At 44.4% G+C, this 119,358-nt stretch overlaps 5 protein-coding genes, 1 long non-coding RNA gene and 1 other non-coding gene across 17 annotated transcripts; 3 read left to right on the top strand and 4 right to left on the bottom strand.

The window, feature by feature from the left end:
* Positions 1 to 910: 910 nt before the first annotated feature.
* Positions 911 to 14,877, bottom strand: LOC129861630 (BTB/POZ domain-containing protein KCTD5-like). 5 transcript variants are annotated; one of them, XM_055932904.1, is made up of 7 exons: positions 14,212 to 14,877; positions 8,262 to 8,370; positions 5,887 to 5,978; positions 5,325 to 5,468; positions 4,659 to 4,784; positions 3,721 to 3,823; positions 911 to 1,050 (listed from the first exon to the last, which is right to left on the bottom strand). In XM_055932904.1, the coding sequence occupies exons 1-6, from the start codon at positions 14,551 to 14,553 to the stop codon at positions 3,755 to 3,757; spliced, it is 882 nt and encodes a 293-aa protein (XP_055788879.1). In that variant the 5' UTR covers positions 14,554 to 14,877; the 3' UTR covers positions 911 to 1,050; positions 3,721 to 3,754. The 5 variants fall into 5 exon arrangements, with proteins under 5 accessions (XP_055788879.1, XP_055788881.1, XP_055788878.1 ...); XM_055932906.1 differs by having other exon boundaries at positions 5,373 to 5,471; XM_055932903.1 differs by having other exon boundaries at positions 5,325 to 5,471.
* Positions 14,878 to 15,515: 638 nt separating this feature from the next.
* LOC129861614 (phospholipase B-like 1) lies at positions 15,516 to 34,195 on the bottom strand. Its single transcript, XM_055932902.1, has 11 exons — positions 33,522 to 34,195; positions 32,659 to 32,881; positions 32,413 to 32,496; positions 32,045 to 32,186; positions 31,691 to 31,825; positions 31,208 to 31,352; positions 28,250 to 28,450; positions 27,267 to 27,407; positions 26,249 to 26,434; positions 16,704 to 16,810; positions 15,516 to 16,537 (listed from the first exon to the last, which is right to left on the bottom strand). Exons 1-11 carry the CDS (start codon positions 33,595 to 33,597, stop codon positions 16,355 to 16,357), a joined length of 1,623 nt encoding a protein of 540 aa, XP_055788877.1. The 5' UTR covers positions 33,598 to 34,195; the 3' UTR covers positions 15,516 to 16,354.
* A 7,444-nt stretch (positions 34,196 to 41,639) lies between these two features.
* Positions 41,640 to 41,712, bottom strand: trnar-ccu (transfer RNA arginine (anticodon CCU)). Its single transcript has one exon. It is a non-coding gene; the product is annotated as a tRNA-Arg (tRNA).
* A 164-nt stretch (positions 41,713 to 41,876) lies between these two features.
* On the top strand, positions 41,877 to 47,722 carry LOC129861686 (uncharacterized). Of its 4 annotated transcripts, none has more exons than XR_008760664.1 (6): positions 42,102 to 42,213; positions 42,442 to 42,535; positions 42,649 to 42,755; positions 42,899 to 43,643; positions 43,876 to 44,004; positions 44,157 to 47,722. It is a non-coding gene; the product is annotated as an uncharacterized LOC129861686 (long non-coding RNA). The 4 variants fall into 4 exon arrangements; XR_008760665.1 differs by having other exon boundaries at positions 42,899 to 43,060; positions 43,389 to 44,004; XR_008760666.1 differs by lacking the exon at positions 42,102 to 42,213 and adding an exon at positions 41,877 to 41,996 and having other exon boundaries at positions 42,899 to 44,004.
* Positions 47,723 to 54,890: 7,168 nt separating this feature from the next.
* LOC129861712 (28 kDa heat- and acid-stable phosphoprotein-like) lies at positions 54,891 to 61,583 on the top strand. Of its 2 annotated transcripts, none has more exons than XM_055932908.1 (6): positions 54,891 to 55,083; positions 55,737 to 55,819; positions 59,280 to 59,357; positions 59,551 to 59,675; positions 59,934 to 60,085; positions 60,290 to 61,583. In XM_055932908.1, the coding sequence occupies exons 1-6, from the start codon at positions 55,071 to 55,073 to the stop codon at positions 60,322 to 60,324; spliced, it is 486 nt and encodes a 161-aa protein (XP_055788883.1). In that variant the 5' UTR covers positions 54,891 to 55,070; the 3' UTR covers positions 60,325 to 61,583. The 2 variants fall into 2 exon arrangements, with proteins under 2 accessions (XP_055788883.1, XP_055788884.1); XM_055932909.1 differs by having other exon boundaries at positions 60,296 to 61,583.
* A 7,738-nt stretch (positions 61,584 to 69,321) lies between these two features.
* On the top strand, positions 69,322 to 95,781 carry sh3bp1 (SH3-domain binding protein 1). Its single transcript, XM_055932910.1, has 18 exons — positions 69,322 to 69,579; positions 86,569 to 86,611; positions 88,347 to 88,451; positions 88,544 to 88,620; positions 88,711 to 88,822; positions 89,291 to 89,367; positions 89,677 to 89,764; positions 89,878 to 89,946; positions 90,058 to 90,148; positions 91,269 to 91,405; positions 91,539 to 91,647; positions 91,770 to 91,851; positions 91,957 to 92,037; positions 92,749 to 92,862; positions 93,122 to 93,219; positions 93,451 to 93,613; positions 93,746 to 94,101; positions 94,614 to 95,781. Exons 1-18 carry the CDS (start codon positions 69,533 to 69,535, stop codon positions 94,868 to 94,870), a joined length of 2,106 nt encoding a protein of 701 aa, XP_055788885.1. The 5' UTR covers positions 69,322 to 69,532; the 3' UTR covers positions 94,871 to 95,781.
* Positions 95,556 to 118,968, bottom strand: cdc42ep1a (CDC42 effector protein (Rho GTPase binding) 1a). Of its 3 annotated transcripts, none has more exons than XM_055932911.1 (3): positions 118,778 to 118,968; positions 109,507 to 109,990; positions 95,556 to 97,547 (listed from the first exon to the last, which is right to left on the bottom strand). In XM_055932911.1, exons 1-3 carry the CDS (start codon positions 118,799 to 118,801, stop codon positions 96,811 to 96,813), a joined length of 1,245 nt encoding a protein of 414 aa, XP_055788886.1. In that variant the 5' UTR covers positions 118,802 to 118,968; the 3' UTR covers positions 95,556 to 96,810. The 3 variants fall into 3 exon arrangements, with proteins under 3 accessions (XP_055788886.1, XP_055788900.1, XP_055788892.1); XM_055932925.1 differs by having other exon boundaries at positions 109,507 to 112,404; positions 118,778 to 118,967; XM_055932917.1 differs by having other exon boundaries at positions 109,507 to 112,407; positions 118,778 to 118,967.
* Between the last annotated feature and the right edge of the window lie 390 nt (positions 118,969 to 119,358).

The raw sequence follows: 119,358 nt of genomic DNA on the forward strand, positions 1-119,358 counted from the left end.
CCTCCTGCCAAATGTGTGACCATATTAAAGACACATATTTCCCTCAGATTACACAGACCCACATAGAATTAGAAAAAAAATCTAATTTGATAAACTCCCATATCTATGGGTGAAATACCAGTGTGCCATCACAGCAGCAATATTTGTGACCTGTTGTCACAAGAAAAGGGCAACCTGTGAAGAACAAACACCATTGTAAATACAACCTATATTTATGTTTATTTATTTTCCCTTTTGTACTTGAACTATTTACACAGCATTACAACACTGTATATAGACAATATGACATTTGAAATGTCTCTATTCTTTTGGAACTTTTGTGAGTGTAATGTTTACTGTTAACTTATTGTTCATTATCTATTTCACTTGCTTTGGCAATGTGAACATATGTTTCCCATGCCAATAAAACCCCTTAAATTGAATTGAAATTGAATTGAGAAATCGGGGGAGTGTGTGTGTGAATGAGAGTGAAAGAGAGAGTGTGTGTGTGTGTGTGTTGCTGACTGTGGCCGGTTAGTTGATGTCCGTCTTTCTTTCTGTATAAATCTAACTAAATGTCAGACACACCACAGGCCCATGTCTCACTACTGTATCAAGCACCAGACCAAACAGAACAGGTCTAAACAACAATAACAACTTACTTATGAATCATATTCCACGTGTGAATTTCATACCCTTTTTCATATTTGGATGAGGACATTGATTTGCAATGCTTTTCAACCATTGTTTTTGGTCAAATCTATTTGACTAAGATTCATTCACTGCCATGACTTCTAATCAGTGGTGATTAGAACTAAAATACATTTTAAAATGATATTTATACAAAATGCTTTTACTAACATCTGTCTCTCACATTTTGAAATGTTGGCATGAGGGACATTTCTGCTTATGTTTCAATAATATTAGAAAATAATGTTTGAGCATTTATTGGTAGTTTTTTCCCCCCAAAGCAACAACAATACAAAATATATAAACAAACACATAATGGAATGTCAAGCTAAAAAAATACATATCTCTCTAGTACATCCGGGATCCATGGATGTGAAAAAGCTGGAAGACAAGCAGAGAAAAGAGAAACCATCTTTAAAGACAGATTATCATGTTCATATAACCCTTCATAGTATTGAGAAACATTTCAATCTGTGGATCAGCTTGGATTGGACAACATGGGAAACAATCTTTTCACAGAAATGTCATGTTTGATGCTGATGGTGACGATGGTGACAGTAATAGTGTGTGTCCCCTTGTTGTGGATGGAAAACAACAAAAACATACGCTTGATTGATTAATTGGTGTTTGGATAAACATAAAATGCAGCAGCTCCACTTTGTGCAGTTTTCCCAAACTATGTCCCCTTTACACTTGTACAAGTAAAATGGTGTGTATGTGAACTGTAAAATACACTAATACCACTACTACACAAAAGGTCAGGGCTATTCCATGTCATTGCATTGGTAATGAGAGACCTTTAACTTCTTTGAGATAGGGGGCAGCATTTTCACATATTAATGAAAAGCGTGCCCAGAGTAAACTGCCTGCTACTCAGGCCCAGTTGCTAATATATGCATATCATTAGTATAGTTGGATAGAAAACACTCTGAAGTTTCTAAAACTGTTTGAATGATGTCTGTGAGTATAACAGAACTCATATGGCAGGCAAAAACCTGAGAAAAATCCAACCAGGAAGTGGAAAATCTGAGGTGTGTAGTTTTTCAACTCATCGCCTATCGAATATACAGTGTCTATGGGGTCATATTGCACTTCCTAAGGCTTACACTAGATGTCAACAGTCTTTAGAACCTTGTTTGATGCTTCTACTGTAAAGGAGGTGGGAATGGGAGCTGAATGAGTCAGAGGTCTGCCAGAGTGGCATGAGCATGAGCGTTCCTTTTCTTTCTAAAGACAAAGGAATTATCAGGTTGAAACATTATTGAAGATTTATGTTAAAAAAATCCTAAAGATTGATTCTATACATCGTTTGACATGTTTCTACGAACTGTAATGGAATTTTCTGACTTTTCATCTGGCCTGCGCGTCATGAATTTAGATTTTTGAACTAAACGCGCAAACAAAAAAGGAGGTATTTGGACATAAATTATGGACTTTATCGAACAAAACAAACATTTATTGTGGAACTGGGATTCCTGGGAGTGCATTCTGATGAAGATCATCAAAGGTAAATGAATATGTATAATGCTATTTCTGACTTCTGTTGACTCCACAACATGGCGGGTACCTGTATGGCTTGTTTTTGTGTCTGAGCACCGTACTCAGATTATTGCATGGTGTGCTTTTTCTGTAAAGTTTTTTTGAAATCTGACACAGCGGTTGCATTAAGGAGAAGTTTATCTAAAGTTCCATGAATAAAACTTGTATCTTTTATCAAAGTTTATGATGAGTATCTCTGTAAATTGATGTGGCTCTCTGCAAAATCACCAGATGTTTTGGAGGCAAAACATTACTGAACATAACGCGCCAATGTACACTAACATTTTTGGATATAAATATGAACTTTATCGAACAAAACATACATGTATTGTGTAACATGAAGTCCTATGAGTGTCATCTGATGAAGATCATCAAAATTAATCACTAACCTTTATCTCTATTTCTGCTTTTTGTGACTCCTCTCTTTGGCTGGAAAAATGGCTGTGTTTTTCTGTGACTAGGTACTGACCTAACATAAGCAGATGGTGTGCTTTCGTCGTAAAGCCTTAACAAGTTTATCTTTAAAATGGTGTAAAATACTTGTATGTTTGAGGAATTTTAATTATGAGATTTCTTTTGTTTGAATTTGGTGTCCTGCACTTTCACTGGCTGTTGTCAAGTCGATCCTGTTAAATCAAATCAAATCAAATCTTATTTGTCACATACACATGGTTAGCAGATGTTAATGCCAGTGTAGCGAAATGCTTGTGCTTCTAGTTCCGACAATGCAGTAATAACCAACAAGTAATCTAACCTAACAATTCCACAACTACTACCTTATACACACACAAGTGTAAAGGTAGTACACTTGTAGTACACTGTTAACGGGATCACAGCCGTAAGAAGTTTTAAAGCAGGCTAGACTAGCTTAGGGGTTTGTTTGGATATTTATTATTTATTTCCTTGGGTCCAGCTCAGCCCCTTTTTCCCACACCCCATTACCGTGTGTTTAAAATAAACCTGAAGTGTTTGACGGTAGATTTAAGTTGTCTGTGGTTTTTTAGTTCTCACTTACTTTTTCACTGGGTTGATTTGCATGAGATATGTTACGGATCTCGTTTCCATCCCCCCTAGACTGCAGGGCCAAAGAGGTTCGTAACAGGCAATTAGGGCATTGTTCATGTGAGAGGCAACCCATCTTCCTAGGGAGACTAGCTCATCATCAGAACAGCTGGGTTATGCCGCTGATCAGATCATGTCCCAGGCAGGACGCAAAGGCCCCAGACCAATATCAAGCTCTCTGGCATCACAATTAGTATTTCAAACAAATAGAAGCCAACTTTTTTTGACGGGGAGCCAAAGTTCAAGGCCTGCTTTTTGTCTCTACATATTGTAAAAATCTTTAAAAAAATAAGTCCATCCAGTTACAGTCCATCCTTGGCCTTTGATTACTGTGTTGAGTTTGGGGTAAGGGAATGCCATGCTGTGAAATAGCCCTGGATCCCTTTTGATCACACGGTCTACTACCGCTACTCGCCACCACCAGCCAACAACACTAGCATGGATCCTCACCCATTCACGTCCTTGGAACATTGACACAAGACTGTCATTCCCTTTTGCACTCATTCAGGGTGGTATTTCGCTCTCCTCCCTCCTCCTCCTGCACCTCTGAAGCCTTCCCTCGAATAAAATGTGGAGAATAAAAAACGACAAAAAATAATGAACAGATTGATGAGTATCATGGAGGGAGAGAGAGAACATATGGATGATAGAGTGAATGTGCTTGTGAATTACATTTGGGAGATGTGTGTGTGTGTGTGTGTGACATTTGGAGTGTTGCCTCCCTAGTGGCGCAGTGGTCTAAGGCTGTGCCACTAGAGATCCTGGTTCGAGTCCAGGCTCTGTCGCAGCCGGGCCACGACCGGGAGACCCATGGGGCGGTGCACAATTGGCCCAGCGTCGTCCGGGTTAGGGGAGGATTTGGCGGCAGGGATGTCCTTGTCCCATCACGTGTTAGCAACTCCTGTGGCGGGCCGGGCGCAGTGCACGCTGACACGGTCGCCAGGTGTACGGTGTTTCCTCCGACACATTGGTGCGGCTGGTTTCCGGGTTAAGCAGGCATTGTGTCAAGAAGCAGTGTGGCTTGGCTGGGTTGTGTTTCGGAGGACGCACGGCTCTCGACCTTCGCCTCTCCCGAGTCCATATGGGAGTTGCCGCGATGAGACAAGACTAACTACCAATTGGATACCACGAAATTGGGGAGAAAAGGGGTAAAAAATAACATTTAAATGGACATTTGGCATGTTTGAGTGGAGAATGTCGAGACTAAGATCAAAGGATGCTGAGATCATCTTGGATGAGGAGAAATGTCACACAGGTACAGATCCATATCCTGCTACTTCAGACCTTGGTGAAAGTGAATGATGGTGATAGGTGAATGGTGTACAATGTAGAAGTATATCCATCTGACGCATGTGTACCCGTGTTTGTTTCCTGTGTGTCAGTCTCACCTTGGTCTTGTGGCTCTGTTCGGTGCCCAGGCCTGACCCAGGTGTGTGTAGCTCCTTGGACACCACACACAGAAACTCTGCCTGGTCCTCTGTCCCATAGCTGTACGACGAACCAATGTTCACCATCTACCACACGCACAGAGAGAGAGAAGAGAAAGAGCGAGTGAGTCACACACACACGGAGAGAGGAGTGAGAGAGCGAGATGGCCCCATATCACAGCAGGTAAGCCCATGGATGCTCATGCAGAGAGCAGGGACAGATGAGGACAGCTTAGCAGCACTAAAACTACGGGTTGTGAGACTGAACTGTACACCCTGTCACAGTGACGGCAATGTTTAACATTACAGCATCACTCAATACTCTTTACTAAACTGTCAATGTGACAACATATGGTAGCTTCTATTGGAACTTCCTTAGCTCCGCAACCTTTTTGCATCTCCTTCCCCTTATGATCACTGGTCTGTGTTTGCAACACAACATGTCTGTTTAGATCAGTCTTCTTCTGAGGGGAAGGAAATGTGAAAAGGAGGCTGTCTTTGTAAGCAGATTAGGACTGGGCCTTGGTCTCTGATTGGTCTTCCTCTGAGGCTCTGATTGGCTAACAGAGAGCAGGAAAGGAGTTGATTGGTTGGGAGGGTGGTAGAGGAGCAGCGAGTCCAACCCACAGTCCAGAGCAGTCCAGTGCGGGGCTTTCTGCAGGCGCGTACGCTGACCTGCTCAAACTTCCAGCCGTCCGACATGGTGGAAACCATCTGAGTCAGCTCCTCCTCCTGGCACTGCAACACCCGGTACACATGTTTAGGAGGCACCTGCTGATAGACGGAGAGAGTCAGACAGAGTAGTCAAACGTTGGAGAAGGTGATAGGTGTTTGTAAGGAAATGTTTGTAAGGAAAGGAAGGAAAAGGCAGAGAGAAAGAGGATAGGGAGAGAGAGAGGGGTGGTGGGTGAAAAGGAGGGGGTAGAGGGAGGCAGTGTGTGTGTAGCCAAGGGGCAGTAAACTGTATAACACAGAGAGAGGAAGATAGAGAGATACATAACAGAAATACTAAAGAGGAGACATCATGTAGACAGGACAGAGGGGATGGGTGGAATATACTAGAAAATACAGAGGGAAACATGGCAGAACTTTCTGCACAAAGCACTGGGTGCGAGTCTGTGGTTTTAACCTGTAGCCATCTTGTATTTGTGTATATCTCGGCCGCTTATGTACAGTGTGTGTGTTTGACCTGTGTGACTTTACAGTCCCGCTCCAGGATCCGCTCCTTGATCAGTTTGATCAGAGGAGTGATGTTGTAGAACTCAGCCTCCTCCAACACACCTGGGAGAGAGAACACACATACATACAGAGAGAGAGAAATCAGAACCATGGACAACCAAATCATACATATCTTATGTTGATTGGACTAAATTGTTTTTGGTATCTTTTAGTTGTCACTGCCAGGTCGCAGTTGTAAATGACAACTTGTCAACTTGACAACTCAACTAGCCTACCTGGTTAAATAAAGGTGAAATATATCTATATTTTTAAAACTGTCTTAGACTAAGCATAGGTTATTAGATGATGTTGAAATGTTTGCGACTTGGGTAACTCATGTAATTCTAAATCAATAGTTGTTTAGTGGTCCGAAAATGTCGGAAACATTAACTTGCTTGACCATGCTGTAGGTCATGTAACTGTTTGTTCCATGCAATATGCTTTGTGGACATTTGTGGACGTGGACGTTGTGGTTGAATTTATTCTGCCACTGTATCTTCTTAATGTCTCGGCCTTAGACCTATATATCACGGTGTCAAGGAATATGAACTAACAGGTTATAGAGAAAGCAACTCAATTATCACAACACATAGGTTGAAGTACAGTGGGGCAAAAAAGTATTTAGTCAGCCACCAATTGTGCATGTTCTCCCACTTAAAAAGATGAGAGAGGCCTGTAATTTTCATCATAGGTACACTTCAACTATGACAGACAAAATGAGAAAAAAAAATCCAGAAAATCACATTGTAGGATTTTTAATGAATTTATTTGCAAATTATGGTGGAAAATAAGTATTTGGTCACCTACAAACAAGCAAGATTTCTGGCTCTCACAGACCTGTAACTTCTGCTTTAAGAGGCTCCTCTGTCCTCCACTCGTTACCTGTATTAATGGCACCTGTTTGAACGTGTTATCAGTATAAAAGACACCTGTCCAAAACCTCAAACAGTCACACTCCAAACTCCACTATGGCCAAGACCAAAGAGCTGTCAAAGGACACCAGAAACAAAATTGTAGACCTGCACCAGGCTGGGAAGACTGAATCTGCAATAGGTAAGCAGCTTGGTTTGAAGAAATCAACTGTGGGAGCAATTATTAGGAAATGGAAGACATACAAGACCACTGATAATCTCCCTCGATCTGGGGCTCCACGCAAGATCTCACCCCGTGGGGTCAAAATGATCACAAGAACGGTGAGCAAAAATCCAAGAACCACACGGGGGGACCTAGTGAATGACCTGGAGAGAGCTGGGACCAAAGTACAAAGCCTACCATCAGTAACACACTACGCCGCCAGGGACTCAAATCTTGCAGTGCGAGACGTGTCCCCCTGCTTAAGCCAGTACATGTCCAGGCCAGTCTGAAGTTTGCTAGAGAGCATTTGGATGATCCAGAAGAAGATTGGGAGAATGTCATATGGTCAGATGAAACCAAAATATAACTTTTTGGTAAAAACTCAACTCGTCGTGTTTGGAGGACAAAGAATGCTGAGTTGCATCCAAAGAACACCAAACCTACTGTGAAGCATGGGGGTGGAAACATCATGCTTTGGGGCTGTTTTTCTGCAAAGGAACCAGGACGACTGATCCGTGTAAAGGAAAGAATGAATGGGGCCATGTATCGTGAGATTTTGAGTGAAAACCTCCTTCCATCAGCAAGGGCATTGAAGATGAAACGTGGCTGAGTCTTTCAGCATGACAATGATCCCAAACACACCGCCCGGGCAACGAAGGAGTGGCTTTGTAAGAAGCATTTCAAGGTCCTGGAGTGGCCTAGCCAGTCTCCAGATCTCAACCCCATAGAAAATCTTTGGAGGGAGTTGAAAGTCTGTGTTATCCAGCAACAGCCCCAAAACATCCCTGCTCTAGAGGAGATCTGCATGGAGGAATGGGCCAAAATACCAGCAACAGTGTGTGAAAACCTTGTGAAGACTTACAGAAAATGTTTGACCTCTGTCATTGCCAACAAAGGGTATATAACAAAGTATTGAGATAAACTTTTGTTATTGACCAAATACTTATTTTCCACCATAATTTGCAAATAAATTCATAAAAAATCCTACAATGTGATTTTCTGGATTTTTTTCCCTCATTTTGTCTGTCATAGTTGAAGTGTACCTATGATGAAAATTACAGGCCTCTCATCTTTTTAAGTGGGAGAACTTGCACAATTGGTGGCTGACTAAATACTTTTTTGCCCCACTGTATGGCTTTTTTTCTGGATTCCCCAGTGTTTTTACCCACACACCACTGCTGCATGCTTATTTCTAGTCTTACAATGCATTAAAAATGGCATCATAACACATTATGTAGTACATGTCAAAAAATACCAAACGTAATCCAGTACCTTCTTCAGCCAACTCCTTGTTGTAGACTAGTTTGCCGTGTCGCAGGTAGTTGAGGATGGGGCCAAAGTAGGTGGGGTCTCTGTCTATCACATAGGCCCCTGTCTCATCCTACAGTAGAGGAGAGAACCATAGGAATTACTAGTATGAATAGGAGATCAATATTAAGTGCTATTCTATTGCGCTATTCTAGTCTATTGGGCTTTGGTCAATATGTAGGCTTGAAACCCCCTTGCGAGTACCTGTTATACACTAACAGCAAAAGTCCTCTTTTGTTGAGAAGGACGATAATTAGTGATTGAGTCTCTCACAGCCTAGGGATGGGGGGTTAGGGAGAGCTAGGGGCTAAGAATGAAGAGAGTAGCACAGAGACATGAGAATAGCACAGAGACATGGAGAAAGTTGGAGAGAGAGCCTGTTACATTCACATGGCTTGGCCCTTTCTTGGCTGATGGCCTGCCAGTGCCTTTACAGCATCTCCATAGAGTGCTCCCTTCCTGCTGATTACTCAACCAGCCCCAGGCACCCATCCTCAAACACAGACACTAGAGAGATGAGAGAGAGGCCAAGGAGTTTTAAAAAAGGAGACTGGCAGAGAGGGATTGAGGAACAGGAAAAGAGTGGAGCGAGCTAGCAGAAGAGCAGAAAGAGAGAAGTAAACTATATATACAAAAGTCTGTGGACGCCCCTTCAAATTAATGGATTCGGCTATTTCAGCCACACATGTTGATGACAGGTGAATAAAATTGAGCATACAGGCATGCAATCTCCATAGACAAACATTGGCAGTAGAATGGCCTTACTAAAGAGCTCAGTGACTTTCAACGTGGCATCGTCATAGGATGCCACCTTTCCAACAAGTCAGTTAGTCAAATTTCTGCCCTGCTTGAGCTGCCCCATTCAACTGTAAGTCCTGTTATTGTGAAGTGGAAACATCTAGGAGCAACAACGTCTTAGCCCCGAAGTGGTAGGCCACACAAGCTCACAGAATGGGACTGCGAAGTGCTGAAGCACATAACAATTGTCTGTCCTTGGTTGCAACACTCACTACCGAGTTCCAAACTGCCTCTAGAAGCAATGTCAGCACAATAACTTTTAGTCTGGAGCTGCATGAAATAGGTTTCCATGGCTGAGCACACAAGCCTAAGATCACCATGCGCAATGCCAAGCGTCGGCTGGATTGGTGTAAAGCTCGCCGCCATTGGACTTTGGAGCTGTGGAAACGTGTTCTCTGGAGTGATTAATCACGCATCTGGCAGTCCGACGGACAAATTTGAGTTTGTCGGATGCCAGGAGAACGCTACCTGCCCTAATGCATAGTGCACAGTAAAGTTTGGTGGAGGAGGAATATTGGTCTGGGGCTGTTTTTCATGATTCAAGCTAGACCCCTTAGGTCCAGTGAAGGGAAATCTTAATGCTACAGCATACAATGACATTCTAGACGATTCTGTACTTCCATCTTTGTGGCAATAGTTTGGGGAAGGCCCTTTCCTCATTCCTTAAAGAATGAGAGCCTGCAGATCAGATCAGAATGAGAGAGAGGGCGCAAGAGTGAGATGGGCCGGAGGGATGGAGGGTAAGTGAGGCACTCAGCTGAATGAAGATGAGTCTTGGGAGCCAGGCAGAGAAAAGGAGAATGGACTGTTGACGAGAGCTGGCAGACACTGGAGAAAGGAGGAGCGAGAGGGAGATAGACAAGAGCAGAGGTAGAGATGCTGGGGAAAAGGGGGCTGGGCAGGGAGAGACAACCCAGAGCAACTGCAGTTGAGGACAGACAGACAGACATCTCATTGGACATGACAGTATGTATTTTTTTATATATTATTTTTAAAATGTATTGTTTATTTAACTAGACAAGTCAGTAAAGAACAAATTCTTATTTACAATGACGGCCTACCCCGGCAAAGCCCGGACGACACTGGGACAATTGTGCACCACCCTATGGGACTTCCAATCACGTCCGGATGTGATGCAGCCTGGATTCGAACCAGGGACTGCAGTGACACCTCCTGCACTGAGATGCAGTGCCTTAGACCGGTGTTGTCATGTATGATGACAACACCAGAATATCTCAGTGAGTGAAACATGAGCGCACATGCACACAGCAAGGGTGAAGATTAAAAATGATCTACTCTTTCTCTCTGTATTTCCTGTCCTGTTTGTTCAGCCACACCGCCACTGGTCGGCCCATTAAACAGCAGTCACGGAAAAGTCAACCCTCACCTGGTGTGTTAATGGTTTACCCGGCGTTTTCCCAAGGAACTACACAGTTTGCCTAGCCTAGTTCCAGGTCCCTATGGGGGCCTCACTGGGTCCCACAGGAAATACCTGTTAGGAAAACAGGGGTGTTTGTCTCAACACAGAGACAGACAAACATATAATCATTTGACTTATTCTAAGGAGAAAACAATAACTGACACCAGAGTGAGAGAGGAAGGAGAGAGGAGTGAGACTCATGGACACTAAATAGAAATAAACAGAAACATTTACTACACAACAAACATAAGTGGATAAAAAAAAGTAGAACAATACAAACTGAAAGACTAAAAATCACCCTAAGGAAAAGCAAAGCTAAAAGGGTGTGTTTTAAGATGTTTTAAATATGTCGACAGTTTGGGCCTCCCTCAGGTTCTCTGGCAGGCTATTCCAGAGGCTGGGGGCATCATAAATAAAGGCTGCCTCTCCATGCCTCTTGGTCCTAGGCTTTGGGATAGTTAAAAGGCCAGATCCAGAGGACCTGAGGGACCTACTGGGTACATAACTTAAAAGCATGTCTGACATGTATTAGGGTGCACAATCATGGACTGATTTAAAAACCAATAGAATAATCTTAAAATGAATTCTAAAACTCACAGGCAGCCAGTGCAGAGACTTTAAAGCCGGTGTAATGTGTGCTCTCCGTCTGGTCTTGGTCACTACCCGTGCTGTAGCATTCTGTACGTTTTGCAGTTGACCAATGGCTTTCTTGGGTAGACCAGACAGGAGAGTATTACAGTAGTCAAACCTGCTTGTAATAAAAGCATGGATGAGCTTCTTTGAGATAGAAACGGCCACATCTTGGAAATGTTCCACAGGTGGTAAAAAGCTATTTTGGTCAGAATCTAAAATGAAGGGTAACATAAACTTAACCGGACCCAAAATGGAACCTGGTGGAACGCCACGTGATATTGATTTTCTCTGAGTTATGTTCATCAAGGGTGACAAAAAAACTCTTGACCAGTTAAATAGCTCCTAAACCAATTTAGAACTGGATCAGAGAGGCTAACCCACTACTTCAGTCTGTTCAGAAGGACATCGTGGCCAAAAGCATAAATCCAAGAGTACAAGGACAGAGAGCTGTTTGGTATCTGTTGGCTCTAAGCTCATTTACCATTTTAACTAAGGCTTTCCCTGTGCTGTTGTGGGCATGAAAACCAGATTGGAATTCTTCTAAAATAGTTGGCACTTTAAAAAAAATCATTTAGCTGTTTGAAAACCAATTTCCACAGAATTTTACTTATGAATGGAAGGTTGGAGATTGTCTGAAAATTGCTAATAGCTGAAGAATCTAGATTACTCTTCTTCAGAAGGGGTTTCACCATAGCAGTTTTTACTGCAGTGGGGAAAGTGCCTATGAACAGGAAGTGATTTACTATAGCTTGCACTGTTTTAAAGAAGGTGGTGGGGATAGGATTGAGAAGGCAGGTACAAAGGCTTAAGTTGTGATATCACTTTCCTGAGCATGTCTGTGTCAACCAGGGAAAATAAATCCATAGTGCCTTTGCGTGGTAGGCTAGGGCACATATCAAACTTCTCATCAGGTCTTGCTTGACTCATATCCAGCCTAATGTCTGAAATAAACTAACCACATATAGATGTGGAGGAGAGCAGGATTGATCAGGCCATCAATGGTCAAGAAGAGCACTCAAATTGATCTGATTATTAGTGATCAAGTTAGAAAACTAAAAGGTCACACACAAAGACGATGCGCCTCATCTATTCATTGTGGCCATTGGTGCAGGAGCCAGTCAACTGACAGTACAACACTGGGTTATGCATGTGGCCAAGGGACAAGACCATCTGTAATCATAGGCTACAAAAAGACAGACTGTCACTCTGAAATTAATCATATTATATAACCCTACTGCATTAGTGATGTACGGTATTTCATGAACAGATCAGTCACATGTTGACAACCTACAGTGCCTTCAGAAAGTATTCATACGTTTTGACTTATTCCACATTCTGTTCCACATACAGTTGGAATTCAAAATGGATTTAAAAAAGTTTTACAAATCTCACCCATCTACACACAATACCTCATAATGACAAAGTAAAAACGTTTTTAGAAAGATTTGCAAATGTATTGAAAATTAAATAGAGAAATCTAATTTACATAAGTAGTCACACCCGAGTAAATACATGTTAGTCAACTTTGGCTGCTATTACAGCTGCGAGTCTTTCTGGGTAAATCTCTAAGAGTTTTGCACACCTGAAGTTGAAACCGTAGCTATGCCACTCAGGAACATTCAATGTCGTCTTGGTAAGCAACTCCAGTGTATATTTGGCCTTGTGTTTTAGGTTATTGTCTTGCTGAAAGGTGAATTTGTCTCGCAGTGTCTGTTGGAAAGCAGACTGAAATAAGGTGTTCCTCTAGGATTTTGCCTGTGCTTAGTTCTATTCTTTTTCTTATAAAAAAATCCCTAGTCCTTGCCCCGATGACAAGCATTCCCATAACATGATGCAGCCACCGCTATGCTTGAAAATTTGAAGAGTGGTACTCAGTGATGTGTTGTGTTGGATTTGCCCTAAACATAACCCTTTATATTCAGGACATAAAGTTAATTTCTTTGCCACATTTTTTGCAGTTTACTTTAGTACCATATTGCAAACAGGATGCATGTTTTGGAATATTTGTATTCTGTACAGGTTTCCTTCTTTTGTCATTGAGGTTACCGGTAGTATTGTGGAGTAACTACAATGTTGTTGATCTATCCCCTAGTTTTCTCCTATCAGCCATTAAAATCTAAATGTTTTAAAGTCATCATTGGGCTCATGGTGAAATCCCGAGCAGTTGCATGTTTGTAGTGACTGGGTGTGTTAATACGCCATCCAAAGTGTAATTAACAACTTCACCATGCTCAAAGGGATATTCAATGTTACCCATCTACCAATAGGTAGATTGAAAGGTTGCAAGATCGAATCCCCTAGCTGACAAAGTACAAATCTGTTGTTCTGCCCCTGAATAAGGCAGTTAACCCACTGTTTCTAGACGTCATTGAAAATAAGAATTTGTTCTTAACTGACTTGCCTAGTCAAATAAAGGTAAAATAAATAAAAAGGTGCCCTTCTTTACGAGGCATTGGAAAACCTCCTTGGTCTTTGTGGTTGAATCTGTGTTTGAAATTCACTGCTGGACTGAGGGACCTACAGATAATTGTTGTGTGGGGTACAGAGATTAGGTATTCAAAATAATGTTAAACACTATTATTTCACACAATGTATGTGACTTGTTAAGCACATTTTTACTAAAGACATTTCAGCTTTTCATTTAATTAATTTGTAAACATTTCTAAAAACATAATTCCACTTTGACATTATGGTGTATTCTGTATAGGCCAGTGACACAAAATCTACATTCAATGCAATTTGAATTTAGGCTGTAACATAACAACATGTGGGAAAAAGTCAAGAAGTGTTAATACTTTCTGAAGGCACTGTATACCTGTAGATTTTTTTAAATACTACGCCACCACCACTGTAGTCCCGACCCTAGGTAACAGGTGTTCGAGCATAGACACGCTACACAGGCCTGAATGAGGCAGCATTTGCACATCCACCTGACCCACTTGTCATTGCAGTACCAGAGCCATATCCGGTGGGGGTACCATTCACTCATTCCTCTTGCCTTATCAGATTCGGATGTCATCTTGATCAAAGCGAAGACAAGCGCGTGATCAATTCTCTTCTTACCGTGTCCGAATGCAAGTCCTGTTGTTGACAGAGCCGATAGAGAAATGAAGTCTGTTCTTTGAGTAGGGTATGCCGCGTTGTGAGGAATACGGTACCGCCGATGTTCAAACGGACCCATTTCCCGTTATTTCCCACTGTTGTATTGACTCCACAACCGTTCCCGATGCTGTGCGTTTCCGTCCCACTTGATTCGGTAGCGCTCGAGGTGGTCGTATTCTCGCTTACCTCGCCGTCTTTATTGTTATTGTTGTTGTTATTATTATTGTAGCCCTGAGGTGTCGGTAACGAGCCGACTGCTGATACAGCCTGCGGCACCGATTTCCTTTTTTCCTCCGTTGCCATTAGGAAAAATAGCAATGGATGCAATGGCGTGCGTGCGTACCCACCGCCGTTAAGGTTCCTCTCTTTCAAACGGTGTACCTCGTTGTCTCGAGCTCCGCCCAACGATTTTTATATATACACACAGAGATTACTAACAGAGGACGCTGTTTTGAAGCCAAGGCACCTTCATTTTTGTACTCCTTCACAGAGCCCCACAGTGGAGGTGTCATGACACCCATAAAACCTCTCGATCAAACAGGGAAATGGTTCCAATCGTTTTTCCACCATTCATTGTTCCCATAGGGGATTTTAGAAACACTTAAAACAAGGGATGAGTTTCGTGTAGGCTTACCCTGGCGTGACGTTTCGATAACGATGTAAATCTCTCTGGCAAGGTGACTTTTATCAATATATTTGGCTCTATTTACTCTCAGATTCAAAATGCTAATTAGTATCAAAGTAAGACATCATGCAAAACTACAAATCCCTGCAAGCTCCTGCACATCATCTCTAGCTGACACCTTTGCTAACAGGTATTGTGTCAATTAAAAACTTGCACAAGACAGTTCACAGAATTGTCCATTTAAATAAATGTAGACAATTTATTCATTACTACATTTAGCTAATATTAGATAGTTAATCCAGAGATTCTTACCTTTACCTCGATTCGGCAGTCTCGTCCAGAACATCATGTCATTTGTAGTTCTTTATGATAGCTACATTAGTAGTTAATTAGCATTTCATTTTTGGGGGGTAAATACAGGCGAATATATTGATAAAAGTCACCTTGTCCTAGAGAGATTTACATGGCTATCAAAAACGTCACACCAGGATAAGCCTACACGAAACGCAGCCCCTATTTGAAGTTTTTCTAAAATCCCCTATGGAAAAAATGAATGTTGGAAAAAACGCTAAGTTTTATGGGTATTATGACTCATACTGTAGTACTCTATGGTAAAAACACATTTTGGAAGCTATAGAAATGCAATTGTTTTGCCACGTTTATTCTATTAGACATAATGCATACTTAATGCATACTTTTAAATTATATTATGTGAGCTAAACATTCAAATTAAACCATTTCAGTAGTTTTTTGAGAGTTCTAATGTTACTGTCCCCACTAAAGACATGTCATTTTGTCATTGAAACATTTAATTGAAATACTGTGGAATTCCATTCATTCCTATGGAGGACTGCTTCTTCGGGGAGTATCAATATGGTGGCTTCAGAAAAAACACACAAACCTGAGAATGTTGTACAGACAACTAATTCCCTGATTATTGGCACCCGGTCACCACTTGTGGTTCAAGTCAAGACCAGGGAACCAAACTGTGGCACAAAATGAGAAGTCTGAGCTGGTATCATTGTGTGTAAATGTCAATATTGTCCCGTAGGCTACATGTTCCCCAGCCCCGACTGACACAATTTACTGGACTGCACTGTAAACATAGAACCATGTAATGACCTCTGCCTGCTCAGTCATTAACTTAGAGTAATATACACCACACAAATGAACACACATTATACAAAACTAACAATCACATAACAAAGATACAGTATAATCAGTGCATCTAACCGTTTCGCTAACAACAACAAAAAAAGACCTTGGATCAGTGTCTGGTGGCCACTTCTTCCTCTACTCCCTAGCCCCACTGTGCTTTCAGACCCATGGGTCATTTTCATTAAGCACCAAATGTAAGATAACTGAATTAAATAGAGAGAGACTACCTGGACTTGTCCAATAAGAAACCCTTATTTTCATCTTCCATTGCTAAAAAAAGTATTATGTTGCATGCCCTTATGAACACAACCCAGACCCCTCTCAGGGTTGGTATAGTGACAGAGTTGGCTTCATGGTGATGAAGCTGAAGTTATATGACTGCGGCAGACCCTTGTGGGCTGTGCTGTTGAAGTGGCTCCAGGAGAACGGAAGCAGGCCCCCCTGAGTGGTGGGACCGTTCACCGCCTCGCCTGCTAACTGACGGGCCAGGTGGAAGTCTGTCACCTAGGAGAGGGAAGGAGAGAAGATCATTAAAAATGGCCCTTTGTTTTACTTGAATGTTATTTTAGTATTGTGATGTACTGTGGGAGTATAAATTGTGCCATCATGTTCCTTTTGATATTATTTTATGAGTGAGAATGCATGGACATGGTGGTAATTGAACCCTGACCTTGGTGTCATAGCAGCCTCCTGGACGTGGTTTCTTCAGCCTCAGGTCGTTGCGACAGCAGATGGTTTTACAGGGATGGCCCTTGGAGTAAGGGTCTTTTCTGTAGTCTGGAGACATAGTTCAAAAGCACTGAGTTCAGAGGTTGGAACAGCAGGCGTGACAATCTAGTAGACCCACACAGCAAGATGATCTATCCTCCTTGTGGGGTTGAATAATTTAATCTCCACCTGAATTCTCATTCTATTAATAGGGATAGCTTTAGCAGACCACAATGAAAGCCCCGATTCTTTCTAGTCCGATTACGGTTGTAGCAAAAAAGATTAGACACTACAGGGCCAGCGGACCTGCAGGCCTGGCATTGCCTGCATCTGCCTAATTATAAAATAACTACAGTTACCAACCCATTCCTGACAAAATCATACTCAAATCAAATTTTATTGGTCACATACACATGGTTAGCAGATGTTAATGCGTGTGTAGCGAAATCCCTGTGCTTCTAGTTCGACAGTGCAGTAATATCTAACAAGTAATCTAACAAATTCACAACGACTACCTTATACACACACACACACACACACACACACACACACACACACACACACACACACACACACACACACACACACACACACACACACACACACACACACACACACACACACACAATGTAAGGGGATGGAATAAGAATATGTACATATAAATATATGGATGCGCGATGGCCGTACGACATAGGCAAGATGCAATAGATGGTATAAAATACACTATTTACATATGAGTAATGTAGGATATGTAAACATTATTAAAGTGGCATTTTTTAAAGTGACTATAAATTCATTTATTAAAGTGTCCAGTGATTTGAGTCTGTATGTTGGCAGCAGCCTCTCTGTGTCAGTGATGGCTGTTTAACAGCCTGATGGCCTGTTTTTCAGTCTCTCGGTCCAAGCTTTGATGCACCTGTACAGACCTCGACTTCTGGATGATAGCGGGGTGAACAGCAGTGGCTCGGGTGGTTGTTGTCCTTGATGATCTTTTTGGCCTTCCTGTGACATCGGGTGCTGTAGGTGTCCTGGAGGGCAGGTAGTTTGCCCCCAGTGATGAGTTGTGCAGACCGCACTACCCTCTGGAGAGCCTTGCCGTACCAGGCGGTGATACAGCCCGACAGAAGGCTCTCGATTGTGCATCTGTAGAAGATTGTGAGGGTTTTAGGTGACAAGCCAAATTTCTTCAGCCTCCTGAGGTTGAAGAGGCGCTGTTGCACCTTCTTCACCAGGCTGTCTGTGTGGGTGGACCATTTTTTGTGCCGTGGCGGAGATCATTGTGGGCTATACTCGGCCTTGATTCAGGATGGTAAATTGGTGGTTGAAGATATCCCTCTAGTGGTGTGGGGGCTGTGCTTTGGCAAAGTGGGTGGGGTTATATCCTGCCTGTTTGGCCCTGTCTGGGGGTATCATCGGATGGGGCCACAGTGTCTCCTGACCCCTCCTGTCTCAGCCTCCAGTATTTATGCTGCAGTAGTTTATGTGTCGGGGTGGTAGGGCCAGTTTGTTATATCTGGAGTTTTTCTCCTGTGAAAATTTAAGTATGCTCTCTCTTTCTCTCTTTCTTTCTTTCTTTCTCTCTCTTGTAGGACCTGAGCCCTAGGACCATGCCTCAGGACTACCTGGCATGATGACTCCTTGCTGTCCCCAGCCCACCTGGCCGTGCTGCTGCTCCAGTTTCAACTGTTCTGCCTGCGGCTATGGAACCCTGACCTGTTCACCGGACGTGCTACCTGTCCCAGATCTGCTGTTTTCAACTCTCTAGAGACAGCAGTAGCGGTAGACACACTCTTAATGATCGGCTATGAAAAGCTAACTGACATTTACTCCTGAGGTGCTGACTTGTTGCACCCTCGACAACTAGTGTGATTATTATTATTTGACCATGCTGTTCATTTATGAACATTTGAACATCTTGGCCATGTTCTGTTATAATCTCCACCCGGCACAGCCAGAAGAGGACTGGCCACCCCTCATAGCCTGGTTCCTCTCTAGGTTTCTTCCTAGGTTTTGGCCTTTCTAGGGAGTTTTTCCTAGCCACCGTGCTTCTACACCTGCATTGCTTGCTGTTTGGGGTTTTAGGCTGGGTTTCTGTACAGCACTTTGAGATATCAGCTGATGTAAGAAGGGCTATATACAGTGGGGAGAACAAGTATTTGATTCACTGCCGATTTTGCAGGTTTTCCTACTTACAAAGCATTTAGAGGTCTGTCATTTTTATCATAGGTACACTTCAACTGTGAGAGACGGAATCTAAAACAAAAATCCAGAAAATCACATTGTATGATTTTTAAGTAATTCATTTGCATTTTATTGCATGACATAAGTATTTGATCCCCTACCAACCAGTAAGAATTCCGGCTCTCACGGATCTGTTAGTTTTTCTTTAAGAAGCCCTCCTGTTCTCCACTCTTTACCTGTATTAACTGCACCTGTTTGAACTCGTTACCTGTATAAAAGACACCTATCCACACACTCAATCAAACAGTCTCCAACCTCTCCACAATGGCCAAGACCAGAGAGCTGTGTAAGGACACCAGGGATAAAATTGTAGACCTGCACAAGGCTGGGATGGGCTACAGGACAATAGGCAAGCAACTTGGTGAGAAGGCAACAACTGTTGGCGCAATTATTCGAAAATGGAAGAAGTTCAAGATGACGGTCAATCACCCTCGGTCTGGGGCTCCATGCAAGATCTCACCTCGTGGGGCATCAATGATCATGAGGAAGGTGAGGGATCAGCCCAGAACTACACGGCAGGACCTGGTCAATGACCTGAAGAGAGCTGGGACCACAGTCTCAAAGAGAACCATTAGTAACATACTACGCCGTCATGGATTAAAATCCTGCAGCATGAACAAAGCAAAGCATGTAGAGGTCTGTAATTTTTATCATAGGTACACTTCAACTGTGAGAGACGGAATCTAAAACAAAAATCCATAAAATCACATTGTATGATTTTTAAGTAATTAATCCTTACAAACCTCTGCTTTTCTGATGTATCAAATACTTATGTCATGCAATAAAATGCAAATTAATTACTTAAAAATCATACAATGTGATTTTCTGGATTTTTGTTTTAGATTCCGTCTCTCGCAGTTGAAAAAAATTACAGACCTCTACATGCTTTGTAAGTAGGAAAACCTGCAAAATCGGCAGTGTATCAAATACTTGTTCTCCCCACTGTAAATACATTTGATTTGATTTCAGTTTGTCCGTCATGTGTATGCCGAGGAACTTAAAAAACTTTCCACCTCCTCCACTGCTGTCCCGTCAATGTGGATAGGGGGGTGCTCCCTCTGCTGTTTCCTGAAGTCCACGATCATCACCTCCTCCCTGTAGGTTGTCTCGTCATTGTTGGTAATCAAGCCTACCACTGTAGTGTCTTCTGCAAACTTGATGATTGAGTTGGAGGCGTGCATGGCCATGCAGTCATGGGTGAACAGGGGTTACAGGAGAGGGCTGAGAATGCACCCTTGTGGGACCCCAGTGTTGAGGATCAGCGGGGTGGAGATGTTGTTTCCTACCTTCACCACCTGGGGGCGATCCGTCAGAAAGTCTAGGACCCAGTTGCACAGGGCAGGGTTGAGACACAGGTTCTCAAACTTAATGATGAGTTTGGAGGGTACTATGGTGTTGAATGCTGAGCTTTAGTCAATGAACATCATTCTTACATATGTATTCCTCTTGTCCAGATGGGATAGGGCATTGTGATGGCGATTGCATCGCCTTTGGACCTATTGGGCGGTAAGCAAATTGGAGTGGGTCTAGGGTATCAAGTAGGGTGGAGGTGATATGATCCTTGACTAGTCTCTCAAAGAACTTCATGATGACAGAACTGAGTGCTACAGGGCGATAGTCATTTGGTCCAGTTACCTTAGCTTTCTTGGGAACAGGAACAATGGTGGCCATCTTGAAGCATGTGGGGACAGCAGACTGGGATAGGGATTGATTGAATATGTCCGTAAACACACCAGCCAGCTGGTCTGCGCATGCTCTGAGGATGCGGCTAGGGATGTCGTCTGGGCCGGCAGCCTAGCGAGGGTTAACACATTTAAATGTTTTACTCACATCGGCCACGTTAAAGGGGAGCCCACAGTCTTTGGTAGCGGGCCGTGTCAGTGGCACTGTATTGTCCTCAAAGCATGCAAAGAAGTTGTTTAATTTGTTCGGGAGCGAGGCGTCGATGTCCTTGACGGGGCTGGTTTTCTTTTTGTAATCCATGATTATCTGTAGACCCTGTAACATACATCTCGTGTTTGAGCTGTGGAATAGCGACTCTACTTTGTCTCAAAACTGACGCTTTGCTTGTTTGATTGCCTAGCGGAGGGAATAGCTACACTGTTTGTATTTGGTCATGTTTCCAGTCGCCTCGGCATGATTAAATTCGGTGGTTCGCGCTTTCAGTTTTGTGTGAATGCTGCCATCAATCCACGGTTTCTGGTTAGGGAAGGTTTTAATAGTAACAGTGGGTACAGCGTCTCCAATGCACTTCCTAATAAACTCACTCACCGATTCAGCGTATACGTCAATGTTATTGTCTGAGGCTACCCGGAACATATCTCAGTCCACGTGATCGAAGCAATCTTGAACCGTGGAATCCGATTGGTCAGACCGGCGTTGGATAGACCTAAGCATGGGCGCGACCTGTTTTAGTTTCTGCCTATAGAAGGGGAGCAAGAAGATGGAGTCATGGTCAGATTTGCCAAAGAGAGGGCAGGGGAGGGCCTTGTATGCATCGCGGAAGTTAGAGTAGCAGCGGTCCAATGTTTTGCTCGAGTGGGTGCAACAATCAATGTGCTGATAGAATTTAGGTAACCTTGTTCTCAAATTAGCTTTGTTAAAATCCCCAGCTACAATAAATGCAGCCTCAGGATATATGGTTTCCAGTTTACATAAAGTTCAGTGAAGTTCTTTCAGGGCCGTCGAGGTATCTGCTTGGGGGGGATATACACGGCTGTAACTATAATCTAAGAGAGTTCTATTTGTCACGTTCCTGACCTATTTCTGTTAGTTTGTTGTATGTGTTAGTTGGTCAGGACGTGAGTTTGGGTGGGCATTCTATGTTGTCTGTTTCTATGTTGGTTTAAGGGTTGCCTGGTATGGCTCTCAATTAGAGGCAGGTGTTTGGCGTTCCTCTAATTGAGAGTCATATTTAGGTAGGTTGTTTCACAGTGTTCGTTGTGGGTGGTTGTCTCCTGTGTCAGTGTTTGTCGCACCATACGGGACTGTTCGGTATGTTTGTACATCGTCATTTTTGTGTAGTCTATTTTCCCTGTTCGTGCGTTCTTCGTGTTTTATTGTAAGTTCGTATGTCTAGGTTTGTCTACACATTCGTTTTGTTATTTTGTTAGTTAATTCAAGTATAGTTCGTTTTCTGTCTTCGTTGTTTTGTCGTGTCTTTATTAAATCATGTCATTTCACAACGCTGCGCCTTGGTTCAATCACTACTCCTCCTCTTCGGATGAAGAGGAAGAGGATTACCGTTACAGAACCACCCACCAAATTACCAGAACCAAGCAGCGTATGTTCGAGCAGGGTAATACACAGGACTACTGGACTTGTGAGGACGAGCTGGATGGAAAAGGTCCTTGGGCGCACATTGGGGAATATCGCCGCGCTCGTGAGGAGATGGAAGCAGCGCGAGCCCAGGAGTGGTGGTATGAGGAGGCAGCAAAGAGACGTGGCTGGAAACAGGAGAATGAAGCTCAAAACCGGATTTATGAAGGTACGCGGTTAGCACGGAAGCCCGTGAAGAAACCCCAAAAATTTCTTGGGGGGGGCTAAGAGGTAGTGGGCCAAGGGCAGGTAGGAGACCTGCGCCCATTTCCCAGGCTAACCGTGGAGAGCGGGAGTACGGGCAGACGCCGTGTTACGCAGTAGAGCGCACGGTGTCTCCTGTACGTGTGCATAGCCCGGTGCGGGTTATTCCACCTCCCCACACTGGTAGGGCTAGATTGAGCATTGAGCCAAGTGCCATGAAGCCGGCTCTACATATCTGGCCACCAGTACGTCTCCTTGGGCCGGCTTACATGGCACCAGCCTTACGCATGGTGTCCCCGGTTCGCCTACATAGCCCGGTGCGGGTTATTCCACCTCCCCGCACTGGTCGGGCTACGGGGAGCATTCAGCCAGGTAAGGTTGGGCAGGCTCAGTGTTCAAGGGAGCCAATACGCCTGCACGGTCCGGTATTTCCGGCGCTACCTCCCCGACCCAGCCCATTACCACCAGTGCCTACACCACGCACCAGGCTTCCAGTGCGTTTTCAGAGCCCTGTTCCTCCTCCACGCACTCTCTCTATGGTGCGTGTCTCCAGCCCAGTGCCTCCAGTTCCGGCACCACGCACTAAGCCACCTGTGCATCTCCAGAGCCCTGTACACACTGTTCCTTCTCCCCGTACTCGTCCTGAGGTGCGTGCCCTTAGCCTGGTACCACCAGTGCCGGTACCACGCACTAGGCCTATAGTGCGCTTTGAGAATTCAGTGTGCCCTGTCCCTGCTCCCCGCACTAGGCTTGAAGTGCGTGTCTCCAGTCCGGTGCCTCCAGTTCCGGCACCACGCACTAAGCCACCTGTGCATCTCCAGAGCCCTGTACACACTGTTCCTTCTCCCCGTACTCGTCCTGAGGTGCGTGCCCTTAGCCTGGTACCACCAGTGCCGGTACCACGCACTAGGCCTATAGTGCGCTTTGAGAATTCAGTGTGCCCTGTCCCTGCTCCCCGCACTAGGCTTGAAGTGCGTGTCTCCAGTCCGGTGCCTCCAGTTCCGGCACCACGCACTAAGCCACCTGTGCATCTCCAGAGCCCTGTACACACTGTTCCTTCTCCCCGTACTCGTCCTGAGGTGCGTGCCCTTAGCCTGGTACCACCAGTGCCGGTACCACGCACTAGGCCTATAGTGCGCTTTGAGAATTCAGTGTGCCCTGTCCCTGCTCCCCGCACTAGGCTTGAAGTGCGTGTCTCCAGTCCGGTGCCTCCAGTTCCGGCACCACGCACCACGCCTACAGTGCGTCTCAGCCGGCCAGAGTCTGCCGTCTGCTCAACGGCGCCTGAACTGTCCGTCTGCCAAGCGCTGCATGAACTGCTCGTCTGTATTGAGCCTTCAAAGCCGCCCGTCTGCCATGAGCCTGCAAAGCCGCCCGTCTGCCATGAGCCTACAGAGCCTTCCGCCAGACTGGAGCCGCTAGAGCCTTCCACCAGACAGGAGCAGCCAAAGCCTTCCGCTAGACAGGATCAGTCTGAGCCATCCGTCTCCTCAGCGCCATCTGAGCCATCCGTCTCCTCAGCGCCGTCTGAGCCATCCATCTCCTCAGCGCCATCTGAGCCATCCGTCTCCCCAGCGCCGTCTGAGCCATCCGTCTCCCCAGCGCCGTCTGAGCCATCCGTCTCCCCAGCGCCGTCTGAGCCATCCGTCTGCCCAGTGCCGTCTGAGCCATCCGTCTGTCCCGAGCCATTAGAGCCGCCCGTCTGTCCCGAGCCGTCAGAGCCGTTAGTCAGTCAGGAGCCGCTAGAGCCATTCGTCAGTCAGGATCTGCCAGAGCCACCAACCAGACAGGATCTGCCAGAGCCGCCAACCAGACAGGATCTGCCAGAGCCGCCAACCAGACAGGATCTGCCAGAGCCGCCAACCAGACAGGATCTGCCAGAGCCGCCAACCAGACAGGATCTGCCAGAGCCGCCAACCAGACAGGATCTGCCAGAGCCGCCAACCAGACAGGATCTGCCAGAGCCGCCAGCCAGCCATGAGCGTCCAGAGCCGCCAGCCAGCCATGAGCGTCCAGAGCCGCCAGCTAGCCATGAGCGTCCAGAGCCGCCAGCCAGCCATGAGCGTCCAGAGCCGTCAGCCAGCCATGAGCGTCCAGAGCCGTCAGCCAGCCCGGAGCTGCCAGTAATCCGGAACTGCCCCTCAGTCCAGAGCTGTCTCTCTGTCCGGAGCTGCCTTTCAGTCCGGAGTTGCCTTTCAGTCCGGAGTTGCCCCTCAGTCCAGAGCTGTCTCTCTGTCCGGAGCTGCCTTTCAGTCCGGAGTTGCCCCTCTATCCTGAGCTACCTCTCTATCCTGAGCTACCTCTCTATCTCGACCTACCTCGCTGTCCTGAGCTACCTTGTCTTGGTGTTTCCCCTTATATTAGGTGGGTGGAGAGAGAGGGGGGTCATTCTAAGGGGGAGATGCAAGCTGGGATTGACTATGGTGGGGTGGGGACCTCGTCCTGAGCCTGAGCCACCACCGTGGTCAGATGCCCACCCAGACCCTCCCCTATACTTTGTGCTGGTGCGCCCGGAGTTCGCACCTTAGGGGGGGGGGGGGGGTATGTCACGTTCCTGACCTATTTCTGTTAGTTTGTTGTATGTGTTAGTTGGTCAGGACGTGAGTTTGTGTGGGCATTCTATGTTGTCTGTTTCTATGTTGGTTTAAGGGTTGCCTGGTATGGCTCTCAATTAGAGGCAGGTGTTTGGCGTTCCTCTAATTGAGAGTCATATTTAGGTAGGTTGTTTCACAGTGTTCGTTATGGGTGGTTGTCTCCTGTGTCAGTGTTTGTCGCACCATACGGGACTGTTCGGTATGTTTGTACATCGTCATTTTTGTGTAGTCTATTTTCCCTGTTCGTGCGTTCTTCGTGTTTTATTGTAAGTTCGTATGTTAAGGTTTGTCTACACATTCGTTTTGTTATTTTGTTAGTTAATTCAAGTATAGTTCGTTTTCTGTCTTCGTTGTTTTGTCGTGTCTTTATTAAATCATGTCATTTCACAACGCTACGCCTTGGTTCAATCACTACTCCTCCTCTTCGGATGAAGAGGAAGAGGATTACCGTTACACTATTGGAAGATAATGGGGTCGGCATTTGATTGTAAGGAATTCTAGGTCAGGTGAACAAAAGGACTTGAGTTCCTGTATGTTGTTATGATTACACCATGAATCGTTAATCATGAGGCATACACCCCCGCCCTTCTTATTACCAGAGAGATGTTTGTTTCTGTTGGCGCAACACATGAAGAAACCCGGGGGCTGTACCGACTCCGACAACATATCCCGAGTGAGCCATGTTTCCGTGAATCAGAGATTGTTACAATCTCTGATGTCTCTCTGGAAGGCAACTCGTGCCCTAATTTTGTCCACCTTGTTGTCTAGAGACTGAAGTTTGGCGAGTAGTATGCTCAGAAGCGGTGGATGGTGTGTTCGCCTTCTAAGTCTGACCAGGAGGCCGCTCGGTCTGCCTCTCCTGCGGCGACGACGTTGTTTTGGGTCAGCCTCTGGGATTAGAACCAGAGTGGAGGTCCGAACAAAGTATCCGCTTCGAGAAAGTCGTATTCCTGATAGTAATGTTGCTAAGTTAACGTCGCTCTTATATCCAATAGTTCTTCCCGGCTGTATGTAATAACACTTAAGATTTTCTGGGATAACAATGTAAGAAATAATACATTTAAAAAACGAATTACTACATAGTTTCCTAAGGACGTGAAGCGAGATGACCATCTGTCGGCGCCATCTTGAGAGGGGCTGCAGCACTCACTGTTGTATCTCATGATGTGTTTGAGGGAGGCGAGGTCTGTAACCCTGGCCTGATCCCTGCGGAAGATCTTGGCTCTGGGACAGAGGTCATAGGAGAAGTCCTCTCCATGCTTCCTCCACATGACCCCGTAGCCACTCAGGTTGTAGATGTCTGCATGGAAGGGCACGTTGTAGGACGGCCAGTAGCCTGCCGGAGGGACCAGGAGAAAGACAAGAATAATGTAGGAATGGTGAAGTAGGGATATATCAGATGCTGAGAGACTGAAACAACCAACATGATTCATTGATTGATATATTTTATTTAAAGGCCCAATGCTGCTGTTTTATCTCAATATCAAATCATTTCTGGGTAACAATTAAGTACCTTACTGTAATTGTTTTCAATGAAAATGGTAAAAAAAAAAAAAAGGTTCTTTGCTCGATCAATTTCAAAAGCAAGAATTTTGCTACGACTGTCTGGGAGTGGTCGGATTAGGGAGGGGAAAACTGAAAACTAGCTGTTATTGGCAGAGAAGTTAAACTGCCTGGTGATGTCTCTTACATTAAAAAGGGAATTCTCATAATTTTCACAATTACACAGTATTATTCCAACCTCAGTATGGAAATACATATAAAACACAGGAAAACCTCTATTTTGACTGCGCTGGGCCTTTAAGTGTCACAGATATTCGTGCCCAGCTGACATGGGTTTATAATACACTATTATTTCTTGAAGTAATATGCACATAAAACAATTTTATTTTACAATATACACATATAGATAATAATCATGGCTATTACAGCTGCCATTTAATTACATTAAACAAACAATGCATTTATCGTTCTCCCCCCAGGCTTTGAAAATACATTTTTGCAACATATCAGCTTGCCAATCAATGAATTACATTTGGGGGAATCATATGAAGTTTAATCCCATAAGACTTTATTAATCCTAGAGTGTCAATTAGGATGGCATATAACCCATGTATATCCACCAGTTTAGTGTTATTTCAACAGACTGAAATGAGACGGTCCCTTACCCTGTCGCAGGGCCTGTGTCTGGTCAGAGTGTAGCACCAGTCCTGGTATCTGCTCTACCACAGTCAGAGCCCCATCCCTTATACTCCTCCCCAACGACACCCTGCTCAGATCCAGCACCATGTACTGGCTGTTATAGGTTCCTGAGGAGGGGAGGGGAAATGTAGTTGTGTTATTAGTTGTGGTTAACTTGGTTTGGTGTTGATTATCTACTGGTTATTACAGGTCCTTGAAATGAGGAGAAACGAGTCACCTCCTGATATGCAGTATGTCATGGCTTAGGACTGTGGTGAACACATGCACTACACTGGAGCATGCAGATACTCAGAAGAAAAAAAAGAAGGGTATTTGAACTAGGAAATGGTGAGCAGAGTTTGCATGTATACGATAATAATGGGAACGTATCAGGTGTCACTTTTTGGTTACAGTAGGTTCCAGAGACACAGAGGCTATGGCCAGTCAGTCCTCTCATTGAGAACAAGCTGTACTGTTCCTCCTAAGCAACAAGTTATGTCATCTCCTGCTGCAGTGGCTCTATTAACAAAGACAGACTACAGACATCCTTAGAGAACAGGACGGTTCCATCATCTGTGGTCAGGAACCGTCTGTGGTCAGGGCCTAAGGCAATACATCACATAGCCGGTGTGCGCCCGAAGACGTGGACGTCGATTAAGGCTGCCCCCCACACCTCTCTGATTCAGAGGGGTTGGGTGAAATGCGGAAGACACATTTCAGTTGAAGGCATTCAGTTGTACAACTTACTAGGTACCACCCCCTTTCCTTTTCCTTTAACATGCTATGCCATTTATCATACTATGCAACAATCAATTCAACACAAACTACAATCCTTAACAAGTACAGTAGCACACAAATCACAAAGGCTATCCTCACACCATACCTAACACAAGCTCATAGGTTAGTCATGCAAGTACAGGTTATTACACAAATCACACACCACAAACGTCCTCCACACCCCAGGCATTACCGGAGTTGTACTTAGAGAAGATGTGAGCCCACTGCTCCCCAGTGCGTGCCAGGGCATGTGCCAGCCGCACCCTCTGCCAGGCCAGCAGGCTGTGGGGGGTGATCAGGGTGAACAGAGAGGTGTTGAAGACACTGTTGGTGGTCTGAGTCATCAGCAGCCCACTGCCCAGCAGGTAGAAGTCATCCAAAGATGTCAGGAAGCCTTGGAGAAGAGAGGGGAGAGGAGATAAGTGCATGGCTGGTTAGGAAAGGAGAGGGGACATGAAGTGGTGAGGACATGGGGAGGCTTGGAGTGGGATGTGGGAGTAGTATAGACTAGCATCCCTTGCGCTATAGTGTAGAGAAAAAAGAAGTTAGGGTAAGGGCAAGGACATATGTGAGGTGTAACATTCCTAGCACCACAGGGTAATTAAAAATGTAATTATAATGTAGTAGAATTCAGTCCCGAGAGACTGTGGTAAGCTTGTGCACAGAAGGGCTAGATGGATTCAAATCCTAGCACCCGGATTGTATTTTAGTATTTTTTAATGTAGTGTGTTTCTGCACTGAGAGTGAGAGAACATTCCCTGCTTAACTCTAAAAATAGCACTTTTAAGCCACTTCAGTTTTAATGGTGATGGGGCCTGTAAGATAATGTATGACAGGGAAAATGGTAAATCTTCAATAACTTCACTTAACCCCCTTGACTTGAAAATGAGGAACCAGGCTACGAGTTTACATTAATCATCCTTCCGTGGCAACTGCATATTACTAAACCTCCCAATTTTCAGGACTGGTGGAGTCTGTATTGTAAAAGACTCAGGCTACTTTTTTCAGCCAAATTAGGTAGATGGGTGCTACACATTGATAGTGAATGAGAAGAGTTCTCCCCAATAGCATAATATCAGACAGTAGCATACTACCCTGCATCCCACTGCTGGCATGACTCTGAAGCTAAGCAGGGTCAGTCCCTGGACGGACACCAGATTCTGCTGGAAGTGGTGTTGGAGGGCCAGTAGGAGGCACTCTTTCCTCTGTTCTAAAAAAAAAGGTATATATATACAGTATATAGAGTCGTGGCCAAAAGTTTCGAGAATGACACAAAAATTAATTTTCACAAAGTTTGCTGCTTCACTGTCTTTAGATATTTTTGTCAGATGTTACTATGGAATACTGAAGTATAATTACAAGCATTTCATAAGTGTCAAAGGCTTTTATTGACAGTTACATGAAGTTGACGCAAAGAGTCAATATTTGCAGTGTTGACCCTTCTTTTTCAAGACCTCTGCAATCCGCCCGGCATGCTGTCAATTAACTTCTGGGCCACATCCTGACTGATGGCAGCCCATTCTTGCATAATCAATGCTTGGAGTTTGTCAGAATTTGTGGGTTTTTGTTTGTCCACCCGCCTCTTGAGGATTGACCACAAGTTCTCAATGGGATCAAGGTCTGGGGAGTTTCCTGGCCATGGTCCCAAAATATCGATGTTTTGTTCCCCTTTTGCCTTATGGCAAGGTGCTCCATCATGCTGGAAAAGGCATTGTTCGTCACCAAACTGTTCCAGGATGGTTGGGAGAAGTTGCTCTCTGAGGATGTGTTGGTACCATTCTTTATTCATGGCTGTGTTCTTAGGCAAAATTGTAAGTGAGCCCACTCCCTTGGCTGAGAAGCAACCCCACACATGAATGGTCTCAGGATGCTTTACTGTTGGCATGACACAGGACTGATGGTAGCGCTCACCTTGTCTTCTCCGGACAAGCTTTTTTCCGGATGCCCCAAACAATCGGAAAAGGGATTCATCATAGAAGATGACTTTACCCCAGTCCTCAGCAGTCCAATCCCTGTCCCTGATGTTTTCCTAGAGAGAAGTGGCTTCTTTGCTGCCCTTCTTGACACCAGGCCATCCTCCAAAAGTCTTCGCATCACTGTGCATGCAGATGCACTCACACCTGCCTGCTGCCATTCCTGAGCAAGCTCTGTACTGGTGGTGCCCCGATCCCGCAGCTGAATCAACTTTAGGAGATGGTCCTGGCGCTTGCTGGACTTTCTTGGGCGCCCTGAAACCTTCTTCACAACAATTGAACCGCTCTCCTTGAAGTTCTTGATGATCCGATAAATGGTTGATTTAGGTGCAATCTTACTGGCAGCAATATCCTTGCCTGTGAGGCCCTGTTTTTGTGCAAAGCAATGATGACGGCACGTGTTTCCTTGCAGGCAACCATGGTTGATAGAGGAAGAACAATGATTCCAAGCACCACCCTCCTTTTGAAGCTTCCAGTCTGTTATTCGATCTCAATCAGCATGACAGAGTAATCTCCAGCCGTGTCCTTGTCAACACTCACACCTGTGTTAACAAGAGATTCACTGACATGATGTCAGCTGGTCCTTTTGTGGCTGGGCTGAAATGCAGTGGAAATGTTTTTGGGGGATTCAGTTCATTTGCATGGCAAAGAGGGACTTTGCAACTAATTGCAATTCATCTGATCACTCTTCATAACATTCTGGAGTATATGCAAATTGCCATCATACAAACTGAGGCAGCAGACTTTGTGAAAATTCATATTTGTGTCATTCTCAAAACTTTTGGCCACGACTGTACAGTATATATATCCCAGGGCAGTGATTGGGGACATTGCCTTGTGTAGTGTGCAGTCTTTCGGATGGGATGTTAAACGTGTGTCCTGACTCTCTGTGGTCACTAAAGATCCCATGGCACTTATCGAAAGAGTAGGGGTGTTAACCCCGGTGTCCTGGCTAAATTCCAAATCTGTCCCTCATACCATCATGGCCACCTAATCATCCCCAGCTTCCAATTGGCTCATTCACCCACCTCCTCTCCCCTGTAACTATTCCCTGTGTCGTTGCTATAAATGAGAATGTGTTCCCAGTCAACACACCAGGTAAAATAAGGGTTCAATACAATATAAAGCACTATATAAATTGCTTTATCAGTCAAATTCAATCACTCAAGTTCCGGTACCAGGGTAGCTGCTGAAGGATATCTTGCCCGTGGCGGTGTGTGTGTCGGCCAGCCTGAAGTCCCAGTGTTTATAGATACGCATGGTGGAAGCGTAGTTGAACCAGCTGGAGTGGGCTAGCAGCAGATTCTCAAAGCCTGGCAGAACCTAGAGAGAGAACAGGATAAAGACACCAAACACATGGTGTTACATCACAGGCTTAAAGTGTACCGTCCTCACTACCTCATGCATGAACTGAATAGAAAACTGGATCTGAGAAAGGTATTAATCCACTCCTGTAGAAAAATTAAAGCTCAATAAAAAAGGTATCTACATCATTATAAACCAATATGCTTTAACAGTGGCTGAATATCTTTTGTAGATTATGGAAATCGCATTGTATAACTCCCCTCATGGGGATAATATGCAAGTCAGCTATAAATAAACTATAAACACCACCAATCATGAGCTAAACAAACAACCAGACCTAGCCAAATTCACTTGACCTTTATAAGAGCTGAGCAGTGGCCCATTCCTGGCACAGGGCCTCGGGAGGAGTTGAAGCGTGGCGTCAGTGCTGGAATCAGGTCCAGCAGGTCTCCAACTTCATTCAGAAACTGCAGCGCAAACATGGACAGAGGCTAGGACGTGGAAAGGTGGAAGAAAAGGGTCAGTTAGGATTTGCATAAAGGATTGGGAACTGTTTTTGTTTGCAATTAGGGGTTTGTGACTATACAGATCCCATTATGTTGATGGAAAATCTGATGGTCGCACACAGAAAATTATCGTCAAAACACAATTCCCTTCAGTTCTGACATTCAGTCCCTCACACCTTACACACACACAAAACACACACACACCTCTCTCTGCCTGCTCTTGGCCCAGTATGCAGCTCCAGCCTGTAGCCCATCCAGTTGAGCCAGGATCAGTCCTGCATGCAGCCACAAGGGGTCCCTGTTTCTCCTCAACTTCACCTGCTCTCTGGTCCAGTAGTCCTGTTTACTGTGGATCGACTCAGGTATTCAGTCATTATAATTATTATTATAGGCTTTTAATTTGTTACATTGACTGCTAAAATTGACTACATTTGATCGTCATGATATTTGATGTAAAAAAAATATGTGATTCCGTGAATGGTGGTCCTCAAGAGCTTTCGACAGTGATTTGGTAGTCCACAGAACGGAAAAGATTGGGAGCCGCTGGTCTGTAGCATAAATGGGAATCTTACATCATGAAATCTTTCAAGGGGTCCAGAATCTTCTCATCTTTAATCATCTGAGGATATATGTTGGCATAGTGGCTAAACATTTGCCTGATGGAGAGAGAAAGCCAGGGTCAAAATTTCCTCAACATTTCCTCAAGGATTTTCACTCTCAATAATGATGTCTATAATGAATGTATAGGCGTGAACAGAGCTAAATAAAGATAACACGAACATCAGTGTCATTTGTAACAAAGCAGTGAAAGCACTCACTCTGCAGTGAGGAACCCTTCCAGATACCCAGCCAAGAAGGAGGTGGTCTCATCACTCTCGGGAGTCTCCCCATACCCTGCCCGAATCTCCAGCACCCCCCAGCCCGTCAAGAGGAGAGTGTCATTGTAATAGCCATAGGCACCCCCTTCTTTCTCCAACACCCCCTCATTCAGAATCACACTCTTCTGGGCAGCATCCCAGTACACAGTGGCCTCTTGAAACTCTACCACAGGGGGACAGGGATGAATAACACACCTTACATAATATTAGAAGAACACTCAAGGGTGGTGGATAGAAGCTAAGCAAAAGTGTCTTGTCTGTGTATTCAGCTGAATGGATTGTATGAATTGAAGAATAGGTCTATTGAGCAAATGCATTGCATACAGTAGACCTATTACCAGGCTATGTTTACCTTGGAGTGGATGTTCAAATAGTTACAATGTATTTTATCAATCCATTTTACTTACTTTCACACTGTATAGAAATACTGAGGGGAATACAGAATAAAAAAATATAATGAAGCAAATAGGGCGGTAAATATTATTGTGTATGATTTTTTTGATCTGCGTCACCAAGAAAGAAAAAAAAAGTGTCTGGCAATGTAGCCTACGCACCATCTAAAATGTTCACTCTGGGGGTTCTCTGCTACTACTCGGGCGATTTATACCTATCTGACATGACATGTCAATCAAACCGTGACACAATTCACAAGAGGTTGGACCTCTCCGATACACCTCTGCTTGCACATTTATGCAGTTTCTTGGATGCAATGAATGAACAACATACGTTTAACATAATTTGGCTAATTTATGAATATCGAAAGGCAAAGAGCAATATTGAAAAAATATTGAATGAAGACTTACGGTAAGTTTGCACGAGGGCTGCAGCCAAGACGCACAAAATAACAAGGAATTCTCTCTGCTCCCCACTCAAAGCCATGTCTTAATTGATCGGTTCTAATATTAATAGAATGATACGTTTAAAGTGCATATTCTAAAGGCAATAACATATGACATTTGATGGACACTCCAGCGTCAAATTTAAGTTAAACTGGGGGAATCGACTTAAATTCATGTGCGACCTAAGCAGATAATAACCTAGACATATGATTGGAGGAACGTTAAGAAGCGCTCTTCAATTGGTTCAAGGCTACATGATAAACATAAATGTATCTTTTCTAGGATGTTTGGCTACAGATTTCCAACTACAATCCGATACTGAAAAAATACAGTGCCTTCGGGAAATATTCATACCCCTTGAAATTTTCCACATTTTGTTACGTTACAGCCTTATTCTAAAATGTATTAAATAAATAAAAATCTACACTCAATACCCCATAATGACAAAGCGAAACAGGTTAATATTGTTTTTTGCAAAAATATTTTAAAAATACCTTATTTACATAAGTATTCAGACCCTTTGCTATGAGACTTGAAACTGAGCTCAGGTACATCCTGTTTCCGTTGATCATCCTTGAGATGTTTCTACAACTTGATTGGAGTCCACCTTTGGTCAATTCAATTGATTGGAAATTATTTGGAAAGGCACATACCTGTCTATATAAGGTCCCACAGATGACAGTGCATGTCATAGCAAAAACCAAGCCATGAGGTCGAAGGAATTGTCTGTAGAGCGCCGAGAGAGGATTGTGTTGAGGCAGAGATCTGGGGTAGGCTACCAAAAATTTCTGCAATATTGAAGGTCCCCAACAACACAGTGGCCTCCTGTCACGACTTCAACCGAGGCAGGCTCTCCTTCTCGTTCGGGTGGCGCTCGGCGGTCGTCGTCACCGGCCTACTAGCTGCCACTGACTCTTTTTCCTCCCCCTCCTTATGTGTTTATTTGTATCACCTGTGTTTAGTTAATTAGTGTGGCTTTATTAGTCAGCCAGCCCGTACGCTTCTTTGTGCGGGATTGTTTCATTGTAGCTTTTGGGATTTCGGGAGTGGTTATGATTATTGTGGACTGGGTTTGTTTCGAGTGTCATTGGACCGTTGTGTATGACACCCAGTACGTCCGTGTTGGACATTTCGTTTGTTAGTTGGGTATTAAAGACTCAACCTATTGAAGCTCTGTTGTTCCTGCGTCTGACTTCGCACCTCCCGACACTCAGATCGTTACAGAATCCCGCACCACTAAATGGAGTCAGCAGGAGCAGCAGCCAACCCTCTCCCATCGATGGAGGAACGGGTTCTCCACCACACCACCGTCCTCCATCGGATCGGATCAGCCATGGATCAAATGATGGAGAGAATGGAGCGATGGGAGAGGAGTGGGCTCCTCTCTCCACTTTCGGCTCCCCTTCCTCAGGACTCTCCATCCCCCGGCTCCAGCGCGCTCCGTCTTACGCTTCCGAGGGATTATGATGGAGCGGCGGCAGGGTGCCAGGGGTTCCTACTCCAGCTGGAGCTATACCTGGCCACTGTTCGCCCCACTCCCTCGGGAGCGGAGAGGGTGAGTGTCCTCGTCTCCTGCCTAACGGGTCGTGCTCTGGAGTGGGCCAACGCAGTCTGGAATGGCCCGGACTCAGCGAGGGAGCACTACCCGGAGTTTACCCGTCGTTTTCGTGCCGTGCTTGACCACCCCCCAGAAGGCCGAGCGGCGGGTGAGAGACTATTCCATCTCAGGCAGGAGAAGAGGAGCGCACAGGATTTCGCGCTGGAGTTCCGGACCTTGGCCGCGGGATCAGGGTGGAACGACAGGGCCCTTATTGACCACTACCGGTGTAGTCTCCGGGAGGACGTCCGCAGGGAGCTAGCGTGTCGGGACATCGCTCTGTCTTTGGATGAGCTTATCGACATTTCCATCCGACTGGACAATCTGCTGGCTGCCCGCGGGCGTTCGGAGAGGGTCCTGTGCGTTCCACCACCCAGCGCCCCGGCTCCCATCCCGATGGAGTTGGGAGGGGCCGCGCCTAGGGGTATCGGAGGAGGCCTCCCCTGCACCAGCTGTGGTCGGAGAGGACACACGGCCGATCGGTGCTGGGGGGTCTGTCTGGGAGTCGAGATGTCAGGCGGAACGCTTCTCGATCACCCCAGGTGAGTCAGCACCAAACTCACTCAGAACCCCCTGTCGGTCACATGTTTGTCTCAATTTTTTTCCTTGATTTTTTACCCTCTTCCCAGCATAGGGCACTAGTCGATTCAGGTGCAGCTGGGAACTTTATGGATCGCGGACTCGCCCGAGAGTTGGGCGTTCCGCTTGTGCCGATAGATTCTCCCTTTCCCGTGCACTCCCTAGATAGCCGGCCATTAGGGTCAGGGGTGGTCAGGGAGGCCACAGTTCCCCTGGACATGGTGACGCAGGGGAATCATAGGGAACGTATCAGTCTCTTTATTATTGATTCGCCTGCGTTTCCAGTGGTGCTGGGTATTCCCTGGTTGGCCCGGCACAATCCCAGTATTTCGTGGAGACAGGGAGTTCTCCAGGGGTGGTCAGAGGAGTGTTCTGGAAGGTGTCTGGGAGTTTCCATTGGTGCCACGTCGGTGGAGAGTCCAGACCAGGGTTCCACGGTGCGCATTCCCCCCGAGTATGCCGATTTGGCAATCGCTTTCTGTAAAAAGAAAGCGACGAAATTACCACCACATCGACCGGGTAGGGATTGTGCGATAGATCTCCAGGTTAACGCTGCGCTTCCCAAGAGTCATGTGTACCCTTTGTCCCAAGAGGAGACGTTGGCTATGGAGACATATGTCGCGGAGTCTCTGGGACAGGGGTACATTCGGCCCTCCATCTCACCCGTCTCCTCGAGTTTCTTTTTTGTAAAGAAGAAGGAGGGAGGTTTGCGTCCGTGTATTGATTATAGAGGTCTAAATGCCATCACAGTTGGGTTTAGTTACCCACTACCTCTCATCGCTTCGGCGGTGGAATCATTTCACGGAGCGCAGTTCTTTACAAAACTGGACCTCAGGAGCGCGTACAGTCTGGTGCGTATTCGGAAAGGAGACGAGTGGAAAACCGCATTTAGTACCACATCTGGCCACTATGAGTACTGCGTCATGCCGTATGGGTTAAAGAATGCTCCAGCTGTTTTCCAATCCTTTGTAGACGACATTCTCAGGGACCTGCACGTGCAGGGGGTAGTTGTGTATATCGATGACATTCTGATCTACTCAACTACTCAAGCCGCGCATGTATCTCTGGTGCGCAAAGTGCTTGGCAGACTGCTGGAGCATGACCTATACGTCAAGGCTGAGAAGTGTGTGTTCTCCAAACAAGCCGTCTCCTTCCTGGGTTATCGCATTTCCACCTCGGGGGTGGTGGTGGAGAGTGACCGCATAAAGGCCGTGCGTAATTGGCCGACTCCAACCACGGTGAAAGAGGTGCAGCGGTTTTTGGGTTTTGCCAACTACTACCGGAGATTTATCCGGGGTTTTGGTCAGGTAGCGGCTCCCATTACCTCACTGCTAAAGGGGGGCCCGGTGTGGTTGCGGTGGTCAGCGGCGGCGGACGGAGCTTTCAACAGGTTGAAGGCTCTGTTCACGGATGCTCCCGTGTTGGCGCATCCGGATCCCTCTTTAGCATTCATAGTGGAGGTGGACGCGTCCGAGGCTGGGGTGGGTGCCGTGCTATCACAGCGCTCGGGTACGCCACCAAAACTCCGCCCCTGCGCTTTCTTCTCTAGTAAGCTCAGTGCAGCGGAGCGTAACTATGATGTGGGGGATCGGGAGTTGTTAGCGGTGGTCAGGGCTCTGAAGGTGTGGAGACACTGGCTTGAGGGGGCTAAGCACCCTTTTCTCATCTGGACCGACCACCAGAATCTGGAGTATATTCGGGCAGCTCGGAGATTGAACCCGCGTCAGGCAAGGTGGGCCATGTTTTTCACCCGGTTTAGGTTCACGTTGTCCTACAGACCCGGTTCCCAAAACGTAAAGGCTGACGCACTGTCTCGCCTTTACGACACGGAGGATAGGACCACCGAGCCCACTCCCATCATCCCCGCCTCGAGGTTGATAGCGCCAGTGGTATGGGAGGTGGACTCGGACATCGAGCGGGCGTTACGGGCGGAACCCGCGCCTCCTCAGTGCCCGGCGGGCCGTAAGTACGTACCGCTTGGTGTTCGGGACCGACTGATTCGGTGGGCTCATGTCCTACCCTCCTCGGGTCACCCTGGGGTGACGAGGACAGTGGGGAGCCTTCGGGGAAGGTATTGGTGGCCCACCTTAGCTCGTGACGTTAGGGTTTATGTCTCCTCCTGTTCGGTATGCGCTCAGAGTAAGGCCCCTAGGCACCTTCCTAGAGGGAAGTTGCAACCCCTCCCCGTTCCACAACGGCCATGGTCTCATCTGTCCGTGGACTTCCTGACCGATCTTCCCCCTTCTCAGGGAAACACTACGGTTCTGGTAATTGTGGATCGGTTTTCTAAGTCCTGCCGTCTCCTCCCGTTGCCCGGTATCCCTACTGCCCTACAGACTGCGAAAGGCCTTATTCACTCACGTCTTCCGGCACTACGGGGTGCCGGAGGACATCGTTTCTGATCGGGGCCCCCAGTTCACGTCCCGAGTATGGAGGGCGTTCATGGAGCGTCTGGGGGTCACGGTCAGCTTGACTTCCGGTTTTCACCCCGATAGTAATGGGCAGGTGGAGAGAGTGAACCAGGAGGTGGGTAGGTTTCTGCGGTCCTATTGCCAGGACCGGCCAGGGGAGTGGGCGAGATACATTCCCTGGGCCGAGATGGCCCAGAACTCACTACGCCACTCCTCTACTAATGTGTCCCCCTTTCAGTGTGTGTTGGGGTACCAGCCGGTCCTGGCACCATGGCATCCGAGCCAGACCGAGGCTCCTGGGGTGGAGGAGTGGGTACAGCGCTCCAAAGAGACCTGGAGGGCCGTCCAGGAGTCCCTTCAACAAGCCACTAGGAGGCAGAAGAGGAGCGCTGACCGCCACCGCAGTGAGGCTCCCGTGTTTGTACCGGGGGAAAGGGTCTGGCTCTCGACCCGAAACCTACCCCTCCGCTTGCCCTGCCGGAAGCTGAGGCCGCAGTGTGTAGGGCCCTTCAAAGTCCTGAGGAGAATAAACGAGGTGTGTTATCGATTAAAACTCCCTTCCTATTATCATATTAACCCCTCGTTTCATGTGTCTCTCCTCAGGCCGGTGGTAGCTGGTCCCCTGCAGGACGGTGAGGTGCTGGAGGTCCCCCCCCCCCCCTCTGGACATCGAGGGGTCCCCGGCGTACACGATACGGGCCATTCTGGACTCGAGACGCCGGGTGAGGGGCCTGCAGTACCTCGTGGACTGGGAGGGGTACGGTCCGGAGGAGAGGTGCTGGGTACCGGTGGAGGACATTTTGGATCCATCTATGTTAAGGGATTTCCATCGCCTCCATCCGGATCGCCCCGCGCCTCGTCCTCCGGGTCGACCTCGAGGCCGGTGTCGGCGCGCTGCGGGAGCCGCGCGTCAGAGGGGGGGTACTGTCACGACTTCAACCGAGGCAGGCTCTCCTTCTCGTTCGGGTGGCGCTCGGCGGTCGTCGTCACCGGCCTACTAGCTGCCACTGACTCTTTTTCCTCCCCCTCCTTATGTGTTTATTTGTATCACCTGTGTTTAGTTAATTGTTAATTAGTGTGGCTTTATTAGTCAGCCAGCCCGTACGCTTCTTTGTGCGGGATTGTTTCATTGTAGCTTTTGGGATTTCGGGAGTGTTTATGATTATTGTGGACTGGGTTTGTTTCGCGTGTCATTGGACCGTTGTGTATGACACCCAGTACGTCCGTGTTGGACATTTCGTTTGTTAGTTGGGTATTAAAGACTCAACCTATTGAAGCTCTGCTGTTCCTGCGTCTGACTTCGCACCTCCCGACACTCAGATCGTTACACCTCCATCATTTTTAAATGGAAGAAGTTTGGAACCACCAAGGGCCTTGATAAAGGAGGTGACCAAGAACCTGATGGTCACTCTGACAGAGCTCTAGAGTTCCTCTGTGGAGATGGGAGAACCTTCCAGAAGGACAACCATCTCTGCAGCAATTCACCAATCAGGCCTTTATGGCCAGACATAAGCCACTCCTCAGTAAAAGGCACATGACAGCCCGCTTGGAGTTTGCTAAAAGGCACCAAAAGACTCTCAGACCATGAGAAACAAGATTCTCTGGTCTGATGAAACCAAGATCGAACTCTTTGGCATGAATGCCAAGTGTCACGTCTGGAGGAAACCTGGCACCAATACTACGGAAACCTGGCACCAATACTACGGTGAAGCATGGTGGTGGCAGCATCATGCTGTGGGGATGTTTTTCAGCGGCATGGACTGGGAGACTAGTCAGGATCGAGGGAAAGATGAACGGAGCAAAATACAGAGAGATCCTTGATGAAAACCTGCTCCAGAGTGGCCAGGACCTCAGACTGGGGCGACGGTTCACCTTCCATCAGGACAACGCTTCGGGACAAGTCTCTGAATGTTCTTGAGTGGCCCAGCCAGGACCTGGACTTGAACCCGATCTAATATCTCTGGAGAGACCTGAAAATAACTGTGAAGCGACGCTCCCTATCCAACCTGAAAGAGCTTGAGAGGATCTGCAGAGAATAATGGGAGAAACTGCCCAAATACAGGGGTACCAAGCTTGTAGCGTCATACCCAAGAATGCTTTTTTTATTTTGATGAATTATCAAAAAAAATAGACCTGTTTTTGCTTTGTCATTATGGGGTATTGTCTTTAGATTGATAGGGGAAAAAGCGATTTAATACATTTTAGAATAAGGCTGTAAGGTAACAAAGTGGAAAAAGTCAAGGGGTCTGAATACTTTCCGAATGCACTGTATATAAACGCAACATGCAACAATTTCAATGATTTTACTGAGTTACAGTTCATATGAGGAAATTAGTCACACAAAATAAATTCATTAGGCCCTAATCTATTGATTTCACATGACTGGGCAGGGGCGCAGCCATGGGTGGGCCTGGGAGGGCATAGACCCACCCACTTGGGGCCAACCCACTGGGGAGCACGGCCTAGCCAATCAGAATGAGTTTTTCCCCACAAAAGGTGCTTTATTACAGACAGAAATACTCTTCAGTTTCATCAGCTGTCTGGGTTGCTGGTCTCAGACGATCCTGCAATGGAAGAAGCCAGGTGCGGAGGTCCTGGGCTGGCGTGGTTAAACGTGGTCTGCGGTTGTGAGGCCGGTTGGACATACTGCCAAAGTCTCTAAAATGATGTTGGAGGTGGCTTATGGTAGAGATATAGAGATATGGGAGAGATAAATATGGTAGAGATAAATGAACATTAAATGCTCTGCCAACAGCTCTGGTGGACTTTCCTGCAGTCAGCATGCCAATTGCATGCTTCCTCAAAACTTGAGACATCTATTGCAGTGTGTTGTGTGACAAAACTGCACATTTAAAGTGGCTATTATTGTCCCCAGCACAAGGTGCACCTGTGTAATGATCATGCTGTTTAATCAGCTTCTTGATATACCACACCTGTCAAATGCTCACTAACAGAGATGTAAATACATTTGTGCACAAAATTTGAAATAAATTCGCTTTTTGTGTGTATGAAACATTTCTGGGATATTTTATTTCAGGCCAGGAAACATGGGACCAAGACCTGCACATCATCATCTGCACATCTATCACTCTAGTGTTAATTTAGCTAAATTGTAATTACTTGCTACTATGGCCTATTTATTGACTTACCACCTCACGCCATTTGCACACAAAAATACGTTATTTTTTTTCTATTGTGTTATTGACTGACTGTACACTTGTTTATTCTATATGTAACTCTGTGTTGTTGTTTGTGTCACACTGCTTTGCTTTATCTTGGCCAGGTCGCAGTTGTAAATGAGAACTTGTTCTCAACTCGCCTACCTGGTTAAATAAAGGTGAAAACATGTTGCTTTATTATTTTTGTTCAGTATAAATGTTAAGACAAGATAATTAATTTACATATATTCTATCAAATGTTTGTGTGAAATCATCCACCATTGCATTTAGTTGTTGAAACTGTTATTTATAAACAATTTAATGGACAAAAATGTTTCACCCCAGATGGGACTCGAACCCACAATCCCTGGCTTAGGAGGCCAGTGCCTTATCCATTAGGCCACTGGGGCTTGTTATAAAGAGAACGGGATCTGGCCATTATATCATTAATTATCCAGGAGAAATATGACGATAAATCTGTGAATCAAGTAATGACACTGAAGAAACTATTTCACGGGGGAAACAGTTCGATCGAAGCATGCGGTAAACAAACACAAAGTGACGCTATCACCACGGTGATGCGTTCACATTGATGGCTTATTCCACTCAAACTAAACAGCGGGGGCATTTATCAAGTGTTTACATTATTACAAGGATGAAATGTAGACTTTGTCTAACTATAAAGAATCCAATGGTATGTAGTTACAGTAAACATTCATAAAAATGCAAAGTGATTTGATATCGTCCAACTCAAATGCTGCGTTTCCATTTGTAAATTCTTAAATTATTACCCGTTTAGACAAAATGGATCTGTAGCACTTGTGCAGTAACCTGCATGTCTGTAAAAAGCCGCTTGCTGGGCTAGAAAGAGAAGGGAAGCCTCTGCTAACCAAAGATAACGAATTAGCTAGGTCAATAAAAGCGCTGTACATTCATTTAGCTAGCTATTTTAATATATGATTAAATAAACGACAAAGATAGTGGCGTAATGTTGTTGCTGTTGGTAATCTTAGCTTGCAATGTTATCGTTAGCTAGCTACGTAGCCAACGTTTCTTGACTACTATTTCCAAAGCTGCAAAATAAGAAGTTATCAATCTAACATTAATCCTCTACAATATATATTTGTCTCACAATATAGAACGCAGCTGATGACGAAGATGCTGCTTTTTGGCAACACCTTCTGTCCAAAGAATACCCCTCGCAAGTCTGTTTCTGTCTTCAATCTTCACACGGTGAGTTGATGAAATTCCTCTCGGACGCCCAAAAACATTCTGCACAATGTGCATCTGTTGTCTTTTATGTGAAGTAAGTTTCTACATCCCCCCTCTTAATTTGTTGCGTCTAGTTGGATTGGTCTACGAGGGAAATAGAGTTGGGTCTTGAGTATGCAGCCCCTGTTATGAACATTGGGGGGCCATAGCTTGACATTTGAAGACGGACAATGGATTGCAGGTAATTGATCAACAATTAAATGTAGTAGAACACTGCACTGTCTGCACTGCTACTGTAAGAAGTCTGATCTATCTGATCACCACTGATATTTGCATTTTATTTGTTTTCTTTTTTATTTGCTGTTCTGTTTCTCGCCCCTACAGTCTGAAGGGAATGTATCTGGGAAGGAGGTGCAGAGACTGAAAAATAGGAACCTAGAGCTTGAAAAGGAGAACAACCTACTCTGAAGATTGACTGATGGTTATTGTTACACCAGATGCTGAATGTGACTGCAAGCTGTACTGCACAGACAAACGTCATTGGAGGTGTTTCATTCTATGGCTCAATAGCTTTCACAAACTGGCCAAGTCTGTGTAAACAAATTCAGTAAAGACAATCATAATCCAAAGGCTCAGTCAGTCATACATTGAGTAAGCGTTGCAGGTCAGGCTACATCGGTGTATGGGAAAACATATAAACCTTTTGACCGAGTATGGTAATGATTGACCAAGAGTGATGTTTGAATTATTAGTCATTGTACCAGTACAGTGTGAGCCACAGAACCTTTCTTCCAAAATATATCATTGATCGGTTTGTGAGGGTTTGAGAAATGGGTCTTCTTGGCCCACTTACATACCCACTCCTTCCTCCTAGAGAGGACCATCCTCTTGAGGGACAATGGGAGTCAGTACAACCAAGAGGATGAGGGCTGGACCCCTGATGGTGGCTGGGGCTGGATGGAAGCTGGGGCTGGATGGTGGCTGGGGCTACTCATCTGTTTCGTCGTCACTGGGTTCTCCTACGCTTTCCCCAAAGCTGTCAGTGTCTCCTTCAAAAAGCTGATGAGGGACTTTGAAGTGTGCCACAGCGACACGGCCTGAATCTCCTCCATCATGCTCTATGGATCAGGTCAGAGGTCAATCATAGAGATGATACAGGGGCCTCTGAGAGCTTGAATTGTATACGAAACAAAGCTGTCAGATGTAAAAAATGAAAAAATACGTCGTTCAATGGGAAAAACAAAACAGAAAAGTGTCTGGGAAATGTATTTGTTGTCTGGAGATGCAAGTCTCTTGTAGTTCTGCATAATTTAATTAACAAATACACATGGCCTGTTTGTCTGTGAACGCCTTCTGCCCAGGCCCAGTGTCCAGTATCATGGTCAACAGGTTTGACAGCAGGTCGGTGATGCAGGTCGGAGGTTTGCTGGCATCAGCAGGCATGGTGGGACCTTCCTTCACCACCGCCATTAAACATCTTTACCTTACAGGTACTTGCAATATGTCACAACTCACACCACTAATCCCTTTCTCTATCCAGCTCTAACGTGTAGCTTCCCATAGTCTGTATACAATGATTTCGGCCCGGGCCCCCAATGACTAATGCTCCGTGTTCCTCTCTGTCTTGTCCCCCCTGGGTCAGGTTCTGCTGGACCACTATGGCTAGAGGGAAGGCTTTCTCATCATGGTGGACTGCTGCTCACCTGCGGGTCTTTCATGAGACCTCTGGAGAGGAGATGGAGAAAAGAGGAGGAAACGGGAGAAGGGAACGAACCAGCGCTGAAAGAGATGTTTCCTTCAAAAGTAGGAAAGGAGAAGAATGGAATAGAAAATCAGCTTTTGGACTTAAGGGGGGTGCCTGAACAGGTGGTTGTTGATCTTCACTGAGTGGACAAAACATTTGGAACACCTTCCTAATATTGAGTTGCACCCATTTTTCAGTCGGAATAGCCTCAATTCATCGGGGCATGGACTCGACAAGGTGTCGAAAGCGTTCCACAGGGATGCTGGCCTATGTTGACTCCAATGCTTCTCACAGTTGTGTCAAGTTGGCTGGATGTCGTTTGGGTGGTCGACCATTCTTGATACACACGGGAAACTGTTGACCGTGAAAACCACAGCAGCGTTGCAGTTCTTGACGCACTCAAAACGGTGTGCCTGGCACCTACTACCATAACTCATTCAAAGGCACTTAAATCTGTTGTTTTGCCCATTCACCCTCTGAATGGCACACATACACAATCCATGTCTCAATTGTCTCAAGGCTTGAAAATAATTATTTAACCTGACTCCTCCCCTTCATCTACACTGATTGAAGTGGATTTAACAAGTGACATCAATAAGGGATCATAGCTTTCACCTTGATTCACCTGGTCAGTCAATGTTATGGTGATTATAGGGGGACTTTACAATGATGGTGAAAACTTGGAGAAAAGTTTGGGTTATGTGAGTTAAAATCTACCGGAAAGTCACAGAGGGTGCACGGAGGGACATGTCCAAATGCTGAATTTAGGCACTTTAGCAAGTCTTTATTAATATAAAAAAATCGGATTAATTGAATTCTCAATGTGGTCTATATTAAAGGGCACTTCATTAAATATAACAGGCTTTTAAAAATTGTATATTGGTGCACAATTTCTACTTAAAATATCAAAGGGACGCAAAAGGCACTCATTTCGTGGAACAAGCCAGTAATTCGTGGAACAACCCAGTAATTGTTATGGCTCTAAAATAACTAAATACGTATTCTGCTCTGAATGGTTTTTCATTAAGCATTAATATTCTACATACATTCTTTCAAACCATTATATATTTTAATATTCAGTATTAATCAGTTAATAGTGGAGGAGGCCAATTAAACATGTCAACATTCTGTATTTAGGCTTTCGTGTTTGTCCATGTACCTAATCTTGGTTAACCTCAATTTTATTTGCGTAGTCTGTCCAAGAGAGATTATTCTACCTGGCTTACAACTGGCTAGTTTCAAGTGTTAATGTCACATGCACAAGTACAGTGCTGCTGCCTTTCTTGCAGCTCGAAGCCCAACAATGCAGTAATAAATATCAATGCAGCACTAAACATAACAAGGTAGGAAAAAACACACAATAAATAGAAATAAGAAGATGAGGAATTAAGAAGCTATATACAGGGTCAGTAGCGAAATACAGGGTCAGTTCCAGGGTCAGTAGCGAAATACAGGGTCAGTTCCAAGGTCATTAGCGAAATACAGGGTCAGTTCCAAGGTCAGTAGCTATATACAGGGTCAGTTCCAGGTTCAGTTCCAATACCATATTTACAATATGCAGGGTTACTGGAGTGATAGAGGTACAGTGCCTTTAGAAAGTTTTCATACCCCTTGATTTATTCAACATCTTGTTGTGTTACAGCCTGAATTCACAATACCCCATAATGACAAAGTGAAAACATTTTTTTGAAATGCTTGCCAATTTATTGAAAATGAAATACAGAAATATCTAATTTACATAAGTATTCACTCCCCCGAATCAATACATGTTAGAATCACCTTGGCAGCCATTACAGCTTTGAGTATTTCTGGGTAAATCGCTAAGAGTTTTGCACATCTGGATTGTACAATTTGCACATTATTCTTAAAAAAAAAAATCTTCTAGTTCTGTGAAGTTGGTTGTTGATCATTGTTAGACAGTCATTTTCAAGTCTTGCCATAGATTTCAAAGCCGATTTAAGTCAAAACTGTAACTCGGACACTCAGGAACATTCAATGATATCTTGGTAAACAACTGCAGTGTATAATTTGGCCTTGTGTTTTAGGTTATTTTCCTGCTGAAAGGTGAATTTGTCTCCAGTGGCAGTTGGAAAGCAGACAGAACCAGGTTTCCCTCTTAAATTGTGCCTGTGCTTATCTCTAGTCCGTTTTTTTTATCAAAAACACTCCCTAGTTCTTGCCAATCTGTGCTCGGGGGGTCGCGAACTTCCTACAGGACTGGTGCGCAGAAGAAATGCTATGCCACGCATAGACGCAAGAGATTGAACATTAGTTTGCACTATATAGATAAACGTTTATTCTGTGATCGAATCAATATTATATCAGCCCCTTTTCAATGGAACAAACCAAAACACATAACTTTGCAAGATTGAGTCAGATTTTGTTGTAGGAATAGCCAGAGCGCAAAAGAGTAGAATTCTGTTGGCGGGGGTAGTTTAAGAGCGGTGAGCCACATTTGTTGATATTCTTTGCTAGTTAGCGAGTTATTAGCCCAGTTATACATAAGTATAGGTCAGTAAAGGGGAGTTACTAATCGGACCAAGACACAGCGTAGTTTGTGCTCAACATATTTAATAATGACGATAAACGTGAACACTTAACAATTACAAAATAACAAAATGTGGCAAACCGATACAGTCCTAGCTGGTGCAGCGAAAACACAAAGACAGGAAACAACCACCCACAATCCCCAACACAAAACAAGCCACCTAAATATGATTCCCAATCAGAGACAACACAAAACACCTGCCTCTGATTGGGAACCATATTAGGCCAAATATAGAAACAGACAAACTAGACAGACAACATAGAATGCCCACCCAGCTCACGTCCTGACCAACACTAAAACAAGCAAAACACAGAAGAACTATGGTCAGAACGTGACAGCATCAAAAGTCGTGCTATAAATTCTCAGACAACCCAAAGATTCCTTGATGCCCTTCCAGACTCCCTCTGCCTACCTAAGGACGTCAGAGGACAAAAATCAGTTAACCACATAACTGAGGAACTCAATTTAACCTTGCGCAATACCCTAGATGCAGTTGCACCCCTAAAAACTAAAACCATTTGTCATAAGAAACTAGCTCCCTGGTTGTTATGGGATTTTTATGAATAAATGACTAAAATATCTAAAATATGTATACATTTGACTTAGATGTTACTGTATGAATGAAACTTATTATAATCATAATGCTGAATGTGATATGTTCCTTGTTAGAAAGAATGGGTTTATCTTCAGACAGGCTTGAATGTTGTATCTACCCAGGGAGGGGAAAGACCTTGGGTTGGTTGCAGATAGTTTAACAGGTGGCAGACAGTAATGAGAACGCTAACTATACTGCCATTGTATCCGAGAGGAGGATGGACATTAAAACCTATGACATTATCTTTATTATATAACCTGATGTAAATTATACCATGATCAGTACTCTCGAGAATAAACGCTATTGATTGATTGATTTTGAGACTGGTCTCTGTCCATTTAATGCTGATAAGTATCTTACAAATTCTTATGTATGGGCAGAGTGTTGGTTGATAAACATATAGGAATTAAATTCCTTTAACACTGGTATACAGAAAATACCCGTGCTCTGAAGCAAGCTTCCAGAAAATTGGAACGGAAATGGCGCCACACCAAACTGGAAGTCTTCCGACTAGCTTGGAAAGACAGTACCATGCGGTATCGAAGAGCCCTCACTGCTGCTCGATCATCCTATTTTTCCAACTTAATTGAGGAAAATAAGAACAATCCGAAATGTATTTTTGATACTGTCGCAAAGCTAACTAAAAAGCAGCATTCCCCAAGAGAGGATGGCTTTCACTTCAGCAGTAATAAAGTCATGATCGTTAGAAAGCAAATTACGGACTCCTCTTTAAATCTGCGTATTCCTCCAAAGCTCAGTTGTCCTGAGTCTGCACAACTCTGCCAGGACCTAGGATCAAGGGAGACACTCAAGTGTTTTAGTACTATATCTCTTGACACAATGATGAAAATAATCATGGCCTCTAAACCTTCAAGCTGCATACTGGACCCTATTCCAACTAAACTACTGAAAGAGCTGCTTCCTGTGCTTGGCCCTCCTATGTTGAACATAATAAACGGCTCTCTATCCACCGGATGTGTACCAAACTCACTAAAAGTGGCAGTAATAAAGCCTCTCTTGAAAAAGCCAAAACTTGACCCCTTTAAATATAAAAAACTATCGGCCTATATCGAATCTTCCATTACTCTCAAACATTTTAGAAAAAGCTGTTGCGCAGCAACTCACTGCCTTCCTGAAGACAAACAATGTATACAAAATGCTTCAGTCTGGTTTTGGAGAGATTGGAAACCCAAATTGGTCTACACGGACAAGTTCTGGCCAGGTTTAGATTTAATCTGTCGGAAAGATATCAGTTTGTTTCTGTGAATGGTTTGTCCTCTGACAAATCAATTGTAAATTTCGGTGTTCCTCAAGGTTCCGGTTTAGAACCACTATTGTTTTCACTATATATTTTACCTCTTGGGGATGTCATTCAAAAACATAATAACTTTCACTGCTATGCGGATGACACACAGCTGTACATTTCAATGAAACATGGTGAAGCCCCAAAATTGCCCTCGCTAGAAGCCTGTGTTTCAGACATAAGGAAGTGGATGGCTGCAAACTTTCTACTTTTAAACTCGGACAAAACAGAGATGCTTGTTCTAGGTCCCAAGAAACAAAGAGATATTCTGTTGAATCTGGCAATTAATCTTGATGGTTGTACAGTCGTCTCAAATAAAACTGGACCTCGGCGTTACTCTGGACCCTGATCTCTCTTTTGACGAACATATCAAGACTGTTTCAAGGACAGCTTTTTTCCATCTATGTAACATTGCAAAAATCAGAAACTTTCTGTCCAAAAATGATGCAGAAAAAATAATCCATGCTTTTGTTACTTCTAGGTTAGACTACTGCAATGCTCTACTTTCCGGCTACCCGGATAAAGCACTAAATAAACTTCAGTTAGTGCTAAATACGGCTGCAAGAATCCTGACTAGAACCAAAAAATTGGGTAATATTACTCCAGTGCTAGCCTCCCTACACTGGCTTCCTGTTAAGGCAAGGGCTGATTTCAAGGTTTTACTGCTAACCTACAAAGCATTACATGGGCTTGCTCCTACCTATCTTTACGATTTGGTCCTGTCGTACATACCTACACGTACGCTAGTCACAAGATGCAGGCCTCCTAATTGTACCTAGAATTTCTAAGCAAAAAGCTGGAGGCAGGGCATTCTCCTATAGAGCTCAATTTTTATGGAATGGTCTGCCTATCCATGTGAGAGACGCAGACTCGGTTTCAACCTTTAAGTCTTTACTGAAGACTCATCTCTTCAGTAGGTCATATGATTGAGTGTAGTCTGGCCCAGGAGTGTGAAGGTGAATGGAAAGGCACCTGGAGCAACGAACAGCCCTTGCTGTCTCTGCCTGGCCGGTTCCCCTCTCTCCACTGGGATTCTCTGCCTCTAACCCTATTACAGGGGCTGAGTCACTGGCTTACTGGTGCTCTTCCATGCTGTTCCTAGGAGGGGTGCGTCACTTGAGTGGGTTGAGTCACTGACGTGATCTTCCTGTCCGGGTTGGCACCACATATGATTGAGTGTAGTCTGGCCCAGGAGTGTGAAGGTGAACGGAAAGGCTCTGGAGCAACGAACCGCCCTTGCTGTCTCTGCCTGGCCGGTTCCCCTCTCTCCACTGGGATTCTCTGCCTCTAACCCTATTACAGGGGCTGAGTCACTGGCTTACTGGTGCTCTTCCATGCTGTCCCTAGGAGGGGTGCGTCACTTGAGGGGGTTGAGTCACTGACGTGATCTTCCTGTCCGGGTTGGCACCACCCTTGGGTTGTGCTGTGGCGGAGATCTTTGTGGGCTATACTCGGCCTTGTTTCAGGATGGTAAATTGGTGGTTGAAGATATCCCTCTAGTGGTGTGTGGGCTGTGCTTTGGCAAAGTGGGTGGGGTTATATCCTGCCTGTTTGGCCCTGTCTGGGGGTATCATCGGATGGGGCCACAGTGTCTCCTGACCCCTCCTGTCTCAGCCTCCAGTATTTATGCTGCAGTAGTTTATGTGTCGGGGGGCTAGGGTCAGTTTGTTATATCTGGAGTACTTCTCCTGTCTTATCCGGTGTCCTGTGTGAATGTAAGTACGCTCTCTCTAATTCTCTCTTTCTCTCTTTCTTTCTCTCTCTCGGAGGACTTGAGCCCTAGGACCATGCCTCAGGACTATCTGGCATGATGACTCCTTGCTGCCCCCAGTCCACCTGGACGTACTGCTGCTCCAGTTTCAACTGTTCTGCTGGGGCTATGGAACCCTGACCTGTTCACCGGACGTGCTACCTGTCCCAGACCTGCTGTTTTCAACTCTCTAGAGACAGCAGGAGCGGTAGAGGTACTCTTAATGATCGGCTATGAAAAGCCAACTGACATTTACTCCTGAGGTGCTGACTTGCTGCACCCTCGACAACTACTGTGATTATTATTATTTGACTATGCTGGTCATTTATGAATATTTTAACATCTTGGCCATGTTCTGTTATAATCTCCACCCGGCACAGCCAGAAGAGGACTGGCCACCCCTCATAGCCTGGTTCCTCTCTAGGTTTCTTCCTAGGTTTTGGCCTTTCTAGGGAGTTTTTTCTAGCCACCGTGCTTCTACACCTGCATTGCTTGCTGTTTGGGGTTTTAGGCTGGGTTTCTGTACAGCACTTTGAGATATCAGCTGATGTACGAAGGGCTATATAAATAAATTTGATTTGATTTTGATATGATTTGATCATTGCTTTGCACAAAAAGGGCCTCACAGGCAAGGATATTGCTGCCAGTAAGATTGCACCTAAATCAACCATTTATCGGATCATCAAGAACTTCAAGGAGAGCGGTTCAATTGTTGTGAAGAAGGCTTCAGGGCACCCAAGAAAGTCCAGCAAGCGCCAGGACCATCTCCTAAAGTTGATTCAGCTGCAGGATCGGGGCACCACCAGTACAGAGCTTGTTCAGGAATGGTAGCAGGCAGGTGTGAGTGCATCTGCACGCACAGTGAGGCGAAGACTTTTGGAGGATGGCCTGGTGTCAAGAAGGGCAGTAAAGAAGCCACTTCTCTCCAGGAAAAACATCAGGGACATACTGATATTCTGCAAAAGGTACAGGGATTGGACTGCTGAGGACTGGGGTAAAGTAATTTTCTCTGATGAATCCCCTTTCCGATTGTTTGGGGCATCCGGAAAAAAACTTGTCCGGAGAAGACAAGGTGAGCGCTGCCATCAGTCCTGTGTCATGCCAACAGTAAAGCATCCTGAGACCATTCATGTGTGGGGTTGCTTCTCAGCCAAGGGAGTGGGCTCACTTACAATTTTGCTTAAGAACACAGCGATGAATAAAGAATGGGTTGTGTACAGCTGCAGCGATCGGTAAGCTGCTCTGACAGCCAATGCTTGAAGTGAGGGAGATAAGTCTCCAACTTCAGTGATTTTTGCAATTCATTCCAGTCATTGGCAGCAGAGAACTGGAAGGAAAGGCGGCCAAAGGAGGTGTTGGCTTTGGGGATGACCAGTGAGATGTACCTGCTGGAGCGTGTGCTACAGGTGGGTGTTGCTATGGTGACCAGTGAGCTGAGATAAGGCTGAGATTTACCTAGCAAAGACTTATAGATGACCTGGAGCCAGTGGGTTTGGCGACGAGTGTGAAGCGAGGGCCAGTCAACGAGAGCATACAGGTCGCAATGGTAGGTAGTATATGGGGCTTTGGTGACAAAACGGATGGCGCTGTGATAGACTGCATCCAATTTGCTGAGTAGAGTGTTGGGGGCTATTTTGTAAATGACATCGCGAAGTCGAGGATCGGTAGGATGGTCAGTTTTACGAGGGTATGTTTGGCAGCATGAGTGAAGGATGCTTTGTTGCGAAATAGGAAGCTGATTCTAGATTTAATTTTGGATTGGAGATGCTTAATGTGAGTCTGGAAGGAGATTTTACAGTCTAACCTGACACCTAGGTATTTGTAGTTGTCCACATATTCTAAGTCAGAACCGTCCAGAGTAGTGATGCTAGGCGGGTGGGCAGGCGGGTGCGGGCAGTGATCGGTTGAAGAGGATACATTTAGTTTTACTAGCATTTAAGAGCAGTTGGAGGCCACGGAAGGAGTGTTGTATGGCATTGAAGCTCGTTTGGAGGTTTGTTAACACAGTGTCCAAAGAAGTGCCAGATGTATACAGAATGGTGTCGTCTGCGTAGAGGTGGATCAAAGAATCACCCGCAGCAAGAGCGACATCATTGACATAGAAAATGAAAATTATCATTGACAGAGAAAATGATGTATACAGAGAAGCGAGTCAGCCTGAGAATTTAACCCTGTGGCACCCCCATAGAGACTGCCAGAGGTCCGGACAACGGGCCCTCCAATTTGACACACTGAACTCTATCTGAGAAGTAGTTAGTGAACCAGGCGAGGCAGTCATTTGAGAAATCAAGGCTGTTGAGTCTGCCGATAAGAATACGGTGATTGACAGAGTCGAAAGCCTTGACCAGGTCAATGAAGAAGGCTGCACGGTACTGTTTAAATGTGTAAACATTTCTAAAACATAATTTGACATGGGTATTGTGTGTAGGCCAGTGACACAAAATCTACATTTAATCCACCACAAAATTAGGAAAAAGTCAAGGGGTGTGAGTACTTTCCAAAGACACTGTAGATATGTATGGGGTAAGGTGACTAGGCTTCAGGATATATGATAGAGTAGCAGCAGCATAATTTATGATTGTGTGTGTGTGTGTAGAGTCAGTATAAATGTACTGTATCTGCATGTTATGTGTGTGAACAAATTATGAAGTGTTTGTGTGTGTGTTGGAGTGTGTAGAGTCCTGTGAGTGTGCGTAGAGACAGTGCAAAATAAAATACAAGGGGGCCAACTTAGATAGTCCGTGTAGCCATTCTGTTAGCTATTTAGCAGTCTTATTGCTTGTGAATATAAGATGTTTCTGGTGAACAATCTGGTCTCATAGACTAGACGTAACATAGTAAATGGAAATACGGAACATTCAAATTTGTACGATACGTTACATCTGGTATGGTTACATAAGACAAACCTTACTTCAGGTAAACCCAAAGGTTGTGAGTTCGAATCACATCACATAAAACTTGAGCATTTTAGCTAATTAATGACTTTTCAACTACTTACTACTTTTTTAGCTACTTTTCAACTACTTCACATTTGAACTAACCCTTCCCCTAACCTTCACCGATTTAGCTAACCCTTCCCCTAACCTTAATTCTTTAACCTCTAGACTTCACCTGAACCCCTAGCCTGGCTGAAGTTAGCCAGCTAGCCACCTGGCTAGAATTTGTAACATATCATACATTTTTGCAAATTTGTAACATATTGTAAGTTTTTGAAAAATGTACATATTGTACGAATTGTAATTAGTAACATATCATCTGAAATGGGTGAAGGACATCCACAAATTAATATATACCATATGAAACGTAACATATCATACTAAATCAAAACAAATTTTATTTGTCACATGCGCAGAATACAGCAGGTGAACAACAGGTGAAATGCTTACTTACAAGCCCTTAACCAACAATGCAGTTTTAAGAATATATATATTTTTTAATTAGAAATATAACAAATAATTAAGGAGCAACAATAAAATAACAGTAGCGAACAATGTGCGGGGGCACCGGTTAGTCGAGGTAATTGAGGTAATATGTACGTGTAGGTTGAGGTAAAGTGACTATGCATGGATAATAGACAGAGAGTGGCAGCAGCATAAAAATTAGGTTGGGGTGGGGACAATGCAAATAGTCCGGTTAGCTATTTCATTAACTGTTCAAGAGTTATGGCTTGAGGGTAGAAGAAGTTAAGAAGCCTTTTTGACCTAGACTTGGCGCTCCGGTACCGCTTGCTGTGCAGTAGCAGAAAGAACAGCCTATGACTAAATGGAGTGTCTCCGATTTACATACAGAATAATACGAAATGCTCTGAGACCAGAATGCAGTGCCTGGTGTCAGATTTGATGCACCGGTACCGCTTGCTGTGCAGAAGCAGAGTCTATGGCTCGGGTGGCTGGAGAATTTAACAATTGTCTGGGCCTTGCTTTCACACCTCCTGATATAGATGTCCTGGATGGCAGGGAGTTCGGCCTCAGTGATGTACTGGGTTGTCCCCATCACCCTCTGTAGCACCATGTGATCGTGGGCAGCGCTGTTGCCATACCAAGCAGTGACGCAGCTAATCAAGATACTCTCATTGGTGCAGCTGTATAACTTTTGGAGGATTTGATGGCCCATGCCAAACCTTTTCACTTCCTGAGGGGGAAGAAGCACTGTCGTGCCTTATTTACAACTGTGTGAGTGGACCGTTTTAAGTCCTTGGTGATTTGGACACCTGGCTCTGGCTGGCTGGTAAGGTGCAAAATGTTCTAATTCAAAAATGACCGCCACATAAAATAATTAGGGCGGTGCTTACTAAAGCAATGCACTTACAGATATGTGTTTTCATTGGCTATGTTTACTTTCCGTCCACTCTGCATGTATTTTGGTGATATGAATGGTCTGTTGACAAGCCTGTCAAAATTCCTGTCTAGCGATTGGCTGAATATTGCATCATCACAGCCTTTCACTCTTGTTGCTCTGAAGCGGGTAAAATATTGTGCACTTGTCCAGCAGGAGACAAGTATTTTCTTGTGAAGGCCTTTTCTTTGGAAAATTAACACTGTTTTGCTGGAAACAGTGAAGTGATTTATTTTTTAAATACATTTTCTGTGTTAGTTGTTCAAGTTCCTGTACCAAATATGCCAAGAGGCGGTAAGTATCAAAAGCTGTTATTTTTGCTAACGTTCCAAATGTAGCTAACGTTAGCTAGCCTTACAACGGAACATTACCTTAAAATAAATATAGCTAACTAACGCTAGCTAGCGACTTGGAAGGGTCTGGCAAAATGTATGTTTTGTTGAGTATCCCCGTTTCGTGAGAATTGACATAGCTTGCTAGCCACTAGCCATAGAGAAGCACATTGACACCTGGCAACTTGACTTGCCAGAGAGCCATCTAGCTACAGTAACTTAGTTACTGTACGCTAACGTTAACCATGTAACGTTAGTTGTTAGCTAGTTAGCTTGTTAGCTGTTAGGCTACTGTCACTAGCTACCTAGCTAATGTTAGCTAAACTGTTCATCTGGCTAACACCATGTGCACCCGGTTGATTTCATCCATTTACGTTCATGTCAGTATCATGTTTCTTGGCAAGCATTTACTGGCACCCCTGATAGTAATGATATGTGGCTAATGAGTTATGCCACAATGTATCCAGGCAGCGAAGAAGTTAAATCACTTGTATGGATTGGATTCTGACATCTATAGTTAACCATGCCGCAGTGAGTAAACGTCATATCTGACTCATCTCTTGTTCTCTGTTATCTCTACAACATGCCACGCGCTCTCTCATTTGGGGTTTTAAGGTAAAAAAGGTCACAAGGGTCGGGGAAAGCAGTTCAGCAACCCAGAAGAAATCGACAGACAGATGAAAGCACAGAGAGAGCTGGTGAGTAAAGGACCTATGTCTCTGAGGGGATATCAAGTTTTTGCACCTTTGTGATTAACATAGCTCTAGACCAGTGATGGGTAACTTTGATGGGGGCGGGGGCTACAATACATCTGAACTCTGCATGAGAGGCCGCAGTGGCTTGCGGGTCTGTATACCCACATCCATACCCACACATTTGATTTATTTTACCTTTATTTAACCAGGTAGGCTAGTTGAGAACAAGTTCTTATTTGCAACTGCGACCTGGCCAAGATAAAGCAAAGCAGTTCGACACATAGAACAACACAGAGTTACACATGGAATAAACAAACATACAATCAATAATACAGTAGAAAAATCTGTATACAGCATGTGCAAATGAGGTAGGATAAGAGAGGTAAGGCAATAAATAGGCCACGGGGGGAAGTAATTACAATATAGCAATTAAACACTGGAATGGAAGAGTGTGCAGAAGATGAATGTGCATGCAGTCCTAGCCTTTCCCAAAATGGGAATAATATTCAAATCTATTTTTCTTGTACATGAATGAATAAATAAAGCCTACATGTAGGTGATTTGCATGTTTTCCAGGGGTTGCATTAGAGTTCATAAATCTTCATTTTCAAAACGCAGACCATAAAAACAATCTGTTTTAAACCATTTCACCTGTGTTTTATATCTAAAGTAGTGTGGGTTTTTTTGTTGCTTCAATAGTGATCAGGAGTTTCAACTATAGTTTTCATTCACAGAAAATACATTAGTGCAACACACTTGGCAGAAAATAGCTTCATCTTTATCAATGACAATGAAGTGCAACACTATTTGGCTAGCAGGAAATTAGCTACCAATGAAAAAGGAAGGTGTTTTTTGCACAAATGATGCATGGCCATCATATTTTTAATGTTTATCATAGAAAGAATGTAGCCAGCTACATTTACTAATGTTTTGCTTGAAGTTAATATTGCATTTTACCTGAGAAAAGTACCACAGAAATATAGCTATACATCAGTCAGAGTGCCTTCTGCTGATAGAATGCCCATTTGTGAAATCTCATCAGAGTGTAATTGAAGCACAAAATTAGTCTTATGCCAAGAAGAAATTACAATTGGAAGCATTTTAGATATGCGTTTGCAAAATGCAGCAAGATATATTTTTTTTAAACACAGAATTCTGTGTTAGCACGACCCCTGTTGGCTACAGCCTCGTGTCCAAACCAATGCTGACATGAGGGGGGAGTCAAACTTTAATGAAACTTTTAATTACTTAAATATAGGCTAAACGCCAGTCATTTTTGACAAATAATGAAGGATATTTAACGTCTAAAGGCTTGATTCTGACGACATACTCAAGGCACAGTTCGTTCAGATCAAATCATTAGACCGGAGAGTGAAGGACAGTGCCCGTTGTGCACCGCTCATCACCCACCTTGAATCTGAGTGGAGGCGGTCAGCAATTTCAAACAATTTAACCATAAAAGTAATTGTTTAAAACCTGGAACTTTTGTCATTTTATGAAACATGTCTTAACTTGTTTCAAAGTAGCCTATACAAAATATGACCATAGAAATGTTGAGGGAATTATTTTAAGAACACTTGATCTCATTGAAACCAGCATTTTTCTCATGTTCTATTGGGTTTTCATATCAATGTTATTTTATTGCAAAAAGGAATAATCCTAGTCATAATAGTGACCCATTCTTATTGATGCATCTAGATCTCCCCTCTTTCTTAATTTCTAATGGAAATCTCTGCCACATGAAACCACTCACACGTGCGGTGCGCTTTTAAGAACCGTGTTTTCAAGATAATTGCATTTTGAATATTTACACGTAGCGTACAGCCGTGTGTGCATTGAGTTTATAGTTTTATTTCTTCATATTATCAACATTTTAAGCTAAACGTTCTGTTACATCAGCCTCATTGCTTATTTGTTTTTATTTATGTGCAGTAGTTGTGTGAATTCTGTCGTCCCAGAGTCTGTTTTGAACTGTGTAGATATATTTTTTGTAATCCCAGGGACGACGGGACTCCCTTAATTTCGAGCCCTAGAAGGAATTATTGTACATAAGGCTAAAAGTATTTGGATTTAATGTTGCAATATATTTTATAGGCTGCAAATGGTGGCCAACCATCCTCCAGGACATCCTTAAAGGGGCAGTGTTTTGAGAAAGTCTTGAATATGCAAAGAAGACAATAGTGTAGCCTACATTTTTGTCAGATTCTCTATGGTAAAAAAGAGAGTAACGCATTTTATTTTGTAAATTGGTTCCTTGCATCATATAATGATGTAAAAATTGTGTTACAGACCAGAATATATTTTTTGTGGTGGTGACTTATTGTCCAAAGAACAAATGAAGTTGATGTATTCTGCTATTCTAACTCTCAAAAAGTAAGTTGAGAGCCCGACTGAGTTGCCCCATCTCTGCTCTAGACAGATCCAGTGGTGGGAAAAGTACTCATTTGTCATACTTGAGTAAAAGTAAAGATGCCTTAATAGAAAATTACTCAAGTAAAAGTCACCCAGTAATGTACTACTTGAGTAAAAGTATTTGGTTTCAAATATACTGAAGTATCAAAAGTAAATGTAATTGGTAAAATATACTTAAGTATCCTTTACAGACAGCCAGGGGAACACTCCAACACTGACATCGTTTACAAACATAGCATGTTCTCTTGATAAGTCTGTGAATTGGACCATTTTCCTGTCCTGCTAAGCATTCAAAATGTAAAGAATACTTTTTGTTGTCAGGGAAAATGTATGGAGTAAAAATGACATTATTTTCTTTAGAAATGTAGTGAAGTAAAAGTAATCAAAAATTATTATTAAAGTACAGATACCCCAAAAATGTACTTAAGCAGTACTTTAAAGTATTTTTTACTTAAGTGCTTTACACCACTGGACAGATCCATGTATTTTTATACAGGGTTCTAGCTTCAAGTGCAGGGAGAGATATGACCCCTGGGTGTACATTTTGGAAGGTGCTGGTGTCTTATTTGCAGGTGAAACTCTGAAAACAAGGAAATATTCAAAGATATTCATCCACTTTTTGTACCGAGTAAGAAATGCCTCCTGCATGTGTGTAGATATTTGTGTTGTTTGGTCACAGTGTGCTGTGCTGTTATGTTCTTCTACATGTGGCACTTACAAATGACTAGTTCCATCAATGACGTTGGAAAATGGGAGATGTCCATAAGCTAAATGGCAAGGGAACTCTCCACTCGGTGCAAAAATTGGATTTAACAGTTTTTAGAATATTCTCTGGTTTTTGGAGTTTCCCCTGCCCCAAATCGAGAATGAAGGCGGTATCGTTAAGATTGGTTGGTTGAAAATGTGTTTACCATGCTATAGCCCAGCTCCTTGACCTCCTGCACCAGCTAATTCGGCTAGTAACATTGACATATATACTCCAAGGTATGAGAAATACATTTCGAACACAATGGCTTGAACATGATCTAACAGGTGTGTGTGTGTGAGACAGGAGGCGAATGGCGGGGTAGAGAAGGAGGAGGAGAAGACATCAGGATCTGACGACAGCAGCAGTGAAGAGGAGGACATTGTGAGTGAGGGCGCTCCTTTTTAATGTCTAGTTCTAGGCCTCCTGCCAAGGAATTAGAAGTGTTGATGTGGGGTTTTACTGAAAGGCTTGTGAAGATTCTCCTACTCACTTTGAAAGTGTTACCTGCCAACACTACTGTAGTCAGAGCTGCACTGTTGACTCTGTTCAATGTCTTGACGTTCTGTTATTACAGAACAAGAAGAAGAGTGGAGTGGAGGGATTGATCGAGATAGAGAATCCCAACCGCATATCGCAGAAAAGTAAGAAGGTGACCGAGCTAGATGTCAACGCACCCAAAGAGCTGTCACGCAGAGAGAGGTGGGTGTCCTTCAAGTCTCAGGCCTATGCCTAATTTTAAATGACTGAAGGTAGTAATTTCAGAGAGAACCCGTTTTGACTTGGAAGCGTTTGGGTTAGTGAAGGTCTTGGGAGTAGGTGTCGACAAGAAGATTTATTTAATGTCCACTGCAGCAAGCCCAGTTAACATTCAGATGGAAATGATAACAGCAAATGTGCTGGGGTTGTTAATAGACCTTGGACTTTTTGATAGCAGGACTTTGTTACGCTCTGTCTCAGGGAGGAGATTGAGAAGCAGAAGGCAAAGGAGCGCTACATGAAGCTGCACCTGGAGGGGAAGACGGACCAGGCACGGGCCGACCTCGCCAGGCTGGCCATCATCAAGAAGCAGAGAGAGGACGCGCAAAAGAAGAGGGACGGCCTCAAAAAAGGTGAGGGATTTACTGTGCTAGTACTTTGTGCTGTAAAGTCCGATAGGTATTGGTATTTCTCTATGGTAAGGAACACGGCTTAAGTGGTTAGTCTGAGACGGCCATACAGGAACTGTTGAGTTCATTCGACAGGCTGTGGTTTAAGTGTTACTCCTTTTTAATTCAGTGCCTAACCGACTGTGTCTTTATCTGACGATTTCCTAGAAAAAGAAGCTGAAGACTCCAAGTCCAAGCGTTAGTCCCCTGTCTCTCGAGGACTTGGCCTGGCAAACGTTCTGGGGAGGCTGGAGTAACGAAAGAAGATTGTAGGAGGGAGGGGAGGGGACCAATACGAGGGTTGTCGGCTCAGGGGTACCATGTGCTTGGGCTCCTGCCCTTCATCTCTGATGAGGGAAGGGTGTGAGCTGGGGGGGGGGGGGGGGGGGGGCACTTTGGGTACACCTGTTTAGTTTCTCTGAATAATGTGAGGTTACAACGGCAGGTGTTCTAGTGTCTTCACTCCTCCCCTGTGTTCTTATTCTAAAGCTGCTGGAGATCATTCTTTAATTTTTACATTTTAACACTGTTTACTTATGAATGGGAAATGTTGGGATGATGAGGGGTTTGTATACCTTCTTCTTCATCTAACCTGTTTTAAGGTGAATCAAGAGGAGGTGATTGGGATTGAGGAACACTAGTAAGATCCATCTTATATAGGAAGTCTTTGCTCTCTTTATTATTCTCTTGTTCTGGCCTTTGTCTCTACCGGCTGTGTCTTCATTCACAACCAGACCATTTTAAAGGCCTTTGGCCGCAAAGGAAAGATGTTGGAAAGAGCTGTCCCAGAGGCAGTAGTGTCTGACAAAACATACGTCAAGGAATCAATCAGCCTTGATGCCACTTATCTGTAGACTGTTCATTTCCTGGAGCTTTTATTCTGTTGAATGTGTTGGTTTTTCTACCCAGACATGTTCAGCTGTTTGAGCTGTCACCTTGCTCTAATTTCTCATTAAACCACCTGGCAGTGTAACATCTTGTAAAAAAGTTATATTGGTATAAAACGGGGCATAATGATATTTCACAATAAAATTTAAGAGCATCGCTATAGCCTCCTACTGTATGTATCTTTCTCAGCACTATGGGTCACTATGGCTTTCTCTTGAAAGGGACCCTTATTTTGTTCCCTTTGACAGTTTACACAAGACCAAGTCAATGGTCGTGTTCCCCTGCTCAGACGTTGCATGCATCAGCCAATGGTTGCGTGCCAGTCATGACGGTGCTATGCTGTAGCGCAATGGTTGGAACCTGATATGCCTTTAACAGGAAAGCAATATTCTCTGAATGGAGGTTGTGGCGGAAACTAATTTCTCTCTTGAAAACATACAGTATATACAAAGTGTTTTAATGTTTATAAAAAGGACTCTCCAGGACTGAAAGGATTGGTCGGATAATTGGTTGACTCGTCTATTTGAATTAATTTGTTGTATAGAAATAAATACATTAATAGATGAATGAATAACTATTTGAATTGGTTTTGATTTGAATGGACTTACACAATACATCCATGGTATAGACCTGTGGTTTTCTTTTTCAGTTACTGTATTACGGTGGGAACTGCTGGTCTATACCACAACATATGACATTTCAGAAGTTGTAGGCCTATGTACATTTTATGGTGGTTGTTTTTAGGCCTGTACACCATAGTATAGAAGTTTGTCCTTGCACCCCACCAAGCTTTTCAGACAAAAGATCTGCTTTGGCTTCAAACGCTGATGTGAAGGCTCTGATCGATGGTGTGAAAAACGCAGACTCCACGGCTTGGCTTCTATGGTGTCGTGGAACAGGAGTGATGACACACAAGATTATGATACTGTAGTGCAGGGTTTCCCAAACTGTCCCCTGGGTGCACGTTTTAATTTTTGCCCTAGCACTACACACCTGATTAAAATAACCAGCTTATCAAGCTTTGATTATTTTAATCAGCTGTGGGCAGCTGCAAGGGTAAAAACCAAAACATGCACCCAGAGGAGGCCCCAGGACTGACTTTGGACAACCCTGCTGTAGTGCACCGGTGTCAAACTCATTCCACAGAGAGCCTAGTGACTGCAGGTTTTTTCTCCTCCCTTATACCTGACTGATGAATTAAGGTCACTAATTAGTAAGGAACTCCCCACACCTGGTTGTCTAGCTCTTAATTGAAAGGGGAAAAAACAGCAAACACTAGTCCCTCCATAGAATGAGTTTGACACCCCTGCTGTAGTGGATTTGGGGGACAGCACTGATGGTCTCTATAATACATACAGGTCCAACACATTATTGTATTTAAATGGGCTGAAGTTTGTTGCTCATTCTTCATTTTCAACACTTCACCCATCACCCCATACCTATAACTAACAATTTCACTGTTGCCACCAGGCTACAGTATTTGAAAAGACCATAACTGCCAATCTGCACATGCAACTTTACTGCTTTTGTAGATACACTGGAAATGTTTAGAACTGCATGCAATCTACACTGCTCAAAAAAATAAAGGGAACACTAAAATAACACATCTGAATGAACTATTCTTATTAAATACTTTTTTCTTTACATAGTTGAATGTGCTGACAACAAAATTATCAATGGAAATCAAATTTATCAACCCACGGAGGTCTGGATTTGTAGTCACACTCAAAATTTAAGTGGAAAACCACACTACAGGCTGATCCAACTTTGATGTAATGTCCTTAAAACAAGTCAAAATGAGGCTCAGTAGTGTGTGTGGCCTCCACGTGCCTGTATGACCTCCCTACAACGCCTGGGCATGCTCCTGATGAGGTGGCGGATGGTCTCCTGAGGGATCTCCTCCCAGACCTGGACTAAAGCATCCGCCAACTCCTGGACAGTCTGTGGTGCAACGTGGCGTTGGTGGATGGAGCGAGACATGATGTCCCAGATGTGCTCAATTGGATTCAGGTCTGGGGAACGGGCGGGCCAGTCCATAGCATCAATGCCTTCCTCTTGCAGGAACTGCTGACACACTCCAGCCACATGAGGTCTAGCATTGTCTTGCATTAGGAGGAACCCAGGGCCAACCGCACCAGCATATGGTCTCACAAGGGGTCTGAGGGTCTCATCTCGGTACCTAATGGCAGTCAGGCTACCTCTGGCGAGCCCATGGAGGGCTGTGCGGCCCCCCAAAGAAATGCCACCCTACACCATGACTGACCCACCGCCAAACCGGTCATGCTGGAGGATGTTGCAGGCAGCAGAACGTTCTCCACGGCGTCTCCAGACTCTGTCACGTCTGTCACGTGCTCAGTGTGAACCTGCTTTCATCTGTGAAGAGCACAGGGCGCCAGTGGCGAATTTGCCAATCTTGGTGTTGTCTGGCAAATGCCAAACGTCCTGCACGGTGTTGGGCTGTAAGCACAACCCCCACCTGTGGACGTCGGGCACTCATACCACCCTCGTGGAGTCTGTTTCTGACCGTTTGAGCAGACACATGCACATTTGTGGCCTGCTGGAGGTCATTTTGCAGGGCTCTGGCAGTGCTCCTCTTTGCACAAAGGCGGAGGTAGCGGTCCTGCTGCTGGGTTGTTGCCCTCCTACGGCCTTCTCCACGTCTCCTGATGTACTGGCCTGTCTCCTGGTAGCGCCTCCATGCTCTGGACACTAAGCTGACAGACACAGCAAACTTTCTTGCCACAGCTCGCATTGATGTGCCATCCTGGATGAGCTGCACTACCTGAGCCACTTGTGTGGGTTGTAGACTACGTCTCATGCTACCACTAGAGTGAAAGCACCGCCAGCATTCAAAAGGGACTAAAACATCAGCCAGGAAGCATAGGAACTGAGAAGTGGTCTGTGGTCACCACCTGCAGAACCACTCCTTTATTGGGGGTGTCTTGCTAATTGCCTATAATTTCCACCTGTTGTCTATTCCATTTGCACAACAGCATGTGAAATTTATTGTCAATCAGTGTTGCTTCCTAAGTGGACAGTTTGATTTCACAGAAGTGTGATTGACTTGGAGTTACATTGTGTTGTTTAAGGGTTCCCTTTATTTTTTTGAGCAGTGTATATTTAACCAGTGGTGTGTCCAAACTATAATATAAGCCTATGAAAAAAGGATAGCTAGGATAGATGGCTGTTAAATCGCCACTCACATACCATCATTATTAGATTCAATATGAGAAGTCCTAACCAGATGCCAAAAATGTTTCCTCTTCTCACATCATGATTCGGTGTGTGCTGTGGACAGACTGCTTCCTTTTACAGAAGCGTAGACAAAACAGAATCCAGGAGATGTCAGGTGGCCCAGTATTAACCCATAATATCACCATAGAGAAAGACATATTTAGATTCTCCTGTAAAGTAAAAGTATCATGCATGTCCTCAAGTTTTCAGGAAGGATTAATGTTGACAAAGAGGCCTCTATTCAGTCATGCATTTTAAAAAGAAAATGTTACGTGTTTGTCTTTTTACTACCACAATCTACTGCTGTATGTATGGTGCAACCTCAACCAACACATACTCAGTTACAGAGCCTTCAGAAAGTATTTATACTCGTTGACTTATTTCGCATTTTGTTGTGTTATAGCCTGAAAATCTCACCCGTCGACACATAATACACCATAATGACAAAGTGAAACATGTTTTTATACATTTTTGCAGATGTATTGAAAATGAAATACAGATTGCCAATCATTTACATAAGTTTTCACACCACTTGAGTAAATGCTTTGTAAAAACACCTTTGGCAGCGATTATAGCAGATTTTCTGGCAAGGTCTAAGAGCTTTCCACACCTGGATTGTGCAACATTTGCCCATTATTCTTTTCAAAATTCTTCGAGCTCTGTCTTCTTGATAAGCAACTCCAGTGTAGATTTTTGCCTTGTGTTTTAGGTTATTGTCCTGCTGAAAGGTTAATTAATCTCCCAGTGTCTGGTAAAAAGCAAGTTTTGCTGAACCAGGTTTTCCTCTAGGATTTTGCCTGTGCATAGATCCATCCAGGATAAAAAATAAACAGAAGAACTCCCTAGTCCTTAATGATTACAAGCCAAGCATACCCATAACATGATGCAGCCACCACTATTCTTGAAAATATGGAGAGTGGTACTCAGTAACAGTTTGTATTCAAGACAAAAAGTTCATTGCTTTGACACATTTTTTGCAGTAATACCGTAGCATGCATGTCTTGGAATATTTTTATTCTGTACAGGTTTCCTTTTCACTCTGTCAATTAGGTTAATATTGTGTAGTAACTATAATGTTGTTGGTCCATCCTCAGTTTTCTATCACAGCCATTAAACTATGTTGCAGTTTTGAAGTTACTAATTGGCCTCATGGTGATATCCTTTGCGGTTTCCTTAATTAATAATTACTGCTTTTAAAAATGTTACCTATCTACCAATAGGTTCTCCCTGCGAGGCATTGGAAAACCTCCCTGGTCTTTGTTTTAAGTTTTAATGTCACATGTACAAGTACTGTGAAAGGCCATTCTTGCAAACTCAAAACCCAACAATGTAATAATCAATAATGTATTACTAGAAAGAAACACACGAGAAATAAGAATAAGAAATATGAATAACACAATAAGTAAGTAAGCATACTATATACAGGGTCAGTTCCAAAACCATATTTACAATGTGCAGGTTATTGGAGTAATGGAGGTAGATACAGTTGAAGTCAGAAGTTTACATACATTTTAGCCAAATACGTTTAAACTCAGTTTTTCACAATTCCTGACATTTAATCCTTGTAAACATTCCCTGTCTTAGGTCAGTTAGGATCATCACTTTATTTTAAGAATGAGAAATGTCAGAATAATAGTAGAGAGAATTATTTATGTCAGCTATTACTTCTTTCATCACATTCCCAGTGGGTCAGAAGTATACATACACTCAATTAGTATTTAGTAGCATTGCCTTTAAATTGTTTAACTTGGGTCAAATGTTTCGGGTAGCCTTCCACAAGCTTCCCACAATAAGTTGGGTGAATTTTGGCCCATTCCTTCTGACAGAGCTGGTGTAACTGAGTCAGGTTTGTAGGCCTCCTTGCTCGCACACGCTTTTTCAGTTCTGCCCACACATTTTCTATAGGATTGAGGTCAGGGCTTTTTGATGGCCACTCCAATACCTTGACTTTGTTGTCCTTAAGCCATTTCGCCACAACTTTGGAAGTATGCATGGGGTCATTGTCCATTTGGCTGACCCCTTTGCGACCAAGCTTTAACTTCTGACTGATGTCTTGAGTTTTTGCTTCAATATATCCACATAATTTTCCTCCTCATGATGCCATCTATTTTGTGAAGTGCACCAGTCCCTACTGCAGCAAAGCACCCCCACAACATGATGCTGCCACCCCCGGGCTTCATGGTTGGGGTGGTGTTCTTCGGCTTGCAAGCATCCCCCTTTTTCCTCCAAACATAACAATGGTCATTATGGCCAAACAGTTCTATTTTTGTTTCATCAGACCAGAGGACATTTCTCCAAAAAGTACGATCTTTGTCCCCATGTGCAGTTGCAAACCGCAGTCTGGCTTTTTTATGGCGGTTTTGGAGCAGTGGCTTCTTCCTTGCTGAGAGGCCTTTCAGGTTATGTCGATATAGGACTAATTTTACTGTGGATATAGATACTTTTGTAACTGTTTCCTCCAGCATCTTCACAAGGTCCTTTGCTGTTCTGGGATTGATTTGCACTTTTCGCACCAAAGTACGTTCATCTCCAGGAGACAGAACGCGTCTCCTTCCTGAGCGGTATGATGGCTGCGTGGTCCCATGGTGTTTATACTTGCGTACTATTGTTTGTACAGATGAACGTGGCACCTTAAGGCGTTTGGAAATTGCTCCCAAGGATGAACCAGACTTGTGGAGGTCTACAAAAAAGAATTCTAAGGTCTTGGCTGATTTCTTTTGATTTTCCCATGATGTCAAGCAAAGAGGCACTGAGTTTGAAGGTAGGCCTTGCAATACATCCACAGGTACACCTCCAATTGACTCAAATTATGTCATTTAGTCTATCAGAAGCTTCTAAAGCCATGACATAATTTTCTGGAATTTTCCAAGCTGTTTAAAGGCACAGTCAACTTAGTGTATGTAAACTTCTGACCCACTGGAATTGTGATACAGTGAATTATAAGTGAAATAATCTGTCTGCAAACAATTGTTGGAAAAATGACTTGTGTTATGCACAAAGTAGATGTCCTAACCGACTTGCCAAAACTATAGTTTGTTAACAAGAAATTTGTGGAGTGGTTGAAAAACAAGTTTTAATGACTCCAACCTAAATGTATGTAAACTTCCGACTTCAACTGTATGTATAGGGTTAAGGGAACTAGGCAACAGGATATAAGATAAACAAAGTAGCAGCAGTTGTATGTGATTGGGTGTGTGTGTCTGCATGATTCGATTTGAGTTTGTGTGCATGTGTGTCGTGTCAGTTGAAATGTATGTGCATGTTATGTGCGAGTGAGTAGATGATGGAGTGTGTGCGAGTGTGTATGGCCCTGGGAGTGTGCATAGAGACAAAAATAAAAAGGTCAATGATGATACAAGGTTAGCGCCAATAGTCCCTGTGGCTATTTTGTTAGCTATATAACAGTCTTATGGCATGGGGATAGAAGCTGTTCAAGGACCTGTTGGTGCCAGACTTGATGCACCGGTACCACTTGGCGTGCGGAAGCAGAGAATAGTCTATGGCTTGGGTGGTTGGAGTCTTTAATGATTTTCCGGACCTTCCTTTCACACTGCCTAATATAGATGTCCTGGATGGCAGGGAGCTAGGCCCCAGAGATGTACTGGGCTTTCCGGACCACTCTGTGTAGCGCCAATGTGATTGAGGTCGATGCCATACCAGGCAGTGATGCAGCCAGTCAAAATGCTCTCAATGTTACAGCTGTAGAACTTTTGGAGGATTTTAAGGCTCGTGCCAAACTTTTTCAACCTCCTGAGGGGGAAGAGGCGCTGTTGCCCCTGCTTCATGACTGTGCGTGTGTGTTTAGACCATTTTAAGTCTTAAGGGATTTGGACACAGAGTAACTTCATGCTCCCGACCTGCTCCACCGTGGCCCTGTCAATGTGGATAGGGGCGTGTTCACCCCCCTGTTTCGTGTAGTTCACGATCAGCTCCTTGGTCTTACTGACGTTGAGGGAGAGGTTGTTGTTCTGGTACCACACTGCCAGGTCATTGACCTCCTCCCTGTAAACCGACTCATTGTCAGCGGTGATCAGGCCTACCACCGTCGTGCCGTCAGCAAACTTGATGATGGTGTTGGAGTCATGCGTGGCCACGCAGTCATGGGTGAACAGGGAGTACAGGAGGGGACTAAGCACGCACCTCTGTGGGCCCCTGTGTTGAGGATCAGCATGGTGGAGGTGATGTTGCCTACCCTCACCACCTGGGGTTGGCCAGTCAGGAAGTCCAGGATCCAGTTGCAGAGGGAGGTGTTCAGACCCAGAGTCCCAAGCTTGGTGACAAGCTTGGAAGGGAGCGTTGGAGCCTGTGTAATGATTCCACCTTATTCCTATATTGTCCTTTTGCTCGTTTGATGACTCTATGGAGGTCATAGCGGGCCTTCTTGTACTTATTTCTGTCTTCGGCCGTAGCCTCAGGGTTGTTTACGATAGCCATGTGTGTGGTATCCCTGTCTTTTAGTTTAGCACCAACCTTGGTGTTAATCCAGAGTTTTTTATTGGAAAGGCAGCAACACTCACCGTGGGGACAACAACGCCGACACATGTTCTAATGAAGCCGGTGACATTGCAGATAATTACATTTGTGGGGTACAGAGATAAGATAGGCATTCAAAAATCATGCTAAACACTATTATTGCACACGGTGTGAGTCCATGCAACTTATTATGCGACTTGTTAATAAAATGTTTACTCCTAAGTTGATTTAGTATTGCTATAACAAAGGGGTTGAATACTTATTGACTCAAGACATTTCAGCTTTTCCTTTTAAATTAGTTCGTAAAAATAAACATAATTCCACTTTGACATTATGGGTTACTGTGTGTAGGCCAGTGATAAAAATCTAATCCATTTTAAATTCAGGCTGTAACACAACAAAATGTTGAACAAGTCAAGCGGTGTGAGTACTATCTGAAGGCATTGTAAATAGGCAGATTACAATATCTAGATGGATATACATCTATGACTCAGATAGATATTACATAATGTTTCACATTGTGATATTGGGGGAAAAAACTCTTCCCCCTGCTGCTGCTTCAGTTGAAGCAACTTCCTCTTCTCTCAGACCTGTGTGACAGAGAGGCGGTTGAACAGTCACATTTCCGAAACAAGAGCGAATACTGCTGGATGACAGAGCCGCACACTCACAACACACACAGAAGAAAAGCACTTGCAGTGGTGCTTGCTATTTGAAATAGTACAGCCACTGACAAGGTGATACCTGACTGAAGTCCTGGCTGGAGTTCAAGACAGAAGGATAGTTTGTAAGAGGAGGGTTGACTCCTGTGCGACAATGCTGAAATCATTCAACCTCTTAAAGCAGTTAGGATCTGTGGGGAAGTAAGTACTTTCATGTGCCATTTTGGACTTTTTTTGGGGGGGGGGGGGGGGTTGTAAATGCTACAATAGCCTATTTCTGTTGATTGTAGTAGTTTAGTAGCATACTACACTAGTTATTACAGAAAATAACTAGAAAAAAAAAATAGAGCTAACAATATAAAATGGGGAATACAATCATGAGTTACTGTACTTCTATAACCAATGCTACATGTATCAAGTTTTGTGACAATCTAAACTCCAGTCTGGTTCTAAGTTTTAGTCTTATTTTCACTGTGAGCACCTGTGTGTTGAAGGGAAAACCTTTAGACAAGCTTTTGGTGAGTGAGGAGTTTATTAAGAAGAGTCAGCTGAGTTCTGCTTAGGACAGAGCATCTTTGGTGTCTGAAGAAAATCTGAGTTTGTTATTGTCATGCCATCCTTAGTATGAAAGTAAGAAGAACAATGTTAGGAATCAGACAGACAGGTGAGAAAAGTGGATAACTGTAATGTTTAGTCTGGATGAGTGAGAGATCAGTCATAACAATGAACAGTTGTTTTAGATAGTGTCATGGGCGAGATGACAAGTGCAGTGTGTTTAAATCATGTTTTACTTTGTGTGTGGCCTGTGACATAATGGGTTAAAGTGTAAAACTTGAAAGCACATCCCCGCCCACAAGATATCCCATGTATCTCAAAAGTCAACTGTGTCCCTGACTGACCTAGTAATGTGACATTTACAAAAGCCAAATCTACATGTGTATGTCGTATATTATGCTGCAGATTAGCTGAAATATGTCATTGGACACCCACGTTGGGTTGTTGATACCCACGCTATCCTGGCTGAGAGCTGAGGGTGTCTGCAGCAGGTTGCCACAGACCATGGAAGCTGTGTGTTTGCAGGCCTCTTCCATTGACGTGTTTTCAGAATATTGACAAGCCCTGCTAACTAACAGGGTGGCTGCACCAGTAGAGAGCCACTTTAGATGAGCAGCTACCTACACTCATCTGACTGACTGTAACCGTAACTATCAAGACACGCACACAGGCAGACACCTATGAACTTTTGTTTCGTTGAAGAAAATAAAAAACTGTTGGAAAATGCTTGAATGTAGAAATACTCCAGATATTCTAGAAAAAATGTAAAGTGTCCATCTGGTGTTGTAACAGGAAAGTTGAAATGTGAGTGAGTGACACAAAAGAGGGAACTTCCTCTTGATGTCATAGGTACTTTCACAAAGATGGTGGGAATATCTCCTGTTATAGATTTCAATCAAAAGACACAAATTCACATGTTTAGGTGTGTCCCGATCGTCGTGGTAATCATACTCGGACCAAGGCGCAGCGTACGTAGAGTTCCACATGTTTATGATGAAACTCACAAAAACAGCAAACGAACCGTGCAGTAAATGCAGTGCTCCCACGCATCTACACAAAAACAAGATCCCACAAAAACCAGTGGTGAAATGGCTGTCTAAATATGATCCCCAATCAGAGACAACTATAAACAGCTGCCTCTGATTGGGAACCATATCAGGCCAACATAGAAAATATTAACCTAGATAGGAACACCCCCCCTAGTCACACCCCGACCTAACCAAAAGAGAGAATAGCAAGGCTCTCTATGGTCAGGGCGTGACAAGGTGCTAATCATGTGACCTAGCTGTGACCTGGGTTGGGGTTCAAAGCTACACTGCAGCTGTTTCACTGCTATCAATCACACTGCTCTCTATGAGCCCGATTCAGACTTAGGAAATGTATGCCTTTCCTATGCACTTCTCAGTATTTGGTATTGAGATTCAAGACTGCTTCGATCACGCGGATTGGAATATGTTCCGCATTGCGTCCAACAACAACATTGAAGAATATGCTGATTCGGTGAGCGAGTTCATTAGGAAGTGCATTGACGATGTCGTACCCACAGCAACGATTAAAACATTCCCAAACCAGAAACCGTGGATTGACGGCAGCATTCGCGTGAAACTGAAAGCGCGAACCACTGCTTTTAACCAGGGCAAGGTGACCGGAAACATGACCGAATACACACAGTGTAGCTATTCTCTCCGCAAGGCTATCAAACAGGCTAAGTCCCAGTACAGAGACAAAATAGAGTCGCAGTTCAACAGCTCAGACACAAGAGGTATGTGGCAGGGTCTACAGTCTATCACGGATTACAAAAAGAAAACCAGCCCCGTCGCGGACCAGGATGTCTTGCTCCCAGACAGGCTAAATAACTTTTTTGCCCGCTTTGAGGACAATACAGTGCCACTGACACGGCCCGCTACCAAAACCTGCGGGCTCTCCTTCACTGCAGCCGAGGTGAGTAAAACATTTAAACGTGTTAACCCTCGCAAGGCTGCAGGCCCAGACGGCATTCCCAGCTGCGTCCTCAGAGCATGCGCAGACCAGCTGGCTGGTGTGTTTACGGACATATTCAATCAATCCTTATCCCAGTCTGCTGTTCCCACATGCTTCAAGAGGGCCACCATTGTTCCTGTTCCCAAGAAAGCTAAGGTAACTGAGCTAAACGACTACCGCCCCGTAGCACTCACTTCCGTCATCATGAAGTGCTTTGAGAGACTAGTCAAGGACCATATCACCTCCACCCTACCGGACACCCTAGACCCACTCCAATTTGCTTACCGACCCAATAGGTCCACAGACGACGCAATCGCAACCACACTGCACACTGCCCTAACCCATCTGGACAAGAGGAATACCTATGTGAGAATGCTGTTCATCGACTACAGCTCAGCATTTAACACCATAGTACCCTCCAAACTCGTCATCAGGCTCGAGACCCTGGGTCTCGACCCCGCCCTGTGCAACTGGGTCCTGGACTTCCTGACGGGCCGCCCCCAGGTGGTGAGGGTAGGTAACAACATCTCCACCCCGCTGATCCTCAACACTGGGGCCCCACAAGGGTGCGTTCTGAGCCCTCTCCTGTACTCCCTGTTCACCCACGACTGCGTGGCCATGCACGCCTCCAACTCAATCATCAAGTTTGCGGATGACACTACAGTGGTAGTCTTGATTACCAACAACGACGAGACGGCCTACAGGGAGGAGGTGAGGGCCCTCGGAGTGTGGTGTCAGGAAAATAACCTCACACTCAACGTCAACAAAACAAAGGAGATGATTGTGGACTTCAGGAAACAGCAGAGGGAGCACCCCCCTATCCACATCGACGGGTCAGTAGTGGAGAAGGTGGAAAGTTTTAAGTTCCTCGGTGTACACATCACGGACAAACTGAATTGGTCCACCCACACAGACAGCGTTGTGAAGAAGGCGCAGCAGCGCCTCTTCAACCTCAGGAGGCTGAAGAAATTCGGCTTGTCACCAAAAGCACTCACAAACGTCTACAGATGCACAATCGAGAGCATCCTGTCGGGCTGTATCACCGCCTGGTACGGCAACTGCTCCGCCCACAACCGTAAGGCTCTCCAGAGGGTAGTGAGGTCTGCAGAACGCATCACCGGGGGCAAACTACCTGCCCTCCAGGACACCTACACCACCCGATGTCACAGGAAGGCCATAAAGATCATCAAGGACAACAACCACCCAAGCCACTGCCTGTTCACCCCGCTATCATCCAGAAGGCGAGGTCAGTACAGGTGCATCAAAGCAGGGACCGAGAGACTGAAAAACAGCTTCTATCTCAAGGCCATCAGACTGTTAAACAGCCACCACTAACATTTAGCGGCCGCTGCCAACATACTGACTCAACTCCAGCCACTTTAAAAATGGGAATTGATGGAAATTATGTAAAAATGTAACACTAGCCACTTTAAACAATGCCACTTAATATAATGTTTACATTATATAATGTTTACACCCTACATTACTCATCTCATATGTAAATGTATATACTGTACTCTATATCATCTACTGCATCTTGCCATCTTTATGTAATACATGTACCACTAGCCACTTTAAACTATGCCACTTTATGTTTACATACCCTACAGTACCCATCTCATATGTATATACCGTACTCTATACCATCTACTGCATCTTGCCTATGCCGTTCTGTACCATCACTCATTCATATATCTTTATGTACATATTCTTTATCCCTTTACACTTGCGTGTATAAGGTAGTAGTTGTGGAATTGTTAGGTTAGATTACTTGTTGTTATTACTGCATTGTCGGAACTAGAAGCACAAGCATTTCGCTACACTCGCATTAACATCTGCTAACCATGTGTATGTGACTAATAAAATTTGATTTGATTTGATTTGATTTGAAATGCACCTTCTGCAGGCGCATAACGGGCTTTGCAGGCGTGGTTCCCCTGCGTGGGCTGAATTCATTTAATAAAATAGATAAAAACACTCCCACTTGCTGGCCAACAGATTTTCTCATGGAGTTTTCATTCAATAGAGTTTTCCGTACATTTATCTTCAGCCATCCCTTTAAATAAGGTGTACCTTTACTTATAATTTTGTCGATAGACTCACTAGAATACATGGCGAGAACGGGTTCAGAATATAGGGATCAATGCAGGAAGCCAATTAAATATATTCTTCCCTGTTTCAGCACCAACTGATTAAAATAATTCTGATCTTGTAGATTATTTCTGCACATTTTAGGGTTAGGAAAGTATGTATGACTCACAAGAAACAGGGTTGGAGAGCCTTTACGCACTAAATAAATTGATGGATGAAAAATACAGTGGTTGAACAATAGTCCTACAAATCTACCCTAATCCTCACTAATCATGGCAACGGTCCAGTATGACAACGGTCCAGTCATTGTGAACCATGCGCCAGGCTCCGGGTTTAAACTGCTACGTGTAGTCTGAGTTCCATAATTATTCAAATAGGCTACAGGTCCCAAATTATTGCACAAAGTTAGCCTAATATTATCCTGTCACGAACTTCAAAATGAGCAGACCAAGGCGCAGCGTGCATTGAGTTCCACATCTTTTTAATACAAAGTGAAACTAGAAACAAAAACAACAAAACTGACAAAGAACGTGACGTCGTAGTGCCCAAACACGCTAACACAAACAATATCCCACAAAGCAGGTGGGAGATAGGGCTTTCTAAATATGATCTCCAATTAGAGGCAACGATTACCAGCTGCCTCTAATTGGGAACCATACAAAACCACCAACATAGAAATACACATTCTAGAACACCCCCCTAGTCACACCCTGACCTAAACCACTATAGAAAATCCAAGTGCTCGCTATGGTCAGGGCGTGACAATCCACTAATGCTAGCGACCCCAGGAACAATTTACAAGGCCGTGACGGAAGACAGAAAAGTAAACGGAATGGAATGGAATTATGCAAAATGTGGGATACAAATTGAAGAAAACTAACACTAAAGTGACAGTTATAAATGTATGTGGGTATTACTGACGTAGATCCCGATAGCGGCTAATATTTAACATGATACAAATTCTAAACTAAAACTGAGAAAAGCCTGACATACAGTACCAGTTAAAAGTTTGGACACACCCACTCATTCAAGGGTTTTTCTTTATTTTTACTATTTTCTTAATTGTAGAATAATAGTGAAGACATCAAAACTATGAAGTAACACATATGGAATCATGTAGTAACCAAAAGAGTGTTAAACAAATAAATATGTTTTATACTGTATTTGAGATTCTTCAACGTAGCTACCCTTTGCCCTGATGACAGCTTTGCACACACTTGAAAGTTTCTTCAAGTGCAGTTGCAAAAATCATCAAGCTCTATGATGTTTTTGGCGCTCATGAGGACCTCCACAGGAAAGGAAGACCCAGAGTTACCTCTGCTGCAGAGGATAAGTTCATTAGAGTTACCAGCCTCAGAAATTGCAGCCCAAATAAATGTGACAGACACATCTCAACATCAACTGTTCAGAGGAGACTGCGTCAATCAGGCCTACATGGTCAAATCACTGCAAATAAACCACTACTAAAGGACACCAATAATAACATGAGTAATGGACATTAGACCGGTGGAAATCTGTCCTTTGGTCTGATTAGTCCAAATTTTAGATTTTTGGTTCCAATAGCCGTGTCTTTGTGAGACGCAGAGTAGGTGAACGGATGATCTCTGCATGTGTGGTTCCCGCAGTGAAGCGGGGAGGAGGTGTGATGACATGGTGGGAGCTTTGCTAGTGACACTGTCAGTGATTTATTTAGAATTCAAGGCACACTTAACCAGCATGGCTACCACAGCATTCTGCAGCTATACACCATCCCATCTGGTTTACGCTTAGTGGGACTATCATTTTGTTTTTCAACAGGACAATGACCCAAAACACACCTCCAGGCTGTGTAAGGGCTATATGACCAAGAAGGAGAATGATGGAGTGCTGCATCAGATGACCTGACCTCATAAGCCAGCAGCATACCACCCTGCATACCACTGCTGGCTTGCTTCTGAAGCTAAGCAGGGTTGGTCCTGGTCAGTCCCTGGATGGGAGACCAGATGCTGCTGGAAGTGGTGTTGGAGGGCCAGTAGGAGGCACTCTTTCCTCTGGTCTAAAAAAAAAAATATCCCAATGCCCCAGGGCAGTGATTGGGGACACTGCCCCGTGTAGGGTGCTGTCTTTCGGATGGGACGTTAAACGGGTGTCCTGACTCTCTGAGGTCATTAAAGATCCCATGGCACTTATCGTAAGAGTAGGGGTGTTAACCCCGGTGTCCTGGCTAAATTCCCAATCTGGCCCTCAAACCATCATGGTCACCTAATAATCCCCAGTTTACAATTGGCTCATTCATCCCCCTCCTCTCCCCTGTAACTATTCCCCAGGTCGTTGCTGCAAATGAGAACGTGTTCTCAGTCAACTTACCTGGTAAAATAAAAAAATAAAAAAATAAAAAAATAAGGTGAACGCACCAATTTGTAAGTCGCTCTGGATAAGAGCGTCTGCTAAATGACTTAAATGTAAATGTAAATGTACAATCACCCAACCTCAACCCAATTGAGATGGTTTGGGATGAGTTGGAACGCAGAGTGACGGAAAAGCAGCCAACAAGTACTTAGCATATGTGGGAACTCCTTTAGGACTGTTGGAAAAGCATTCCAAAGCTGTCATCAAGGCTACTTTGAAGAATCTAAAATGTAAAATATATATTTTGGTTACTACATGATTCCATATGTGTTATTTCATAGATTTGATGTCTTCACTATTATTCTACAATGTAGAAAATAGTAAAAATAAAGAAAAACCCTTGAATGAGTAGGCGTGTCCAAACTTTTGACTGTACTGTATAATTGAAGCATTGTAAAGCGCACAAATCAACTTTCTCTCTCTCTCTCTCTCTGTCTCTCTCTCTGTCTCTCTCTCTCTCTGTCTCTCTCTCTCTCTCTGTCTCTCTCTCTCTCTCTGTCTCTCTTTCTCTCTCTGTCTCTCTTTCTCTCTCTCTCTCTTTCTCTCTCTCTCTCTCTCTCTCTCTCTCTCTCTCTTCGGAGTGCATGCTGGGAGTGAGTCGTCAAGCAGGAGTGATTGTGAGAGCGACTGGATTTCTTTTCACTCTATTGGGTTTTGGTATGTAAATATATATATATTGATTAGTTTAGTTGGTTTAAGGGTATTTTTTCTAAATATTACTAAGAAAGTATAGGGGTGGTGGGATAGTTTGAGGTTGTTTTTTTTTGTCGCGAGGGCACAACCAGCGGGTGGGGCTGGTTGAAATGGCCACTCGTGGAAGTTTGGAGTATGAAAAACTTAGTCTGAGGCATGGAGTGAAGATTCCAGCCGCGGCCGGGTGTTCAGTAGAAGAATGTAGTCTGGCTGTGGGTGCTATCATTGGGTATGATAGCATCAAATCAGCCTCAAGGATGAAAAGCGCTGTAGTGATCTTCTTAGATTCTATTGAAAAGGTGAATAAAATAGTTGAGACGGGTGTGGTGTTGCGGGAGACACAGACGCAGGTATTTCCGCCTATGAATCCGGCGAAAAAAGTGATACTTTCTAACGTGCCACCTTTTGTTAGAGATGAAGTGTTGGAGCGAGAGTTATCTCGTCATGGTCAAATCGTATCTACAATAAAGAAGGTTCTTTTTGGATGCAAATCTCCGTTGCTGAAACATGTCGTGTCTCATAGGAGGCAAGTGCATATGATCTTAAAAAAGGACGTAGATGAACTGAATTTAGCGTTCAGTTTTAAGATTGATGGATTTGATTATGTATTTTACGCTTCGACTAAATTAATGAAATGTTTTGGTTGTGGAAGAGAGGGGCATTTGGTGCGCAGTTGTCCCGAGAATGAGCGCGCTGAGACCGGTAGTAGTTATAGTGCTGGTGCAAATAACGCACCACCGCGAAGGGATGATAAAGCTAAGGGTGCAGGGGAAGGGAGAAGGTGGGCAGATGTGGTTGGAAAAGTAGGAGAAGAAGACATTGTAGATAAGGTGGAAATTGTGGTAGATCAGAAAAAAGAGGGAGGGGAAACAGGTGGTGAGATTGCGACTGCCGTCGCTGAGGTGGTGCTGGAAAATGAAATTGGAGGGCAAGAGGAGGTTGAAATAACGGAAAAAGAAGCAGATGTTTTCAAAATACCAGGAGTAAAAGGAAGAATGTAAGGGGGGGTGAAGGGTCTAGTTCTAAGAGAAAGGTAGAGAGTGATAAATCAGTTGAAGATGAACAAGTGGTAGAGATGGTGGAGTTTTCTTCTGGGGAGGATAGCGAGAGTGAGTCATCTGACGCGTCACAACAATATAGCGAGACAAATGGGGTGGAAGGGAGATATGGAATTGAGAAGATACGTCAATTTCTGAAGGTGACAAAAGGGAAGAAATATATGCATGATTACAATGTAATTGATTTTTTCCCTGAAAGTGAATTGTTTATTGAATCAGCAAAGTTTCTGATGTCAAAAATTACAGGAGGAGGATTGAAAAGCCCTGAAATTGCTAGACTCAAGAAAGTGGTCACGAGAGTGATAAGTGATGTAAATTCGAAAGAAAATGAAAGAGTTTAGTTGCAGTTTTAACTCTGTAAAGAGATGGGGTGGCTGTATCATCCTCTGTATATTTTTTTCATCCATGAGCAGTTTTAAGATTTCTTCTTTAAACGTAAATGGGGGAAGAGATGGTAAAAAAAGAGCCATGGTGTATGAGTTAATTAGGGGAAAGGGAAGTGACATAATTTTTCTACAAGAAACGCATAGTAATTTGGAAAATGAAGTTATGTGGCAACAGGAGTGGGGGGGGGGACAGTGGTGTGTAGTCATAAAAACTCAAAAAGTGGGGGTGTGGCTATTTTGTTCTCAAAAGGGTTTTTGCCTTTGTCTTATGAGGTTGAGGAGATAGTTGAGGGGAGGTTATTAAAAGTCAGAGCAAGGTATGAAAACATCAATATGTGTCTGATAAATGTATATGCCCCAGTGGTGACAGTTGAGAGGGTATGTTTTTTAGAGACATTATCAAATACCATTGAGAAATGTAATAAAGAGGATTATTTATTTATATCTGGGGATTTCAACTGCACAGTCAGCGATTTAGATAGAAATCACCAAGAACCTCATATAGCCTCAAGGACCTTTTTAAAACGCCTCATTGTAACACATGAACTGTGTGATATTTGGCGGAGTCAACATGGAGGCACAAGGCAGTACACCTGGGCGCATGTGAGAGAGAACACCATCTCTATGGCCAGGTTAGATAGGTTTTATTGTTTTGAGCATCAATCTCAGGTTTGTAAATCAAGTGTGATAACCCCAGTGGGATTTTCGGATCATTGTTTAAAAACAGAGGTGGTGTTCATTAATGATGTAAAACCCAAAAGTGCATACTGGCATTTTAATATAACTTTATTGAGTGATGCTCACTTCAGGAAATGTTTCAGTTTTTTGTGGGAGAGGTGGAGGTCTCAAAAGGCTAGTTTTGTATCACTTCAACAGTGGTGGGATATAGGGAAAATCCAGATTCAACAATTCTGTAATCAATACACGAGGAATGTCACCAAGGATATCACCAGATCAATGAAAGCCTTAGAGTTTGAAATAGTGGAACTCATGACGTTGGTTGAGACCACAGGAGATCGAGGCCATACTCAGGCCCTCAAGAGGAGAAAAGCTGCATTGGCAGACCTGCTGGGTATCAGAGCACAGGGGGCATTGGTGAGAAGTAAGTTTCAGGGAATATCTGAAATGGATGCCTCGTCCAAGTTTTTCTTTGGTTTAGAGAAAAAGAATGGACAAAGAAAAATTATTCATTGTCTCAAATCAGCTGTTGGACAAGAGCTCACTAGCCCGAGTGAAATTAGAAAGAGGGCAGTAGAGTTCTATGCTGAGCTCTATAAGTGTGAGTACAAAGAGGATAAAACAGTGACACAACAGTTCTTTGATGGGCTCCCAAAGGTGGCTGCAGAAGCGCAGGTTGAGCTGGAGCAACCATTGTCTTTGCAGGAGTTATACACTGCATTAAAAGGCATGGAAAATGGAAGGGCACCAGGCATTGATGGGCTTCCCGTTGACTTTTTTAAGTCTTTTTGGGCTATGTTGGGAGAGGATTGGCTAGAAGTAGTTAATGATAGTTTAACCGGAGAGTTACTACCAATAAGCTGCAGAAGGGCTGTCCTCACCCAATTGCCCAAAAAGGGTGACCCTAGGGAGGTGAAGAACTGGAGGCCGGTGGCTTTATTGTGCACTGATTATAAGATATTGTCAAAGGCTTTGTCCAACAGGCTGAGGGAGGTGATGGGGCAAATCATACATACGGACCAGTCCTACTGTGTTCCTGGCAGGCAGATAGGGGATAACATTTCTCTGATTCGTGATTTTTTGGACGTCTCTAAGGCTATTGGGTTGGATGCTGGTCTAATTTCAATTGATCAGGAAAAGGCATTTGACCGAGTTGAACATAAATATTTATGGCACACGCTTGAGGCGTTTGGGTTCAGCTCGGGTTTTATTGCCATGATAAAGGTGATATATGGTGACATTGAAAGTGTATTGAAAGTTAACGGTGGTTTGAGTGCTCCTTTTAAAGTGTGTAGAGGTATTAGGCAGGGATGTTCTTTGTTAGGGATGTTGTATGCCATTGCTATAGAGCCACTACTAAATAGCATTAGAAGTCGCATTGAAGGGGTGTACCTTTCAGAGGATATTCCTCCTATTCGTCTATCAGCCTATGCTGATGATGTAGTTGTGTTAGTGAAAAATCAAGCGGAGGTGGATAGTTTGAGTATAATGGTTGATCGTTTTAGGGGAATATCCTCTGCAAAGGTAAATTGGGAAAAGAGTTGTGCTTTACAGATTGGAAAATGGGCTGGAGGGATCATGGCTTTGCCAGGGGGGCTAGAATGGTGTAAGGGAGGTTTTAAGTATCTTGGAGTGTACCTAGGAGATGAGGGGACTATGGAAAAAAATTGGAGTGGGGTGGTTGAAATGGTGGAAGGGAGGATGAGGAGATGGCGTTGGTTATTATCTCGTATGTCATATAGGGGGCGCACTATTATAGTTAATAATGTGCTTGCCTCTGCACTGTGGCATCGGTTGTCAGTTTTAGAACCACCATCTGGCCTTCTGGCTAAGATACAGGCAATTATTGTGGATTTCTTTTGGGATAAATATCATTGGGTTCCACAAAGTGTTTTATATTTATCAAAAGAGGAGGGGGGACAAGGTCTTGTATATCTTGCTAGTAGAGCTGCTGCTTTCCGGTTTCAGTTTATTCAAAGGCTGCTTTATGGACCGGAAAAGGTGGTGTGGAGAGGGGTGGCAGGTCTTGTATTAAAGAGGGTTGGAGGATTAGGATTAAAGAAGGCTTTTTTTCTGGTTGATAGTAGACAGATTTCTAGGGAGGGAGTACCTCCGTTTTACAGAGGTCTTCTCAGAGTGTGGAGCATAATGAAGGTGTCCAGACGAACTTCAGCGGAGTCAGTGCATTGGTTGTTGGAGGAACCTCTGGTGTATGGGGCAAGACTGGATTGTACAACTGCAGCTGTTCCACATTTCTCCAAGATTTTGGTGAAGGGCAAAATCATCACCTTAAAACAGTTAATGGCCATGGCTGGGCCCGCCTTAATGGATGGAAGACGGTTGGCTGAACATTTGGGGGTGAGGTCGGAAAGCATTGTCGAACAAATGCTGGGAAGCTGCAGGAAGGCTCTGTCAGAGGAAGAGTGGGGAATGCTTAATAGCCACGAGAAGAAGGTACAAGATGAAGACGTCGCATTTCCAAGACTAGGGATTACACCAAATATCCCAGAGTCAGAGAGAAAGGGTTTATTGTTGGATTTGAGAGGGTTGGAGGAGGTGGGTTTGGATGAGGTGAATGGGAAGGACTTGTATAGGGGGTGTGTCAAGGTGTTAAATAAAGATAAATTGAAAAATAGAAAAGACACTCCATGGAGGGTAAAATTGGGAATTGATGACAAGGTAAAGCCAGCATGGAGAGCACTGTACAAACCACCGTTACAAAAGGGTACTGGTGATATGCAATGGAGGGTTTTACATGGCATTATTGCAGTTAATGCTTTTGTATCTGTCATTAACTCAGATGTTAGAGATGGATGTCCTTTTTGTAATATAAGAGAAACCATTTTTCACTGTTTTATGGAGTGTGAGAGGATAAAACCTCTATTGGAAATACTGGAATCTTTGTTTAGAGCTGTAGGTGAGATTTTCAATAACAATGTTTTTATTTTGGGGTTTCAATATAGTAAGCAACAGAAAAGAAAATGTCAACTGTTAAATTTTATTTTGGGACAAGCTAAGATGTCAATTTTTTTGAGTAGGAAACATAAGATAGACACGGGATATGAGAAGGATATAAGATGTGTTTTTAAAGGATTAGTGAAAGCAAGAATAAAAGTGGATTTTGAGTTCTTCTCAGCTGTAAAAGATCTCCCATTATTTGAGGAGAAGTGGGCATATGAAGGAGCGCTTTGTTTTGTAGAGGAGGGGGAATTATTTTTTGTTGAGGAAATAAGTTGAATGTATATGTTCTTTTGTATTTTTATTTTATTTATTTTGAGTAGGAATTACATTTATTGTTTCATTTCTGAAAAGGCAGTGTGTCATTATTTATGTTAACAATTGAGTAGAAAATAAAGGTTTTATAAAAACTCAAACTCTCTCTCTGTCTCTCTCTCTCTCTCTCTCTCTGTCTCTCTCTCTCTCTGCGGAATTCTGCATTTGTTTGCTCTAGGGCAGTGGTTCCCAAACTTTTTATAGTTCCGTACCCCTTCAAACGTTCAATCTCCAACTGCGTACCCCCTCTAGCACCAGAGTCAGCGCACTCTCAAATGTTGTTTTTTGCCATCATTGTAAGCCTGCCTCACACACACTATACAATACATTTATTAAACATAAGAATGCGTGTGAGTTTTTGTCACAACCCAGATCGTGGGAAGTGACAAAGAGCTCTTATAGGACCAGGGCACAAATAATAATTTTGCTCTTTATTTAGTCATCTTACATATGACCTTATTTGTTCATAAACAATTGTGAATAACTCACCCCAGGTTAATGAGAAGGGTGTGCTTAAAAGGATGCACATAACTCTGCAATGTTGGGTTGTATTGGAGAGTCTCAGTCTTAAATCATTTTCCACACAGTCTGTGCCTGTATTTAGTTTTCCTGCTAGTGAGGGCCGAGAATCCACTCTCACAGGGGTATGTGGTTGCAAAGGGCATCAGTGTCTTAACAGCACAATTTGCCAAGGCAAGAAACTCTAGCAGTGGCTTCTGAGTAAATTCCATTTTCACAGAACCTCTTGTTGCAATTTCGATGAGGATCTCTTGTTCAGATATCGGTAAGTGGACTGGAGGCAGGGCATGAAAGGGATAACGAATCCAGTTGTTTGTGTCATCCGTTTCAGGAAAGTACCTGCATAATTGCGCACCCAACACACTCAGGTGCTTCGCTATATCACATTTGACATTGTCCGTAAGCTTGAGTTCATTTGCACACAAACAATTCATAAAATGATGGAAAGACCTGTGTGTTGTCCTTGGTAATGCAGACAGAGAAGAGCTCCAACGTCTTAATCATAGCCTCAATTTTGTCCCGCACGTTGAATATAGTTGCGGAGAGTCACGGTAATCCTAGATTCAGATCATTCAGGTGAGAAAAAACATCACCCAGATAGGCCAGTCGTGTGAGAAACTCGCCATCATGCAAGCGGTCAGACAAGTTAAGAAAACTTTAATTTAATTTGAATTTAAAAAAAAGATCAATACTTTTCCCCTTGATAAAAGCTCTACATGGTCGCTGTCCATATCATTGCATAATGCAGAAAATACACAAGAGTTCAGGGGCCTTGCTTCAACAAAATTACCCATTTTCACTGTAATGTCCAAAACATCTTTCAAGCTGTCATTCATTCCCTTGGCAGCAAGAGCCTCTCGTAGTTGCTGCAGTGTACCCAAGTGGCATCGGGAGCAACTGCTCCACTATGAGCAACTGCTCCACTCCACTATGTCTCCCTGTTATGGCTTTTGCACCATCAGTACAGATGCCAACACATCTTGACCACCAAAGTCCATTTGATGTCACAAATGTGTCCAGTACTTAAAAAAATATCCTCCCATGTTCTCCTGGTTTCCAGTGGTTTGCAGAAGAGGATGTCTTCCTTAATTGACCACCCAGAAACGTAACGGACATATACCAGGAGCTGTGCCAGGCCCGCCACGCATGTTGACTCATCCAGCTGTAACGCTTAGAATTCACTGGCTTGTACGCAACGCAGTAATTGTTTCAAAACAGCTCCTGCCATGTCACTGATGCGTCGAGAAACAGTGTTGTTTGATGAAGGCATTGTCAGTATAGTTTTATTTGTCATTTTCCTCAGCATTGTCCCAGCCATATCTGCAGCAGCAGGAGGAATTAATTAAGTCCTCCACAATAGTATGAGGCTTGCCTGTCCTAGACACTCGGTAGCTCACCATATAAGAAAGTTCTAGCCCCTGCTTATTAATGGTATCTGTTGCTTTTATACATGTCTTACTACTCGAAAGTTGTCTTTATTCTCGCTCAAAAAACTCCTGTGGCTTATTTTTCAAATTGTCATGTTTCATTTCTAAATGTCTGCGCAAGAGGGAAGGTTTCCTGTGACAGAGAAACGGTTAATGTGATTGGATGTTAATTATTTGACGAGGCTACCTGTATTTGACAATGTGTTGTTATTTTGCTGAACAGTAGATGATTTAATTTAATTTTTGGCAGTGAAACGAGGCTACTCAGGTGAAAAGAAAAACTCACCCAAATGTATAGCCCCGTTGGAAAATATAAATGTACTGTTTAAAAACGTGAATAATAAAAAAAAAAATATATATAAATATAAAATATGTGAATCACATTTTTATTTGGCGTACCCCCGACAGCATTGGTACGTGTACCCCAGTTTGGGAACCCCTGCTCTAGGGCAATGGGGTCTAGATGGAATTTGTATTTGTGGTCCTGGCGACTGGACCTTTTTTGGAACACCATTATTTTTGTCTTACTGAGATTTACTGTCAGGGCCCAGGTCTGGCTGAATCTGTGCAGAAGATCTAGGTACTGCTGTAGACCTTCCTTGGTTGGTGACAGAAGCACCAGATCATCAGCAAACAGTAGACATTTGACTTCAGATTCTAGTAGGGTGAGGCCGGGTGCTGCAGAATGTTCTAGTGCCCTCGCCAATTCGTTGATATATATGTTGAAGAGGGTGGGGCTTAAGCTGCATCCCTGTCTCACCCCCCGGCCCTGTGGTAAGAAATGTGTGTTTTTTGCCAATTTTAACCGCACACTTGTTGTTGTACATGGATTTTATAATGTCTTGGGTTTTTTCCCCAACACCACTTTCCATAAATTTGTATAGCAGACTCTCATGCCAAATTGAGTCAAAGGCTTTTTTTAAATCAACAAAGCTTGAAAAGGCTTTGCCTTTGTTTTGTTTTTTTGTTTGTCAATTAGGGTGTGTAGGTTGAATACGTGGTCTGTCGTACAGTAATTTGGTTAATAGACAATTTAACATTTGCTCAGTACATTGTTTTCACTGAGGAAATGTACGAGTCTGTTGTTAATGATAATGCAGAGTATTTTCCCAAGGTTTCTGTTAACGCATATCCCACTGTAGTTATTGGGGTAAAATTTGTCTCCTTTTTTGTGGATTGGGGTGATCAGTCCTTGGTTCCAAATATTGGGGAAGATGCCAGAGCTAAGGATGATGTTAAAGAGTTTAAGTATAGCCAATTGGAATTTGTTGTCTGTATATTTTATCCTTTCATTGAGTATACCATCAACACCACAGGCCTTTTTGGGTTGGAGGGTTTATATTTTGTCTTGATGTTCATTCAATGTAATTGGAGAATCCAGTGGGTTCTGGTAGTCTTTAATAGCTGATTCTAATATTTGTATCTCTCTCTCTCTCTCTCTCTCTCTCGGCCTCGGTCTTTCTATCTCAATTCAATTCAAGGGCTTCATTGGCATGGGAAACATATGTTAACATTGCCAAAGCAAGTGAAGTAGATAATAAACAAAGTTAAATAAACAATACAAATTAATCTCTCTCTCTCTGCCTGTCTCTCTCACTCACTCTCTGTCTCTCCATCTTCACCTGTAAATAACCTAAAACAGTGGGTTAGGGCAGTGGTTCTAAACCATGGGTACTAGGACCCCTGGGGGTACTTGACCTATCCACAGGTGGGTACTTGAGAAGACTCATGAGATCAAAGGCCTACTAGTAAAATGCACATGAGGGGGTACTACAGGGGCACTCCAAGCATAATTCAGTTGCTGGTACAGTAGGGTGAGGGGGAGGGCCCTGGCGTGAGCAGTAGCCCTTATCAGCCAACTTCCCCTCCACCCCCCCCCCCCCCCCCCCCCCTATCTGGCCTGCTTCCTATCTAAACCACAGCAGACCACAGCAGTAGCCTCCAATCTCTAACTTTAGGATGTTGATCTCATCTGACTGACAGTGGAAGAGCTACATGTGTACTAATCTCCCATAGAGCTGCACTTTGCTGGACCCCAAGAAGAGTGGCTGCTGAACTAATGGGGATCCATAATAAATGCACATACTGCAACACACTGCAAAACAAAAACGGCCTGAAAGCCTTTTCAATTCTTATCAACAGATCACAGGATGCCACTAACCTTCTCACAGAGGATCTGGTTATGGTGAGTTAAGGCTGGTTATGAAGGGGGATAGAGCATCTGGTTATGGTACGTTAAGGCTGATTATAAAGGGTGATAGAGGATCTTGTTATGGTGAGTTAAATCTGATTATAAAGGGGGATAGAGCATCTGGTTATGGTGTGTTAAGGCTGATTATAAAGGGGCATAGAGGATCAGGTTATGGTGTGTTAAGGCTGATTATAAAGGGTGATAGAGGATCTTGTTATGGTACGTTAAGGCTGATTATAAAGGGGCATAGAGGATCAGGTTATGGTGTGTTAAGGCTGATTATAAAGGGGCATAGAGGATCAGGTTATGGTGTGTTAAGGCTGATTATAAAGGGGCATAGAGGATCAGGTTATGGTGTGTTAAGGCTGATTATAAAGGGGGATAGAGGATCTTGTTATGGTACGTTAAGGCTGATTATAAAGGGGGATAGAGGATCTTGTTATGGTACGTTAAGGCTGATTATAAAGGGGAATAGAGGATCTTGTTATGGTACGTTAAGGCTGATAATAAAGAGGATAGAGGATCTGGTTATGGTGAGTTAAGGCTGATTATAAAGGAGGATATAAGATATTGCTATGGTGAGTTAAGGCTGATTATAAAGGGGGATAGAGCATCTGGTTATGGTGAGTTAAGGCTGATTATAAAGGAGGATATAAGATATTGCTATGGTGAGTTAAATCTGATTATAAAGGGGGATAGAGCATCTGGTTATTGTACGTTAAGGCTGATTATAAAGGGGGATAGAGGATCTCGTTATGGTACGTTAAGGCTGATTATAAAGGGGCATAGAGGATCAGGTTATGGGGTGTTAAGGCTGATTATAAAGGGGCATAGAGGATCAGGTTATGGTGCGTTAAGGCTGATTATAAAGGGGCATAGAGGATCCTGTTATGGTGCGTTAAGGCTGATTATAAAGGAGGATATAAGATATTGGTATGGTGAGTTAAGGCTGATTATAAAGGGGGATAGAGGATCCTGTTATGGTGCGTTAAGGCTGATTATAAAGGGGGATAGAGGATCTTGTTATGGTGAGTTAAGGCTGATTATAAAGGAGGATATAAGATATTGCTATGGTGAGTTAAGGCTGATTATAAATGAGGATATAAGATATTGCTATGGTGAGTTAAGGCTGATTATAAATGAGGATATAAGATATTGCTATGGTGAGTTAAGGCTGATTATAAATGAGGATATAAGATATTGTTATGGTGAGTTAAGGCTGATTATAAATGAGGATATAAGATATTGTTATGGTGAGTTAAGGCTGATTATAAATGAGGATATAAGATATTGTTATGGTGAGTTAAGGCTGATTATAAATGAGGATATAAGATATTGTTATGGTGAGTTAAGGCTGATTATAAAGGGGATAGAGGATCTGGTTCTGGTGAGTTAAGGCTGATTATAAAGGAGGATAGAGGATCTGGTTATGGTGAGTTAAGGCTGATTATAAAGGAGGATAGAGGAGGATAGAGGATTTGGTTATGGTGAGTTAAGGCAGATTATAAAGGAGGATAGAGGAGGATAGAGGATTTGGTTATGGTGAGTTAAGGCTGATTATAAAGGAGGATAGAGGAGGATAGAGGATTTGGTTATGGTGCGTTAAGGCAGATTATAAAGGGGGATAGCAGTCGCTCAGTTCACTACGTGAAGGGTGAATACATTTGGGACCTAGCTCACACTGTGAACATAAGACACACTCTATATCTGTCATTTTCATTGGTCTAAGGTGGAGCAGCGGGTGGAGCCAGCCAAGAAGGCAGCGCAGGTTATTCACAAGAAGCTGCTTGGCTGTCTGCAGAGTCAACTCGGGCTGGACACAGAGAGACGAATGGTAACGTCTCCTCTTTTTCACCTTTCATCCCTTCCCCTTGACTTGACTTGCATCTGTTATGATTATCAATACAAAACTATGTCTCTCTCCAGAAAAAACTCCCTCTCATGCTGCTCTCTGTTAGCATGGCTGAGAGCTTTAAAGACTTTGATGCAGACTCTTCTATCAGGTACATTATGTAGCCATCCATTTATTCATCATCCAAATTATCAGTCAAACATTAATCAATGAATCAATCAGTCTATTTCCTCTCTGATAGGAAAGTGTTGGAGATGTGTTGCTTCATGGAGAACCATCTGGCCAAAATGCTGGCTGAATTTGAGCTGAAGCTGGAGAAGGAAGTTTTGGAGCCTCTCAATAAGCTCAGTGAGGTAAGGGCTGCAGGAGCAAGAGGCTTTCCGACTCTTTGGACGAAAATGAAAATTTGTGATTATGTAGTATCACATCAAATCAAATCAAATGTTATTTGTCACATGCGCCGAATACAACAGGTGTAGACCTTACCGTGAAATGCTTACTTACAAGCCCTTAAACAACAATGTTGTTTTTAAGAAAAATAAGAGTTAAGAAAAATACTTACTAAATAAGGTAAAAAAATAAAAGAGCAACAATAAAATAACAATAACGAGGCTATATACAGGGGGTACTGGTACCGAGTCAATGTGCGGGGGTACCGGTACCGAGTTGAGGTAATTTGTACATGTAGGTAGGGGTAAAGTGACTATGTACAGTATAGATAATAAACAGCGAGTAGCAGCAGTACAAAAAAATGCAATAGTCTGGGTAGCCATTTGATTAGTTGTTCAGCATATGAATACTAACTCTGTTTCCATCTGTAGGAAGACCTTCCAGAGATTCTCAAAAACAAGAAGCAGTTTGCAAAACTCACAATGGACTGGCACAATGCACTCAACAAGTGGGTCACACATTCTGTGTGATTGTATTTACCCCTTTAAGATGTTTTATTGTCACATACACCGGATAGGTGACAGACCCTATATGTTCCAGACCAGTGGAGGTAGTGGTTAACACAGTTCCATTTATTCCATTCCAGCCATTACATTGAGCCAATCCTCCTATAGCTCCTCCCACCAGCCTCCTCTGTTCCAGACATCCAGTGCATAGTTCCTTTATACATCTATAATAACTACCTTTAATCAGGATCTCCATTGTGTCCTCTCGTTTGCTTTCTGGCTTCTGATCATTAATGACTTTGCCCCTTCAGGTCCCAGGCCAGTACGGGCCCTCAGGCAAAGCAGGACGGGCTGAAAGAAGAGGTGGAGGAGGCCTGGAGGAAACTGGAGAGCATCAAGGTGTTGGATGGTCACTCCTATTACGTGTTACTGTTTAAGACACTTTGTTGTTTCATGCGGTAGTTTTAGCCTCTTACATACATACTGTTGGTCTGGCTATTCATTCTCTACAGGACCAATACTCTGCAGATCTCTATCACTTTGCCACTAAAGAACAGGCCTATGCCAACTACTTCATTCGTGTGAGTGTGGCCCGCTAATCGTCCTCTCTTTCAAGTTGTGTTTTACTTTTGTTAATTATCATGTGCTATTAGGAATTAGATTTGATAAGTGCCTGGTTTGTGCCCTCTCAGCTGCTGGAACTACAAGCAGAACATCATAAGAATTCCCATGACTTCCTGGAACAATACATCACTGAGCTAAAAGAAAGCCACAATCAAACAGGTGAATAGTGTGTATGTATGTATGTATGTACAGTACCAGTCAAAAGTTTGGAGACACCTACTCATTCCAGGGTTTTTCCACCAAATAAATGCTTCACAGAGTTCTGACACATCTCAAAATCAACTGTTCAGAAGAGACTGTGTGAATCAGGCCTTCATGGTGGAATGTCTGCAAAGAAACCACTACTAAGGACACCAATAATAAGAGACTTGCTTGGGCCAAGAAACACGAGCAATGGACATTAGACTGGTGGAAATCTGTCCTTTGGTCTGATGAGTCCAAATGTGATATTTTTGGTTCCAACCGCTGTGTCTTTGTGAGACGCAGAGTAGGTGAAAGGATGATCTCTGCATGTGTGGTTCCCACCATCCATGAAGCATGGAGGGGGAGGTGTGATGACGTGGGGGTGCTTTGCTGGTGACACTGTCTGTGATTTATTTAGAATTCAAGGCACACTTAACCAGCATGGCGACCACGGCATTCTACAGTGATACGCCATCCCATCTGGTTTCGTTTAGTGGGACTATCATTTGTTTTTCAACAGGACAATGACCCAAAACACACCTCCAGGCTGTTTAAGGGCTATTTGACCAAGAAGGAGAGTGATGGAGTGCTGCATCAGATGACCTGGCCTCCACAATCACCTGACCTCAACCCAATTGAGATAGTTTGGGATGAGTTGGACCGCAGAGTGAAGGAAAAGCCACCACAAGTGTTCAGCATATGTGGGAACTCCTTCAAGGCTGTTGGAAAAGCATTCTTCATGAAGCTGGTTGAGAGAATGCCAAGAGTGTGCAAAGCTGTCATCAAGGCAAAGGGTTTGAAGAATCTTTGTTTAACACTTTTTTGTTTACTACAGGATTCCATATGTGTTATTTCATAGTTTTGATGTCTTTACTATTATTCTACAATGTAGAAAATAGTCAAATAAAGAAAAACCCTTGAATGAGTAGGTTTGTATACGTGTGAATGTGTGTGTATGTGTACAGTATGTGTGTGTTTGCAGTTACAATACGCAGGCTTACTTACTGTACAAAGGTAACTCACCCTATCCAATGTGTTGCGCCCACCTACCTACAGTAGTATTTGTCCAGTGTGTCACCAGTATGTGTTACCACAGACTCCCAGAAGAACAACTCTAGGGGGAAGGTATACGGGGAGCCCCTGCTGACTCACCTGTATGACAGCGGTAGGGAGATCGCTGTTCCCATCCAGGAGTGTGTTCACATGCTGCTGCACACCGGCATGAGGGAGGAGGTGAGGACTGGGATTATTCATATACTACATGGTATTCATGTGAATGGGATTTCATTAATTAACTAGCCAGTCTACGATAATGCCCTCCTGGATAAAATTGGTCTCTATCTCTCTCCCTCCATCTCTCTCCCAGGGTCTGTTTCGTCTGGCGGCAGCAGCCTCGGTAGTGAAGAGACTGAAGAGCAGTCTGGATGGAGGAGTCATGAACCACAGCGAGTTCACTGACCCTCATGCAGTCGCAGGTCAGAGAGAATGTCCCTGTTGACAGTACTCCTTATTCAAGGTTTTCAAGTTTCAAATGTGTTTACTTGACAGTACAACAACATGTAGGCATTAAACAGCATCTTCTATTTTTTCCATGTAGGGGCTTTGAAAAGCTACCTGAGAGAGCTGCCTGAACCCCTCATGACCTTTGAACTCTACAATGATTGGTTTCAAGCAGCAGGGTAAGGTCCTTGATTGGTCTACATCTTAGAAGCATACAGTTTATAGTGTCTTTCTCTAATTTCTCCTCATCAAACGTCTCTCTGCCTGTCCCCGTCATTATTTAGGGAGAAAGAATTGACAGACAAACTTGAGCAGTTTAAAATTGTGCTGAAGAAGTTACCATCAGAAAACTACAACAACCTCCGGTACATAGCTCTCTCAGATCTTGACCAGTGGAGGCTGCTGAGGGGAGGATTGCTCATAATAATGGCTGGAACGGAGCATATGGAATTGCAACAAACCATGTGTTTGATGTATCTGATACCATTCTACTCAATTCGACTCCAGCGATTACCATGAGCCCGTCCTCCCCAATTAAGGTGTTGCCAACCTCCTGTGATCTTGAAAGATTCCTGTGTGAAGTTATAAACACTCAAGAATGATGCAGGGTGTGTGATGATTGTGAATCTCTTCCTATCTGCCTCTCTCTCTCTCTCTCTGTCTCTCTGTCTCTCTCTCTCTCTCTGTCTCTCTGTCTCTCTCTCTCTGTCTCTCTCTGTCTCTGTCTCTGTCTCTCTCTGTCTCTCTCTCTCTGTCTCTCTCTGTCTCTGTCTCGCTCTCTCTGTCTCTCTCTCTCTGTCTCTCTGTCTCTCTGTCTCTCTCTCTCTCTGTCTCTGTCTCTCTCTGTCTCTGTCTCTCTCTCTCTCTGTCTCTGTCTCTCTCTGTCTCTGTCTCGCTCTCTCTGTTTCTCTCTCTCTGTCTCTCTCTGTCTTTCTCTCTCTCTGTTTCTCTCTCTCTGTCTCTCTCTCTCTCTCTCTCTCTCCGTCTCGCTCTCTCTGTTTCTCTCTCTCTGTCTCTCTCTGTCTCCGTCTCGCTCTCTCTGTTTCCCTCTCTCTCTCCCCCCTCCCCTCTATTAGGTATCTGGTACAGTTCCTGTCATGTCTGTCAGAGCAGCAGGCGGTTAACAGGATGAGTCCCAGTAACATTGCCATAGTACTGGGTCCCAATCTGTTGTGGCCTCACATGGAGGGGTGGGTACTACTGACATGGTGACAGAGAAAGGAAACTGAACCACACTGTCTATCTGTCTGTCATAATAGCCCTATGTCTAAGTGTTGTTCCTGATGTCACTTTCTATTGTTACTAATCTGATTAGGTCTGTGTTATTTAGTACTTGACTTTAACCTCTTTCTTTCTCCCTCCCTCTCTCTTTGTCTTCCTTCAATTTTCCTCTCCTCCGTCCAATTCTGTACCGTCATCTATTTTTCTCTATTTTCCTCTCTCTCTCAGGGAGGCAGCGTTGTTGGACATGGCGTCTGCCTCCTCTGTCCAGGTCGTGGCGGTGGTTGAGCCTCTCATAAAATACTCCAGCAGCCTGTTTCCAGAAGGTACAGTACCACCTTCAATGTTCTGTTTACTTGTGTTCTGGGGAGGAGTACTGGGAGTCCTTTAAGTGATGAATTGGTTTGCATGACATTTGTGGAAGTTCTCCACTATGATAACAGAGCGAGCTGCCTGATTGCCTTATGACCACTCATGTTTATCTTACTGTGTTGAGCGAAGCTAGGTAGGTCTATGGATCTTTTATGCAACATGACATATGTTGTGTTCTTTTCCAGAGGTGGACTTTGAGATTCCTGAACTTCCTGGGGTCTCAGATTTGACCTTGTTAGAACCTGAACCCTCAGAGTCTGGGAAAGAGAACCTTGCCAGAACTACCTCCTCCCCTTCCTTATGTTCTTCCTCTACCCCTTCTCATCCTTCTCTCTGTAAAACAATCAGGTACCACACACACAGATGGAACAGGAATGAAACATTGTCAATAGTCATTAATAAAGGCATTTGAACAGAGTTTACTTGTTCACTTTTTAATTATAACAGTGTGTTATCTAACACTGACCGTCTCATCCTCAGCTCAGCGTCACAGAACAGTGGAGGTCTATTCATCTTCAAGTCAGGCTCCATTGTTGAGAGAACCACCACCTGGGGGAACTCTGCCTCAGACCCACCTAGCTCAACCCCACTTACCCGTACCTCAGTCCAGACACAGAGCACATTCCCCATCTCAAGCCCAACACTGGTTCACAACACATCCCCACTACCCAGCCCCAACCTGGCTCCTGGCCCAACCCTGGTTCCTTCCCCACTACCGGTGTCTGTATGTAGTCCGACCCAGAAGCAGAGACCTGAATCAGGATCACTAGAACCCATCTTAGAGGCCCCACCGGACTCCCCCAAAGCTATACTGAAGATCACCTTACCATACAAACGTAGGTGTCCCTCCACGGCCATTCCATGACATGCTAATGGTGCATAGTAAAACACAGAACTCATGTGGTAGCTAGCTAACGCTATTTATTGACAGCGCTAAAGTCATCCATAGAGCTCATGTGGTAGTAAGCTAATGCTATCTATTGACAGTGCTGAAGTCATCCATAGAGCTCATGTGGTAGTAAGCTAATGCTATCTATTGACAGTGCTGAAGTCATCCATAGAGCTCATGTGGTGTGCCATGGTCCACCTCAGAATAAGTGGCAAAGTACTGCTCCACTTTAGTACACAGAAAGCCACGTTCTACGGCAGCAGTGGCCAAAATTACCAACGGCTTCTAATGATGAAACTGTTGTCATAAATAACTGTTGCACTACCACAACCAACAGGTTAAGTTTCAAGTCGATGTAAAGACAAATACTCTAATATAATAATGCACATATATAGTCACAATAAGACGTATCCTCAATCAATCCTCAACACCCAACTACCTCTTTCTCTCTTTTCACAGCGAGGAGTTCCTTCTTTCAACACAAGCGGTCCATCCCGGGTAAAGAGCAGGTGGTCGCTACATACTCCAGACCCAGGACCCCAGCACCTCCAGCCCCAGCAGAGGCATCCAAAACCCAGCCACACCCTGCACCCAAGCCCCTAGCTCCGGTCCTGAAGAAGGCCCCAAACAAAAAGGGTGCAATTAGACCCCCTCAAATCCCACCACCCAAGCCCCCAGTACTGGTGAGCAAACAGGTGACCTCTATAGCGCAGTGATGAGGTAAAGATATAGAGTATCATCTAAGCCTGTGTAAAGAAGTTTTCTTATGCTGTAGGTACAAATGTAGACTGTAACCTGACATTTGGTGTAACCTTGTTTGGGTTGCGTATCAAGGCCAGAGATGTATTGGGCTTCTGCAGCCAGTTCCAAGTGCTTTGTAGCTTGAGCGCTACCATACAGTTTCTTCCGAAATTATTCACACCCCTTGACTTTTTTCATGTTGAGTTACAGCTTGAATTTAAAATAGATTCCATTTAGATTTTTGTGTCACTGGCCTACACACAATACCCCATAATGTCAAAGTGAAATTATGTTATTCAAAATTTGTACAAATGAATTACAAATGAAAAGCTGAAATGTCTCGAGTCAATAAGTATTCAACCCCTTTGGTATGGCAAGCCTAAATAAGTTCAGGAGTAAAAATGTGCTTAACAAGTCACATAATAAGTTGCGTGGACTCACTATGTGTGCAATAATAGTGTTTAACATGATTTTTGAATGACTACCTCATCTGTAAGGTGCCTCAGTCGAGCTGTGCATTTCAAACACAGATTCAACCACAAAGACCAGGGAGGTTTTCCTTTGCCTCACAAAGGACACCTATTGGTAGATACAGTAGGTTAAAAAAAAGCAGACATGCCAAAGATGCTTCTACAAAGTATTGACTCGTAAACTTGTAAATTCGATATTTCTGTATTTAATTTTCCATACATTTGCAAACATTTCTAAATTCACTTTGTCATTATGGTGTGTGTAGATGGGTGAGATTGTTGTGTCTGGAATACAAGGGATGTGAGTACTTTTTGAAGGCTCTGTATATGCATTATGTGTTGTGATTCATTTAGGGCTGTTTTCTAGTACAGTATGTTTTCACACATGTAAATAAAGTATTAATGCTAATTAAAAACATTTTATTGCATTTATTATTATCATTATAGAAATATCATTGGTGTCAACAGCAGCACATTTATATGGATAGAAGACACTGCTTTAAAAAGAGGATTCAACCATTGGTTGACAGAATAGCAGACAAGCAGGTGACTATCAATTCAAAAAGCAAGAGTTAGACCCATAATGAATTTGAGAAACATTTCGAAATGGAGTATGATGTTAATATGTGAATTAACAAACTTACAGTCCAAACATTATACTTATACTACAACATTGTACAAAATTACCTTCTTCTATTTAACTTCTGAGTAAATTTCTCAGGGTTTGTGCTTCATACTGTATCTGTAGACCAATAAAAAGTGTAAGCGTCAGCCAAAATATGATCGTTTTCCTGTAGTCAACGTCATGTTCTAAGATGTAAGATCTCTCTCTTGGTGTAGTGTTTGAATGGGTTGAAACGGCTACTGCTTCGTCTTTGTGTCCTGCCTGTTGCCTTGAATAGTTCTATGAATAGTTCTATGAAGTCACATATTGAGCATTTTGCTCAGGAAGTCCAAACTGACTATATATAACCAGCTGTTAACAGAGTTACACACTGTTGAGCAACGTCTTCGGTGTTTCCATGGTAACTACTCTGTGTCCAACGACCACTTTCTCTGGACACTTTCTACCCCTTATCTTTGTTCGCCACTGGTTCCAGTGACCTCTTTTAAAAGCTATTATTAGCCTGTTCAAGCTCCTTCCATACAGTATGTTCGCTTGGAGAACTGTCAGCCTCCATAATCTTTCAATGAGTCTTTCAACAAATAATAGCAAAGTCTTTAAGTGAGTCTTCTGACGACTTGTAAAATTAAATTTCTCCAATGAATATTAGAATATGATGAAGGGTTCAAGGGTGACTCAGGTCAAAAAGCTAGCCTCATTGATGGAAAAAATTGTTTTTCTTAAGACAAAAGTGTTTACAAGGAATTAAGCAATAATCCCAAATCTGTAGTAGGTACTACTGGTTAAAAGAATGTTGTCCATTTAGTCTGTCGGTTTTTGTTCAGACTTTGATTTCCTCCTCCTCATCAGGGGTAATGTAAGGTGTTTTCTCCATGGTCTGGCCCAGGGTCATCTCTCTCTCCAGATCCATCCTCTGCTGCCCCTTCAGGATCCCTCCAACTCCGTAGAGCACCCCCAGCACATCAGTGGCACCCTGGAACCTCTCACTCTCCATAGCATGCCTCTGTCTAGACGGGGAGCCCATCACTAAATCAGGCACCGCCCCTTTAAGATGCTGCCCACCTCCATTCATCTCCATTCTCCTAGCCTCCTCTTCCTCCTCTTCCCACTCCAACCCATATGGACTCTTCCTGCTGCTACAGTCTTCTCGAAGCAGAGAATCCACCAATGAGGCAGTGGTGGCATCCATCTCCGAGTCCATCTCCGAGCTTCCATTGGTCACAAACCCGAATGCAGAGCAGCTTGGCTCCTCTGCCATCCAGGCATGGCTGGGCTCTAGGTGGCCATTGGGGCTGTCAATCAAACCGAACACCTCGCTCATGAGGGAGGGCCCCAGGTCAAAGGTGAAGGAGGCCATGGAGGTCAGGGACTCATACTGGGTCATGTGACCGGGGTCAGAAGTCAGGGTGGGGTATGCGGAGGACTTCAGGAGGGCGGAGACATCGGTGAGCGAGCAGCCGTGGGCATTGGGGGTACAGGAAATAGATCCTCCCTGTTGCGACTGACGCTCTGCTGAACGGGAGAGGCGGGGCAGAGTGGCGAATCCTGACTCCAAACCTGAGGGGGAGGAGAGACAAGGAGTTAAGTCCTAACATTCTGTATTGTGAAAAATTATTGACAAGAAACTTAAAAATGTAAAAATCTATTTTACAGGATGAATAAATCAAATTCCAGTTGGCACCCTAGTTCTACCTTCATGAATAATCTCAAAGAAGCTATACTCGTCTGTCCTCGGAAGGTTAAGTGGACTATGCTCGTCTGTCCTCGGAAGGTAAGTGGACTATGCTCGTCTGTCCTCGGAAGGTAAGTGGACTATGCTCGTCTGTCCTCGGAAGGTAAGTGGTATATGATCTTCTGACCTCGGAAGGTAAGCGGACTATGCTCGTCTGTCCTCGGAAGGTAAGTGGACTATGCTCGTCTGTCCTCGGAAGGTAAGTAGAATATGCTCGTCTGTCCTCGGAAGGTAAGTGGACTATGCTCGTCTGTCCTCGGAAGGTAAGTGGAATATGCTCGTCTGTCCTCGGAAGGTAAGTGGAATATGCTCTTCTGTCCTCGGAAGGTAAGTGGACTATGCTCGTCTGTCCTCGGAAGGTAAGTGGACTATGCTCAGTCTCTGCTGGGAAGTAAAATGGACTATGCTCAGTCTCTCCTGGGAAGTAAAGTGGACTATGCTCAGTCTCTCCTGGGAAGTAAAGTGGACTATGCTCAGTCTCTGCTGGGAAGTAAAGTGGACTATGCTCAGTCTCTGCTGGGAAGAAAAGTGGACTATGCTCAGTCTCTGCTGGGAAGTAAAGTGGACTATGCTCAGTCTGCTGGGAAGTAAAGTGGACTATGCTCAGGATCTGCTGGGAAGTGAAGTGGACTATGCTCAGTCTTACCTGGGAAGTAAAATGGACTATGCTCAGTCTGTCCTGGGAAGTAAAGTGGACTATGCTCAGTCTCTGCTGGGAAGTAAAGTGGACTATGCTCAGTCTCTCCTGGGAAGTAAAGTGGACTATGCTCAGTCTCTGCTGGGAACTAAAGTGGACTATGCTGAGGATCTGCTGGGAACTAAAGTGGACTATGCTGAGGATCTGCTGGGAAGTAAAGTGGACTATGCTCAGGATCTGCTGGGAAGTAAAGTAGACTATGCTCAGTATCTGCTGGGAAGTAAAGTGGACTATGCTCAGTCTCTGCTGGGAAGTAAAGTGGACTGCTCAGTCTCTGCTGGGAAGTAAAGTGGACTATGCTCAGTATCTGCTGGGAAGTAAAGTGGACTATACTCAGTCTATGCTGGGAAGTAAAGTGGACTATGCTCAGTCTCTCCTGGGAAGTAAAGTGGACTATGCTCGGTCTCTCCTGGGAAGAAAAGTGGACTCTGTTCAGTCTCTCCTGGGAAGTAAAGTGGACTATGCTCAGTCTCTACTGGGAAGTAAAGTGGACTATGCTCAGTCTCTGCTGGGAAGGAAAGTGGACAATGCTCAGTCTCTGCTGGGAAGTAAAGTAGACTATGCTCAGTCTCTCCTAGGAAGTTAAGTGGACTATGTTCACTCTCTCCTGGGAAGTAAAGTGGGCTATGCTCAGTCTCTCCTGGGAAGTAAAGTGGACTATGCTCAGTCTCTCCTTGGAAGTAAAGTGGACTATGCTCAGTCTCTGCTGGGAAGTAAAGTGGACTATGCTCAGTCTCAGCTGGGAAGTAAAGTGGACTATGCTCAGTCTCTGCTGGGAAGTAAAGTGGACAATGCTCAGTCTCTGTTGGGAAGTAAAGTGGACAATGCTCAGTCTCTCCTGGGAAGTAAAGTTGACTATGCTCAGTCTCTGCTGGGAAGTAAAGTGGACTATGCTCAGTCTCTCCTGGGAAGTAAAGTGGACTATGCTCAGTCTCTCCTGGAAAGTAAAGTGGACTATGCTCAGTCTCTGCTGGGAAGTAAAGTGGACTATGCTCAGTCTCTCCTGGGAAGTAAAGTGGACTCTGTTCAGTCTCTCCTGGGAAGTAAAGTGGACTATGCTCAGTCTCTCCTGGGAAGTGAAGTGGACTATGCTCAGGATCTGCTGGGAAGTAAAGTGGACTATGCTCAGGATCTGCTGGGAAGTAAAGTAGACTATGCTCAGGATCTGCTGGGAAGTAAAGTAGACTATGCTCAGTCTCTGCTGGGAAGTAAAATGGACTATGCTCAGGTTGTCCTGGGAAGTAAAGTGGACTATGCTCAGTCTCTGCTGGGAAGTAAAGTGGACTATGCTCAGTCTCTCCTGGGAAGTAAAGTGGACTATGCTCAGTCTCTCCTGGGAAGTAAAGTTGACTATGCTCAGTCTCTGCTGGGAAGTAAAGTGGACTATGCTCAGTCTCTCCTGGGAAGTAAAGTGGACTATGCTCAGTCTCTCCTGGGAAGTAAAATGGACTATACTCAGTCTCTCATGGGAAGTAAAGTGGACTATGCTCAGTCTCTCCTGGGAAGTAAAGTGGACTATGCTCAGTCTCTGCTGGGAAGTAAAGTGGACTATGCTCAGTCTCTCCTGGGAAGTAAAGTGGACTCTGTTCAGTCTCTCCTGGGAAGTAAAGTGGACTATGCTCAGTCTCTCCTGGGAAGTGAAGTGGACTATGCTCAGGATCTGCTGGGAAGTAAAGTGGACTATGCTCAGGATCTGCTGGGAAGTAAAGTAGACTATGCTCAGTCTGCTGTGAAGTAAAATGGACTATGCTCTGGTTGTCCTGGGAAGTAAAGTGGACTATGCTCAGTCTCTGCTGGGAAGTAAAGTGGACTATGCTCAGTCTCTCCTGGGAAGTAAAGTGGACTATGCTCAGTCTCTCCTGGGAAGTAAAGTGGACTATGCTCAGGATCTGCTGGGAAGTAAAGTGGACTATGCTCAGTCTCTCCTGGGAAGTAAAATGGACTATGCTCAGTCTGTCCTGGGAAGTAAAGTGGACTATGCTCAGTCTCTCCTGGGAAGTAAAGTGGACTATGCTCAGTCTCTGCTGGGAAGTAAAGTGGACTATGCTCAGTCTCTCCTGGGAAGTAAAGTGGACTATGCTCAGTCTCTGATGGGATGTAAAGTGGACTATGCTCAGTCTCAGCTGGGAAGTAAAGTGGACTATGCTCAGTCTCTGCTGGGAAGTAAAGTGGACAATACTCAGTCTCTCCTGGGAAGTAAAGTGGACAATGCTCAGTCTCTCCTGGGAAGTAAAGTGGACAATGCTCAGTCTCTCCTGGGAAGTAAAGTGGACTATGCTCAGTCTCTCCTGGGAAGTAAAGTGGACTATGCTCAGTCTCTCCTGGGAAGTAAAGTGGACTATGCTCAGTCTCTCCTGGGAAGTAAAGTGGACTATGCTCAGGATCTGCTGGGAAGTAAAGTGGACTATGCTCAGTCTCTGCTGGGAAGTAAAGTGGACTATGCTCAGTCTGTCCTGGGAAGTAAAGTGGACTATGCTCAGTCTCTCCTGGGAAGTAAAGTGGACTATGCTCAGTCTCTGCTGGGAAGTAAAGTGGACTATGCTCAGTCTCTCCTGGGAAGTAAAGTGGACTATGCTCAGTCTCTGATGGGATGTAAAGTGGACTATGCTCAGTCTCAGCTGGGAAGTAAAGTGGACTATGCTCAGTCTCTGCTGGGAAGTAAAGTGGACAATGCTCAGTCTCTGCTGGGAAGTAAAGTGGACAATGCTCAGTCTCTCCTGGGAAGTAAAGTGGACAATGCTCAGTCTCTGCTGGGAAGTAAAGTGGACTATGCTCAGTCTCTCCTGGGAAGTAAAGTGGACTATGCTCAGTCTCTCCTGGAAAGTAAAGTGAACTATGCTCAGTCTCTGCTGGGAAGTAAAGTGGACTATGCTCAGTCTCTCCTGGGAAGTAAAGTGGACTCTGTTCAGTCTCTCCTGGGAAGTAAAGTGGACTATGCTCAGTCTCTCCTGGGAAGTGAAGTGGACTATGCTCAGGATCTGCTGGGAAGTAAAGTGGACTATGCTCAGGATCTGCTGGGAAGTAAAGTAGACTATGCTCAGGATCTGCTGGGAAGTAAAGTAGACTATGCTCAGTCTCTGCTGGGAAGTAAAATGGACTATGCTCAGGTTGTCCTGGGAAGTAAAGTGGACTATGCTCAGTCTCTGCTGGGAAGTAAAGTGGACTATGCTCAGTCTCTCCTGGGAAGTAAAGTGGACTATGCTCAGTCTCTCCTGGGAAGTAAAGTTGACTATGCTCAGTCTCTGCTGGGAAGTAAAGTGGACTATGCTCAGTCTCTCCTGGGAAGTAAAGTGGACTATGCTCAGTCTCTCCTGGGAAGTAAAGTGGACTATGCTCAGTCTCTCCTGGGAAGTAAAATGGACTATACTCAGTCTCTCATGGGAAGTAAAGTGGACTATGCTCAGTCTCTCCTGGGAAGTAAAGTGGACTATGCTCAGTCTCTGCTGGGAAGTAAAGTGGACTATGCTCAGTCTCTCCTGGGAAGTAAAGTGGACTCTGTTCAGTCTCTCCTGGGAAGTAAAGTGGACTATGCTCAGTCTCTCCTGGGAAGTGAAGTGGACTATGCTCAGGATCTGCTGGGAAGTAAAGTGGACTATGCTCAGGATCTGCTGGGAAGTAAAGTAGACTATGCTCAGTCTGCTGTGAAGTAAAATGGACTATGCTCTGGTTGTCCTGGGAAGTAAAGTGGACTATGCTCAGTCTCTGCTGGGAAGTAAAGTGGACTATGCTCAGTCTCTCCTGGGAAGTAAAGTGGACTATGCTCAGTCTCTCCTGGGAAGTAAAGTGGACTATGCTCAGGATCTGCTGGGAAGTAAAGTGGACTATGCTCAGTCTCTCCTGGGAAGTAAAATGGACTATGCTCAGTCTGTCCTGGGAAGTAAAGTGGACTATGCTCAGTCTCTCCTGGGAAGTAAAGTGGACTATGCTCAGTCTCTGCTGGGAAGTAAAGTGGACTATGCTCAGTCTCTCCTGGGAAGTAAAGTGGACTATGCTCAGTCTCTGATGGGATGTAAAGTGGACTATGCTCAGTCTCAGCTGGGAAGTAAAGTGGACTATGCTCAGTCTCTGCTGGGAAGTAAAGTGGACAATGCTCAGTCTCTCCTGGGAAGTAAAGTGGACAATGCTCAGTCTCTCCTGGGAAGTAAAGTGGACTATGCTCAGTCTCTCCTGGGAAGTAAAGTGGACTATGCTCAGTCTCTCCTGGGAAGTAAAGTGGACTATGCTCAGTCTCTCCTGGGAAGTAAAGTGGACTATGCTCAGGATCTGCTGGGAAGTAAAGTGGACTATGCTCAGTCTCTGCTGGGAAGTAAAGTGGACTATGCTCAGTCTGTCCTGGGAAGTAAAGTGGACTATGCTCAGTCTCTCCTGGGAAGTAAAGTGGACTATGCTCAGTCTCTGCTGGGAAGTAAAGTGGACTATGCTCAGTCTCTCCTGGGAAGTAAAGTGGACTATGCTCAGTCTCTGATGGGATGTAAAGTGGACTATGCTCAGTCTCAGCTGGGAAGTAAAGTGGACTATGCTCAGTCTCTGCTGGGAAGTAAAGTGGACAATGCTCAGTCTCTGCTGGGAAGTAAAGTGGACAATGCTCAGTCTCTCCTGGGAAGTAAAGTGGACTATGCTCAGTCTCTCCTGGGAAGTAAAGTGGACTATGCTCAGTCTCTCCTGGGAAGTAAAGTGGACTATGCTCAGGATCTGCTGGGAAGTAAAGTGGACTATGCTCAGGATCTGCTGGGAAGTAAAGTGGACTATGCTCAGTCTCTGCTGGGAAGTAAAGTGGACTATGCTCAGTCTCTCCTGGGAAGTAAAGTGGACTATGCTCAGTCTCTCCTGGGAAGTAAAGTGGACTATGCTCAGTCTCTGCTGGGAAGTAAAGTGGACTATGCTCAGTCTCTGCTGGGAAGTAAAGTGGACTATGCTCAGTCTCTGATGGGATGTAAAGTGGACTATGCTCAGTCTCAGCTGGGAAGTAAAGTGGACTATGCTCAGTCTCTGCTGGGAAGTAAAGTGGACTATGCTCAGTCTCTGCTGGGAAGTAAAGTGGACAATGCTCAGTCTCTCCTGGGAAGTAAAGTGGACTATGCTCAGTCTCTCCTGGGAAGTAAAGTGGACTATGCTCAGTCTCTCCTGGGAAGTAAAGTGGACTATGCTCAGGATCTGCTGGGAAGTAAAGTGGACTATGCTCAGGATCTGCTGGGAAGTAAAGTGGACGATGCTCAGTCTCTGCTGGGAAGTAAAGTGGACTATGCTCAGTCTCTCCTGGGAAGTAAAGTGGACTATGCTCAGTCTCTCCTGGGAAGTAAAGTGGACTATGCTCAGTCTCTGCTGGGAAGTCAAGTGGACTATGCTCAGTCTCTGCTGGGAAGTAAAGTGGACTATGCTCAGTCTCTCCTGGGAAGTAAAGTAGACTATGCTCTGTCTCTCCTGGGAAGTAAAGTGGACTATGCTCAGTCTCTCCTGGGAAGTAAAGTGGACTATGCTCAGTCTCTCCTGGGAAGTAAAGTGGACTATGCTCAGTCTCTGCTGGGAAGTAAAGTGGACTATGCTCAGTCTCTGCTGGGAAGTAAAGTGGACTATGCTCAGTCTCTGCTGGGAAGTAAAGTAGACTATGCTCAGTCTCTCCTAGGAAGTTAAGTGGACTATGTTCACTCTCTCCTGGGAAGTAAAGTGGACTATGCTCAGTCTCTCCTGGGAAGTAAAGTGGACTATGCTCAGGATCTGCTGGGAAGTAAAGTGGACTATGCTCAGAATCTCCTGGGAAGTAAAGTGGACTATGCTCAGTCTCTGCTGGGAAGTTAAGTGGACTATGTTCACTCTCTCCTGGGAATTAAGTGGACTATGCTCAGTCTCTCCTGGGAAGTAAAGTGGACTATGCTCAGTCTCTCCTGGGAAGTAAAGTGGACTATGCTCAGGATCTGCTGGGAAGTAAAGTGGACTATGCTCAGTCTCTGCTGGGAAGTAAAGTGGACTATGCTCAGTCTCTCCTGGGAAGTAAAGTGGACTCTGTTCAGTCTCTCCTGGGAAGTAAAGTGGACTATGCTCAGTCTCAGCTGGGAAGTAAAGTGGACTATGCTCAGTCTCTGCTGGGAAGTAAAGTGGACTATGCTCAGTCTCTCCTGGGAAGTAAAGTGGACTCTGTTCAGTCTCTCCTGGGAAGTAAAGTGGACTATGCTCAGGATCTGCTGGGAAGTAAAGTGGACTATGCTCAGTCTCTCCTGGGAAGTAAAGTGGACTATGCTCAGTCTCTGCTGGGAAGTAAAGTGGACTATGCTCAGTCTCTCCTGGGAAGTAAAGTGGACTCTGTTCAGTCTCTCCTGGGAAGTAAAGTGGACTATGCTCAGTCTCAGCTGGGAAGTAAAGTGGACTATGCTCAGTCTCTCCTGGGAAGTAAAGTGGACTATGCTCAGTCTCTCCTGGGAAGTAAAGTGGACTATGCTCAGTCTCTGCTGGGAAGTAAAGTGGACTATGCTCAGTCTCTGCTGGGAAGTAAAGTGGACTATGCTCAGTCTCTGCTGGGAAGTAAAGTAGACTATGCTCAGTCTCTCCTAGGAAGTTAAGTGGACTATGTTCACTCTCTCCTGGGAAGTAAAGTGGACTATGCTCAGTCTCTCCTGGGAAGTAAAGTGGACTATGCTCAGGATCTGCTGGGAAGTAAAGTGGACTATGCTCAGAATCTCCTGGGAAGTAAAGTGAACTATGCTCAGTCTCTGCTGGGAAGTTAAGTGGACTATGTTCACTCTCTCCTGGGAATTAAGTGGACTATGCTCAGTCTCTCCTGGGAAGTAAAGTGGACTATGCTCAGTCTCTCCTGGGAAGTAAAGTGGACTATGCTCAGGATCTGCTGGGAAGTAAAGTGGACTATGCTCAGTCTCTGCTGGGAAGTAAAGTGGACTATGCTCAGTCTCTCCTGGGAAGTAAAGTGGACTCTGTTCAGTCTCTCCTGGGAAGTAAAGTGGACTATGCTCAGTCTCAGCTGGGAAGTAAAGTGGACTATGCTCAGTCTCTGCTGGGAAGTAAAGTGGACTATGCTCAGTCTCTCCTGGGAAGTAAAGTGGACTCTGTTCAGTCTCTCCTGGGAAGTAAAGTGGACTATGCTCAGGATCTGCTGGGAAGTAAAGTGGACTATGCTCAGTCTCTCCTGGGAAGTAAAGTGGACTATGCTCAGTCTCTGCTGGGAAGTAAAGTGGACTATGCTCAGTCTCTGCTGGGAAGTAAAGTGGACTATGCTCATGATCTGCTAGGAAGGTAAGTGGACTATGCTCAGGATCTGCTAAGAAGGTAAGTGGACTATGCTCAGTCTCTGCTGGGAAGGTAAGTGGACTATGCTCAGGATCTGCTGGGAAGGTAAGTGGAGAATTCAGAAAGGAACTTCCATAGATGCTCTCCCATCACCAACAGAGGGCAGTGTAAACTATGTCATCAAAGAGTGAGTCTTCTGCCAGTTTCAAACTCAAGCTCTATAGCTTGAGTTAGACATCACCTCTTAGGCATGTTGTTCTCAGGCCAGATCACTCACATGACCTGTCACACAGGCAGTAACTGCTCATTGCGTGGAACTGAGAAAAATAGCTTTTATTTACCTTGGTTCCACAGTAATCTAGTACAGTTACTGCTAAAATGACCCCTCATTTTCTCCAAAACACAATAGAGGCAGGCTACTTGTCCACGTGATTAAGCATCTATTTAATGTAGCAAAATGACATTAACAAATTTTTGACCAAATGAGCTGTCACGCCCTGGCATTAGAGAGGCTTTTTATTCTCTATTTTGGTTAGGCCAGGGTGTGACTAGGGTGGGCAGTCTATGTTCTTTTTTCTCTGTTGTTGTGTTTCTATGTGTTTGGCCTGGTGTGGTTCCCAATCAGAGGCAGCTGTCTATCGTTGTCTCTGATTGGGAGCTATACTTAGGTAGCCTGTTTTCCCATTTTGAGTTGTGGGTGATTATTTTCTGTTTAGTGTTTAGTGTTTGTCACCTTACAGGACTGTTCGTTTGTCATTTTTGTTTTGTTCAGTGTTCAGTTGTTTTATTAAAAATGTGAACACTTACCACGCTGCATCTTGGTCCTTCTCCCGACGACATTCGTGACATGAGCAGGTCCTGCCTTTTTGCTTGGTATTAATTTCATTACAATGATCCAACTATCAATTGATACAACTGCTCAAAATTATAAGTAAAACATAGTTTTATGGAAACTGATGAACAATATTCCATGTTTAGATCATGAAAGTTTCAGGATAACGAGATCCATTGACACCAATTACCGTGGATCATGAACCAATTGGACTACATTATCTATGGATGTAATATTTCATCATCATTCTTTATCAGACACTGTTTCTATGGTCCCATGTACCACTTTTACAGACCATGTTTTCAGATTTGACACTTTTTTAGGTGCACCTATCTAATACTGGGTAGGACACCCTTTTGCCTCCACAACAGCCTGAATTATTCACGGTGTTGTACGTTAAGAGACGCCCTTCTGCACACCACTGTTTTAAATGGCTGTTATTTGAGCATTTTTGGCATTTCTGTTAGCTTGAATGAGTCTGGAAATTCTCCTCTGACCTCTCTCATTAACAAGGTGTTTTTGCCCACAGAACTGCCGCTCACTGAATGTGTTTTGTTTATCGCACCATTCGCTGTAAACTCTAGAGACTGTAGTGCGTAAAAATCCCAGGAGGGCAGCTGTTTCTGAGATGCTGGAACCACCATGTGTGGCACCAACAATCATACCACGATCAAAGTTGCTTATATTACGGATCTCGCCTGTTCTAATGTTTGGTCAAACAACATCTAAAGCTCTCTACTCTATATACTCTATATATTGAGTTGCAGGCAGCCACATGATTCGCTGTTCGAAGGAGCAGGCTATTTGCGTTAACACGCAGGTGTACCTAATAAAGTGGCCGGTGAGTGTACGTATGTATGCAGGCCCTTGTAATTGCTTTTCCAATACTGCCAACTCGTTACTGATGATTGATTTCACATTGTGGTAGGCAGAGGCAAAATTCTGACTGACCAACAAGAGCGGGCTGTGCTCAATTTGGTTCAGGACAGAAATGATATTCGCCTTACATAAATTCGGCAGCACATCTTGGACAATGAGGACTTGTTCAACAATGTGGAAGCCATAAGTTTGCCGACTATTGCACGCATGCTGAAAAGGCACCAGGTGTCTCTAAAACAGCTATACAGTGGGCCTTTTGAAAGAAATGCAGACAGAGTGAAGCAACTGAGGACTGAGTATGTTCAGTTTCAAGATGCCTGTTGTGAAAAATTCCCCAAAAATTCTACATCAGTAATTCTCTTTCCAACATGTCTTTTTAGAGGGTGATGGAGCTGGATGCTGACAAAAACCATCCCAAATTCCTCTTTTTGGATGAGGCAGGTTTCAACCTGGCCAAGACAAGGAGAGGTCGGAATTTCATTGACCAGCAGGCAACCATCCAAGTACCTGGACAGCGTGGGGCCAACATCACCATGTGTGCGGCTATATCGGAAGATGGTGTGGTGGGACGCAGACCTCATATTGATGAGCTAAATCAGGTCTGTAGAGCTGATGGCATGACCTATGTCATTGTGTGGGATAATGTCAGGTTCCACCATGATCAAATGGTGCAAGTATGGTTTCAGGCCCAACCACAATTTACCACCCTGTACTTACCCCCATACTCTCCTTTCCTTAACCTGATTAAGGAATTTTTCTCCACATGGAGGTTGAAGGTATGTGATAGGCGCTCTCACAAACAAGCCACCCTTCTCCAGGCCATGGATGACGCATGCAATGACATCACGGCAGACCAGTGTCAGGCCTGGATTCGCCATGCCCGAAGATTCTTCCCAAGATCTTTGGCTAATGAAAACATCCCTTGTGATGTGGATGAGAACCTGTGGCCAAATCCACAAGACAGGGTTGATGGAAATACAGAAGTACAGTAATCAATCCTTTGTTTTGCTTTTTACAGTAAGCCAGGTGAGGAACACTGCAGTTGATGTTTTACTGTAGATTTTTTCTTTTTTGTAGCTAATTATTTTTGCTTTGATTCAAATAAACCTATGTTGTGATTTTATTGTATTTCATCAATAAATTTCAGATTTTGTTCAATGATTCCACTGTGTCTGTAGTATTCTCTCTACTAGTCATTTTACAGTGATGTATCTACGTGTAGAACCATAATGAAACATGTATCACATATTTTGTACTACAATATATAATGATTGTACGAATAACTACACAGTGACACTATCGGTATCTTGTGTGTGGGTGATCTAAATGGTATGTTATTTCATGATAAATCAGTTATTTGAACCAATGATTCCGCAAGTGCAAGGTTTCTTTAAAGATATGAATGCACAATGCAATGTTTGGAACATTGGACAGCCTGTGTTATAAGTGATGACCGTTTTGTGTCTAGAGTTTTAAAAAATTACCACAAGGTTCTGAAATTAGTGCCAAAGTGATTGTAAAAACTGTAATCTGGGGCAGTCAGTCACACTGGGCCTCAGACCAGACACATAGCAGTACAGTCATGTCTGGCGCGGCTCTCTTATCACACAACAAGCTGGAGAGAGTGTGAGGGTTGTTGTGTATGAACCAAGGTGATTCATCATGACAGATGTGGAAAATCTGTGAATTACTGTGGCTTGTTTTTACAGCATGTCCAATGGCAGCTACTGCTTCTATGACTGACAGACAGTGTGAGTATGTATCTCAATATGTGTGTATATTTTGTATTTATTTTACCTTTATTTAACTTGGCAAGTCAGTTAAGAACAAATTCTTATTTACAATACCTACCGGGGAACAGTGGGTTAACTGCCCTGTTCAGGGGCAGAACGACAGATTTTTACCTTGTCAGCTCGGGGATTCGATCCAGCAACCTTTCAGTTACTAACCCAACGCTCTAACCACTAAGCTACCTGCCACTCCAAATGTGTCTGAATGTGTGTATGTTTGTGTGTGTGTGTATGTGAGTGTGAAGTGTGTGTGTATGTGAGTGTGAATACGTGTGTGTGAATGTGTGTGTTCATATATATGTGTGTGTATATGCATATGTGTGTGAATGTAGGTATACAGTAAGACTCACCATAACCATAAGTGGTCTCCTCCAGGGAGGTAGGAGAGGCAGGGAAGAGGTTTTTAGCAGGGCAGCCGTTTGGTGAGTCCACATCCAGTCGGGGGAGAGACACTGCATTCTTGATAATGGGGGATATGGGAGGGGGTGGCGGGGACAGGTCCTTGGATCCTCCCCTGGGACGCTCTGGTGTCTTCCGAACACGCCGGAGGGTCCGAGAGAAGAACGCCCCAATCTTGTTGTCAGGGCTTGTGACAGAATCAGCATCCCCGTTTCCGTTGGTGGCCCCCCCATGGTTGCTGAGGAACGAGGTGTCCCCGAACACGTCCCCTCCGCGGCCCACGTGCATGGTATGTTGGAAGTCCCCCAGCGGAGGGCTGATCATGTCCAGGGTGAGATCACCTTTGAAACGACGTTTCCCCTGAGAGCCGGCCACCAGGCCCTTCAGCCCAGGGATCTTCCCCAGGTTCATGGTGATGGCCAAGGGTATGGTCTTCTAAAAATGACAAAAATACCTTTAAGTCCTTTAAAAGATGGGATGAAAATTTAGTTTCAAATATCTTTGGAGAAACTGTTACTGGAGAGTTGCTTTAGAAATGCTCCCAGGGGGATTGTGTGCCTCAAAAGTAATGATCGTGATCGTTTAGGTTTTGAATAGAATTTCAACAACAGGTTTTGTAGGGTCAACCTCAGTAATGGAGAAATCTATTGTATTCTCTTGTTATCATGTGCTGTTTGCAATTTCAGTCCCATCTTCTGCTGTTTGTTGTCATCCATATCCAGCTGGATTAAGTGGAGAGAAATGGAGGGGGAAAGTATGCCGTTCAGTTCCTGGAATCCGCCTCCAGTTTGAGTGTGGTCAGAGACGCTGGGCTCGACAGTTGTTTTGGGCTTTGGGTTTATAAAACATCAGCTCAGGAAGAAGCCCAGTTCCAGCTGCAAATATCCCTCCTGCGGTTGTACACTGGAACCATTTATTAAAATGAAGCAAAAAAATCTAGAAGAGGCTCAAATTCAGCTATAACAACAGTCTAGGTATTCTGAGGGGACTTTCTTTGCTAGAGATTGATTTGGTGTATTGACATAGAACCAGGTAGGGGTCTGGCAGAACACTTTCTAACTGGAACATTAGAAAGTAACTGAATCAGCTTTTTCTACAGACCCTGCTCTTCTGTTAGACATCAAAGTTCCAGGTTCCAAAGTCCATTGTTCTGGAACTTTCTAAATTTAGACCACAGTAACTCTCCTGTCGCTGCTCTCGTGAACAAATTAAACGTCAGTCTGGTTTTTGTCTGGGAGTTTCAGGGTATGTAGTTTCTCTCTCGTCCTGTGTCTTGCTACAGCATGAGTGCTAATTAATCATATCACGTCATATTTCACTGAAATACTTGTTTTATCCGTCTTTAAAAGCAGGGTAGGGACCCTCATTCAGCACTTCAATCTAATTTCACCAGCAGCAGAAACCTTGTATACAAACATGGAAAGTATGTTCCTCCAGATAAAAACAGTGCTTTATTTTTGGCCAAACGTGCACAAAAATACTGACAAAAGTCAGCTAAGAAAATCAATTATCTGACTTTAATTGCACAAAATACACCAATGGGTCAACACTGGCAGGAGACAGGCAAATCATTTTCCTGTGTTATCTTTAACCAGTGGAGTAATGGATATCGCTTTCTGAAATATTTTGATAGTGTAGAGTACACTGACAAGGTCTTCTGGTTATTTTAAGTGCTTTCCACTGCCGAGGCCCTCCCAGGCACAATAGCTTGGCTTTATTAATGACTTGGAACAGACCTCTGAATGGAATCGCGTCACGGTTAAAGCAGACTTTCAATTTGCTCCTAACTACAGTCCCAGGTCTTCTCTAGGTCTTGACTGGCTGGCGTTTTAAGAGGGGCAGCTAGGAGCAGCAGAGGGAGGAAGCACACCTCACAAAACAGACCAGAGGAGAGAGAGCGAGAGCAGTACCAGGGGTTTACTCACCAGACTTCTATTAGGTGTGATGTTGAATTTGAGAGTGTTAACCTCTAGAGAGCACAAACCAGACAGTCATAACCAGACTTCATACAGTCAGAGTTCACGCCACTACCTCAACATCTCTTACTAACTCTCCTGTGTGACTGAGCCGCAGAGGCGAAAGCAATCATGCCCTTCTCAGCCTGTGTGTGAATATGAAGCAGATACTCCTCAGTTTCAATCATGTATTTCAAGAGGAGGAGAGGTATCTTGACCTCATCATACTGTACTAACAGAAGGGCCTGGAGCTCTGCTCTACTGTAATCCTGTTTCAGTTGGAGGATCTTTGACCCACGCTCAGTGGGGGTCGACTCTGTCCTTACCGTCCTGAGGGGCTTAGAAAGAGAGAGAGGGCCACTTAGTTGACCTTTGGTCTGACTCCTGCAGACACAGCTGTAGCACAGAGGTTTATCCCCACCCGTCTATAAGGCACGCGACTATATGTCTCCTATACGTCTCCTATATGTCCCAGCATCACCCTCCTGCCCTGTCCTCCTCCTCCTCCTCTCCTTCTGGTCATTTGTTTTCAGAGGTACGCATATCCAGGCATCTGAGCAGGGCTGAAACCAAACCCTGTTATGTTAAGTCTCTAAAAGGTAATACGTTTAATGCAGTAATCCGGGCGGCTGTCTGTGTTTTCAGAAGCAAAAAGGGGGGACTTCTCTGGGGATTGGTTGTGGCCTGGATTAGCCCCTAATCCCTGGATCTCTTCTTCCCCTCGTCTGACCGTCCAGACTCCCTCTGTTTGGCCTTTCTCCTCCTTCTTTCTGGGCTCTGTCCTGGCTCTGACCTCCCTCTCTATGGGTCTGTGCTGGTTCTCTCTTCCAGGCCTAATCTCCACTGGTTATCTGGATCTAGGAAGCTACCTTGGCCTCACTGAAAACATGTTGTCTGCTGTGGGAGAGCGAGAGAGGGGGAGACAGGAAGTTATATATGGTATGTCATGGTACCGGTGCATGGGCAAGGCACACACAGGAATATAGTGAAACATAAATCATCTGGTGTTTGGAGTGCAGCTGGTATGGTCAATTTTGTGTAGGGTCAACCTCAGTAATGGAGAAAAGCCCATAGGCCCATAGAGCCCATAGGCCCATAGGCTTCTGGTCAAAAGGATTGCACTATGTAGTGAATAGGGTGCCATTTGGCACGCCACCATACCATACCTCACATGCCAGGCAGTGAACATCTACCATGCCTCACCTTGTCTCACAGGCATGGCAGATACATGACTGGCTGTGTCACTGTACTGGATGAAGTTCTCAAGGTTTGGAGAGATACACACACAAACACACAGGCACCCACGTGCACACACACACGCACAAACACACAGCTAGATCAAAAGACTGGAGAGATGCGGGTTGGTGTTTATTATCACGAATCTTGCCCTGGAGGCAGAACTGAGCGATTTCTGCTAGATGGGCAAGCGGCAAATAAAAAATTGGCTATATGGTAAAAATGTATGACAACATAAATGTGCTTTTCTCTTCATTTAAGGTTAGGGTTAGGCATTACGGTTAGCAGTGTGGTTCGGGTCAGGGTTAAGGTTGGGGTTAGGTTTAGGGCTGCCTCCAGAACAAGATTCATGACAAAAAACGCTAACCTGCTGGAGAGATACTGTACTCTCAGTTATCTCTAATTTAATTGATTGAATGAGTCAGAATAATGACTCGATAGGTATCCCAACCAGTGTTCATTTGACCCATCTCCTCCTTGCCAAACTACAGTCCCTTTTTTAAGTCCCTCTCTCACTAACTTAACCAGGTGAACAAATATACAAGATAAGACTGCATTTCTTCACTCTCCCTGCGACATCCAATTACCTTATATTCTTCTTAGCTGTTGCTGTATTTGAATCCAAGGAAAACAGAGGAACACTTCTCCTAAACTAAGAAAACATTTTTGCTTCTTCAACAAACATCCATAGCTTCTGTTCATCTCTCTCCAACCCCCCTCTTTACCCTTCTTTCTCTCCCTCTCCAACCACCCTCTTTACCCTTCTTTCTCTCTCTCTCCAACCCCCCTCTTTACCCTTCTTTCTCTCTCTCTCCAACCACCCTCTTTACCCTTCTTTCTCTCTCTCTCCAACCCCCCTCTTTACCCTTCTTTCTCTCTCTCTCCCTTTCTCTCTCTCTCCAACCCCCCTCTTTACCCTTCTTTCTCTCCCTCTCCAACCACCCTCTTTACCCTTCTTTTTCTCTCTCTCCAACCACCCTCTTTACCCTTCTTTCTCTCTCTCTCCAACCACCCTCTTTACCCTTCTTTCTCTCCCTCTCCAACCACCCTCTTTACCCTTCTTTTTCTCTCTCTCCATCCACCCTCTTTACCCTTCTTTCTCTCTCTCTCCAACCACCCTCTTTACCCTTCTTTCTCTCCCTCTCCAACCCCCCTCTTTACCCTTCTTTCTCTCCCTCTCCAACCCCCCTCTTTACCCTTCTTTCTCTCCCTCTCCAACCCCCCTCTTTACCCCTCTTTCTCTCCCTCTCCAACCCCCCTCTTTACCCTTCTTTCTCCCTCTCTCCGCCCCCCCTTATACCCTTCTTTCTCTCCCTCTCCAACCCCCCTCTTTACCCTTCTTTCTCTCTCTCTCCAACCCCCCTCTTTACCCTTCTTTCTCTCTCTCTCTCCAACCCCCCTCTTTACCCTTCTTTCTCTCCCTCTCCAACCCCCCTCTTTACCCTTCTTTCTCTCCCTCTCGAACCCCCCTCTTTACCCTTCTCTCTCTCTCCAACCCCCCTCTTTACCCTTCTCTCTCTCTCTCTCTCTCTCCAACCCCCCTCTTTACCCTTCTCTCTCTCTCTCTCCAACCCCCCTCTTTACCCTTCTCTCTCTCTCTCTCTCTCCAACCCCCCTCTTTACCCTTCTTTCTCTCTCTCTCCACCCCCACTCTTTACCCTTCTTTCTCTCTCTCCAACCCCCCCTTTTTACCATTCTCTCTCTCTCCAACCCCCCTCTTTACCCTTCTCTCTCTCTCTCTCTCTCTATCTCTCTCTCTCTCCAACCCCCCTCTTTACCCTTCTCTCTCTCTCTCTCCAACCCCCCTCTTTACCCTTCTTTCTCTCTCTCTCCAACCCCCCTCTTTACCCTTCTTTCTCTCTCTCCAACCCCCCTCTTTACCCTTCTTTCTCTCTCTCTCTACCCCCCCTCTTTACCCTTCTCTTTCCAACCCCCCTCTTTACCCTTCTCTCACTTTGCAACCCCCCTCTTTACCCTTCTTTCTCTCTCTCTCTCTCTCCACCCCCACTCTTTACCCTTCTTTCTCTCTCTCTCCAACCCCCCTCTTTACCCTTCTTTCTCTCTCTAAACCCCCCTCTTTACCCTTCTTTCTCTCACTCTCCAACCCCCCTCTTTACCCTTCTTTCTCTCTATCTCTCTCTCTCTCTCCGACCCCACTCTTTACCCTTCTTTCTCCCTCTCTCCAACCCCCTCTTTACCCTTCTTTCTCTCCCTCTCCAACCACCCTCTTTACCCTTCTTTCTCTCTCTCTCCAACCCCCCTCTTTACCCTTCTTTCTCTCTCTCTCCAACCACCCTCTTTACCCTTCTTTCTCTCTCTCTCCAACCCCCCTCTTTACCCTTCTTTCTCTCTCTCTCCAACCCCCCTCTTTACCCTTCTTTCTCTCTCTCTCCCTTTCTCTCTCTCTCCAACCCCCCTCTTTACCCTTCTTTCTCTCCCTCTCCAACCACCCTCTTTACCCTTCTTTTTCTCTCTCTCCAACCACCCTCTTTACCCTTCTTTCTCTCTCTCTCCAACCACCCTCTTTACCCTTCTTTCTCTCCCTCTCCAACCACCCTCTTTACCCTTCTTTTTCTCTCTCTCCATCCACCCTCTTTACCCTTCTTTCTCTCTCTCTCCAACCACCCTCTTTACCCTTCTTTCTCTCCCTCTCCAACCCCCCTCTTTACCCTTCTTTCTCTCCCTCTCCAACCCCCCTCTTTACCCTTCTTTCTCTCCCTCTCCAACCCCCCTCTTTACCCCTCTTTCTCTCCCTCTCCAACCCCCCTCTTTACCCTTCTTTCTCCCTCTCTCCGCCCCCCCTTATACCCTTCTTTCTCTCCCTCTCCAACCCCCCTCTTTACCCTTCTTTCTCTCTCTCTCCAACCCCCCTCTTTACCCTTCTTTCTCTCTCTCTCTCCAACCCCCCTCTTTACCCTTCTTTCTCTCCCTCTCCAACCCCCCTCTTTACCCTTCTTTCTCTCCCTCTCGAACCCCCCTCTTTACCCTTCTCTCTCTCTCCAACCCCCCTCTTTACCCTTCTCTCTCTCTCTCTCTCTCTCCAACCCCCCTCTTTACCCTTCTCTCTCTCTCTCTCCAACCCCCCTCTTTACCCTTCTTTCTCTCTCTCTCTCTCCAACCCCCCTCTTTACCCTTCTTTCTCTCTCTCTCCACCCCCACTCTTTACCCTTCTTTCTCTCTCTCCAACCCCCCCTTTTTACCATTCTCTCTCTCTCCAACCCCCCTCTTTACCCTTCTCTCTCTCTCTCTCTATCTCTCTCTCTCTCCAACCCCCCTCTTTACCCTTCTCTCTCTCTCTCTCCAACCCCCCTCTTTACCCTTCTTTCTCTCTCTCTCCAACCCCCCTCTTTACCCTTCTTTCTCTCTCTCCAACCCCCCTCTTTACCCTTCTTTCTCTCTCTCTCTACCCCCCCTCTTTACCCTTCTCTTTCCAACCCCCCTCTTTACCCTTCTCTCACTTTGCAACCCCCCTCTTTACCCTTCTTTCTCTCTCTCTCTCTCTCCACCCCCACTCTTTACCCTTCTTTCTCTCTCTCTCCAACCCCCCTCTTTACCCTTCTTTCTCTCTCTAAACCCCCCTCTTTACCCTTCTTTCTCTCTCTCTCCAACCCCCCTCTTTACCCTTCTTTCTCTCTATCTCTCTCTCTCTCTCCGACCCCACTCTTTACCCTTCTTTCTCCCTCTCTCCAACCCCCTCTTTACCCTTCTTTCTCTCTCTCTCTCTCCAACCCCCCTCTTTATCCTTCTTTCTCTCTCTCTCTCTCCAACCCCCCTCTTTATCCTTCTTTCTCTCTCTCTCTCTCCAACCCCCCTCTTTACCCTTCTTTCTCTCTCTCTCCAACCCCCCTCTTTTCCCTTCTTTCTCTCTCTCTCCAACCCCCCTCTTTACCCTTCTCTCTCTCTCCCTCCAACCCCCCTCTTTACCCTTTTTCTCTCTCTCTCCAACCCCCCTCTTTACCCTTCTTTCTCTCTCTCTACACCCCCCTTCTTTACCCTTCTCTCTCTCTCCAACCCCCCTCTTTACCCTTCTCTCTCTCTCTCTCTCTCTCTCTCTCTCTCCAACCCCCCTTTTTACCCTTCTCTCTCTCTCTCTCCAACCCCCCTCTTTACCCTTCTTTCTCTCTCTCTCCACCCCCACTCTTTACCCTTCTTTCTCTCTCTCCACCCTCACTCTTTACCCTTCTTTCTCTCTCTCCAACCCCCCCTCTTTACCATTCTCTCTCTCTCCAACCCCCCTCTTTACCCTTCTCTCTCTCTCTCTCTCTCTCTCTCCAACCCCCCTCTTTACCCTTCTCTCGCTCTCTCTCCAACCCCCCTCTTTACCCTTCTCTCTCTCTCTCTCTCTCTCTCTCTCTCTCCAACCCCCCTTTTTACCCTTCTCTCTCTCTCTCTCCAACCCCCCTCTTTACCCTTCTTTCTCTCTCTCTCCACCCCCACTCTTTACCCTTCTTTCTCTCTCTCCACCCTCACTCTTTACCCTTCTTTCTCTCTCTCCAACCCCCCCTCTTTACCATTCTCTCTCTCTCCAACCCCCCTCTTTACCCTTCTCTCTCTCTCTCTCTCTCTCTCTCCAACCCCCCTCTTTACCCTTCTCTCGCTCTCTCTCCAACCCCCCTCTTTACCCTTCTTTCTCTCTCTCTCCACCCCCACTCTTTACCCTTCTTTCTCTCTCTCCACCCTCACTCTTTACCCTTCTTTCTCTCTCTCCAACCCCCCCTCTTTACTCTTCTCTCTCTCTACCCCCCCCCCCCCCCCCACACACCCCCCTTTACCCTTCTTTCTCTTTCCAACCCGTACTGGGAGTTCACACCTCTTAAATTTACATTTTCCTGGTTGCGTTAATCAAAGATTGTGGATAAATGTAGATAGTTCTGTCTCTGCCAAAGGGATCACATGGGAGGAATGTGGGGCACAAGTACAATTGGCCAGGGTTAAAATAAAGGGATCGCATTGGATAAGGCCAACTTGTAAGGAATACCTCATCATCAGATTCAGATTTGAGGGGTTTGCTCGGTCATTTGGGTCCAATATGCACAAGTAAGACCGGCGCCTGGCCAAAACTGAAAACCAAAAATCTATAGAGGCATGTGATGGTTTAAACAGGTCTACTGAATAGATCAATTAGACCTGCCTAGTGTTGCAAGCTAAGCACCAAGAGCACATTGCTATTGAGTAACAAACATGTTACCGCAGAGCCTACTCTCTCCATTGATCTGCCTGATTCATCTAGTGTTTCATAGCTGTGAAGCTAACAAGCTCTCCAATCAATTATATTGGCTGATCTCCCTAATGAGGTCAGAGTAATGACACCTCTGTTTTAAGTAGTGTTGCTACCCTTGACATTTGGAGAGGCTGCATCATTAATGTGTTGATATGTCAGTTAGTGGGTCCCCCTATGCAACAGTGTAATAACAGAGGTGCCTTTGCTATTATAAACTGATTACATACGTAATTAGAGTAGTAAAACTAAATTATTTGTCATACCGGTGGTATATAGTCTGATATACCATGGCTTTCAGCCAATCAGCATTCAGGGCTTGAACCACCCAGTTTATAATGAATATAATTTGTGGACAATATTGTTGATCTGATAAGACCTAAGCATAGACCTGTTATATATTGCAACACAAGCAACCCTAAAATATACTGCAGGCCAGATTATGTTTCATGACAAATGATCTATGGACAGACCCAATACACTTTTCCCACAATAACATATGTGCATGTTAGGCTAAAGTTAGGCTACAGGACCATAGAACGGTATACATAGGCAGCATACATAGTTCCAGATATAAAATATGATGACTTGATTGTGAAGACAGTTAGGTAACATTAAACAATTTAAACAAAACAAAAAACTTTTCTCCGTACTTTACTTTCATTTGACACAGTGAGTCTATGGATATTTGAGAGATTACATTTATAGAAGGTTAATGAATAGCCTTCATACTTATTAAACAAATAACGTTAGCCGAACGAAATTGTCAACTGCATAAGCAAAACAAAAAGTAGAGCGCAAAGAAAAACTTACCTGGGCAAGTATGCTAAGAGACATTGACACAGATAGGACACGATTAAATGCCAGTATTTTTTTTAGATAACCCACAAAATCCGTATTTATACTTCAAAATGTATCATAAAGTACTGTGACTTCTCGTAGCCGGTCTCGTAGCTGCAAAACGCGGCTAGTGCGGTCAGCTCCAACAGAGTATCGGTGAACAAGAGGGCGGGCAAGTCAAAAACTGACGAGGCCATCGTCGAATCAGCAGCAGGGAACATGCAAGGGGAATATACTGTATGAACGAGCACGCTTCTCTAACTGCAAGACATATTCCAAAATATAGCCCCAATGAGCAAAGGTTTTTAAGGGTTCGTTTACAGTATGATTAATCTTTATATGTCCCATCATATAGGAAAGACACCTGTACACCTGAAGCTGTAGTGGGCAGGCTACATCTGCCAAAACGAGTTATCAATTGACCTGCCTATACTTACCGTTTAAAACCCTCAGGTCTCACAAGCCTGATGTAAAATTAAACCATTCTGCCCATAAACCTGTCTCTATCCTCAGTCTGTGACGTTTTAAACACCAACAGATTAATGTATTTATAG

This window comes from Salvelinus fontinalis, chromosome 1, assembly GCF_029448725.1.
Source record: "Salvelinus fontinalis isolate EN_2023a chromosome 1, ASM2944872v1, whole genome shotgun sequence".
NCBI classification, from domain to species: domain Eukaryota; kingdom Metazoa; phylum Chordata; class Actinopteri; order Salmoniformes; family Salmonidae; genus Salvelinus; species Salvelinus fontinalis.

Coding starts and splice junctions, on each gene's coding strand:
- LOC129861630 (XM_055932903.1), bottom strand. CDS start 14,553: ATGGCAACGGAGGAAAAAAGGAAATCGGTGCCGCAGGCTGTATCAGCA. Junction 8,371..14,211: donor AGGACTTGCATTCGGACACG/GTAAGAAGAGAA, acceptor CCTCTACTGTAG/GATGAGACAGGGGCCTATGT. Junction 4,785..5,324: donor GCACTGGACTGCTCTGGACT/GTGGGTTGGACT, acceptor TGCGTGTGGTAG/ATGGTGAACATTGGTTCGTC.
- LOC129861614 (XM_055932902.1), bottom strand. CDS start 33,597: ATGGCTTTGAGTGGGGAGCAGAGAGAATTCCTTGTTATTTTGTGCGTC. Junction 32,497..32,658: donor GAAGGGTTCCTCACTGCAGA/GTGAGTGCTTTC, acceptor TCTCTCCATCAG/GCAAATGTTTAGCCACTATG. Junction 28,451..31,207: donor ATCCTTCAGCAGCTACCCTG/GTACCGGAACTT, acceptor CTCTTCTCCAAG/GCTTCCTGACATCTTTGGAT.
- LOC129861712 (XM_055932908.1), top strand. Junction 55,820..59,279: donor TGAAAGCACAGAGAGAGCTG/GTGAGTAAAGGA, acceptor TGTGTGAGACAG/GAGGCGAATGGCGGGGTAGA. Junction 59,676..59,933: donor GAGCTGTCACGCAGAGAGAG/GTGGGTGTCCTT, acceptor GCTCTGTCTCAG/GGAGGAGATTGAGAAGCAGA.
- sh3bp1 (XM_055932910.1), top strand. CDS start 69,533: ATGCTGAAATCATTCAACCTCTTAAAGCAGTTAGGATCTGTGGGGAA. Junction 90,149..91,268: donor AGAAAGCCACAATCAAACAG/GTGAATAGTGTG, acceptor GTGTTACCACAG/ACTCCCAGAAGAACAACTCT. Junction 92,038..92,748: donor GAAAACTACAACAACCTCCG/GTACATAGCTCT, acceptor CCCCTCTATTAG/GTATCTGGTACAGTTCCTGT.
- cdc42ep1a (XM_055932911.1), bottom strand. CDS start 118,801: ATGTCTCTTAGCATACTTGCCCAG. Junction 109,991..118,777: donor CTCTTAGCATACTTGCCCAG/GTAAGTTTTTCT, acceptor TGTCATTTTTAG/AAGACCATACCCTTGGCCAT. Junction 97,548..109,506: donor GGAGACCACTTATGGTTATG/GTGAGTCTTACT, acceptor CCTCCCCCTCAG/GTTTGGAGTCAGGATTCGCC.